At 42.0% G+C, this 125677-nt stretch overlaps 3 protein-coding genes, 3 long non-coding RNA genes and 4 pseudogenes across 10 annotated transcripts; 3 read left to right on the top strand and 7 right to left on the bottom strand.

Moving 5' to 3' along the window:
- Positions 1 to 9047: 9047 nt before the first annotated feature.
- On the top strand, positions 9048 to 20220 carry LOC105482993 (uncharacterized). Of its 4 annotated transcripts, none has more exons than XR_987972.2 (4): positions 9048 to 9184; positions 15007 to 15082; positions 18428 to 18505; positions 20023 to 20220. It is a non-coding gene; the product is annotated as an uncharacterized lncRNA (long non-coding RNA). The 4 variants fall into 4 exon arrangements; XR_987971.2 differs by lacking the exon at positions 9048 to 9184 and adding an exon at positions 9198 to 9408; XR_011616392.1 differs by lacking the exon at positions 9048 to 9184 and adding an exon at positions 13703 to 13896.
- Positions 10695 to 16957, bottom strand: LOC105482992 (uncharacterized). The gene is made up of 3 exons (XR_987970.2): positions 16808 to 16957; positions 13434 to 13584; positions 10695 to 10882 (listed from the first exon to the last, which is right to left on the bottom strand). It is a non-coding gene; the product is annotated as an uncharacterized lncRNA (long non-coding RNA).
- Positions 20221 to 33955: 13735 nt separating the features above from the next.
- Positions 33956 to 34872, bottom strand: LOC105483020 (angiogenic factor with G patch and FHA domains 1 pseudogene; annotated as a pseudogene).
- Positions 34873 to 72393: 37521 nt separating this feature from the next.
- Positions 72394 to 83081, bottom strand: LOC139359748 (uncharacterized). Its single transcript, XR_011616138.1, has 3 exons — positions 82838 to 83081; positions 75450 to 75596; positions 72394 to 72731 (listed from the first exon to the last, which is right to left on the bottom strand). It is a non-coding gene; the product is annotated as an uncharacterized lncRNA (long non-coding RNA).
- A 1714-nt stretch (positions 83082 to 84795) lies between these two features.
- LOC105482989 (endogenous retrovirus group 3 member 1 Env polyprotein-like) lies at positions 84796 to 95536 on the bottom strand. Of its 2 annotated transcripts, none has more exons than XM_071084473.1 (2): positions 95453 to 95536; positions 84796 to 87581 (listed from the first exon to the last, which is right to left on the bottom strand). In XM_071084473.1, exon 2 carries the CDS (start codon positions 87314 to 87316, stop codon positions 85274 to 85276), a length of 2043 nt encoding a protein of 680 aa, XP_070940574.1. In that variant the 5' UTR covers positions 87317 to 87581; positions 95453 to 95536; the 3' UTR covers positions 84796 to 85273. The 2 variants fall into 2 exon arrangements, with proteins under 2 accessions (XP_070940574.1, XP_011741830.2); XM_011743528.2 differs by lacking the exon at positions 95453 to 95536 and adding an exon at positions 88158 to 89547.
- On the bottom strand, positions 89516 to 95455 carry LOC139359759 (retrovirus-related Pol polyprotein from transposon gypsy). Its single transcript, XM_071083692.1, has 2 exons — positions 95136 to 95455; positions 89516 to 94823 (listed from the first exon to the last, which is right to left on the bottom strand). The coding sequence occupies exon 2, from the start codon at positions 91028 to 91030 to the stop codon at positions 89516 to 89518; it is 1515 nt and encodes a 504-aa protein (XP_070939793.1). The 5' UTR covers positions 91031 to 94823; positions 95136 to 95455.
- On the top strand, positions 95015 to 97073 carry LOC105482991 (TP53-target gene 3 protein-like; annotated as a pseudogene).
- A 7122-nt stretch (positions 97074 to 104195) lies between these two features.
- LOC105482987 (protein FRG2-like) lies at positions 104196 to 120671 on the top strand. Its single transcript, XM_071084472.1, has 4 exons — positions 104196 to 104428; positions 116623 to 116691; positions 119461 to 119538; positions 119832 to 120671. Exons 2-4 carry the CDS (start codon positions 116667 to 116669, stop codon positions 119981 to 119983), a joined length of 255 nt encoding a protein of 84 aa, XP_070940573.1. The 5' UTR covers positions 104196 to 104428; positions 116623 to 116666; the 3' UTR covers positions 119984 to 120671.
- On the bottom strand, positions 105710 to 107861 carry LOC105482985 (mitochondrial protein C2orf69 pseudogene; annotated as a pseudogene).
- On the bottom strand, positions 110830 to 112264 carry LOC105482986 (angiogenic factor with G patch and FHA domains 1 pseudogene; annotated as a pseudogene).
- Positions 120672 to 125677: the final 5006 nt, after the last annotated feature.

The raw sequence follows: 125677 nt of genomic DNA, 5'->3' as shown, positions 1-125677 counted from the left end.
CCTGCTTAGGACATGACAAAGTTGGTACATGTGCCTGTACATGTTTAACATAGGTTTGATCCTAGGTCTTCATTTAGAAAATAGTTTCCAGCTATAAAAAATTTAAAACCCTCATTATAAGTGTATTACTGGTAATGGAAACTTGCTTGCTGCTCCCCTGTGTATTACACTTGCTCCTTCAAATGATAAAAGGTTTTGTAGCTACCATGGCTCATCAGAAAACTTCAGCACAAGTGTATTACATAAAACTCTATCGCTCTGTCTCACAGAGACTCAGAAAGTGAAAATAAAAGTGAGAACTCCCACTAATTAGTGAAAATTCTCGAAGTGGGGGATAAGGAAGGAGACCACAACCACTCCTGCTGCCCTCCTCCCCTCACCTTGCCTAGTTCACAAGACAGGAGGAAAGACAGAAAGCAAAAGTTAGAAAGAAACAAAAGTAAGATAAATAGCCAGACAACCTTGGCACCACCACCTGGCCCTAGGAGTTAAAAAAAAAAAAAAAAAAAAAAGTAGTAATAATAACATCAACCCCTGACCTAAACTACTTGTGTTATCTGTAAATTCCAGACACTGTATGAAAAAAGCATTGTAAAACTTTTTGTTCTGTTAGCTGATGTATGTAGCCCCCAAGTCACGTTTCCCATGCTTGCTCAGTTTATCATGACCCTTTCACATGGACCCTTTAAAGTTGTAAGCCTTTAAAAAAGCCAAGAATTTCTTTTTTAGAGAGCTCAGTTCTTAAGATGTGAGTCTGCTGACACTCCCAGCTGAATGAAAAACCTCTTCCTTCTTTAATCCGGTGTCTGAGGAGTTTTGTCTGTGGCTCATCCTGCTACACCCTGACTACATCCTGTGCCCTCCCACCAGGATGACCAACCTGTCGTTTCTTGCCCAGGACTGTCCCACTTTTAAAACTGAAAGTCTTGTATCTGTAAAAGCCTTCAGTCCCAGCCAGTCAACTTGAGGTCGTTGATCACTCTAACTCCCAACTTCTTGGAGACTTGGCTTAATTGATAACCACATCTCTTGATTAATCTTCAGCTGCTCATTCTCACTATATGTATTTATGAGACAGGGTCTTGCTCTGTTGCCCGAGCTGAAGTACGGTGGCACAATTATAGCTTATTGGAGGCTCCAATTTCTGGGCTCAAATGATCTTCCCACCTCACCCTTGCAAATAGCTGGTACTCCACATGCCTGCCACTACACCTCCCTAATTTTTATTTTATTTTTGTGTGTGTGGAGATAAGGTCTCACTATGCTGCCCAGGCTGCTCTCCACCTCCTTGGCCTCCCAAAATGTTGGAATTACAGGCATGAGCCACTACACCCAGCACAGCTGCTCACTGTATATCAGCTTTTTTCCATCATTATTTAAATCTCTTATTCTTAAAAATTCTCCCTTGACCCCTTACCCCTCTCCAGTTAATACCTAATTTCTTTGCTTTCTTTGAAAGTCAAATGCCTTAAAAGTTGTTACTACTTGGCTGGGTGCAGTGGCTCATGCCTGTAATCCCAGCACTTTGGGAGGCCAGGGCAGGCAGAACACTTGAGGTCAGGAGTTTGAGACCAGCCTGGGCAACATGATGAAACCCTGTCTCTACTAAAAGTACAAAAATTAGCTGGGTGTGGTGGCACAAGCTTGCAATCCCAGCCACTTAGGAAGCTGAGGCACCTGAACCTGGAAGGCAGAGGTTGCTGTGAGCCGAGATCATGATACTGCACTCCAGTTTGAGCAACAGAGCGAGACTCCATCTCAAAAAATAAAAAGAAAAAGTATTACTACTTTATCAAGTCCCACCATCATCTGGCTGCTGCCACTCCTCTGAATCTGCTCCTGTCAAGGCCACCCATGACCTCCTTATTAATAAACCAAGTGGAAACTTTTCAGTCCTTTTCATGTTTGGCCTCTGTGCTAGGCTAGATCTCAATGTTTGGCCTGTGTTTAAGATGGCAACAATGATATCTTGGATGTAAATCAAAGACCTTTTAAAATTTGTCTGTATGTGAAGCAGCTAATGCCACACCTCAGTGAAAAGGATGTGCTGTGTAAGGGTGCAGGTTTGAGGATGTGCTGCTTTTCTGCTTCCTTTGAGCATCTAGGTTCAGCTGTCTTGGAAATCACAGTTAGTGTCAGATGTCCACACACCTCATAACATCACGGAGCCTACTGCTTTTCACATCCCCAATCACATCAGCTTAGAATCACCTTCTACCTTCACAGAAGAAAAAAAGTTCTTCACCCAGCCTTCTGGTCAGGGTTCTAGGTCTTGAAATTCTTCTTCAGGCAACTCCAAATAAAATCTCCTCTTATCAGCATCTGTGGTGTAGGCCTCAGGAGTTTTCCATTTCTACCAATCTAGAGCTCTTTCCTCAGGCTCCTCATGTCCAAATTACCAGGACTTGGTGCCACAAGTTTGAGCAGTGTTGGCTCAAGGATGCTCCTAAGGACAGGGGCCAGTGGGCCTCAGACAAGAACAGAGGGGGCCTTAGCACCAAGCATGACAATGGTGACCCTACACCCCCATCTTGCCTTGGAAAGAGACAGAGCCCAGATTCAGCTCTGACTTCCTCCACCAAATTCTGGAACTCTCTGCAGGCAGAAAGCCAGGAAGAAATAGTGCACTGTCAATGGCAGTCCCTGGTTCTAAGGTGTGGGAAGTGTAAGCTTCTTCCTTCTTTCTAATCCATTGCCCAGTCTTGTTATTTTTTTTCTCTGCTTATTTGAATGTCCTTGTTCACCTCTGAGCCAGTTTTTCCCTACACTTGACCTTTTTATTTTCTCCCTAGCAGCATCTCCTCCCTTTAGAGAACAAGATCACCATCTTCTCCCCACCATCTGGTTGGTTTAAGCCAGGATAGGTCCCGATGAATCACTCCCTTTCAGACAACGTATTTGGGAACAGAAGTCACTAATTGGGTTCCCAGCCCAGCTTTAACACAAGACTCCTTGGGGTGTGTGATTGTACATTACAACTGCTCCTTCAGTATAGGCCATGAAGTCCTACAGGCCAAAGTGGCCCCAACTCCTTTCACCAAGCCCCAAACCTGGCTCCTAGTGGGGGCTCAAAACTAACAATGGGAATGACCAATGAGATTAAATGAGTCTCTCAGGCAATTTGGAAGGAGAAGTCATAAAGGATAGGGGGGAGGGGCTATGGGCCTATTTCCCCTGGGTTTTTTGGGGGGTTAGGGACTGGTTTGAAGAACTGTTAAAGTGCTGGGCCTTTGAAATCCCAGGTTAATGCAACCTTCTTTCTTTTCTACTAGCCTGTGGTCCCATCTCCAGTGAATACCCTTCCCCTGGTAAAGAAAAGAGAAGGGGCTTTTGACATAGTTTCACCTCCCAGTGTCAAGCAAGTTCCCCCACCCTAAGCACACACCATCACTGGGGCCTCCTCTTCTCTGGGGCTCTTCTCTGGGGTTTCTCCTCATCTCTGGGGCTCTGCTGGGACCTCCTGAGGTGGAGCAGGGTCTAGAACCAACCAGTGGCCTGTTGACTGCCTCCCTATCCAGCCAAGCCCCCAACCCCCTGAAATCTCAGCTTTGTGCCAGCACAAAATTCTTTGGGAAAGGAAGAAATTCCATTGATGAGGGTGACATTGCTGCAACCCTTATTGGTGATTAATAAGGGGCTGTCTGTGGAATGAGCCCTTGCTGGGTACCCGGGTCTCCAATTTGGCCAGCAACCAAGAAAGAGGAGAGGCACGGGGGAAGCCTGAAAGACACAAATGAGAGAGAGACACACAAGGAATAGAAAAGAGGGGGTTAGACTCCGGGTGGGGGAAGAGGCCAGAAACCCAGAAAGAGATGGGCAGAAAAGGCAGACATATGAGGAGAAGGACAAGAAACAGCAATAGAAAGGAGGCAGAGGAGGGGCAGAAATCAGAGGGGAGGAGCAACCAGGCAGGGGAAAGATAAGAGGGCCCTGACTTACCAGTACCTGGGAGGCTTTCTGCTGACCTCCCCTGCCTGCCTCTGAGCCTTGAAAACCTGAAGGCCAGCAGAGCCTTAGGATAGTGCTGCCCTGGGAAAGGCTCCCACAAGGCCTTGGGGCTCAATCTCAGAAGAATCTTTCGCGACTCCCACCAGCCCTGCTTTAGTTCTGACCAGGGTCCCCTTCTTCCAAGAGAATACTCAACCTCGCCATGCTCCGAGGGCCCCAGGCCACCCTGAGCTGGGAGCACTGGAAAGAGAGGTGATATCAAAAGAGGTGGGTAACGGGAGGTGGAGCTTGCAGTGAGAGATAGGGCCACTGCACTCCGGCGTGGGCGACAAAGCAAGACCCCATCTCAAAAAAAAAAAAAAAAAAAAGAGGTGGGTAAAGTTGAGCCCCAGGACACGGAGGTGGCTCCCCGGGCCAGCCATCCCAAAGAGAGTAGGAGCACACGTGGGTCCTGTTGTCCACGGAGTCTGCACACGCTGGGCACCTTGTAGCTCCAGGGTCTGGAATTGCAACAGGAAATGGAGAGAATCCCACCACACTCCAGGGCTCAGGAGGGATTGGAGCTGAGAGACCATGAGGACCATGAGAAAGGGAAGTTTTCATCTCTTCGCTTGCCTCAGGAGGAAAAACGCCCCCCATACTTGTGCCCCTGCCGCCGCCAGGCCTCCTTTTTGTGTGAGTTACTTCTGCCATAGGGGAAAGGAGCTCCTCAGTCCCAGATTTTGCAAAGGGTGTCAGATCAGCCCCATGGCTCTTCCCAAGGGCAGAGGACTTACTGTAGCTAAGGCCCTGAGCTCTAGGCTCCCCTTGCCTTTGTGCCTTAAACATTCCCTGCAGCCCACCTTCTCCACTTGTGCACACCGCCACGCACCGAGGCCCTCGCAGGACCAAGGCTGCTTCTTTCTACCTCTTGCCTCATTCTTGCCCTCTGCTTATCGCCCACTGGTATGAGCCTGAATCATCTTCCCAGGGGCAAGTCCGCGCTAGGAGCCCTGTGCTCTGACTACCTGGATTTATTTCCTGCATTTCCTTGCCACCGGTGCCTAGTAGCTTCTGTCTTGGAACTGGTGCACACGAATCGAGGAGTCAGGGATACCCGCTAGGTCTAACCATTCCTGTATGTGATGCCTCATTAGGGCCGCTGTGGGGTGGGTTCTCCACCTGCATCCACCTGGCAACCCGGCGAACTCTGATCGCGTGCCCAGTTGCCCCCGGGACCCGTAGATACCTGCCCTGGGTCAGCCTCATGCCACCAACTGGCCTACCTGGTTAATCTTGCAGAGGTCTGTGCACATACTGGTGCCCTCGCAGGGCCCATCAAACTTGAGCACCTCCTAACATTTGTGTGGGGTTTCTTGAAGCTGGGGTAGAAGAAGACTCACAGCACCATGATGCAGGTGGCCGTGCTGATGGCGCCGCTGCCCCCGCTCTCGCAGACCCGGAGGGCCCCGCTCGCCTGGCTCACCCTTCTTTCCGAGCAGCCGCAAAGGGCCTGGAAGACTCGGGTCCCTGGGAGGTCCGGGGTGGGGGATCATTTTGTCGGTGCAGCCCGGCTTCCCCTGGGGGCCCTGCACCAGCGTAAAGGGCGGCAGCGCATTGCTCTGCTAGCTCAACGCATCTGGCCACCCGCCTGCGCCGGGCAGTGTACAAAGTAGGGGTAGTACACCACGTGGTGGTGTGCATCTCATGGTGGCTGTCCGGGCCCCCCGCGCTCCACAGCGCCGGGATGGGCACTACCACTATCAGCAGCATCAGCACGCCGGCGTGGGAAGGGTAGGTGGGGGGCGACAGGCAGCCCGGCCGCGGCAGCAGCACAATGTTGCCAGCGGTTACGGCTTGCAGGCAAGGGGCCGGAGCTCACTGGGGATCCCGCTCACCTCGGGTCCGGAGGAGCTGCGGGCGTGGGGCTGGGCCTCAGGCGCCGCGCTGAGCTGGCCGAAGGGCTGAACACCCGAAGGCGGAACGCCTCCAACTCAGCTCCTCCTGTCTCCTTGCTCTCGAGCCAGCCACACTGGCTCAGCGTCGCTCGTAGGGCGCCAGGGGCAGGACTGCGGATGCCCAGTGGTGGGAGGGACAGAGAGGGCCGGAGCCAGAGGTGGGAGGGGCAGAGGGGGAAGGACCCGAGGTGGGAGGGACAGAGAAGGGGCGGGGCCCGCGGTGGGAGGGGCGGAGGGGCGGGGCCGCGGAGCCCTGCCGGGGGGCCCCAGAAGAACAGGGAGACTTAGGAAACCAGGGACTGAGACTTGGAAATGGGGAGGCGGCTAGAACCAGAGAAACAGGAGAGATTCTTCCAGGGAAGGGCAGAGTACGGACCAAAGTGCGAATGGAAGAGAGGACCACAGGGAGAGCTAGAGAACGCCAAGGGGTTTGAGAAAGGAGAGGCCCCGAGAGTCGGTCACGTGAAAAACTGAAAGGGACAAAGGGAGGCGCGAGGGGCCAGACCCGCAGAGGGTGGAAGCAATGGATGGCGGCTGGGTCTGCGGGGGCAAAGAGAGTGATTCGGGGGACGACAGGGTGGACATCGAAAGGGTGAGGAAGAGGATTGTGAGGGGAAAAGAGGATAGGAATAAGGTTCGTGGGCCCCGAAGACCCCAGTCTGGGACATCCGGGGGTGGAATGAAGGCCTGTCCGGGCCCCCAGCGGAGCCTGCGTAATGAGAGCAGCAGCCTCCGCATTTCTGGCTCTCACTGTTCCAGAGACCCGCCTTCCCCCAGGAGGGGCAGGACCTTCAAGCCCTTCAGGCTTCTGTCACTCCCTCACGGAGCTCCAGCCAGGCTGCTTTCTCCTGCGGCCCTTTTCCTCCATCTTCCTCTGATCCGTCCCCTTATCTCTGCCTCTAGACCACGGAGAAACGTGGATCCTAAGAAGGTGTGCAACCCCACATTAGTTTTCCATGTTGACAGGTACAAATATGTCCCTGGTTCATGGTCCCCTTCTCCAGCCTCCAGGAGGAGGGTGGATCCCATCCAGCCCCTCAGTTTCTTCTTCCTCATCCCCCAGACTCCTCAGCAACCCCCTAACTCTTCTTTCCATCAGGTTGTGGGAGACTCTATTCTTCCTCAGGTTTAGTAGAGTGTTTAGGTTGCATAAACAGAAGCGTGTCTGCTTCCATCAAAGTATTTGTCACGTGATCTGAAGCCCAGCTCCTGCTGCTCCTCTGCTCCTCCTTCTCCCTCCTTTATCCAGCCCACCAGGGAGCACTCTGCCATGGGAGGCTTCTGACTGGCTGCTAAAGGATAACACCCCAGCGGCGCGGGGCAGCACTCGCCTGTAATCCTAGAACGTTGGGAGGCCAAGGCAGGAGGACTGCTTAATCACTGGAGTTTGGGCCCAGCCTGGGTAACACAGCAAGACCCCCATCTCTACAAAATATGAAAAGTTAGTCAGATGTGGTGATGTGTAGGCGCCTACGGTCCCAGCTACTCTGGAGGCTGGGGTGGGAAGTTTGCTTATGATCGGGAGGTTGAGACTGCAGTGAGCCACGGTTGCTCCACTGCACTCCAGTCTGGGTGACAGAGCAAGACTCTGTGTCAAAAAAAGAATGACACCCCAGCCTCTCTTCTCCTGAAAAGCCTACTTCAGGGCCACACTATTCTCCACTACTGACCCACCAGAATGGTCCAAATGAATCTCTGGCCTTCCCCATGCAAGGCTGCGCACTTTGGGAGGCTGAGATGGGAGGATCCCTTAGACCCAGGAGTTCAAATTCAGTCTGGGCAATATCAGGAAACCCTTGCCCTACAAAAAAAAAAAAAAAAAAAAAAAAAGCCCGTCATGTAAAATACAGGTGGCGCAGTCCTGTATTTTCAGCTATTTGGGAGGCTGAAGTGGGAGGATCACTTGAACCCAGTTCTAGGCTGCAGTGAGTTATGATCACACCACTACACTCCAGCCTGGACAAGACAGGGACACCCTGCCTCTGAATAAATAAATAAAAACAAAGACATACTTGCCAATTCTACCTGGTGTTTTTAGGTAAATCGCCTACCCTAGGAGCCTTGAGTGTCCTCCTTTTGGAAAAAGGTAGTTGTGAGGATTAAATGAGATGTAATACATGCAAAGCTCTGGGTTCAGTATCTGTACCATTATTATGCATCTTGTAAATGGTAGCTACTATACCTACCCAGACACAGTCCACAGGAGGGCTTGAGGCTCCCATGCATGAATCCAATCAAAATTGAGATCATGATTTGCACAGTTGGGCCCAATCTACAGCAGGGTTACCCTCATACCTCGTGCTGGGGCATCTGCAGGATTGTGAATCTCTCCCTGTACCTCCTCAAAGGTGTGATTGTTACATACACTTTTGCTGAATAACTGAGTGATTTTATTTTCCTGCATGGGAACAGACCACAAATGAGACTGTGAAATATACTTGGGCCAAACACCTTGGTGATGTCATATCCTTTCTTGGCTCTGCCCTCAGAGTGGATTATGACATAGGTTTGGGCCCATTACCTAATTGGTTTGACTATCCTCTACTGCCTGGACCCTGCTTAAAGGGGGAATATGTGTGATACAGCTATGAGCTCATAACTTAGGTGACATGACTCTCCTCTCCTACCTGCTATCAGTGAAGATTATTACATATTGCTGAGCCCTGCAACCAAATGATGTGACTCCCCTTCTAAAGCCCTGCCCACAGAGGGCATTGTAATGTATCTCTGGGCCCACCATTTAGGTGATGTGACTATTCTCTTTTGTCTGGGCACTGCCCACATGGGACATTGCAACATATCATTAAGCCCAGCACCCAGTTTATGTGACCTTTCTGCCAGGGCCCTGCTGAAAAGATGGATGTTAACATATCCTTGTCCCAAAGCCCAGGTGCTGTGACTCTCCTGCCTGGTCCCTGCCCACAAGTGAGATTGTCCATATACCTAAGCCCAGCTCACAGGCATGATGATTACTCTCATACATGAACCCAGCAAATAGAAGAGATTTGGACTCTCATAGATAGGCTTAGGGCACTGGGTAAGGTCCTAGGTCTTCTACTTGTGGAAAAGTCACAGAAGATTATGACACGCATGCATCATAAAGCCCCTGAGTGACATAGAGAGTGTCATAACAGGGCCCAGAACACAGATGAGATTGTGATTCTCATAAGCACATGCAGCTGACAATTAGAGGAGTCACCCTCACATATGTGCTGAGCCACTGTGGAGGTTCTAAAGCTCATTTCTGGAGGCATTCAGAAGTTCGAATTGTGACTCTCATATGTGAATCTGAACCCAAGGTAGGATAGTGAATCTCAGACCAAAATTCAGCACACCTGTGAGGCTGTGACTACGCTACTGCTACACTGTTCACAAAAGCAGTGGAGCTCTCATGCACGGATCCTCTTCACCACTGGGATTGTAGTTTGAGGATTTGGGGGCAACTCACTGGAGATGTTAACTCTTATACCTGGAGCCAGGAAATGTGCGGGATTGTGAATCTCATTCCTGGATCTTTTTGCAGGTTTGATTGTTATATATAATTCTCCCTAGCACCTGACTGATTTTACTCTCTTGCCTGGACCCAGCTAATTGTTGGTATTGTGACATCTATCTGAGCCAAGAAACTAGGTCATGTGGTATCTCTGCCTGGGCCCTGCCCACAGGGCACATTGTGATATATCTATTGGCTCATCAGCTAGGTGATGTGACACTACTTTCCTGCCTTGGCCCTGCCTTCTGTGGGGATTGCAATATATATCACTGGTCCATTACCTTAGTTATATGACTCTCCTCTCCTGCCTGGGCCTTGCTACTATCAGGTACTGTGATGTATCCCTGAGCCCAGCACCCAGGTAATGCGACTCTCCTTTACTCCCTGGGCCTTGCCTACACTGGGCATTGTGACATATCACTGGGCCTAGCATCCAGATGTTGTGACTCTCCTTTAAAAGCCCTGCTTGGAGAGAAAATTGTGATATATTGTAGACCTGACACCCATGTAATGTGACTCTACTGCCTGGTGCATGCCCACAGGTGGGATTGCAACATGTAACTAGTCACAGCTTACAGGCATGTTGATGACTCTCATATGTGAACCCAGCCAATGAAGGAGATTTTGACCCTCTGAGCCAGGCTTAGAGAAACGGGTAATGTCCTGAGTAATATGACTATTCTCTTCTCTCTCATCCAGTGACAACCAACAGGGGACATTGTGACATTTCTTTGGGCCAGTCCCCTAGGTGATGTGACTCTCCTCTCCTGCCTAGGTTCTTCCCTCCAGTGAATTTAAAATATCACTGATTTCTGAACCCAGGTGATGTGCCTCTCCTGCCTGGGCCCTGCTTACTGAGGGCATTGTGACATATTTCTGAGACCATCAACTAGGTGATGTGACCCTCCTCTTTTGCATTGGCCTTGTCCACAGAGAGAATTGTGACATATTGCTGGGGCCTGCACACAGGTGATTTGATTTTGCTGTCAGAGCCCTGTCCACAGGGGAGTTACAGACATTTTTCTGACCCAACATTAAAGTGATTTGACTCTCTTGCCTGTTTTCTGCCTACAGGTGACATATATCTAGGCAGAGCTCAAAGCATGATAATCACTATTATACATGGACTAAGTTAATAGGAAAGATTTTGATTCTGAGCTAGGCTAGGGCAATGGGTAAAGTTCTATGTCTTCTATTAGTAAAAAGTTCAAAGAGAATTAAGATACTTATGCACATCCTATAAAGCCCTTGGGTCATACAGAGAGTATAATAATAAAGACAAGCTCACAAGTGGAATTGTGACTCATATAGGAACACACAGCTGGCAATTAACATTGTCACCCTTACTTGTAGACAGAGTACACTGTTGAGGTCCTGAAGCTCAAATGCATATGCAGTCCACAGTTGGAAATGTGACTGTCATACGTGCATCCAGGCACAGATGGGACGGTTACTCATTTTCAGACCAAGCTTACAGGCACCCCGATGACTATGATACTTGTACCTAGGCAATAGAGGAGATGTTGACTCTCATACCCAGGTCAAGGGCAACTGATAAGATGTTGGGTCTATATCAGCATGAAAGTCTCAGAGCAGATTGTGACTCTCACACACACTGTATAAAGCTTTCAGGTGGTACAGTGAGTGTCATAACAGGGCCCAAGATTCAAGATTATCAGACTCTTTTACTAGTGTCCTGCCTATAGTGGACATTGTGACGTATCACTTGGCCTGGCACCAGGTGATGTGACTCTCCTGTCATGGTCAATCTGTGAATTTGTGAATTTGTGTCTCTCATATGCACAGTCAGCTGACAGTAACAATTGTCACCCTCCAACATGGCCAGAGACCACTATTGTGGTTCTGTATCTCACACTAGGTGGCAGTAGAAAGTTGAAATGTTAACTCTCATACCTAGATCGAGTGCACAGGTACTTTGGAGAATCTCAGACCAGGTTTCAACACACCTGTAGTATGTGACTCCTGTACATGGACACAGTCACAGGTGGGATTGTGGCTCTCACGTATGAATTCGGACCACTGTTGAGATTGTTACTGCTGTACTTGGGCCCAACTCACAGGCGGTGTTGACTCTCATACCTTCAGCTGGGACATGTGCGGAATTATCTCATCCTTGGACTTTCTGAAGGTGTGACTGTTACATACACCTTTGTCTAGCACCTGATTTGACTATCGTGCTTTGGTGCAGCTCACCAATAGGAGTGTGAAATATAACTGAGCCAAGGACCCAGGTACCGTGATTCTTTTGCCTAGCCCCAGTTCTCAGAAAGAATTTCGACATATCCCTGGGCCCATCACTTAAGTGATGTAAGTATTCCCTTCTCCTCATGCCCTGCCCACAGCTGGAGTTGCGACATATCGCTAGCCCGTCACCTAGGTGAAGAGATTCTCCTATTTTTCCTGGGCCCTGCACCAAGTGGGACTGTGACATATTGCTGGATCCTGCACCCAAATGATGCCTCTTCTGCCTGAGCAATGCCAAGAAGAGGCATTGTGACATACCTGTGAGCCCATCACCTAGGTGATGTGACTCCTCTCCTGACTGGGTCCTGCACAAATTGTGGATTGTGACATATTGCTGGACCTAGCACCCATGTGATGTCCCAAACCTGCTTTCAGCACACATGTAAGCCATAAGTCCTGTACCAGGACAGAGTCACAAGTGGGCTTGTGGTTCTCATGAATGGATTCAGACCACTGTTGAGACTGTTACTGGTGTACTTGGGCCCAACTCACACCTCTATGCACACTCCACCAACAGTGACACTCAAGGGAGTACTCTGCCTAGCCCTGCCCTCAGCAAGCATTGTAACATATTGCTGAGCCCAGCACTCAGGTGATGTGACTTACCTGACAGGGCCCTGCACACAGAAGGCATGTTGACATATTACTGGCCCAGCATTTACTTGTGTGACTCTCCTGCCTAGTTCGTGCCCACAGATTAAATTTTGACATTTGCTTATGTTCAGCTCGCAGGCATGGTGATGATTCTTATACATAGATCTAGCCAACAAGAAAAATTTTTACTCTCGTAGCTAGACTTAGAGCAACCAGTGTGGTCCCAGGTCTTCTAGTTGTAGAAAGGTTACAGTGAGTTATGACACTCATACATATCCTATAAAACCCTTCAGTGCTACAGAGTGTCCTAACAAGGCCCAACACACCAGTGAGATTGTTAATTTCTCAGGCAAAACCAACCAACAGTAAGAAATGTCACACACTCTCATGGACACGGCCCACATTTGAGGTTCTGAATCTCACATCTGGAGATTGTCAAAAGATGGAATTGTGACTCTCACATATGGATCCTGTCTACAGGTAGAATGGTGACTCTCTGACCAAGATTCAGCACAGTTATGAGGCTGTGCATCCCCTATCAGAGCACTGCTCACAGGTAGAGCTGAAGCTCTCATGCATGGATCAAGTCTAGCATTGAGACTGTGAGTCACACAGTTGGACCCAACACACAGAAAGAGTGGATTCTCAAACCCGGAGCTGTGATGTATATGAGATTGTGAATCTCAACCCTGGAGTGCCCCCAGGGTGTGTTTGTTACATATACAACTACCCAGCACCTGATTGATTTTACTCTTCTGCCTGGGCCCAGCCCACAGTTAGAACTGTGACACATACTTGGGCTAAACACTTAGGTGATATGACGGTCTTTCTTGAGCACTGCCCATAAGGGGGATTGTGACATAGCTCTTGGATAATCAGGAATGAAATTTACCTCTACTTCCTGGAACATATCTACAGGCAGCATTGTAGCACATTTTTGGGCTTTTCACATGGGTACTGTGACTCCCCTTGTTTCATTTTGTTGTGTCCCAAGTGGGGATTGTGACATATCACTGGGCCCATTATCTAGGTGATAGAACTCTTTTCTCCTGCCTGGACCCTGATTACAAGGGGGATTGTGACAAATTGCTGGGCCAAGCATGTAGGTGATGTGACTCTCTCTTCTTGCTTGGTTCTTGCTTACAGAAAAGATGGAGACATATAAATGTGCCAAGCACCCACATGATGCTACTCACCTGCCCAGGTTCTGCCTGAAGTAGGCATTATGACGTATCCCTGGTCCAGAACCAAGATGATGTGACTCACCTTCCTGCTTGCTGCCCACTGGGATTGTGACATATACTTAGGCTCAGCTCACAGGCATAATGATGACTCTCATACCTGAACCTAGCCAATAAGAGAAACTTTTACTCTTATAGTTAGGCTTATAACAACAGGTATGCTTCTGTGTATCCTACTTGTAGAGAAGTCACAGAAAATTAGGGAACTCACACATATCCTATAAGCCCTTGGGTGGTACAGAGATGCTGTAACAGGCCAGCACACACATGAGATTGTGACACTCATAGCACACTCACCTAATAACTAGGACTGTCACCCCCACGCATGGACACAGCCCACTCCTGAAGTTCCTAATCTCACACCTGGTGGCAGTCAAAAGTTGGAATGGTGATTCCAATACATGGATTTGATTGACAGGTAAAATAACTCTTGGACAAAACTTCAGCACTCCTGTTAGGCTGTGATTGTCCTGTTAAGATTTTGTGTTAAGGTGGAGTTGAGGCTCTCATGCACAGATCCTGTCCACTGTTGTGATTGTAAATTGCATGCATAGGTGCAGCTCACAGGAGTTGTTGACTCTCATATCTGCAGCTGGGACATGTGCAGGATTAGAAATTTTATTCCAGGATCTTCCTGCAGGTGTGATTTTGAGATATACCTTTGCATAGCATGTTATTAAGTTTACTTTCCTGCCTGGGCCCAGCCTACAGTTGGGATTGTGACACATACTTGAGCTAAGTACATAGTGATGTGATGCTCCCACCTGGGCCCTACTTACAGGAAAGATTGTGACATATGGCCTGGTCCATCAGCTAGGTAACGTGACTCTCCTTTCCTTCCTGTGCCTGGCCCACAGTGAAGATTGTGACAAATGTGTGAGCCAATCAACTGTGTAAAGTGACTCTTCTTTCTTGCCTGGATCTTGATAACAGGGAGCATTGTGACATATCAGTAGGCTCAGCACCTAGGTAATATGACTCTTCTTTCCGTCTGGGCCCTACTTACAGAAGAGTTTAGGACATATTGCTGAACCAAGTAGTCAGATGATGTGATTCTCCTGCCTGTGCCCTGCCTACAGGGGGAACTGTGACATATCACTGGGCCTAGCACCCAAGTGATGTGACTCCCGTCTTGTCCCAGCACAAAGGTGAAATTGTGACACATACCTGGGCCCAGCTCACAGGAAAAATGATGACTCTCATACCTACACACAGCCAGTAGGAGATATTTTGACTCTCCTAGCCAGGTTTAGAGCCACAGCTAATGTTCTGGCTCTCCTACTTTTATAAAATTCACAGAAGATTACAACACTCAGGCCTATTGTATAAAGCCCTAGAGTGATACAGAAAGTTTTATAACAGGGCCCAGCTAACAGGTGAGATTGTGACCCTCATATCCAGCCCCAGCTGACACAATCTCTAGTCTCACACACAAACAGCCTACTCTATCTAATGAGATACTTGATGTCACACATAAAAACAGTTGCAAGTTGGAATTGTTACTCTCATATGTGGATCTTGTCTACAGGTGGCTTGGTGACTCTCCAACCATGATTCAACAGACTTGTGAGGTGGTGACTCCCCTACCGGAACACAATCTGCAGGTGGGATTGGAGCTCTTATGCACAGACCTTGCCCATTATTGAGACTGTGACTCCTGTACTTGAACCCAGCTCACAGTAGGAGTTGCCTCTCATACGCGAATCCAGAACTTGTGTGGGACTATGAAACTCATTTCTGTACATTTCCAAGTGTTTGACTGGGACATATACCTTTATGGTATATGAATGATTTGACTCTCCTTCCTAGGCCCAGCCCACAGATAAAATTGTGACATATACCTGGACCAATAATCTAAGTAATGTGAAACTCCTTCCTGGGGCCCTGCCTACCAAGGGAATTTTTACACATTACTGGCACCAGCATAGACCGAAGTGATATGAGTCTTCTGCCTGAGCCCTGCCTATAAAGGGCATTGTGACTTCTCTCTGGGTCCATCACACAGGTGATGTGACTTCCTTCTACTGCCTTGGCCCTGTACTTAGAGTGCATTATGACATATAGCTGGGTACTGAACCCATAACTCGGTATCAATCTGGCAAGAATCTCCTGCCTGGATTCTTCCTACAAGAAGCCGTTGTAACATATACTTAGCCTAGCACCTAGGTGATGTGATTCTCCTTGCTTGTCTTGTCCCTGTTCCCTGGAGAGATTGTGACCCGTTCCTGGGCCCAGCACCAAGGTGATGCCATTCTCTTGCCATGGCTCTGCCCATGGAGGCCATTGTGACATCTATCTAGACCAATCACCTAGGTGAAGTGAGTCTCCTCTCCTGCCTAAGCTTTGCCTACAGAGGGGATTTTGATGTATCACTGGACCCAGCATCCAGGTGATGTGACTCTTCTGCCAGGGTCCTGTCCACAAGGGGAATTGTGACATGTCACTGGACCAGCACCCAGGTGATGTGCTTTTCCTGCCCTCTCTCTGTACACAGGTGGTATTGTGCTGTATACCCAGAACCAAATCACAAGCACAATGATGACTCTTGTACCTGGAGCCAAGGCATGTGCAGGATGGTTAATCTTATCTCTGGGCCTTTCCACTAGTGTTATTGTGAAATATACCTTTGTCCAACATATGAGTGATTTGACTCTCTAGACTTGGCCCACTTCACAAATAAAATTGTGACATATACCTGAGCCAAGAACCTAGGAGATATGACTCCTATGCCTGGGCCCTGCTCGCAGAAGGACAGTGACATCACACTGACCCCAGCACCTAAATGATGTTATTTTTCTTTTCTACATGGGTCCTGCTTGCAATGGGACTTGTGACATATCCATGGGCTCAGCACCAAGGTGATGTGACCTGGGCCCTGACCACATGGGTAATTGTGACATATCGCTGGCCCAAACACTCAAGTAATGTGACTCTTCTATCTAGAATCTGCCAACAGAGGGCATTGCGACGTATTTCTAAGCCTATCACCCAAGTGCTGTGAGTCTCCTGACTGGGCCCTGCCCACAGGGAGAATCGTGATCTATCCCTGGACTCAATACCTAGGTCAGGTACTCTCCTTTTTACCTAGACCCAGCCTACAAGGGTAATTGTGACATATCACTGAGCCCAGAACTGAGGTGATATTATTCTGTATAGGCCCTGCCAACAGAAAAAAAATTTGATATATCCCTGGTTCGGCACCCCGGTGATGTAACATGTCTTTTGGTCCACACCCACAGGTGTGATTTTGACCTATACCTTTTCCTAGCACCTGAGAGATTTGCTTCTTTAGCCTGGGCTAACCCCACAGATAGGATTGTGACATATACCTGGCACAAGAACCTGGGTGATATAACTCTTCTGCCTTGGTGCTGTCTTCATAGGGGATTGTAATATATCACTGGGCCCAGCATGTAGTGATGTGGCCCATCTCTTTTTAGTGGGCCCTGCCCCCAGTGAGGACTGTATATATCCCTGGGTCCTGCACCCATGAGATGTGACCCTCCTGCCTGGGGCCTGCCCACAGGACTCACTGTGACATATCTTTGGGCCCATCCCTCAGGTGTTGTAACATTCCTCTTGTGCCTAGGTGTTGCCCACAGGAGGGATTGTGACATAGGCCTGGACCAAGCACCTGGGTGATGTGACACTCTTGGCTGAGCCCTGCCACCCTAAGGGAATATTTTCACATATTGCTGATCTCAGCACCAAGATGACGTGACTCTCCTACCTAAATTTTTTCCACGGGGGCATTGGTACATATTCCTGGCCCAGCACCCAGGTGATGTGACTCTCCTACCTGGTCACTGCTCACAGGAATGTTTGGACCCAGTTTACAGGCACAGTGATGACTCTCATACCTGGACCTAGCCAGTTAAAATATATTGACTCTGGCCAGGCACGGTGGCTCACGCCCATAATCCCAGCACTTTGGGAGGCTGAGGTGGGTAGATCACGAGGTCAGGAGTTCAAGAGCAACCTGGCCAAGATGGTGAAACCTCGTCTCTCCTAAAAATACAAATAAAATAAAATAAAATAAAATAAAATAAAATAAAAATTAGCCAGGTGTGGCGGTGGGTGCCCGGAATCCCAGCTACTCGGTAGGCTAAGGTAGGAGAATTGCTTGAACCTGGGAGGCAGAGATTGCAGTGAGCCATGATCATGCCACTGCACTCTAGCCTGGGTGACAGAGCAAGACTCTATCTCAAAAAAAAAAAAAAAAAAAAAGAAAGAAAAGAAAAGAAATATGTTGACTCCTGTGTCTCAAAATAGGGAATCAGGTAAGATCATTGATCTATATCAGAATTAAAGTCTCAGAGCTGACTGCAACTCTCATGCACATTATATAAAACCCTCCAGTAGTACAGAGAGTGTCATAACAGGGCCCAGCACACAGGTGTGATTGTGACCCTCATATGCATATGCAGCTGACAGGATTGTCAACCTCCCACATGATCACAGGCTACTGTTGATGTTCTGAATCTCAAAACTAGAGACTGTCAACATTTAGAATTATGACTTTCATATGTGAATACAGTCCACAGGTTGGATGGTGACCCACAAACCAGGATTAAGCACACCTGTTAGGCTGTGATTTTTCTACCAAGACACACTGTGTAGGTGTGACTAGGGCTTTCATGCACAAATCAAGTCCACTGTTAAGACAGTAACTCATGTATTTGAACCAAACTCACAGGATATGTTGACTTTCATACCTGGAGCTGAGACATGTGCTGGATTGTGAATCTTATTTTTGGATTTTCCCAAAGGTTTGATTGTGACACATACTTTTGCCTAACATCTGAGTGATTTGATTCTCATGTGTGAGCCTAGCATGCATGCAGATGGGATTGTTATATATCCCTTGGCCAAGGACTTAGGTGATGCGACATTCCTGCTAGGGTTGGGCCCTGCTCTCAGAAAGGATATTAACATATTGCTCTCCTCAGCACCTAGGTGATGTGACTCTTCTTCCTGGGTCCTGCCCAGAGCTCAAATTGTGACTCATATCTGGGCCCAAAATACAGGTAAGGCAATGACTCTCATACTTGGGCCAAGACAATAAGATAGATTTTTATTCTTGTAGCTCAGCCTGAAACAGTGGGTAAGTACAGGGTCTCCTACGTGTACGAAGTTTATAGAAGATGATGACACTCACAGATATCACACAAAATGCTCGGGTTGTACAGAGAGTGTCATAACAGAACCCAAAGAGATGAGATTATTACTCTCCTATGCACACTCAGCGGACAGGGTTATCATCCTCACACATGGATAGATCCCACTGATGAGATCCTGATTCTTGTAGGCACAGTCTACAGTTGGAATTTTGCCTTTAATTGTAGATTCAGCCACAAATAACAGGTGACTCATTCCTGAAACCAGCTTACAGGCAAGATGATTAACTTTCATACCTGAACCCAGCCAATAGGAGAAACATTGACTCTTGCACCTGGGCTTAAGGCAATGGGTTATATCATGGGATTATACCACCATGAAAGTCTCAGAGCAGATTGCAACTCTCACAAATAGTCTGTTAAACTTTCTGTGGTACAAAGAGTGTAATAACAGGGCCCAGCACAGAGATGAGATTGTAACACTTGTATGTACACCCAGCCAACAGTAAGGATTGTCACTCTCTCACATAAACACAGTCCACTGCTGAGGTTCTGAATTTCACATTTGAAGGAACTTGAAAGGTGAAATTGTGACTCTCATGTGTGGATCTTGTCCATAGGTAGGATGGTGACTGTCAAACCAAGATTCAGCACAACATTGAGAATATGGCTGCCCTACTAGGACACTGTTCACAAGTGGAGTTGAGGCTGTCATTTATGGATCTTGTCCACCATTGAGATTCTGCCTCACACACTTGGGCACAAATCACAGAAGGTGGTGACTCACCTACCTGAAGCCTGGTAGTGTGTGGGATTATGAATGTCATTCCTCGACTTTCCTGCAGGTGTGATAGTGACATATACTTTTGCTCATCACCTGATTGATTGATTTTACTCTCTTGTGGAAGCCTAACAAACAATTTGGATTTGAGATTCTGAAATATACCTGGTCCTAGCCCCTGGGTGATGTGATTCTCCTGCATGGGTTCTGCCCACAGGGGATGTTGTGACATGTCTCTGGGCCCATCACCAAAGTGATGTGACTCTACTTTCCTATGTCCTGCCTCCACCGGGGATTTTGACATATCACTGAGCCCACTAGTGTGTGATATGGCTCTCCGCTGTTGAGTAGACCCTGCTAACCAAAGGTGACATACAGCTGAGTCCAGCATCTAGGTTATGTGGCTCTCTTTTGCTACCTGTCCCCTCCCTACATAAGGGATTGTGACATACCACTGGGCCAAGTACCCAGGTAATGTGACTCTCCCGCTTGTATCCTGCCTACGCTGGGCATTGTGACATATCACTGAGCCTAGCACCCGGGTGATGTAACTCTTTTTTTGGGACATGTCAACAGAAGGGATTGTGACATATCTCTGACCCATCACCCAGGTGATGTGACTCTCTTGCCTTCTGTTCACCCACAGGTAGGACTGTGACCTTTACTAGGCCCAGGCATCATGATGTCTCTCAGATGTGGAACCACACAATTGAAGAAATATTGACTCTCATAGATAGATTTAAGGCAAAAAGGAAGGTCCTTACTTGTAAAAAAATTATAGTCTCCTACTTGTAAAAAATTATAGAAGATTCTGACACACGCATATATTATGAAGCCTTTGTATTATTTCATAATACAAACCATAATACAAAATACAAATACAAAAGGTGATAGTGTGACTCTCATAAGCATACCCCACTGAAAATTAGGATTGTCATCCTCATACATGAACATAGCCCACTGGTGAACTCCTGAATCTCACATGCAGATGAAGTCCACAGTTGGAATTGTGACTGTTACATGTAAATCTGGCCACAAGTGGGAGGGTGACTCATTTCTGGACCCAGCTCACAAGCCCAGTAATGACTCTAATACCTGAACTCAGACAATAAAATAGTGATGTGGCCCCAATCCCTGTTGGACTGAACAAAGGAGGACAAATGCGGGAATAAAGACAAAGACAAAAGAGTATATTTGGAAGAAGGGGTCAGGGGACTCCTTGCTTCTCGTGAACAAGGGCCCTGAGTTTCTAGCTCCATTCGTATTTATTGAGTAAAGGAGAAAGGGAGAAGGAAGTGGTTGTCAGTCAGCTGCTTGACTCGGTGCAGGCCTACACAACTGCATTGTCTGAACAGTAGTCTCCAGATATTCCAGTAGACAACCTCAAAGTGCACAGTACCAGGGAGTGATTGCCCTCAGCAAACCTGCTGGTGGTGGGTGCAGTCGTGAGTTTGCCCACATTCTGCATTCATAATAAACTGCTGTTTCATCATATAGCCTCCAGTGGAAAGCTGAGTTGGTCACGATCCACAGGCCTTCAGCTCCCTACAAAATAGATGTTTGCTCTAGTAACTAGGCTTAGAGCAACAGGTAATGTCCTGGGTTTCCTACCTGTACAAAAGTCACAGAGTCCTACAAAACTCAAGTGCATTGCACAATGCCCTCAAGTGGTAAAGAGAGCTTCATAACAGGGTCCATCGCACAGATGAAATTGTGACTCTTATCTGCACCCTCACCTAACAGTAAGGATTATCATCTACCTGGGCATAGCCCATTGTTGAGTTTCTAAATCTCACACCTGGAGGCAATTGAAAGGTGAAACTGACTCTCATACATGGATCTGGATGACAGGTAGGATGATGACTTTTGGATCAAGATTAAACACCATGTGAGTCTTTGTCTATTTTATTAGGACACGTTTTTCAGATGAGATGGGGTCTCTCATGCACAGATCCAGTCCACTGTTGACATTGTGACTCATGTAGTTGGACAGAACTCCAAAAGGTGTTGTTGGCTTTCATATTTGGAGCCAGGCAACATGCAGTATTGTGAATCTCATGGCCTGGACCTTTCTGCAGGCGTGCTTTTGACACACACCTTTGCCCAGCACCTGGTTGATTTTACACTTCTGCTGGTCCTGTCTACACACAGGATTATGACTTATACCTAGGCCAAGCACATAGGTGATGCAACTCTCCTGACTGGGCTATTCTCTCAGAGGAGATTTTGAAATATTTATGCACCAGTCAGCTAGGTGATGTGACTCTACTCTCTGGCCTGGGCTCAGCCCACAAGGGGCATTGTGACATATCACTGGTTCCATCTGCTAGGTGATGTGACTCTCCTCTCTTGCCTGGGCCCCACCCCCATTTTGAATTTTGACATATCCCTGGATCCATCACCTAGGTGATATGACTCTCCTCTTTTGCTGTGGATCTGCTTACCTGGGGAATTGTAATGTATTACTGGGGACAGCACCTGGTAGATTTGACTGTTCTTTTTTTTTTGCCTGAACTCTCCCTACTGAAGGGAGTGTGACAAATCAATGGGCCAAGCACCCAGGTAATGTGGCTCTCCTGCCTAAGCAATGCCTGTAATTGGGATTGTGAAATATACCTGGGCCATATTTTCTAGCTGATGTAACCCTCCTGCCTGAGTCCTTCCTCAGAGGGCATTGTGACATATCTCTGTGCCCATCCCCTAGGTCTTTTTTTTTTCCCTGGGCTCTGTCCACAGGGTAATTTGTGACACATTGCTGGACCCAACACCCAGGTAATTTGATTCTCCCATTTAGGCCCTGCCCACAAAGGGCATTGTGACATTTCAGTGGACTCAACAGCCAGCTGATGTGACTTTCCTGCCAGGGCTCTTCTCTCAAAATGGATACTGACGTATCTCTCCCTAAGGATTTAGGTGATGTGGCTCTCCTTCCTGGTCCCTGCACACAGGTGGTATTGTCATATATATCTAGGTCCAGTTCACAGGCATAATGATGACTCTCATACACAAACACAACCAATAGAAAAGATTTTGACTCTTCTCACTGGGTTTGTGACAATGTATCAGGTCTTCGTCTCCTACTTTTGGAAAGATCACAAAGTATTAGGAAACTTATGCGTATTCTATAATGCCCTTTGGTGGTACAGAGACTGTTTGTCATTACAGGACCCAGCACACAGCCAACAGTTAAAATTTTCAGTCTCATACATGGACAAAGCCCACTGTTAATGTCCTGTATCTCACTCATAGACACAGTCTACAGTTGGAATTTTGACTGTTATATGTGGATCTGGCCACAGGTAAAATGGTGACTCATTGCTGGAGCTAGCTCACAGGCATGGTAATGACCCTCATATCTGAACCAGTCAATAGAAGAAATGTTGAATCTCATCTTTAGGCTTGGAGCAACAAGTAAGGTCATGGATTTATATAAGCAAAAAGACTTCAGAGTGGATTACAAGTCTCAAACATATTATTAAAAGCCGTAGATGGTGCAAATAATAATATAACAAAGCCCAGTACACTGTTGAAAATTTGACTCTCATTGCATACACTGTCAACAGTAAAGATTTTCACACTTCCATATGGACACAGCCCACTGTTGAATTTCTTAATTTCATATCCAAAGGTGGTCAAAAGCTGGTATTATTACTCTTATATGTGGATCCAGCCTTTAGGTGAGATAATGAGTCTTTGACCAAGATTCAGCAAATATATTAGGCTCTAACTCTCTTAATGTGTGTTTTCTGAGTTTGAGGCTTTCATGCATGGATCCAATTTACTGTTGAAATCATGACTTTGCATATTGGATACATGAGGTATGCAAAAGCTTATGAGGTGCATGCTCGTATACCTAGACCCAGAACATGTGCAGGAATGTAAATTCTATCGCCAGACCTTCCCACAGGTGTGAATGTGATGTATACTTTTGCTCAGCCAGAACTTGACTAATTTGAATATACTGCCTGAATAAAGCCCACAGTTTGGATTGTGACATATACCTAAGCAATAACCTTGGTATTGTGGCCCTCCTGCCTAGTCCCTTCTCACAGGTGGCATTGTGTTATACCAGGCCCCATTCCCAAAGGGGATTTTGACATATTGATGAGTTCAGCATTTATGTGATGTAATCCTTCAGCCTGTGTTCTGCTCAAAGGGGACTTTGTGACACATTCCTGGTCCCAGCACCACAGTGATGTGAGTTTCCTACCAGAACTCAACTCACAGTGGGGATACAAATATACCCTTGACTCAGTACTCAGGTGATGTGACTCTCCTGCCTGCTTCTGACCACAGATAGGATTGTGACATATTCCTACACTCAAGTTACAGGAATAATGATAACTGTCATATGAGAGCCCGGCCAAAAGAAGAGACTTTGACTCTCATAGCTAAGCTTAGAACAATCAGTAAGGTTCTGGGCCTCCTGATTGTATAAAGACTTCAGATGATTATGACACTCATGAATATTGTATAAATACTTGGGTCTTATCAGAGTTCATTATAGAGGTAAAATTTTGCCTCTTATAGGCACAGTATCCAACAACTGGGATTGCCACTCTCACACATGGGCAAAGCCCACAGGTGAGATTCTGATTCTCACATGTGCAAACAGTCCATGGTAAGAATTAGAACTGTCCTATGTGGATCTGGCAACAGTTTGGAAGGTAACTCATTTCTGGACCCAGCTCATAGACATGTCAATGTCTCTCATGCCTGGTTCCAGACAATAGAAGAGATGTTGACTCTTGTATCAAGGCTTATGGCAACAGATAGGATCCTGGGCTTCCCACTTTTACAGAGGTCTCAGAGAACTACAACTCTCATGCTTACTGTATATTGCCCTAAGGTTGTACAGAGAGTGTTAAAACAGGGCCCAGCTCAAAATTCTGATTGTGACCCTTTTATGCACACAGAGCCCCCAGTTAGGATTAAATGTGAACAGAACCCACTCATGAGGTCCTGGATCTCACTCACAGAAACAGTTCGCAGTTGGAATTGTGACTGTCATATCTGGATCCATCCACAAATGGGATGGTGCCTCGTTTTTGGACCCAGCTCACAGGCACACTGATGACTCTCATACCTGGATCCAGCAAATAGGACTGGTGTGGACTCTCATGCCTGAATTTAGGGCAACATGTAGGATCATGGGTTTATACCATCATGAAGGTCCCAGAACAGGATTCGTTGTCATGCATACCATATGAAGCCCTTAAGTGGCACTGAGGGTGTCTTATAAAAGTCCAGCACACAGGTGACATTGTGACTCTTCTATGTACACACAACATACAGTGAGGAATGTCATCTTCCCATATGAACACAGCCCATTGTTGAGATTCTGAATAACACACCCAGATCAGTTGAAAGTTGATAATGTGACTCTCATACATGGAGCCAGTTCACAGGAGAAATGGTGACTTTTATGTCAAAACTCAGCACACTTGTGAGGCAGTGACTGCCCTAATTAGACAGTGTTTGCAGATGAGGTTGAAGTTTTCATGCATGAACTCTGTTCACCATTGAGACTGTGATTTGTGTACTTTAACATAATTCACAGAAGGTGTTGTCTCTTACACCTTGAACTAGAAAATATGTGAGACTGTGAATATCATCTGTGGACTTTCCTGCAGGTGTGACTTTGACATACAATATTTTCTCATCACCTGATTGACTTTATTCCCTTGCACGAGCCCTGCCAACAGTTGGGATCGTGACATATACCTGACCCAAACACCTAGGAGATTTGACTGTGCTGCCCGCATCCTGCTCCCAAGGGCCATTGTAATATGTCTCTGAGCACGTCACCTAGGTGATGAGACTCTACATTCCTTCCTGTACCCTGCCTCCAATAACAGAAATCTTGGTATATTATCTATGTGACATGACTCTCCTCTCATGACTGGGCCCTGTGAAAAGGGGGGATTGTGACATATCACTGGGCCCAGCACTGAGGTGATATGACTCTTTTGACTGGGTTCTACCTGCATTGGGGATTGTGACATATCACTGAGCCTAACACAAATGTGATATGACTTTCCTGTATGGGTCCTGCCTATGGAGAGATAATGATATTTCCCTGGCTCAGCATTCAGGTGATGTGACTTTCCTCCCTGGCTCTGCTCACAGGTAAAGTTGTGACCTATACCTAGGCCCCGGCAATAGTCATAATAATGGCTTTCTTACATGGACCCAGCCAATAGGAGAAATGTTGACTCTAATAGCTAGGCTTAGGGCAACAACTAAGGTCCTTGGTCTTGTAATTCTAAAAATGTCACAGAAGATTATGACACTCACATGTATTTCATAAAGCCTTGGGGTGTATAGAAAGTTACATAACAGGGCCCAGCAAACAGTGAGCTTGTGATTCTCATAAACACATGTAGCCAACAATTAAGATCATCACCTTCATACATGGACAGAGTCCACTAGTGAGATTCTAAATCTCACACATGGATGCAGTTCAGAATTGAAATTGTGACCGTTATATGAAGATCTGGCCTCAGGCTGGATGATGTTTAAACTTCCCCTTGTAATTTTTCTTAGAGCAACGTAATTTTCCATTTTGGCCAAGGATAATTTTTTTTCAGACAAAGTCATGATTGTGGAGAAACATTGATTTAGATATATGGAAACTGTTTCCTTTTTAATAGAGCATAAACAAATAGAGCATTACATATTTATCTTACCTAACTTGTTCTCTTTCAAAAAGATTAATAAAACATCTGAAATTTTCTCAATTTATCCAAAATATATAAATATGCTTAAAACAATTTTCCAAAACAAATGGTTTTTGCCAAGATTCAAAAAGCCCCAGAATGTCTTACCCAAAACAATCAACTAAAAATTGTCAACTAAAAATTAAGCGATAGTGCTCAAGCGTTATGTTTTGTTTTCTGTGTTTTAGAGATGAGGCCTCACTATGTTGCCCAGGCTGGAGTGCAGCAGCTAGTCAAAAACACAATCATGGTGCATTACAGCCTAGGCTCAAAGGGTCCTCCTGACTTAGCTTCCTGAGTGTTGGGACTAAAGTGACATGTCACCACACCTGGCTATGTTTTTAAAAACTACCTTTATGCTATCGCACATTTTTGGACATTGGGAAACAAATATATTTTGACTCTCAAGAAAAAAGTACTTGGTGGCACATTAAAGAATGAGTGAATGAGTTTACAAAACACAAGAGGCAGGGTACAGTTATTCCAAAACGATAGGCAACAACATCGTGCCTTTGCATTTGTTTGAAGAGAAATAAAATGTTTCCGCTCAAGTTTTAAGTGCCAAAATAGCTAATTACTGTTAAAATGTCACCAAAATTAGTAACATCACTCAGGAAATCAACTATCTCCAACAGAAACAATTTCAGTTACCTTTTACAAGAACTATGTTGTAACTTTTATTTCTAAGGGTCTTATATCTCCTCGGTATTATCACAAACCACCTTGCTAGATTTCAAATTAACTAATTCTAACCCAACCCGAATTAAAAACTGCTCACATTCCAAAGCAAGAAATAGTACTGCAGGCCGGGCACAGTGGCTCACGCCTGTAATCCCAGCACTTTGGGAAGCCGAGGTGGGCGGATCACCTGAGGTCGGGAGTTGGAGACCAGCCTGACCAACACGGAGAAACACCATCTCCACTAAAAAAAAAAAAAAAAAAAAAATACAAAATTAGCTGGCTGTGGGGGCACATGCCTGTAATCCCAGCTACTTGGGAGGCTGAGGCAGAATAGCTTGAACCTGTGAGGTGGAGATTGCGGTGAGCCAAGACAGTGCCATTGCACTTCAGCCTGGGCAACAAGAATGAAATTCCATCTCAAAAAAATAAAAAATAAAAAACTACTGCACATTACACTCAAATTTGAGGAATGTGTGTTTCTCTCCATACCCCAAGCTGACAATGCATCTATGAATGCATCTATGAATTACATTCCATTATCAGAATTTATAACACTCAAAGTGCTTATGCTCTTCCACTGAACAAGTACATTAATATACTTGTAGTCTCAAAATACTTCACGAATTCTGAAGGAATTCTCTATGTAGGGAGCTTCCTTTGTGAAATGAATTCAGCTACTCATCAGCATACCAATATCCCCAAGTATCTAAACAAATTTATTTTGCTCCTTTCCAATCCAAGATCTCATTGGCTCACTTACCCAAGTGTTCCATGGGTGTGAACAATAATTCTTGTTTGTGCAAATTCTTTCAAGACTTGTGGATAAGTAACCCAAGTATTCCTTCCTCCGAAATGACCACCACCCAGCCAATACATTGTTCTTATGCTTTTAATGAAAGCATTTGTTTTTGTCTTTCTCGGCTTCTTTCAATTCAAAGAAACTGATTCAAAACCACATTTATTGAATCTAGTCAAAGGAAAACATACATCATTTAGTGATGGTGGATAAAAACACATGACGGATTGATCAAGGTTTTTCGAAGGTCCTCTCTCTTCCTCCCTGGAAATGATTTGTAGTATGAGAAGAATTGGACATTTACAATGAGATGCTGTGGAGTCCTTACTCCAATCATTCAAATTTTTCTTTGATAAATTACTCTGACTTAAAAGCATTAATAATACATAAATGTGTCTGGTACTGGTAGGTTCTTGGTCTCACTGACTTCAAGAATTAAGCCGCAGACCCTCTCCGGGAGTGTTACAGTTCTTAAAGATGGTGTGTCCGGAGTTTGCTCCTTCAGATGTTCAGATGTGTCTGGAGCTTCTTCCTTCTGGTGGGTTGGTGGTCTGGCTGTCAGGAGTGAAGCTGCAGACCTTCGTGGTAAGTGTTACAGCTCTTAAAGGCAGCACGTCTGGAGTCGCTCATTCTTCCCGGTGGGTTCTTGCTCTGGCTGGCTTCAGAAGTGAAGCTGCAGGCCTTCTCTGCGGTGAGTGTTACAGCTCACAGCTCACAAAGTTAGTGTGGACCCAAAGAGTGAGCAGCAGCAAGATTTATTGCAAAGAGCAAAAAAACAAAGCTTCCACAGTGTGGAAGGGAACCCCAGCGGGTTGCCACTAGCTGGCTCCAGCAGCCTGCTTTTATTGCCTTATCTGGCCCCACCAACATCCTGCTGATTGGTCCATTTTACAGAGAACTGATTGGTCCGTTTTGACAGAGTGCTGATTGGTGCTTTACAATCCTTGAGCTAGACACAGAGTCACAGAGTGCTAGTCCTCCAAGTCTCCACTAGGTTAGCTAGACACAGATTATCAATTGGTGTATTCACAAACCCTGAGCTAGACACAGAGTGCTGATTGGTGTATTTACAAACCCTGAGCTAGACACAGAGTGCTAATTGGTGCACATAGGATCCTCCTGCTAGATATAAAAGTTCTCCAAGTCCCCATCCGGTTCAGGAGCCCAGCTGGCTTCACCCAGTGGATCCTTCACCGGGGCTGCAAGGGGAGCTGCCTGCCAGTCCCGAGCCGCGCCTGCACTCCTCAGCCGTTGGGCTGCGATGGGACCGGGCGCCACAGAGCAGGGTAACGGCGCCGGTAAGGGAGGCTCAGGCAGCGCGGGAGCCCACCGCAGAAGGGGAGCTCAGACATGGCGGGCTGCAGGTCCCCAGCCCTGCCCCGCGGGGAAGCAGCTAAGGCCCCGCGATAATTTCAGTGCCGCGCAGGCGGGCCGGCACTGCTGGAGGACCCGGCGCAACCTCTGCAGCTGCTGGCCCTGGTGCTAAGCCTCTCACTGCCCTGGGCGGGGGGTGCCTGCCGGCCGCTCCGTGTGCGGGGCCGGCCGAGCCCGCGCCGGCACCAGCGCCCGCCGCAACTCGCACTGGCCCGCGAGCACAGCCCCGGTTCCCGCCCACTCCTCTCCCTCCACACCTCCCGGCAAACAAAAGGAGGAGGCTCCGGCCTCAGCCAGCCCAGAGAGGGGCTCCCACGGTGCCTTGGCGGGCTGAAGGGCTCCTCAAGCGTCGCCAGAGTGGACGCGGAGAGCGGAGGTCGAGGAGGCGCTGACAGTGAGGGCTGCTAGCACATTGTCACCTCTCATAAAGGTGCTTAAAAGCTCCAGATTCTGTATTGCCTTCTGGGAAACCAAACATGTTACTTTTCAGAAAACTATCATGGCAGCTGAATTTGTGCAAATGTGCTCGGGAGCACTTTATCACCCAAATACAGCTATTGGGGAACTGGTGGGCTAAAATGGCTGCAATAATTTCTAGACTCCAATTTTCCCATTGGTAATTTGCAGGATGACAAGTCATAATTTCACGGTAATCCTGCACATCCCCGGGGAAAGAAAGGACGTGGCGGCTGCAGTTCCTACTCAGCTCTCTTCCTGGAGATGATCGGCCACTCCAGTCCCTCCCTGGTCACCACCAGCAGGAACAACTCTGCACAGCGCTAGGGTCAGCTCCCGGCAGGGCGGACACGGTGGGCTCTGAGGCGGCGCCCAGTGGCTGAGAGGGAGCTTCGCGCCCTGCTGCCGCCGCTGGGCTCATGGTTCTGTCCTGAGAGAAGGAAGAGGCATCTCCAATTCCAACCTGGCAGCAGGAACAGCAACCGCAGTGAGTGCAAAACCTGAGCTCCTTATTGGAAGGCAGAGAGTGGGGGGTCCTCAGAAAGGGACTGCACTGGACGGAAGCCGGCATGAAACATCAACATCACCGCGCAGCGCCGGATTTTATTTATTTATTTATTTATTTTATTTTTTTGAAACGGAGTGTCTCTCTGTTGCCAGCCTGGAGTGTAGTGGTGCGATCTTGGCTCACTGCAACCTCCACCTCCCGGATTCAAGCGATTCTCCTGCCTGTCTCCTGACTAGCTGGAACTACAGGCTTGTGCCACCACGCCCAGCTAATTGTTGTATTTTTATTAGAAAAGAGGTTTCATCATGTTGACCAAGATGGTCTGATCTCTTGACCTACTGATCAGCCTACCTCAGCCTCCCAAAGTGCGGATATTTTTTTTTCTATTGTTAAATCGTATTCCATTATGTGTATACACCGTATTCGCTTTATCCATTTATTCCTGATGGGCACTAAGATTGATTGCATATCTTGGCTATTGTTAATAGAGGTATAATAAACATGAGAGTGCAGCTATCTCTTCAATATACTAATTTTATTTCCTTTTGATATATAGTCGATAATGGAATTGCTGGATTATATGGTAGTTCCATTTTTAGGTTTTTGTTTTGTTTTTGTTTTGAGAAACCTGCATAATTTTCCATGCACATTTCTTATAAATAAATAAATCTAAAAATGTACTAAATTTACAATCACACGAACAGTGTATAAATGTTCCCTTTTCTCCACATCCTCATACAAACCTTGTTATCTTTTGTCGTCTTGATAATAGCCATTCTAAATGTGGTGAGGTACTATTTCATGTGGTTTTGGATTGCATTTTCCAGATGATTAGTGATGTTGAGCATTTCTTTGTGTCGTCTTTGGAAAAATGTCTATTCAAGTTTTTGCTCACTCTTTAATTGGGTTTTTTATTTTTATTGCTGTTGATTCTGATATATATCTTGGATATTAACTCCCTGCCAGATGCACATATTTTATTTTTTTTTTATAGGTTGTCTTTTCAGTCTGTTAATAGATTTCTATGCTGTCCAGAAGCTTTTATTTTAAATATTTTATTGATATTAATGTTTCTGTTTTCTGACTTGATACAGAGGTGTTTTCCCTCAGCTTCAAAGGTTAGCTGTCTTCTATCTCACTACTTTTAAGAGTTTTTCTTCGTTTTGATTTTATGCAATTCAATCATTATTCTTTTTTAAGATTTATTTTATGTATAATTGACAATAATTGTACATATTTATGGGGTACAGTGTGATGTTTCTATGCATGTTTACACTGTACAATGACCCAATCAGGGTAATTTGCATATCTAGCAGTGTAAAAATTTATAATTTATTTGTGCTATTAAAGTTCAAAAATCTCTCTTCTAGCTGTGTTAGAATGAACAGTACATTATATTAGCTATAGTCACCCTAGTGGGTAGTAGGACACCAAAATTTATTCTCCCTGTCTGTAACTTTGACAAACCTCTCGCCATTCCTTCATCCCATCACTCTCCCTAGCCTCTAGTAACCACCATTCTACTCTCTACTTCTATAAGATCCACTTTTTTAGATTTCACATATGAGTGACATCATGTGGTCTTTTTCTTTCTGTGACTGGCTTATTTCACTTAGCATAATGTCCTCTAGGTTCATCCATATTCAGATAAATGATAGAAGTTCATTCTGTTGTATGAGTGAACATAATTCCTGTGTGTGTGCATGTGCATGTGTGTGTGTATAACATTTTCTTCATTCTTCTGTAAATAGGCACTTATACACTATTGGTGAGAATTTAAATTGGTACAACCATTAGGAAAAACAGCATGGAGTTTTCAAGAAATTATAAATAAAACTACCATTTATATGACTCAGCAGTCTCACCACTGGGTATATATCAAAAGGAAATAAAATCAGTATGTCAAAAAGGTAATTGCACTCCCATGTTTATTGAAGCAGTATTCACAATAACCAAAATCATTATTTCTTTTAAGTATTTCTTAATTTATCTTTTCTGACACATTACACTCTAAACTTTTATAGGATTCATACCTGGTTTCCAATTTCTAAAAATTATGAGTCACTGATTTTTTTTTTTGAATATTGCCTTCCTGTTTATATAGTCTAGTAAAACAATTAAGTGTTTTTCATTTCTTCTCATCTAATTTTCATATATATTTGTATTTTGTATTAATTTGCTTTCTAAAATGTATATTACTACATTAATTGTGCTCAGCATTCCAGTTTACTAGTCCTCTCATCAGCTCAGTCTATTTCAATGTGTAATTTGTATGCTGTACATTAAATTGTTTTACCAAATTTTCAACAGTTTATTTTCCTTTTGCCTCTTTTCCAAATATGACTTGACAAGCTCATAGTTTTTTCCACATTATTTTGGTTTCTTGTTTTTTTATTATATTGGCAAACATGTAATTATAAACCTCATAACTGAGTTTTATGTGCCAGATAATTTATCTAATGCTTCACTCTAGTAGCTCATCACCTTGTGTGCAACATAATTTATAGTTTAGCTCTCAAATATAGAAGACATCACACTCCGGATGCCTGCAGGCAGTTTCTCTTTGTTTATTCTATTTGCCTTGTCAGAAGCTGAACAACCCATATGGATCTGACGTCCTTGTGATCAGATGCATCTGAATGAAGCACTGACCACTTAGGTCTATACTTCTCTGGATTATAACCTTTATTTACTTCTGGTCCTGAGAATTTTCATAATTTTCTTTCAACTACATTAGGTATTGTGTGAATTCTTGTAACTTCTTGGTGATTTTAATTACCTGAATTAAGTTTTTAAAGCATGTTATTTTCCTGGAAAGCAGAAATATCAACAGTTGCACAGATGAGTAAAATATTTTACCTAGATTTTCTATGGCATAGATCACTACCTTGTGAGAAATTCCAAGTTTCTTCACTAGAAATACCGCTCTCTTCAATAGACCATGTTGTAATAATTTGTAGCATATGATTACTTTTTTACCATTAGAAAATTAATTATGCACAAATTTCTGAAATACTTTACTGCAGTGAATAGTACTTGGTCAGAATTGTTGTTTATTATTGTTTACTTTTAACTTACAGGTAATATGGCTAAAAGTATTTACCTGAATTTAGATCTTTTGGCTTCAGTTGCCATTTTACCTCATTAGCACTTCCCTAACTCCATAAAAAGTATCATTTGAATTTTTAAATTTAGAATTTATTGAAAAGAGTATTTTTAATGTTACAATGTTTTTATTGCAGTTGAAGATATTTTCATTGAATATCTTAAATATGAGGCCCTGGCTAAGTATTCCTTATGTACCAGAAATCAGATTTCTCTGGCACAACTCCATTGCCTGCAATAATATTTATGAAAACTACAAATGCCAGCACACTATTTCAACACTGTACTCAATTGTTCATATCTAAATATCTAATTAGCTATGAAACAAACCAAATATAAACGCTGAAGATAGAGTGCAAATAAACAGATTCCTCAAAAAAGGAAACCATATATGACTAATTTTCTACAATATATCACCTGTTCATTAGTTCTTCAATAATATTTAGGCTATTTCAAGTATAAGAGGGTGTTTTATCTAGTTTCTAAAGGGCATAAACAATGATACCTATAGTCAGATTTATTTTTATAAACTTTTGATGTTTCTTTTGCTGTGTAGCTTACTGTGAATATATGGAGACACAGACAAATGTGCATTTAAGTCATCAGTGGTTATGAGTTTTGCTTATGTGGCCTTTTGCTTATGGATGTCATAAATGACAAGATAAAATAAGGAAGCTAGATAAACTCATCTTTGCCCTGTAAACTTTAGTCCACTTACTGCATAACTTGAGTCAATATTTATTAGTTTAAAAAACGTTTTTTTAAAATTTGCAAACCAAACTTTATTACACGTTTCTGAATCAAGAAGGGGTAAACTGTAACACAGTTCCTCTGTGCCACAGACTCTTTTGGGGAGATAAGTAGTGCAAAGAATATAATAAAATAAGAGTTTCCAAATTCTATTTTTTGAAATGCTTGAGTTTTCTTCTATGATTAACCTTCACTCTACACTCCCTTTTACCCAGGGTCCTGGTACCTAGGTCATCTTTTTAAGGTTTAGTTTCTGGGAAATTTTCAGCAAACCCCTCTCATGCTTTGTCTCAGTTTGTTTTTGTTTCAGAGAAACTGAATGTCTTCAACTGAGAATGGATTGCCTGTCCCCAAGCCTCCGTGTGTACACTGAAGCTGAGGCTGAATAGGAGATTTCACTACCCACTATCCTTCCCCAGGCTATCTCCTTTTTTCCAACCCATCTTCTCCAACATCTCCTGATACTGGTGGCTGTCAGTAATTTCAGAATGAACAGATGCAGGAGCCCCATCTCTCTAGAATGTTCCTTCATTTCCAATCTGCTCACTGTTTTCCAGCTCTATCTTTATATTTTAGATTCTTTGATGTCTATTCATGTTCATAATCTATATTCTGTGAACCCTATTTTAGTCATATTTTCTTTAATTATTTACTTATTTCCAACTCATTTTCCTCTTTACTTAGTGGTAGACCAACAAAAGTTTCATCTTTCTTATCAAGGCAAAGGTGAGTGGTTCACAGCCATCGCAGCTATCACTGCCAGGGTGAATGTGAAAGGGTAACACAGTCCTTCCAATTTTAAATTTATGTCTATGCTCAAGTACATAAGGGTCTCATTTAGTTTTCAGCTGAACAATTCATTTTCCATGAACAATTGTTCAATTTTGACTGCTTTGATCTAGAAGGACATAACTTTGTAAATCACGGTCAAAACAAATTTCTGCATGAAACCTACTGACACCAACTTCAGGGATTCAAAGAGTATGCCCTAGACCATTTTCTCTTCCAATTGTAGTGGGTTTCACAGCAGTAATGATAACCAGTGACCCTGTCTGCAGCATAGGCAATCTAATGACAATTATTCTAATAAATGGGGGGCATTTTTTCCTCATTTTCCTCCTGCATATCTTCTGCAGTTACATTGCCTTCACAGGCAATGTGAGGAGGGGCTGCGCTGGGGCCCTGTAGACACCTGTGGAGCCAGAGGCCACAGGAGTGCTGGCAGCGAAAGGCAGCCTCGCCCCTGCTGGCTGCTGTGGCTCCCACCTGGACGCCCTGATACTCATTGCCTGGAGCCAAACAGGGCTGTGGGCAATGAGGAAAGGGACTGCTGATGGCCCTCCCTGACCTGCACGGCCTGGGATGTGGAAAACCCCTGGGAAATATATATACATATGCATATATATACATATACATACATATATACACACACATATATATACATATATACATATACATATATGCACGCACACACACACACATATATATATTATTTTTTTGAGACAGACTCTCATTCTGTTGCCCAGGCTGGAGTGCAGTGACGTGATCTTAGTTCACTGCAACCTCCGCCTCCCGGGTTCAAGCGATTCTCCTGCCTTAGCCTTTTAAGTACCTGAGATTACAGGGGCATGCCACCAGGCCCGGCTAATTTTTGTATTTTTAGTAGAGACAGGGTTTCACCATGTTGGCCTGGCTGGACTTCAACTCCTGACCTCAGGTGATCTACCCACCTTGGCCTCCCAAAGTGGTGGGATTACAGGTGTGAGCCACCGCACCTGCCCGCCCCTGGGAACTATTATATCTTCCCCAGTACAGGAACAGTGGGAGGAGCATCAAAGTCAAGGGGCCAGAAGTGCTCTGGTTGTCCCTGGGCTGAGCCAGAAACAGTGGCCAAGAGAGTTTTAAATAAAGTTTACATGTGACTAGATGTGACCTGCTGATTACTATTAATTTTTTTCCACATTTATTGAGCTATGACTTACACATTGAAAAGTGTATTTATTTAGGGTGTATAATAGAGAGCTTTTGAGATGTGTATACATCTTTAAATTATCTCAATGAAGCTGGTTAACGTATCTAGCACCTCACATAGTTACTTTATGCATTTCAGTGTGTGTGATGAAACTACCTGAGGTCTACTTTAGTATCAAATTTCAACTACACGTTATTATTAACTATAGTTGCCATTTTGCACATTAGGTCCCCAGCAGTTTTTCATTATATAACTGAAGGTATGCACCCTTCAATGGATATCTCTCCTCCTTTTCCCATTTCCTAGCCCATGCTAACTACCCCTCTTCTTCTCATTTCTTTCTTTTATTTTTAAATCTACATATAAATGAGATCATGCAATATTTGTCTTTCTGCATTTTGCTTATCTCACTCAGCACCATGTCTTCAAGGCTCATCAATATTTTTGTAACTAAAACAATTTCATTCCTTGTTGAAGCTGAAGTTATCTCTCTCTTACAGTTTATCCATTTATTTGTATCAGAGGAATGCAGATGCCCTCAGCTACACTTATGTCTGTTGGCCATATACTCTGAATTGGGAATAATGGTTCTTTTAGTTTAAAAATTTTAAGGAAACTCCATACTGTTTTTTTGTTCATTTTTGTTTTTGTTTTATGAAAGCTGCACCAATGGACATGCTTAGCAACTGTGTGCAAATATTCTATTTTCTGTGCACCCTAACACGTTGTTCTTTTGACACTTTGATAATAGCTATCCTAACACCATGATAAGGTAATTTCTCATTTTGATTTTGATTTTAATTACACTGATAATTAGCAATGTTGAGAAACTTTTCATACACCTGCTGGCCATTTGTATGTCTTTGGAAAAATTGACTTTTTGCCCAGTTAATCAGGGAATTGGTTTTTGTTTTGTTCTCCTGTGGGTGTTTTTCTTTATTATATTGATTAGTATTATATATATTTTGAATAGTAACATATTATCCTACATATGGTTTACATATATTTTCTCCCATCCCATATATTGTCTTTATATTTTGTTGATTCTTTCTTTTATCATGCAGAAATTTCTTTCTTTGATATAGCTCCATTTTTAAATTTTTGCTTTTGTTGCCTGTGTTCTTTGTGTAGAATCCAGAACATCATTGCCACAACCAGGGTAAAGGAGCTTTTTCCCCCTTTTTTAAAGAGGATTCATAATTTCAGTTATTATGTTTAAGCCTTAAATTGTAAACTCATTTCTGTGATGATATAAGAAGGTTTCACTTTTTGTGTGTCCATATCTAGTTTTTTCTAAATCATTTCTTGATGTCTCTATCTTTTCCTAATTCTGTAGATCCAGTTGATTGTATATGTGTGAATTTATTTCTGGTCCCCTATTCTGTTTCATCGGTTCTTATGTAGGTTCTATACTATTTTAATGACTATAGCTTTGTAATATAGTTTGAAATCAGGAAGTTTGAGGCATTCAGCCTGTTTGTTTTTCACAGTATTTGCCTATTTGGGGTCTTTCATGGCTCTATACTAATTTTAGAATTGTTTGTTCTACACTTATTTTAAATGCATTAAAAGTTTAATAGAAATTTCTTTAACTTGTTGATGACTTTGTCCAGTATAGATATTTTAATAATACTAATTTTTAGAATCCATCAATGCAGGATGTATTTCCCATTTTGTATTCTTCTATTTCTTTCATCAACATTTTATGGTGTTCAGTATGCAGAATTTTTTTTTTTTTTTTTTTTTTTTTGAGAGACAGTCTTTGTCTGTCACCCAGGCTGGAGTGCAATGGCCCAATCTCGGCTCACTGCAACGTCTGCCTCCTGAGTTCAAGCAATTCTCCTGCCTCAGCCTCCTGAGTAGCTGAGATTACAGGAGACCACCACCACAGACTAATTTTTTTTATTTTTAGTAAAGACGCAGTTCCCCATGTTGGTTAGGCTGGTCTCAAACTCCTGACCTCATGACCCGCCCGCCTCCGCGTACCAAAGTGCTGGGATTACAGAGGCAAGCCACCGCACCCAGCCCAGTGTGCAGACCTTTAATTTTCTTGGTTAAGCTCATTCTATTTAATTATGTATTTCATTATATTTGATAATATTGTAAATGGAATTGTTTTCTTTATTGCTTTTTCAGATATTTTGTTGTTACTGTATAAAAATGCAACTGATTTTCATGTTAATATTGTATCCTGCAACTTTACTGAACTGGTTTGTTGGCTATAATAGGGTTTCATTGTTGTTGCTGTTAAAATGGTGGGTATTCTTAACCCTGGTTACCCTTTAAATTTATAGTTGTTATTATTAATTAATAATTCTTTGAAATATAACCAGATGGTTTTCCGCTTTCATTAATTCAGTGGAATTCAAATATTCCCATTTAAAATAATTTTGTCGGCTTTGCCTGTGCCCCGGGATGGTGAGGGCACCCTATGGGAGCCGGGAGATTCAGGATGGAGAAGGAGAAGCAGTCATGGAAGAGGCTTAGCGCGAGAACCAAAGAGGGGCTCCAAGGACAGTAGGGAGGAGTGGGTGTCGTGTGGGAGACCCAGTGGGGAGACAGAATGGGCCAGAAAAGGGTTGAAGGGTGGGAGTGGGCAACAGGACTGCTTCCCGGCCCAGGCAGGGAACTTTGCTAAAACTACAGGCCCCAGGGAACAGTGTGGGCAGAGTGGGAGGGAGTGGAGAGAACCAGGCGGACACCAAAGTCAGTTTGGAGAAAGAGACGTTTCCCGTTCTTTGATCTCTGCCCAGAGTTCTGTGGGCACAGCCATCCAGGGGAAGAGCAGGGGAAGAGGCAGCTCCCAGAGGGCTCAGAGAGCTGAGGGGTGCACACGCCCTTCGCAGGGCCGGGGTGACAGACCGCGGAAACAAGCCACTGCTGCGGATCCTGCTGGCCCCAAGGGTGGGCGCGGGGGGCGCCGGCGGGTCCGAGCTCCCGGGGCCCAGCTCCGGGGCCTACAGGTCGCCTTGGAGGAATGCACCCGCCCCGGCAGTGGGTCTTCCGGGAGAGTGGTGGGGACGGCGCCGTGGATACGTCCTTCCCTGCTGGAACGTTTGTGAAATTGGAATTTAAGCTCAGACAGACAAGCGGCCGGAGGAAGGACTGGAAGAAACACCAGTGCGAAGTTCATCCCAAGGGAAGGAAGCGGTAATGCCTGGCCTGCGTCAAACTGGGCTCTGAGGAGAAGGTTCCGGGCCGGATGGGCCACTGCCCTATAGAGACACAGGCTCGGCGGGACCCTGAGGAGCACCAGAAAACCAAGTGCAGCAGGGCGGAGTGGGCGGTGAGGACCCCGGAGCTACTGCTTCCCTGCACAGTTCTCCTTCTCCAAGGCCCGGTCCCCAACTAACGCCAGCACTGAATTGCATGGCGCCTGCTGGACCACTGCCAGGGGTGACCAGTGAAAGACCCCACCTCCCCAGGAGAGGATCCCACTGTATCCCCAGCTAATAAAGCTGCTCCCCACCTATAATAAATAAATAAATAAATAAATAAATAAATAAATAAATATAAAATAATTTTTTTGGTCTTTGAAAATAATATGTATTTTCTATTTACTGGTCAACATGCTGCCCATTTATCTATATGCCTAATTTGCCAAACATTTAATGAAGTTATTTAACATTATGATCGTTTATTATGTACAAAGCAGTACATTTTATAATGGTTTTATTATCATCTAATATGATTGAAACAATGTCAATTTGTCATTGCCAATGAACCTTCCTGTTATTTATTTTACACTGTTAGATATTCTGTCTACGAATGTCTAATGGCTTAGAATCTTGCCTTGCATATTGTTTGTGCTAAGAACTAACTACCCTAATTCATCAAATTCTCTTTTTATACCATTCTTATATTACAATATTATTGGCCGGGTGTGATGGCTCATGCCTGTAATCCTAGCATTTTGGGAGGCTGAGGCAGGCAGATCACCTGAGGTCAGGAGTTTGAGACCAGCCTGGCCAACATAGTGAAACCCTGTCTCTACTATAAATACAAAAATTAGCTGGGCATGGTAGTGGGCGCTTGTAATCCCAGCTATTCAGGAGGCTGAGGCAGGAGAATCACTTGAACCCGGGAGGCAGAGGTTACAGTAAGCCAAAATCATGCCACTGCACTCCAGCCTGGGTGACAGAGTGAGATTCTGGCCCAGAGAGAGAGAGAGAGAGAGAGAGAGAGAGAAAATTTTTATAATATATATTGTAAAAATTATTATATATAATATATTATAAAAATATTATATATAATATATATTATAAAAATTATTATATATTATTATAATATATATTATAAAAATATATAATAAAATTATTATATATAATATAAAAATTATATATAATATATATTTATAATATATAACATATATAATATGTAATATTTTAATAAAAATAAAAATTATATGTTATATAATATAATACATAATATACATTATATAATATAATACATAATATACATTATATAATATATTATATTATATACAATATTATATACATTATATAATATATATTATATACATTATATAATATATAATATAATTATAATTAAATTATATGTGTCTATTATATATGTATATAATATATAGTATATTATATATGTATATAGTATATATTATATAACATAATTTTTTTATGTAATTATTTGTTTTTTTAATTTTTTTTATTATTATACTTTAAATTCTATGGTACATGTGCATAACGTGCAGGTTTGTTACATATGTATACTTGTGCCATGTTGGTGTGCTGCAGCCATCAACTCGTCAGCACCCATCAACTCGTCATTTACATCAGGTATAACTCCCAATGCAATCCCTCCCCCCTCCCCCCTCCCCATGATAGGCCCCAGTGTGTGATGTTCCCCTTCCCGAGTCCAAGTGATCTCATTGTTCAGTTCCCACCTATGAGTGAGAACATGCGGTGTTTGGTTTTCTGTTCTTGCAATAGTTTGCTGAGAATGATGGTTTCCAGCTGCATCCATGTCCCTACAAAGGACACAAACTCATCCTTTTTGATGGCTGCATAGTATTCCATGGTGTATATGTGCCACATTTTCTTAATCCAGTCTGTCACTGATGGACATTTGGGTTGATTCCAAGTCTTTGCTATTGTGAATAGTGCCGCAATGAACATACGTGTGCATGTGTCTTTATAGCAGCATGATTTATAATCCTTTGGGTATATACCCAGTAATGGGATGGCTGAGTCATATGGTACTTCTAGTTCTAGATCCTTGAGGAATCGCCATACTGTTTTCTAGAATGGTTGAACTAGTTTACAATCCCACCAACAGTGTAAAAGTGTTCCTATTTCTCCACATCCTCTCCAGCACCTGTTGTTTCCTGACTTTTTAATGATTGCCATTCTAACTGGTGTGAGATGGTATCTCATTGTGGTTTTGATTTGCATTTCTCTGATGGCCAGTGATGATGAGCATTTTTTCATGTGTCTGTTGGCTGTATGAATGTCTTCTTTTGAGAAATGTCTGTTCATATCCTTTGCCCACTTTTTGATGGAGTTGTTTGTTTTTTTCTTGTAAATCTTTGTAGGTTCTGGATATTAACCCTTTGTCAGATGAGTAGATTGCAAAAATTTACTCCCATTCTGTAGGTTGCCTGTTGACTCTGATGGTAGTTTTTTTTTGCTGTGCAGAAGCTCTTTAGTTTAATTAGATCTCATTTGTCGATTTTGGCTTTTGTTGCCGTTGCTTTTGGTGTTTTAGACATGAAGTCCTTGCCCGTGCCTATGTCCTGAATGGTATTACCTGGGTTTTCTTCTAGGGTTTTTATGGTATTAGGTCTAACATTTAAGTCTCTAATCCATATTATATAACATATAAATTTTATTTATTTTTATTAAAATTATTTTTGTGCCTAAGTATTTATGAAAATTATAAGATATGTTCATTCTTCCCTCTTGATAAAATTTAGGTTTTTTTCTCTTTATAAATATGACAGTACAAATGAAGTTTCATGACAGGGACATATTGCATAGTGATGAAGTATGGGCTTTCAGGGTAACAATCATCCGAACGGTGCTCATTGTCCCAGTTAGGTGTTTTCTCATTTCTAACTTCTCTACCAACCTCCCCTCTTTCTGAGTGTCCAGTGTCTATTTTTCCACTCTCTATATTCAAGTGTATGCATTGTTGGGCTTCCATGTATAGGTGAGAAAATGTAGTATTTGATTTTCTGTTTCTGAGTTATTTCAATTACAATAATGACCTCCAGTTCCATTCACAGTGCTGCAAAAGACATAATCTAATCTTTATGTCTGAGTAGTTTTCCATGGTATAAATGTATAGCAAATTTTGTTTATTCAGTCATTGATTGATAAATTTAAATTGACTCCGTATCTTTGCTATTGTGAATAATCCTGCAATAAACGTATGAGTGTGGGTATCTTCTTTACGTAGTGAATTATTTTCCTTTGGGTAAATATACAGTAGTGAGAATGCTGGATCAAATGGAAGTTCTATTTTTAGTTTTTTTGAGAAATCTCCATACTGTTTTCCATAGAGGTTGTAGAAAATTACATTCCCACAAACAATGTATAAATATTCTCTTTTCTCTGTATCCTTACCAATATCTATCATTTTTCTGCTTTTTAATAATTAGCCATTATGAATGGTGTAAAATGGTATTTCATTGTGGTTTTTAATTGGCATTTCTCTGATCATTGGCAATGTTGACCATTTTTTACACACTTATTGGCCATCATTGTCTTCTTTTTGAAAAATATCTGCTCCTGTTATGTGCTTTTTAATGAAGTCTCTTGTTTTATTTTTGTTGACATGTTTGATTTCCTTATGTATTCTAGACATGCATAGTTCACAAACATTTTTTGTATTACATAGGTTGTCTGCTCACCTGTTAAATAAAAGCTTCTTTTCAGGAGCTTTTCAGTTTAATTAAGTTCCATTTGTCTATTTTTGTTATTGTTGCATCTACTTTTGAGATCTTAGTCATGAATTATTTGTCCAGGCCAATGTCCAGAATAGTTTATCATAGGGTTTCTTGTAGAATTTTTATCTTTTCAGGTCTTACATTCGAGTACTTTAATCCATATTGAGTTGATTTTTATATATGGTGAGAGTTGGGGTTCCATTTCATACTTCTGCATATGGTAAGATAATTTTTCCAGCACAATATGTTGAATAAAATGTCATTTTTCTATGTATATTTTTGTTGACTTTGTAAAAGATCAGTTGTGTGTAGGTTTGTGGCTTTATTTCTAGGTTCTCTATTCTGTTCCGTTGACCTACGCATTTATTCACATCATTACCATGCTGTTTTGGTTATTAAAGCCTTCTAGAATAATTTTAAGTTAGGTAACGTAATATGTCCGACTTTGTTGCCTTTGTTTCAACTTGCTTTGGCTATTCAGGCTTTTCTATGGTTCCATATAAATATAATTTTGTTCTAATTCTATAAAAGCTAACATTGGAATTTTGGTGGGAATTCCATTTAATATGTAGACTGTTTGGGGGCAGTATGGTCATTATTAATGATAATAATTCTTCTAATCCATGGGCATGCGATGTTTTTCTCGTTTGTGTTATTCACAATCTATTTCATCACAGTTTTGTAGTTTTCCTTGTAGAGATCTTTCACCTACTTGAGTAATTATATTTCTAGGTGTTTTACTTTTTTTGTAGCTATTGTAAAAAAAAAAACTGACCTTTTAATTTGGTTCTCAGCTTGATCAATATTAGTGTATGAAAATGCTACTATTTTTTCTACATTGATTTTTGTATCCTGAAACATTATTAAATTTATTTATCAAATCTAAAAGTTTTTGGTGGTCTTTAGATTTTTCTAGATATAATATTATGTAATCAACAAAGAGGGACAATTTGACTTCCTAATTAAAACCATATGTATGTTCCTACCAAGATCAACAGACAGAACCTGTGGGGAGAGCACAGGTGATGGTGTTTCTTTAAAGTGGTCGCGTGATTATGGTTGGAAGCCTAGGCTGAGAGCCACTTAGCAAAGCATTGCCTCTCAAGTTTCAGTGTATATATAAATCATTTCTGATTCCAGGCCTCTCTCTTAGTGTGATTTGCAAGTTAGTAAGGGGTCCATGAATCGGCTTCTGAAAGTCTCCTCTTAATGCGGATGATTCTCCCACTACATCCACTGTAGTAGCACTCAGCTAGAGAAAGTAGGAAAAGCACACAGAGTTCCTGACACCCAACACTCTTACCACAACACAAATATGTTTGGCCCAAAGTGGAAACCACCAATCACTGTATACAAACATGTTATTCTCTGCTGGCTCTTTAAAGTTTACACAGCCTAGAGAAGGCATCAATGTTTGAGTAAACCTGCATTTGAAAAACATGTACACATGAGTTAATACAATGTCTATTGAGTGTGTACTATGTATTCTGAAGTCTGTTACACAGCACTGTGCTGGAAACATCACATGATGTGAGTTAATCGTCATAGCACCCTGGTAGTTGGGTGCTAAGTGTTCTGTAATTCCTAGGCTTTAAACGAAGGCCCCAGCATTTCTATTTTTTCTTTCATTTTAAAAATTATTTACCTTAAAAAGAAAATGTGTAGAATAAAATCTATATAGACAGATGAAAGGGATACAGAAAGGGTGAACTGTTCAGAGGGAGTTTTAGTATTTATATTGACTTTCTTGGGCCTTGTAGAGCAACTACTGGATCTGCAGAAAAACAGTTTGCTGAGGGGATGTCTCTACGAGCACTGGCTTCAATGAAAAAGAAATTGTGACCCACAAATAGATAATTATTTGCTGACATTTATCTGTTTTTTATTTTCAGGAAATTGTGGGCACCAGCTAAGGAGAGGCAGCAGGAGCCACCACTCAAATTTCTGATCTCCTTTAATTAGTTCTGTGAGAGGAGATTCTAGGGTGTGGCCAGACCTGGATGAGGCCTTCGAAGAGGATGGATCTAGGCAGGGCTGGGACAGAAAGTGGGCCCCATGCGTCTGATGTCTATGATGGTGGAGTGTTTCCAGTTCTGTCTTTCCTAAGCCTGCCTAATAGAAATTGACTCCTAGAGTTTGTGTAATTGTAATCTATTTTAGCCATTTCCCTGTCAATTTTTATAACACACAATAACAAGGAATTTAACCAAAACTCTTAGTATTTTTTAAGGAAATTGTATGAGAAGCTAAAAGATTTATTTTTACTAATACAAAAGAAAGAGGAATAATCACAACAATAGCAATAATTCTTCTGTCCATGAATAACCCTTCAGATGGTGACATCAAAACTCATAACAACAGCATAAGGGAAGTAGAACAAATGCAACCAAAGTTCCCTGTACACCTCTCTTCTCTCTTCTGACCACAGAATGTTGAATTCAATCATTTATCCATTTGCTCTGGAATGAAAGTATCTGTAGAAACCATAAATATTTCACCTGTTTTTTTTTTTTCTTTTTTTGAGACAGTGTCTCACTCTGTTGCCCAGGCTGGAGTGCAGTGGTATGATCTCAGCTAACTGCAACATCCGCCTCCAGGGTTTAAGTGATTCTCCTGCCTCAGCCTCCCGAGCAGCTGGGACTACTGGCGAGTGCCACCACACCCGGTTAATTTTTTTGTGTTTTCAGTAGAGACAGTGTTTCATCAAGTTAGACAGGATGACCTCGATCTCCTGACCTTGTGATCTGCCCGCCTTGGCTTCCTAAGGTGCTGGGATTACAGGCATGAGCCATGGCACCCAGCCTCATCTGTTTTTCTAATGGTCACATGATACAGTTTAGATGTCCTCTCCGATTAATCCCTAATGTTACAGGTGAGGCCTGATGGGAGGTGGTTGAATCATAGAGATGGATTTCTCACGGCTCTGTGGTCTCCTTGTCATGGTGAGTACTCACGAGATCTGGTGGTTTAAAAGTGAGGCGTATCCCTCTCCCATCTTTCCTGTTCCCACTCCTACCATATGAGATGCCTGCTCCTCTTTCATCTTTCACCATGATTGTAAGCTTCTTTATATGTTAGTGTTGTTACAAAATTTCACTCAATTTTCTTATAAAAATAGCTGACAAAATTTTATTATATGATAAATGATCAATATGATATGACATCACAACATATTATGATATCATAATTGGTATGTATTATGGCATCAATATATTATGATGTCATAATTCATATAATATCACAATACATCATGACATAATTCATATGTATTATATCATAATTCATATTATAACATCACAATATATCATGACATCATACTTAGTATGTGTTATAACATCACAATGTATTATGACATCATAATTCATATGTATTTATTACATCACAATATATTATGACATCATAATTTGTATGTATTATGATGAATTCATATGACATTGGTATTTGTAATATGACGTAGTACAAATTATTATGTAATTTGTATGACATGTGTATTAGATGGCTCTGGATGTCTTGGGCTCTGGGGGCAGGCTGGGGGTAGGAGAAGACACCCATGCTGCAGATAGGAAGATTGGGGCACAGGGCCCTGGGGTTCCAGGAGCAGTGAGGAGGCCAGGATTGGCCTGTTGGGACTTTAATGTTGGTTCTAGGTGAGGTGACTACTGCAGATGTGAGCATAGCAGTGCTCAGGAGCTCAGGTGGCTGCCAAGGGGCAGATGGACAAAGGGGTTAAGGCACCCAGAGACAAAAGCTACAGCCCAGCAGGAGGGCAGGGTGGCTGTGAGGGTTGTATAAAGGGTGCCAACAGCATTTTGGGGGGATGAGCTGTAGGTGTGAGAGAGCAGGCAGTGGGACAATGCCCAGTCATTCTGGCCTGGAACAGTGTCAGGTCGACTCTGCCCAGCCATGGAGCGGTCTGTCAGGGAGGTGAGGCTTCTGGTTTCAAAGGGGTCCAGAGATGTGCTCAGGAAGATGAGGGTCCTCATGGGATGGACATGGAAGGGGTAGTTACAACTTGAGGACCACTGGTGGTGGGCTGAGTCCCTGGGACCTCTGGGGTGAGCAGGCAAGAAAGTGAGGAGGAGACAACCAGGGAGCCAGAGACAGAGCGAAAAGAGGAAAGTAGACCCCAGGAGAGGGGCAGACCAGGAAGAGGATGAACATTTCTCCTCACCTGCCTCAACAGCCTCTGCCCCTGCCCACACACCTTAGTGCACTCCCCCTGAATCCCTGCTTGCCTCTGCCTATCTGGCCATCCCAGGCTGGTATGGCCTCAAGCTGTGGGGGTAACTGAAGGGCCACTTTCAGAAGTGAGCAGCACTGAGTCACTGTCGTCTCCCAGCCCTGGGAAATTCCTCTCCCACAGCCCACTGAGCTGTCTTCATCACCAATGGGTCTGCCTTCCCCCACCTCTGGAGCCCTGGAGGGCAGCTCAGAGCTGTGAGAGGTGCCTCTTCCCAGTGTCTCTCTACACAGCTCCCGCCTGTGCCTCAGCATCCTCCTCTGAGAGGTGGGCCTGTTGCTGCATGTGAATGGCAAGGAGGTCACTGTGGGGAAGGGGCTGCCTCCTTCCTCTTTTCTGGGTCCCTGGTGCCTCTGTCCTGGGGATAAGGCAATCCAGCCTGCCCATGAGTCCAGGCAGGAAGGCAGCCCCACCCCAGCCCCAGAAAGAAGAAAAACTAGTTGAACTGTGAGGTGGGGGAATGGTGACAGCCCTGGACACTAGGACAAAAAAGAGCAGAGGCCTCCAGGAGGCTGTCCTCACTGGTGCCCTGGAGCTCTGCAGGGGGTGGCTTAGGGACTCAGAGTCTTGCCGTTTAAGGCTTCTCTGCTGCTTCTGAGGCTCCCAGCTCTGCAAAGGGCTGGGTTTCTTCTCCTAGTAAACTGTTCCCAATGCCTGCCCTGGCTCATTCACTTAGCTGGGCTACCTGCTGGGCTCCCTTCCTGGTGGGCCCTCCCAGTGTGCCTCCCAGTGTGCTCCCTTGGAGACTCCATTATTCTTTGAGGTTTTCAGGCCAGGATGAAGCACCCCAACCTCTCAGCAGGAGCAGCCACTTGTGGGAAGCGAAGGGAATTGGAGGGGACACATGGCCCAGCTCTGAGCATGACTGGGTGGGGACATTATGTTGAAGCTCCTGGGAACCTCATTCAGTCCAGGCAAATGTGCTTGAAAGGCCAACACTCTCCCTACACAGGAGGGAAAAGTGAGGCTGTGGGTGGGCAGGGGCGACCTTGAATTGGGGGTCTGGTCAGATGGGTCTCTGCTCCTCACCTCAGGTATGGCCTTCATGTGCGCTTCCACCAGCAGAGGCCCCTTACTGGACTTGGCCCCAGTAGATGGACAGGAAACCACCAACCATGGTGGTCACCCAAACCAACTTTCACTGCCTTACTCCTGGAAACCCCACTCTTCCCATCTCCTGCTGAGGAACCACAAGAGCTCTAAAGAGAACATCACATCAGGATATGGAAGTGGGCCTGGAAGTTGGTAGGAATGTGGGCTGGATGTGAAAGCCACATAGGACCTGTCTTTGGCTCACCTGCCCTTCCACCTGGAGCTGTGGCACCAACAGTAGAGCCTGATCATGGAGTGTGGTGCCTTCAGACTGCTGTCATCCCACCTCTGTGATGGAGAACAAATGCAGCAGCCTTCAGCAGACATACACGCTGTATAGCTGGGTGAGGGCTGTGGCCCATGGGCAGAGGGCAGGAAAGGTGGGCAGTCTCTGAGCTCCCATCTATTCTTTCAATGTGCTCTCCTGACCATCCCTTTCTACCTGCAGGGCTTCTGGCCAGCCAGATGCAGCAAAATGGAATTCCACTGCAAAGTGACGACTTAGTATGTGGAGGTGAACACCAGCAAAGTGAGTGTCAATGGCATGCCTTATGTCACCATGCTCAGGGGAGATGCTGCTGCTGGCCAGGAGCATGGGAATAGCAGGCGTGGGGCTCCACTTTACTGAACTCTACCATCATTATAAAAGCTCTGGGCTTCTCTTTCTGGAAGATTTTTAATTAATTGAATTGAATTCCTTTACTTGTTGTATGTGTGTTCATATATTCTGTTCCTTCTTGGATTTACTTTTATAATTGGTGCCTATTAAGGTATTTATTTCTAGTTTGTAGTACTTCATGTGTTTAGCTTTTCTAGACAGTGGACATAGAAGATTCAAGAAATTAAATGTAGGAGAATGTTTACTGTAGGAGAATGAGGCTTTGGCATCATCAATGAATGACTTGAAGTTTCCTCTGTGGTCAAGAATGATATTACCATAACTGCCATAGTTAATATTGATTGTGTAAGTGAAATAAGAAGGCAGGAGGAAAGGGACATCCATCACTCAATCACAAATCAGTCTACTCATTGAAGCCTTTGAGAATAATCCACAAAAATTTACAGGATAATTCCTTTCCTGGGATCACAATTAGAGAGAAACTGGCTAAACAGACAGGTATTCCAGAGTCCAAAATTTACATTTGGTTTCAGAACCAAAGACCTCAGCTCCCAGGCCACAGTAGAAGGGGGCTTGTGAATTCCCTGGCACCAGGTCCAAGACCAAGACCTCATCTGACTGTTTGGCTGGAACAAAACATGTGCACTGGCCCAGGCAAGTCCCATCCTCTTCATGCCTCCTATTCTTTCACCAGCCACTTTTCATTTTTACCAGCTCTTCCTTCACCTCCCACATCCTGTGATTTTTTGGATCTATCTGCAGTCTGCATGAGCCAGGCACCAAGGATTATGATGCTCAGTCCCCCCTGGCTGTGCAGATGGGAGAGTTCTTCTCAACTTCTTCTGGCACTCAGTAGTCATGTGTCAGTGGTACCAACTCTAGGGGGGAGGCTCTCCAATACACAGAATTGTTTCTGGCCTCTGTTGAAAGAAAAATTTCAGGATGACAAGAAAAATGAAACACTGGCCTGAAAGTTCTGCCTTAAAGGGACAGCCTCAGCCTGGTCATCCTTAGCCACAATTTTAGAGTCTGGGTGTAGAGGACTACGTGCTCGCAAACGAGACGTTCCTGATAAGTCCTGCTCTTGCAAATGAAGCAGGACTTTCCTTCCCTGCAAACAGGGAGGACAAAGGAGCCAGCTGCTAACAGCAGACCCAGGGGGTTTGTTTATCTGTAAACATTTTGAAATTCCAGAAAGTCAGGGAAAGGTCAGAAAAACAACAATGTGTCTCGTGACTTGGCAACATTCCACAAATGACTGTATAAAATAAAGCAGAGTGCACCATTCGAGGCGGCCACCATGTTTGTCTTGTCTTGTGTTGTCTTGTGTGTTCATTCCTTTGTTTAGGAAACACGTGGACCCCAACATCTGGCACAGCGAGCAGGGTCCATGGCTCCATGAGAGCAAGGAACCATAGGGGGAACACCCCGGGCAGATAAAATAAATGAAGGGGGACCCACGGGAAAATTATGGGGAATTCCACCTCTCTGGCCTCTGAATATTTGTGGTTACTCCAGGGACTGTTGATGTCTATAGGAGTAGAAGTTAGTTAAGGAACATAAGACTTTGAAGTGATTGTTTGCCCATGTTGAACAACATTGTTACTGGTTTCAAACCAAAGTGCAGTTAAATCGAAAGGAATGGTTACAAGTGGTTAAAGTCCTGTGTCGAGCTCATCAGTGAGGGCAATGATGCCTCTGACTTTGTGGACTTTGTGTAGCTCCATTACTCAGGCATTAGAGTTACTTGAAACTGACTCAGAGCGTGGCGATACTGCTACAGGAGGTGAGGCATCTGAAGCTTTAGAGAGGAATGATCCTAGAGAGAAACATATTTACACCCCGGTTGCTGAGGACAAGGAATTTGAAGAAGAGCTAATGCCTCCTTCATCTGAAGGAAATTCTGATTTGCAGCGTATTTTAGAGATGTTACAACAGTTGTTAAAATTGCAAGGTGCTGCTGCTCCTGTTTCTCCTATCTCTCTGCCACGAGCCTTCCCTGTTATCTTGAAAAAGATTTCCCTTTGCCTCCACCTCCAACCTCTCTGCCTATGTCAGGTCAGGTTTTCTCTGTGCCTTTTCCTTCTGTAGGAGAAAAGAAGGAATCATAGGGAAAGGATGATTTTGAGGAACTAAATCTATTCCCAATAACACGGGCTGCTTTCGGCCCCAATGCTCAGTTCCCAAACGGTGGCCAGAATGTGACTTTTACAGACCTACAATTTAAATTTTTGAAAGAAATGAAAGCTGCAACAAAAATTATTAAGACCTTCAAAGGCCAGTGGAGCTAATTTAGATGAGTATATTTGGGCTTGTGCAGCCGTTGGAGGAGCTATTTACAATGCTCAATTGTTCGCTGGAGCACTTTCTAAGGCCTTAAAGAGTAATTCTAAACAAGGTGTATGTTTTCAATGCGGGAAACCTGGTCATTTTAAAAAAAGAATGCCGAAAAAAAACTGGGCTTCCCGACTACTAAAGAGAAAAAGTTACCTTCTGGTGAGTGAAAACGATGTGGAAAAGGTCGACATTGGACAAATGAATGTCGTTCAAAAACTGATAAGAGTAGAAATTTATTGTCACCTCACCCAGGAAACGGGAACCAGGGCCCGCAGGCTTGGGGCCCCAACAATTACAATGCAGGCCTACCACAATACCTTATTATGGTACAAGTCTCACAATTTATGCACCTAGAGGCAGGGGGAACGTATTGCACAATTGCTTTTATTGTCTTTTTTTCCTTTCCTATCTAGAGATGTGTCTCATCAAGGAGGTTTTGGTAGTACTGGGAAAACTGTTTTCTGGGAAACTTTGGTTTCTGATCAAAAACCTTTATTAGTCTACCAAAGTGTCGAGTCCCTGAGCTGTGTAGGACCTGAAGGACAACAAGGAAAAGTGTTCTTTTATATTGTTCCCATTAATATTAACCTTTGGGGCTGTGATCTTTTACAACAATTTGGTGCCCTTTTAAGCATTCCTCATATTTCTTCAGCTGCCAAAAATATGATGTTCAAAATGGGCTACAATCCTTTAAACTCTTAGCCACTGTCCTCAAACTTTACAATTGAAGTGGAAAACTACAACTCCTGGTTGGGTGGAACAGTGGCCATTATCTAAAGAAAAACTTAAGGCTTTAAAGAATTTAGTTAAGGAACAATTGGCCAAGGGTCATATTGAATGAAGTACTTCTGCATGGAATTCCCCTGTGTTTGTCTCGTAAAAAAAAAAAAAAAAAAAAAAAAAAAAAAAAAAAAAAAAAAGGAAAATGGCACTTATTAACTGATCTTAGAGCTGCAAATGCTTGTATTCAACCTATGAGGACTTTACAACCTAGGCTTCCTAATCCAGCTCTTATCCCACAATATTAGAAATTAATGGTTATAAATTTTGAAGATTTTTTTTTACTATCCTGTTACAACCCCAAGATTGTGAAAAATTTGCCTTTACTGTTCCCAAATATAATAATAGACAGCCTACTCAAAGATATCAATGGAAAGTTCTTCCTCAAGGTATGCTTAATAGTCCTACCTTATGTCAAGAGTTTGTTCATAGAGCCTTAAATCCTGTTACTACTGTGTTAATATACCATTATATGGATGATATTCTATTAGCAACTCCTGACAAAGTCCTACAAAGTCAAACTTTTCAGGTCTTATAACAACAATTAACTCAATATAATGTACATATTTCTTCTGAGAAAATACAGACTCAATTTCCTATTCAATATTTGGGATACCTTTTAGCAAAAAAGCATATTTGGCCACAAAAAGTTCAAATTCAAAGAGATCAACTTTTAACCTTTAATGATTTTCAAAAACTGTTAGGAGACATAAATTGGCCTCACCCCATCTTAGGCATCCCTGCTTACAAACTGCGACATCTATTTGCTACCTTAGAAAGAGATTCAGATTTAAACAGTTCTTGTCAATTATCTCCTGTAGCAGAAAAAAAAACCTGTCATTTGTAGAAAATAGAATTAGTGAAGATCACCTTGATTATATTACACCCAATCTTCCACTTTCGTTGTGTCTTTTTCATACTCCCCATTCGCCAACGGCCGTTTTACACCAAGATAATAATATTCTAGAGTGGCTGTTTTTGGCTAATAAAGCCATTAAGAAAATTCACCCATATATTGATAAATTGGCTAAATTAATTATTAAAGGATGACATCGAGCTTGTCAGTTGCTTGGTGCTGACCCTATAAAAATTGTTACCTGATTATCTAATCAATACATTGAATCTCTATTGAAAACTCATGAAGGTTGGCAAGTGGCTTACGCTGAGTATACTGGTTCTTTTTCTCAGCATTATCCTAGTAATAAATTATTTGCTTTTCTGCAACAATATTCTTTATTGCCATATAATCCTATCTCTTACTTTCCGGTTAATGGTCCTACCTTTTTTACTGATGCTTCCAGTATGTTAAAGCTGGAAAAGCTGGATACTGAACATCAGATAATTCAAAAATTTCTCACTACCCATTTCAATCAGTACAACAAGGAGAACTTTTTGCCATTCTTATGGTTCTACAAGATTGGCCTCAAACCCCTTGTAATATAGTTAGTGATTCCCAATATGCTGTATATGTAACTAAATATATTTCTCAGACTTCTTTACCATTATTTCCTCAAACTCCTTTACAAAAATTATTTTCTTTACTCTTACTTCCCGCACTGCCCCCCTTTTTATCACTCATATTCGTTCTCATTCAGCTTTGCCAGGACCTTTATCTTTTGGCAATAGTCAGATTGATTCTTTACTTATTGGCAGTGTCCAACGGGCTCAGGATGAGCACCAACTACATCATACTAATAGTTTAGGATTACAACGGCGATTTTCTATAACACACCATCAAGCCCGAGCTATTGTCAGAGCCTGCCCATTTTGTGCTCCTATCATTGCACTTTTTTTAAGTCCAGGTATTAATCCTCAAGGCATTCAACAAAATCACATTTGGCAAATGGATGTAACTTACGTTCCTTCCTTTGATCGTTTAAAATATGTTCATCATACTACTGATACGTGGTCACATTTCCAGTGGGCTATGCCGTTACCCTCTGAAAAGGCTGACTCTGTTATTACTCATTTACTTACTTGCTTTGCAGTTATGGGAGTCCCTGCTGAATTAAAAACTGATAATGCCCCTGCTTATTGCTCTTGCAAATTGGCTGCCTTCCTCTCTTTATACTATATTCATCATTCCACTGGTATTCCATTTAACAGTCAAGGTCAAGCAATTATTGAAAGAGCCAATACTACCTTAAAATTACAACTTTTAAAACAAAATGGGGAGATGGGCGAGATTCCCCAAAACATCAAATTCTGAAAGCCCTTTTTACTTTAAATTTTCTCAACCATTGGCGCCAATTACAGCAGTCTGCAGTGGTGAAACATTTTCAACAGCCTTTAGAAAAGCCGTAAAACAGTAATCTGTGGGTGTATTATCCTTCATTACAAGGGCAATATTTAAAAGGAAAAGTTTTACAATGGGGCCAAGGCTATGCTCTTGTCAGTACAGGTGCCGGAGACAAGTGGTTTCCATCTCGACGGTTGAAACAGTGCCATGGCAAAGAGGAGCCGATCCGAAGAGTTCCTCAAGGAATTTCAGGCGCTGAACTTGAGCACTCAGAGAACATTCACCTTCAGAACTCGACATGCGGAGCTCCCGACATGGGGTCAACTGGAAAAGCTTACTCAGGAAGCTGAAGGGGTTGTTCAACAAGCTGGGCAGCCCAAAACCCCACTGACTTTATTCCTGGCTATGCTGGCCATAGTAAATTGTCAGGTAATGGCTGGAGAATTTACATACTGGGCTTATATTCCTTTTCCACCCTTATATCAAGGTGTGGCCTGGGGAGACAAAAACGTCCCAGTACTTACTAATGATACTGCTTGGATGCCATCGCCTTTTTAAAACCAGGATCCTGAATTAGACACTGGCACAGTAAATAGTTTATATCAATGTGGGGTTGAAGGGTTACCTATGTGTCTTGGGGGTAGTCCACATTGTCTGCCTCTTTCTCATGAGGCTTGGGCTGTTCGCTATAACCATACTCATATCTCTGCCTTTACTATGATTATTGTGGCTCAAAGTTTTAAGTATAATCATACTGCAGTACTTAATGAAACTCTGCCAAGTACATTATCTTTATGCCCCATCCCCGATGTGTCCGGAGGTGTTTCCCAACTAGAGTGGACTAGATGTAGAGGTAGTGGGCCCCAATTGTTGTTAGACGTAAAAGGGAAGAGTCATAAATACCTTGTTACAGATTGGAGTGTACATGGAGATTTTCAGACTAAATTCAGCCATGTCAACCTGCGTTGGCATAAAGGTAATCACAGCATTTCTGCAGATGGCAATGAAACTATTATTTGGCATGATGGTGGTTTATCACCCCCTATGCCACATTTGGCTAATACCTCACAAATACAAAGTCATATTTGGAAGTTGCTAGCTGCTGGTAAACCAATGTTCACTTTCACGGGAAACATGTCCTTAAATCTTACTAATATTGCTAACCCTTTCCATATATCTTTGCATTGAAATAGTTCTAGATATGTTATTGCATGTGTAAGAAAACCTTATTTGTTGTTAACAGAAATTTTTAAATGGAATAATTATACAGGGGTAGTTAACTGTACAGAAAATTGTACATTCTTAAGTTGTATAAATACTACTTGGTGGAATAATAATTGGAATGAATCTCATTCCGATTTATATATACTAAGAGTCAGAAAAAAAACCTGGCTATCTGTGAACTTAACACATGCCTGGAGTGAATCTGCTGGGGTTACTCAAATTTACAAAGTAATGCAAGATCTTGTCAACTGCAGCTGGAGAGTGGTTGGGGTCGTCATAGCAGTGGTGGTGGGACTTGTAGCAATTGCTTCCACTGCCGCTGTTGCTGGACTAGCTCTACCCCAGAGCACACAAAATGCAGAATTCGTACAACAATGGCATGAGCAATCACATTTGTTGTGGCAGCAGCAACGAGACATAGATGCTCATTTGACTGAATGAGTGGATAATCTGGAGCAAGTGGTTTCTTGGTTGGGAGATCAGCTAACAGTATTGAATACCCGAGCTTTGTTGAAATGTGATTGGAATACTACCCAATTTTGTATTACTCCTGTTCCTTTTAACAGCACTGTACATAATTGGACCGAGATAAAGAGACTTTTAATTGGTCATAATAATCTTTCCCTAGAAATACAAGAATTAACACAGAACATTTCTGAAACATTTCGCAATCAGTTACCGTTGCTGACTGGTGCAGATTTGATGACTGGTATTGCACAAAGTTTGACGTCTTTTAACCCTATGAGCCCTGTAAAAACTTTGCTGACCTCTGTTTCTAGTAGTGTATTGATTGTTTTTCTTGCCTTTGTCATTTTCACAGTCTGCTGGAGACGGTGCCAAAGGGCAAACACCGAATCCCAGCGACCCCAACATGTGATGATGGTTTTAAAAGAAATTCAAACCTGTAAATAAAGAAGGGGGAGATGTAGAGGACTACATGCTCGCAAATGAGATGTTCCCGATAAGTCCTGCTCTTGCAAACAAAGCAGGGCGTTCCTTCCCTACAAACAGGGAGGACAAAGGAGCCAGCTGCAAACAGCAGGCCCTGGGGACTGGTTTATGTGTAAACATCTCGAAAAACCAGAAAGTCAGGGAAAGGTCAGAAAAACAACACGTGTCTTGTGACTTGGCAACATTCCACAAACGACTGTATAAAATAAAGCAGAGCATGCCATTCGAGGCGGCCGCCATATTTGTCTTGTCTTGTGTTGTCTTGTGTGTTCATTCCTTTGTTTAGGAAACATGCAGACCCCAACACTGGGTCAACAGGACAAATCCCACCTTCAGCAGTGGTGGAGCCTGGGCAAGGGGTCCCAGGTTGTCATGATTCAACCTGGAGCAGGAGTACCTTAGCAGCCCATGCACACTGAGTATTCCCTGTGACAGAAACAGACACAAGCCATGAAGGAGCCATTCATCTGCTGGAGCAACCAGCCATCTGCATGATCTCCTATAAACCCCAGAGTTTCAGGAAAAGGCACAATCTTTTCTGAATGTTGATCCACAAGAGGAAGACCTTCCATGGTCTGAATCACCACTCAGTGAGAAAGAATTTCAGGCTCTGCTTAACAGGCTGCAGAGCTTACCAGCAAATCAGCTTAAGTAGGCAGCCATCCTTCTCACCATTGCCATTCTGAACTCTTTTCCTTGGACACAAACAGCAAAATGCCAAGAAGAAGGGACCAGGAACACATTGCGGTCAGAAGCAAGGCTAATGCAAGAAACAGCAGCAACAACTTGGAAATCCAAAGGGAGCATTTTGGCTCACTCTTGTAGGCTTCCCTCAACTTTGATGCTCTCTTTCTAACCTCAGTAATGGTTTCTGAGCTCCATCCTGCCTCTTGAGGCCACATGTTCCAGGCAGTGAACAGCTTTGCTGAATCCTGATACAGCAAAGCCTTCTCATGACAAACATAACTTCTTCCCTTTGATAATCAGCTCCTGGGCCATCCGGACAATGCACAAACTGGAAACCCACCAAGGGGAGGAGAGTAGCTCTAAGGGGGACACATTCGCACTTCTTTCCCTTCTAGCAAGTTCGAAAGCCTACCATAAATGCAGGTGGATATGTAGAAAATGAGGGCATGCTGTAACTTCTCATCACATGAGTTTATGACCAGGAGCTGTAAATGGGAATTGGAAGTTTTTCCACTAAGTGTCTATCAATGATTGATTGTGCAAGTTTATCTCCATCGTACTGAGGAGTCTTCACTGAGAATTTTCCTATTGAACAAATAAACATAGAGATAGTGACAGGCCAGATATGATGGCTCATGCCAGTAATTCCAGCATTTTGCAAGACCAAGGAGGGTAGATCAGTTGAGGCCAGGAGTTCGAGGCCAGCAACATGGCAAAATCCCGTCTCAACTAAAAACACAAAAAACAGCTGGGCATGGTGACTCATGCCAGTAATTCCAGCTATTTGGGTGGCTGAAGCATGAGAATTTCCTGAATCCAGGAGGTGAAGGCTGCAGTGTGATGAGATTTTGCCATTTACTCCAGCCTGGGCAACAGTGCAAGACTCTGTCTCAAAAAAAAAAAAAAAATAGCAATTGAGTGAGAGAGAGAAAACTATAAAATAACTGAGCAAAGTGTAAGGATGTTATTTTCCCACAACGTTAGAATTTTTGTATATATTTACATGCATCGTTCTATGCATAAAGCTGACTGCCTTATATGTTAAATTAGTTATATGTTCAGTGAAAAAAATAAATTATTTTGTCTTAACACAGAAGAGAGGTGCCTATGGTCCACACATGTTCTGTTGGAGTTGAAGGGGCCTGTTCTGGGAAAAGGGGAAAGGCAGAGTGAGACCCTGGTGCATTTAGGTGGCATAAGATGGGACCCTAATAGAGAGGCAGCCAGGGCCTGGGCCTGGCAACACTGTGGCTCACAGGGGCTTCTGGAGGTGAGGGAAATGGCACAGGATGCTGAAGACTATAATATTCTGTAACAGGCAAATATCTGACCAGGTTGTACTGCGTCTCAGCATCACTGCCAGCCAGGCCTAACTAGATCCTATATTGAAGACACCTGGTGTGGACAGGTGTGAGCCTCCGGGTAGCAAATAGCTCCAAAATTAGGGTCTGCCCTGGGTCAAGGGTCTAGACCATTACGGCTAGGCCAATTTAAAAGAGCCTCATCTCCTCTATTCTCAGAGGCTCAAGTGGGTGAAGAAAAGATAAGAAGTGAACTGAAGTCTCCCTGAAAAAACAGGGTCCCATGGGGTTTACCGCCCCCCTACCTACAACTGGAACCAGTCAGCCACCTCTCTCTCTCCTCTTTATGCCAAGATCCTCTGTTCAGGGCTCCTGGAAAACCCCTCCTCCCTGCTGCCTCCCCACCACAGTGCACTTGCCAGGAATGCCCAAGATCAGGCACCTGAGCATTTTGCACAGCAGGCAGAGGAGCAAAAGCGTCAAGGGCAGCGGTTTGTCCTGCACAAGGGCGGCCATTTGCGGGCCCAGGCTGCAGACCAGCTTGCCTTGCAGCAGGTGGCAGCCATGTGGCCTCTGCCAGGCCATTCCACCTCCTGGAGCAGCAGCTCCAGCTGCCGCTTCCGTTTGTTGAGCACAGAATGCATGAATGCCGGCTAGGGGGCCAAAGGTGGGGACGGTGGCCACCTCTCGGACCTCTGAGCATTCAGCCGCCAGCCATACCCCGGCCGCCGCCAGCAGTCCCATAAGCCTGGCGTTCCTGTCTCCCCTTCTCCCCGCAGTTCATCTCCCCGTTCTCACAGCCGGGAGCCTAGCTCCTCAGAGACGCAGGACCAGCTCAGATCTCCGGTCCAGCACCTGCAGGGCTAGTAAGCGAGGAGGCCGTGAGAAAGGCTGTCTGTCGCTCCGGAAGGAACAGGACCTCCCCACTCCAGGAGGCAGTCTGGCGCCCAGTGGGGGCTGCAGGTGCAGCGGAAGGTGAGGGCAGCAGCAGCAGCGGTGGCTGGAGGAGAAGCGATGGCTTCTCTGGAGATGGCACTGTCTGTCCCCTTGGGCATCTCGCTAACGTAGTCACGATTCAAAATCCGTGCTCACCACCAGTGCACTGTCACAGCGGAAAATTGTAGTTATCTAGGAAGATTCTTTCTTAATTGTACATCTATGTTTTATCTAGAAGTTTTTTTTGTTAATGTTTCTCTCATTCTTGTTTTGAAATTTCATATTACTGTGTTTCATTTTTAGGGTAGGTTCTTTGACATTTGTGTTTTGTGAATTTGGTTTCACCTATGTATTATGATTGTGGATGTAAATCTGCAACTCTACATACACGTCAAATCAATGTGGGGTTTAATTAAAATATGAATCAGCCATATCTACCACCAATAAAATCATGTGTTTGTTTGCCTCTATAAATATACTCCATTTATTCTTATTTTGCATATTTGTCTTCTTGGCAGTTGTCAAAAGTTGTTTGAACTTGTTCAGGAGAGTAGTCATGTAAATAGTCTTAATTTACCCGTGTATTTTTTGATGAATCTATATTATCTTTGTGTGAGAAAACCACATTTATAATTTGAAGGTAATTTTCTGAAAAGTTTATAACTCTGTATCTCTTTTATGTATCACTTTACAATATTTTAATTGTAATAAAACACAACAAAATTTAGCCATCTATACCTTTGTAATTGCATAATTTAGTAGTGTTACATATATCCACATTGTTATGCAACAGGCTTCTAGAGCTTTTCCATTGCAAAACTAAAACTCAATAGCCATAAATGTCAACTGCCCATTTTACCCTCTCCTGAGCCCTTGACATTCTACTTTCTGTTTCTGTGAGTTGGAATGCTTAAGACATCTCATAAGAGGAATCATACACTCACTGTCACTTTGTTTCCTGGCACATTTCACTTAACATCATGTCCTAAAGGTTTACTGTCATTGCAGCATGAGATTTTTTTTTTTTTTTTTGAGATGGAGTCTCATTCTGTTGCCCAGGCTGGAATGCAGTGGTGCAATCTCAGCTCACTGCAAGCTCCACCTCCCAGGTTCACACCATTCTCCTGCCTCAGCCTCCCTAGTAGCTGGAACCACAGGCCTCCACCACCACGCCTGGCTAATTTTTGGTGTTTTTGGCAGAGATGGGGTTTCACCATGTTAACCAGGATGATCTTGATCTCCTGACCTCGTGATCCACCCACTTCGGCCTTCCAAAGTGCTTGGATTACAGGCATGAGCCACTGTACCCAGCCCAAGATTTTCTTTTTAAATCATATTTTATTATATGTATATATCATATTTTATTTATTTATCTATCAAGGGACATTCAGGTAGCTTCTACCTTTTGAAGTTTTAGAACAAATCTCTTATAAACATGGGTTTGCAAATGTTTCTTTCAGGTCCTGCTTTGCACATTTATATAGATATCCAGAAATGGGATTGCCAGATCATGTGGCTGTCAGTTCAGGACTGAACGATGGAGGATGAACGCAGAAATGAAGACAAAGACAAAAAGATTTCTTGTAAAGAAGTGGTCAGGGGGCTCCTTGCTTCTAGGGAACAAGGGCTCTGAGCTTATACAGCCCTTCATGTTTATTAGGTAGAATCAACAGGGAGGAAGAGGTAACGGTTAGTCAGCTGTTTGATTTATCACAGGCTCCAATAATTGCTTTCTTTATATAACAGGGTTCATATGTTCCAATAGATAACTACAAGGAACACTGCACCTGGTGCGTGACTGTCCTCCACATTCCTTCTGGTGGCAGACACAGGTGTCATCTTGCCAATATCCTACATTCATGAGAACAGTTTGCTGTTTGCTCATATAGACTCCAGTGGTATACTGAGTTGGTCATGACCCTCATTCTTTCAGTCTCAAACATCTCCCCCCTTTCTGCTTTTGCATTAATTGAATAAAGGTAATTGCAGGCTCTGCAGCTCTCAATTGCCAGTGGTGTTCCAGCTGATTTTACAGCCTATGAACAAAAAACAGAAACATAATAACATTATTCTGATAATTACAACAAAGACATTGAGGTGCTGTTAGAATTTTACTTTGTAATTCATTAATATCAAAAGTAACATTGGATGTAAAAGATCCCTATAAATGGGCCTTTACAAAGTTCCATGGATATTTATTTTGATTGTATTCCAAATTGGTTACGCAAATATGAGTATGGTTAAAATGACAATGCAATTGCTGTTGCCACTGCAAGCTTTGTACTTGTTCTCCTAGCCACAGAACAGAGTCTTTAACATTGCCACTTCTGTTTGTATCTCGGTGTTAGTTTTATTTTGAAACATCCATTTCTGGTCAGCTGTATGTATTCAATTTTCTACATATTGAGCTGTTTGAATAGAGCTGTGCAGCACTACTGAGGACACCACGACAGAGGTTATTAATGTAACTAAGGAGACTACAGTAAAAGTTATCATGCCTAAGGCTCTACAAGTGCCATAACTAAGCTGAGTAAGAAGTTTTACAAAATGTAAAGCAGGGGTGGCTGCCCAAGGCTCGGACAGATTTACAGGAATCCACAATCCAGGAATGCGACCTAGAATTATTAGGGTGGATATGTTGTGTGTTTGTATTGTGCTATGATTAAAGCAATGATAGCGTTGACAGGAATCACAAGTCAGTTGGGCATTGTTTACCTGGAGTTGGCCCTTTTTTGCTGCTAGAAAGACATAGGGATTAAAAACACAAATTGTAAATTGAGTGGTAATATTTTCTACAAAGGTAACATTAAAACTGCATTGAGCACTATTACTATTATTGGATAGTGTGCCAACCCAAATGCTGCCATTCATAAATGGGAGTGTTGCCTTCCATATCAACTCCTGAATTGGACTTCTGTTTCCTTGACAATGCCATTGAGGCAAAGGTGGGCTAAAGTCAGTTCTGTGCCAAGCAAATTGTGTGGCAGATTAGGACTGAATCCCAGTGTGTTGTAGTGAAGAGATGTTAAAGTTTCACCACCAGTGCAAGCAAAGTTTATGCCATGAGGTCTGATTCTCATCTCTCCTATCTAAATGACCACAGGGACCCCAGTCAATAATGTCTTCCATTAACATGGACTGTTGTCTAGCTATGGGGCCAAGACAGTGGGCCCAAGGAGGGGGTGAGAATTATCAAAGGGAGCCCATTCTGTATAATCAGTACAATTTGGGTGATGGGGCCAGGAGTGATTAGTAACTACACCAATAATATTAATAAAGCTAAGGTCTAATAGGTACATAATTTTTTTTTTTTTTTTTTTTGGTAACTCAACCATGCTTGGGATTGAACTGCAAGGCAACTGCAGTTGAGCGATGCATCCTGTGTGATGCATAAAGGAAGTCCCTCAATGGAGTGGTATAATTGATACCATTGTTCTGAGAGTCTAATTTCTCTGTGTCAGGGGGAGTTAGGGGTCCTGGTACCTATACTCCTTGATCATGATATACCTCAGAAGGAGTGTCACTTCAGAGTATGGTCACACTACCGGTGGGTTGGGAACATACACTCAATATGTTTTGGCTTCTGCACAGAAAAGTCATACTGCACAGGATATTACAGCTAGCATGGCCATAAACATGGAGTCAGGGGTTTTTGCCTGACCCTGGCACTCCACCAGTTTCTCAGCTTCTGATGTGGTTTTCTTGAACCGTCCCCACGTTATGGGGGTTGATGTCAATGTGCCTCTGGTCAGTCTTCATTCCATCTTCACATTCAGATTCAACTGGCTCATGGCTCGTACTGGAGGAGCCGAGCCTGTAGTTGGGATCCATGTATCCCTCCAGTCTCCCATTCCATGGTCATACACACCTTGAGGGCACTCACATGGTTTATCTATCTCCTGTAAAAACACAAGCATGCCTTCGTCCCCATGTCAGTAAATCCACCAGGCCTTTCCATTGTCCTTCTTCTGGGGATTTCCGTAATACCTTTGGGTAAATGTTCCTTTTTCCCTCTAACATTTGCCAGTGTTCTTTGGCCAGAGTCTTGCTATCCATACCAGGAGTAAAAATTTACAAGTAAATAAGGCTAAATGTCATTTTGTTTGAGGTAGTAGCTTGTCTCCTATTCCCTCTTTTTGTTTTTCCAACATACACTGTAGTGTTTGATGTGCCCACTCTATAATGCCTTGTCCTCAAGGATTGTAAGGAATTCCTGTTGTAAGAGTGATTGCCTATAATTGTAAAACATTTTGAAAAGCATGACTAACATAAGCAGGTCCATTGTCAGTTTTTAATTGTTTAGGGACCCCAATATGGGTGAATGATGACAATGTTGTCCGATGTGGCTGGCTGTTTCCAGTTTGGCATATGGTATGTAGCATATGGGAGTAAGTGTCTATAGTCATACGAACATAGCTGAGTTTGCCAAAGGCTGCTATATGTGTAACATCAATCTGCCAGATTTCATTTGGTGCCAAGCCTTGTGGGTTACATCCTTCCACAGGTGCAATACCAGGAACATGCTGGCAAGTGGAGCAGGTATGCACAATAGCTGCAGCCTGGCCACGAGGCAGATGAAACATATAAGTAAGGGCAGAGGTGTTTTGATGCAGTAATGCATGAGAAGCTTGGGCTTGTTGAAATACAGAACCGATTAGTTTATCTGCTTTATCATTACCTAGAGATAATGGTCCAGGAAGTTGTGTGTAAGAGTGAATATGAGAAATATGAAAAGGAGTAGCACATGAATGAACAGCTTGTTGAAGTCTTAGAAACAAGTTAAGCAGTCCTGGTTCTCTTAATAGTGGCAGTTTCAATGTGACTGGCTACATTTACAGCATAGGCAAACAATGTTAATAGGAGATGAAGCGGTGAGCTGTAAAACCTGAATAACTATCATTAATTCTGAGCATTGAGCTGAAGCTCCAGAGGTCTTTATTGTCTATGTATGTTATGTCCATAAATAGCTCCGTGGCCTTTGGAAGAGCCGTCAGTAATATAGGTCTGTCCACCTGAAATAGGCTTGTGATGAGTGATTACAGGGAGAATAAAAGTGTGAACTTTATAAAATTGCAAAATTTTATCTGATGGATAATGGTTATCTATTATTCCTATGAAATCTGCAAGAGCGACTTGCCATGCAGTCAGTATTTCCCATGCTGCAGCCCGTTTTAGTAAACCAAGGAAACAATAATTTTGTCTGGATCACATCCCATAAGCATTTTTGATCTATGCCTACCTATTGTTACAAGCTGAGTAATTAAAGAAAGATAAACTTGTAGGGATTTCACTGTCTGAATGGCTTTAAAAAAGCCATTCTAATCCTACTACAGATTTGACTATGAATTGGCCTAAAAGTCTTGTTGCTGAATGGGGGGTAGGAAGAATAAACAGAAGCAAAGTCTTTTGTGGCTGTAGCCAGGAGGCATGTCGTTGCTGAAGCATCTGCTCTGCAAGCTGTAACTCAGCTTCTGCCTCCTTAGTGAGTTGCTGAGGAGAGTCTAATGAAGAATCTCCTTGAAGGGTCTGATAAAGGTGTTTGAGTTGATAAGTAGGAATACCGAGCATTGGGCACAGACAGTTAATGTCCCCTAACAATTTTTGGAAATCATTCAAAGCTTGTAATCTGTCCCTATGGAGGACTACTTTCTCAGGTTGAACACTTCTTTCAGTAACAATAGTGCTGAAGTATTGGTATCGGGAGGTTGTTTGTACCTTTTCTGGAGCTATTTTGAGATTCCATTTAGTCAAAGCTCATTTTATTTATCTGAATAACTGATGTAAAATTTGATCTGTAGGAGGGGCCAAAAGAATATCATCCATATAATGAATGATGTAGGCAGTGGGAAACATATTCTGAGGCTCCTTTAATGCCTGTCCTACAACATGCTGACATAATGCTGTTGGGCGTGCCTTGGGGTAAAACTTTCCATTGATAATGAGAGACAGGCTCTTTTTGATTAACAGAAGGTGCAGAGAAGGCTTATCCTGCTCATGTAATAGTAAAAAAGAAAAAAAAAACAGCCTTTAAGATCTATTACTATGAGAGGCTGGTATCCTGGAATGGCTGCCAGGGGTTGCAGACCTTGCTGTAATGCACCCATTGGTTTAATCTGTGCATTAATAGCTCTCAAATCATATAGCAGTCATCATTTTCCTGACTTTTTAGGAATTACAAATACTGGTGAATTCCAGGGCTAACTGATTCTTCAATATGTCCTGCATCCATTTGCTCTTTTACTAGCTGATGGATTTGAGTTAGTTTCTCCTGTGATAGGGGCCACTGATCCAACCATACGGGCTTTTTACTCAGCCACTCCAGCGATAAAGCAGTGGGTGGAGGAGAAATATCAATGACCCCCATGAAAAATCCTGACGACTTAGCCCTTTTCTATCTCTTTGCCAAGGTATTGATACAGGATCAGTGTTTCCCTGTAGGGACTTTTCTAAGCCTTTTGTAGAGGACTATGTGCTCGCAAACGAGATGTTCCCGATAAGTCCTGCTCTTGGAAACAAAGCAGGGCTTTCCTTCCCTGCAAACAGGGAGGACAAAGGAGCCAACTGCAAACAGCAGACCCTAGGGACTGGTTTATGTGTAAACATCTTGAAAAACCAGAAAGTCAGGGAAAGGTCAGAAAAACAACACGTGTCTTGTGACTTGGCAACATTCCACAACAGACTGTATAAAATAAAGCAGAGCATGCCATTCGGGGCAGCCTCCATGTTTGTCTCATCCTGTGTTGTCTTGTGTGTTCATTCCTTTGTTTAGGAAACATGTGGATCCCAACATCTGGAACAGCAAGCAGGGTCTGTGGCTCCACGAGAGCAAGGAACTGGAGGGGGAACACCCCGGGCAGGTAAATAAAGAAGGGGGACCTGCAGGAAAATTATGGAGAATTCCACCTCTCTGGCTTCTGAATATTTGCAGTTACTTCAGGGACTGTTGATATCTATAGGAGTAGAAGTAAAAGAAAAGACTTTGAAGTGATTGCTTGCCCACGTTGAACAACATTGTTATTGGTTTCAATATCAAACCAAAGTGCAGTTAAATCGAAAGGAATGGTTACAAGTGGTTAAAGTCCTGCGTCAAGCTCAGCGAAGGCAAACGATGCCTTTGACTTTGTGGACTTTGTGTAATTCCATTACTCAGGCATTAGAGTTACTTGAAACTGACTCAGAGCATGGCGATACTGCTACAGGAGGTGAGGCATCTGAAGCTTTAGAGAGGAACAATCCTAGAGAGGAACATATTTATGCCCCGGTTGCTGAGGACAAGGAATTGGAAGAAGAGCTAATGCCTCCTTCATCTAAAGGAAATTCTGATTTGCAGCGTATTTTAGAGATGTTACAATAGTTGTTAAAATTGCAAGGTGCCACTGCTCCTGTTTCTCCTATCTCTCCACCATGAGCCTTCCCTGTTACCTTCCCTTCTGCTGCTTTGGAAAAAGATTTCCCTTTGCCTCCACCTCCAATCTCTTTGCCTATGTCAGGTCAGGTTTTCTCTGTGCCTTTTCCTCCTGTAGGAGAAAAGAAGGAATCGAAGGAAAAGGATGATTTTGAGGAATTAGATCTATTCCCAATAACACAGGCTGCTTTTGGCCCCAATGCTCAGTTCCCAAACAGTGGCCAGAATGTGACTTTTACAGCCCTACAATTTAAATTTTGAAAGAAATGAAAGCTGCAACAAAAATTATTAAGACCTTTAAAGGCCAGTGGAGCTAATTTAGATGAATAAATTTGGGTTTGTGTAGGTGTTGGAGGAGCTATTTATAATGCTCAGCTGTTTGCCAGAGCACTTTCTAAGGCCTTGAAAAGCAATTCTAAACAAGGTGTATGTTTTCAATGCGGGAAACCCAGTCATTTTAATAAAGAATGCCAGAAAAAACTGGGCTTCCCAACTACTAAAGAGAAAAAGTTACCTTCTGGGGAGCGCAAACGATGTGGAAAAGGTCAACATTGGACAAATGAATGTCGTTCAAAAACTGGTAAGAGTGGAAATTTATTGTCACCCCTCCTGGGAAATGGGAACCGGGGCCCACAGGCTTGGGGCCCCAACAATTACAATGCAGGCCTACCACAATACCCAGTGAGTGATGGCTTACAACATCAAGGAATGACTTCGAGTCATCCTTAAGGGTATCACCCCCTACCCCTGTTTCCCAGCTTTATGCTGCAACTGAGCAGAGTGCTGCTGCTGACTTAGCTATTACTCAACCTTATACTCTGTCTCCTAATGGAGGAATATATAAGCTAACTACTGGAGTGTGTGGCCCTTTGCCAAAGGGACATGTAGGACTTTTGTTAGGTCAAAGCAGCAGCGATATGAGGGGGTTAATGGTGGTCCCAGGAATTATTGATCCTGATTTTACTGATGAAATCCTTATTATGGTACAAGTCTCACAATTTATGTGCCTAGAGGCAGGGGAACATATTGCACAATTGCTTTTATTGTCTTTTTTTCCTTTCCTATCTAGAGATGTGTCTCATCAAGGAGGTTTCAGTAGTACTGGGAAAACTGTTTTCTGGGAAACTTTAGTTTCTGATCAAAAACCTTTATGTTCATTGCAAATTAATGGGATACTTTTTGAGGGATTAGTTGACACAGAAGCAGATGTATCTATTATATGCTTGGCTCAATGGCCTGATCATTGGAAAAAGAAACAAGTATCGGTTACTCTATCTGGCCTAGGTACTGCTTCTATAGTCTACCAAAGTGTCGAGCCCCTGAGCTGTGTAGGACCTGAAGGACAACAAGGAAAAGTGTTCTTTTATATTGTTCCCATTAATATTAACCTTTGGGGCCGTGATCTTTTAAAACAATGTGGTGCCTTTTTTGTTGTTGTTGTTGTTATTGTTGTTGTTTTTCTTTTTTTGAGACGGAGTCTCGCTCTCGCCCAGGCTGGAGTGCAGTGGCCGGATCTCAGCTCACTGCAAGCTCCGCCTCCCAGGTTCATGCCATTCTCTTGCCTCAGCCTCCCGAGTAGCTGGGACTACAGGCGCCCGCCACCTCGCCCAGCTAGTTTTTTGTATTTTTTAGTAGAGACAGGGTTTCACCGTGTTAGACAGGATGGTCTCGATCTCCTGACCTCGTGATCCACCCGTCTCAGCCTCTCAAAGTGCTGGGATTACAGGCGTGAGCCACCGCGCCTGGCCAATTTGGTGCCTTTTTAAGCATTCCTCATATTTCTTCAGCTGCCAAAAATATGATGTTCAAAATGGGCTACAATCCTTTAAACTCATAGCCACTGTTCACAAGCCTCAAGCTTTACAATTGAAGTGGAAAACTACAACTCCTGTTTGGGTGGAACAGTGGCCGTTGTCTAAAGAAAAACTTAGGGCTTTAAAAATTTTAGTAAAGGAACAATTGGCCGAGGGGCATATTGAGCCAAGTACTTCTGCATGGAATTCCCCTGTTTTTGTCATTAAAAAGAAAAGTGGAAAATGGCACTTATTAACTGATTTTAGAACTGTAAATGCTTGTATTCAACCTATGGGGACTTTACAACCTGGTCTTCCTAATCCAGCCCTCATCCCACAGGACTGGAAATTTATAGTTATAGATCTTAAAGATTGTTGTTTTTTTTTTTTTTTTTTACTATCCCATTACAACCCCAAGATTGTGAAAATTTGCCTTTACTGTTCCCAAATATAATAATGGACAGCCTACTCAAAGATATCAATGGAAATTTCTCCCTCAAATGTGCTTAATAGTCCTACTCTTTGTCAACAATTTGTTCATAAAACTTTAAATCCTGTTAGATGTCAATTTCCTACTGTATTGATATATCATTATATGGATGATATTCTATTAGCAACTCCAGATGAAGTCCTGCAAAGTCAAGTTTTTCACGCTTTACAACAGCAATTAACTCAATATAATTTACAAAGTTCTCCTAAGAAAATACAAACTCAATTTCCTATTCAATATTTGGGATACCTTTTAGCAGAAAAGCATATTCGGCCACAAAAAGTTCAAATTCGAAGAGATCAACTTTTAACCCTTAATGATTTTCAAAAACTGTTAGGAGACATAAATTGGCTTCGCCCCATCTTAGGCATCCCTACTTACAAATTGCGACATCTATTTGCTACCTTCGAAGAAGATTCAGATTTAAATAGTTCTCGTCAATTATCCCCTGTAGCAGAAAAATAATTGTCATTTGTAGAAAATAGAATTAGTGAAGATCACCTTGATTATATTGCACCCAATCTTCCACTTTCGTTGTGTCTTTTTCATACTCCCCATTCGCCAATGGCCGTTTTACACTAAGATAATAATATTCTGGAGTGGCTGTTTTTGGCTAATAAAGCCATTAAGAAAATTCACCCATATATTGATAAATTGGCTGAATTAATTATTAAAGGACAACATCGAGCTCGTCAGTTGCTTGGTGCTGACCCTATAAAAATTATTACCTGATTATCTAATCAATACATTGAATCTCTATTGGAAACTCATGAGGGTTGGCAAGTAGCTTCTGCTGAGTATACTGGTTCTTTTTCTCAGCATTATCCTAGTAATAAATTATTTGCTTTTCTGCAACAATATTCTTTATTGCCATATAATCCTATCTCTTACACTCTAGTTAAATGTCCTACCTTTTTTACTGATGCTTCCAGCAGTGGAAAAGCTGGATACCAGACATCAGATAATTCAAAATTTCTCACTACCCATTTCAATCAGTACAACAAGGAGAACTTTTTGCCATTCTTATGGTTCTACAAGATTGGCCTCAAACCCCTTATAATATAGTTAGTGATTCCCAATACGCTATATATGTAACTAAATATATATCTCAAACTTCTTTACCATTATTTCCTCAAACTCCTTTACAAAAATTATCTTCTTTATTATTTATGGCTCTTACTTCTCCCACTGCCCCCCTTTTCATCACTCATATTCATTCCCACTAGGCGTTGCCAGGACCTTTAACTTTTGGAATAACCAGATTGATTCCTTACTTATTGGAAGTGTCCAACGGGCTCAGGATGAGCACCAACTACATCATAGTAATAGTTTAGGATTACAACGGCGATTTTCTATAACACGCTGTCAAGTCTGAGCTATTGTCAGAGTCTGCCCATCTTGTGCTCCTATTATTGCACTTTTTTTAAGTCCAGGTATTAATCCTCAAGGCACCCAACAAAATCACATCTGGCAAATCGATGTAACTTATGTTCCTTCTTTTGGTCGTTTAAAATATGTTCGTCATACAATTGATACCTGGTCACATTTCCAATGGGCTACACCATTGCCTTATGAAAAGGCTGACTCTGTTATTACTCATTTACTTACTTGCTTTGCGGTTACAGGAGTTCCTGCTGAACTAAAAACTGATAATGCCCCTGCTTATTGCTCTCGCAAATTGGCTGCCTTCCTTTCTTTATACCATATTCATCATTCCACTGGTATTCCATTTAATAGTCAAGGCCAAACAATTATTGAAAGAGCCAATGCTACCTTAAAATTACAACTTTTAAAACAAAAAGTGGGAGATGGGAGAGATTCCCCAAAACATCAAATTCTGAAAGCCCTTTTTACTTTAAATTTTCTCAACCATTGGTGCCAATTACAGCAGTCTGCAGCGGTGAAACAATTTTAACAGCCTTTAGAAAAGCCACAAAACAGTAATCTGTGGGTGTATTATCCTTCATTACAAGGGCAATATTTAAAAGGAAAAGTTTTACAATGGGGCCAAGGCTATGCTCTTGTCCGTACAGGTGCCGGAGACGAGTGGTTTCCATCTCGACGGTTGAAACAGTGCCATGGCAAAGAGGAGCCGATCCGAAGAGTTCCTCAAGGAATTTCAGGAGCTGAACTTGAGCACTCAGAGAGCATTCACCTTCAGGACTCGATGTGCGGAGTCCCTGACATGGGGTCAACTGAAAAAGCTTACTCAGAAAGCTGAAGGGGTTGTTCAACAAGCTGGGCAGCCCAAAACCCCACTGATTTTATTCCTGGCTATGCTGGCCATAGTAAATTGCCAGGAAACAGATGGAGAGTTTGCATACTGGGCTTATATTCCTTTTCCACCCTTATATCAAGGTGTGGCCTGGGGAGACAGAAAAGTCCTAGTACTTACTAATGATACTGCTTGGATGCCATCACCTCTTTTAAACCAGGATCCTGATTTAGACACTGGCACAGTAAATAGTTTATATCAATTTGGGGTTGAAGGGTTACCTATATGTCTTGGGAGTAGTCCACATTGTCTGCATCTTTCTCATGAGGCTTGGGCTGTTCGCTATAACCATACTCATATCTCTGCCTTTACTATGATTATTGTGGCTCAAAGTTTTAAGTATAATCATACTGCAGTACTTAATGAAACTCTGCCAAGTACATTATCTTTATGCCCTATCCCTGATGTGTCCGGAAGTGTTTCCCAACTAGAGTGGACTAGATGTAGAGGTAGTCGGCCACGATTGTTGTTAGAAGTAAAAGGGAAGAGTCGTAAATACCTTGTTACAGATTGGAGTGTACATGGAGATTTTCCAACTAAATTCAGCCATGTCAACCTGCGTTGGCAGAAAGGTAATCATAGCATTTCTGCAGATGGCAATGAAACTATTATTTGGCATGATGGTGGTTTATCACCCCCTATGCCACATTTGGCTAATACCTCACAAATACAAAGTCATATTTGGAAGTTGCTAGCTGCTGGTAAACCAATGTTCACTTTCACGGGAAACATGTCCTTAAATCTTACTAATATTGCTAACCCTTTCCATATATCTTTGCATTGAAATAGTTCTAGATATGTTATTGCATGTGTAAGAAAACCTCATTTGTTGTTAACAGGAATATTTAAATGGGATAATTATACAGGGGTAGTTAACTGTACAGACAATTGTACATTCTTAAGTTGTATAAATACTACTTGGTGGAATAATAATTGGAATGAGTCTCATTCCGATTTATATATACTAAGAGCCAGAAAAGAAACCTGGCTACCCGTGAACTTAACACGTGCCTGGAGTGAATCTGCTGGGGTTACTCAAATTTACAAAGTAATGCAAGATCTTGTCCACTGCAGCCAGAGAATAGTTGGGGTTGTCATAGCAGCAGTGGTGGGATTTGTAGCAATTGCTTCCACTGCCGCTGTTGCTGGATTAGCTCTACACCAGTGTATACAAAATGCAGAATTTGTACAACAATGGCATGAACAATCACATTTGTTGTGGCAGCAGCAACGAGACATAGATGCTCATTTGACTGAATGAGTGGATAACTTGGAACAAGTGGTTTCTTGGATAGGAGATCAGCTAACAGTGTTGAATACTCGAACTTCGTTAAAATGTGATTGGAATACTACCCAATTTTGTATTACTCCTGTTCCTTTTAACAGCACTGTACATAATTGGATTGAGACAAAGAGACTTTTAGTTGGCCATAATAATCTTTCCCTAGAAATGCAAGAATTAACACAAAACATTTCTGAAACATTCGCAATCAGTTACCGTTGCTGACCGGAGCGGATTTAATGACTGGTATTGCACAAAGTTTGACGTCTTTGAACCCTATGAGACCTGTGAAAACTTTACTGACTTCTGTTTCTAGTAATGTATTGATTGTTGTTCTTGCCTTTGTCATTTTCACAGTCTGCTGGAGACGGTGCCAAAGGGCTAACACTGAATCCCAGCGACCCCAACATGTGATGATGGTTTTAAAAGAAATTCAAACCTGTAAATAAAGAAGGGGGAGATGTAGAGGACTACATGCTCGCAAATGAGATGTTCCCGATAAGTCCTGCTCTTGCAAACAAAGCAGGGCGTTCCTTCCCTACAAACAGGGAGGACAAAGGAGCCAGCTGCAAACAGCAGGCCCTGGGGACTGGTTTATGTGTAAACATCTCGAAAAACCAGAAAGTCAGGGAAAGGTCAGAAAAACAACACGTGTCTTGTGACTTGGCAACATTCCACAACACACTGTATAAAATAAAGCAGAGTGTGCCGTTCGGGGCGGCCGCCATGTTTGTCTCATCCTGTGTTGTCTTGTGTGTTCATTCCTTTGTTTAGGACACACGCGGGACCCCAACACCTTTTCTGCTCTGACATCCATTTTCTTTAACATTATGAATCCTGGAATGTCAATAGTTTCATTTGTATTTCATTTGTAAGTCTTATATCCCATACCATAAGTACATCTTGGATCCATAGGTTAACAGTTTTATTTGCAAAATAGAGTTAAAAAGTACATGACTGTCCATGTGGTCTGAGATATGGTAAAATTTCAGCACTCTGTTGAACACTTTGAGCTGTAGAAGTTAATTTCAGGGGCCAGCATGGGGGCCAATTGTTTTTAGATATTACTGACACGTCAGCTCCCATATCCATAAGCCCATAGAACTTTTTTCCTTTAATTTGCACTGTACAGGTGGGTCTATTGGATGCTATGGGTTGTGATAAATAAATTTTCCTCCTAGTTGTAACTCCCAAATCCTTAATTCCCTCATTTCGCCTTATGTGCAGAAGAATACAACTTGCAGGGAATAAGCAGTAGTTGAGTAATATATTATCCCAGTTCAAAAACCAACAGATCTTGTGACATTACCACTACTTGAATTTCTCCTTCATGATCAGAATCAGCAATTCCTGGGACTACAGTAATGCCCTGTAAGTTGAAACAGCTTTTACCCAAAATTAATCCCATATATCCTGTTGGCAAAAGTCCCCAAAGGCCAGTGAGAATTTTAGTGGGCTTGCCTCCTCCAACTAATGTAACCCATTCTCTGACGGGGAGATCAATTCCTGTGCTTCCGGGTGTTCCTGGGGAAAGGGAATCAATGTTCCTCCAGAGACCCATCCCTGAAATGGGGTTGTGGCTTGGACAGGGAATGTCCTTATTGTTTGATGGGACCAGGTCCAGGCCCCCTTCTGGTTTCCCGATGGGGGTGCCATTCTGATGAAATTTTGAACTGCATTGATTAGCCCAATGATTTCCTTTATTGCAACAAGGGCAAAGTTTTGGCATTTTTTCTGCTGAGGAATGGGTGTTGCATTATAAGATCCCTTCTGCCCAGAGATCTGATGGCATTCCTTTTTGAAATGTCTGATTTTCCCACAATTATAACATTTTCCTATTTTAGGGTTTGACCCTTAGCCCCTTTTAGATTTGTCAACTACTAAATTAGCCATTGCTTGAGCTAACTTTGTAGAGGAATGAAGCTCAGTTCCCATATCTTGACAGGCTTTGAGAAAATTTCCTAAGTTTTGCATACATCTCACAGGAGCCAGTGCACATTTACAATCTGTGTTTGCATTCTCAAAAGCTAAAGTTAAGGTTAGTGTTTCTGCAGCAGTGGTAGGAGGAATCTGATGCCTCACTGCCTCTTGTAATCATGCAAGAAAATGTGCATAGTGTTCCTGTGACCCTTGCATGACATGTAAAAAGGATTGTATTGGGACCCCTTCCTCTGGAATTGTGGCCCAAGTGCATTTAGTGGCCAGTGCACACTGCTTATAAGCAGTGTCTAGGAGTGCCATTTGATGTTCCAGGTCTGAATAAGAGCCATTACCCAACAGCATATCCTCTGTAAAGTCCCTGTGTCCAACAGCATGATTCTGTCTAGCCTGGTCTGCACACAGTTCTTGCCAATTTAAATTCCATTTCAGGTATGCACTAGCAGACAAACAAGTGTGAGCCAAATGCTTTACATCAAAGGATGGAAGGCGCACAGCGCCAAATCCAGATTCTAGCTATCCTAAAGTAAATGGGTTCTGTACTCTATTATTCACTATACTAGCTTTTAATTCCTTCAACAACTTAAACTCTAGTGAGGCGTGTTCATGAATAAACTGCTGTGGATTATTTGGATCGGGTCTTACAGAAATAGAGAAAGTGAAGTGTCCTAAGGGCTCTCCAGCTATGGCAGCAAAGCATATAATTCTTCTCACTGGGGTCTCTATTTCTGTTACTGAAGGAGATGGTACAGGTGTTTCTGCTACTGGAGGGGGTGGTACAGGCCAATTTTCATCCTCCCTCTCCTGTTTATTATTTTCATCGGGTGCTGTGGGTGGGACAAAAGACTCTTTCAAAATTCGAGATTCAGAACATGGCTCCTGCTGTTTGGCAGCATAAGAATGAGATAATGGCAGGAGGACAGTACGGACTAAATTTCAAACAGAAAAAAAAGAAGGATCAACTTTGAGACCTTTTTGATGAGCCCATTTTAATTCTTCCCCTACTCGGTTCCAATTTTCGACATCAAGAGTGCCTGTCTGTGGAAACCAGGGGTTATGCGTGATAACCTCCTGCAGCAGCTTAGTCAGTGTGTTTGAGAACTAACCTGCGCACCAGATTGTTTAAGTAAAACTTTAAGCAACTGCACATAATGCTGCTCCTCAATAGATAAATTCTTCCTCACATTACCCTGATTCAGAAACTTCCCACTCCCGTTACCTCTTTAGGACCTTGACTTTATATTCTCTGCAGGCAGACTCATCTCGGGGTTTCTCGTTCATCTGGTCAGTTTCATTTTCTCTGCTCCAGCACACCTTCTTTGTTCAAGCCCCTGTTCAGGCACCACTTGTGGCTCTCAGTTTGGGACTGAAGAAGGAGGACAGACGCAGAAATGAAGACAAAGACAAAAAGATCTGTTTTAAAGAAGGGGTCAGAGAGATTCTTGCTTCTAGGGAACAAGGGCCCTGAGCTTACACAGCTCTTCATATTTATTAGGTAGAATCAACAGGGTGAGAGATGTAATGGTTAGTCAGCTGCCTGATTTATCACAGGCTCACATCATTGGTTTCTTTATATAACAGGCTCCAAATGTTGCTATAGATAACCACAAGAAACACTGCTTGGGGCATGACTGCCCTCAGCATTCCTTCTGGTGGCAGATGCAGTTGTCAGTTTGCCAACATCCTGCATTCATGAGAACAGTTTGCTGTTTGCTCATATAGACTCCAGTGGTATAATGAATTGTTCACAACACTCGCTCTTTTGGTCTCCAACAAGATCGTACAATAATTCCATTTTTAATATTCAGGGGAACCTCTGTAGTATTTTTCTTAATGGCTGCATTATTATTTTTTCCACCACTCAGTGCATAGTGTATCAATTTATCTACATCCTTGAAAACATTTGTTATTTTCTCTCATTTGATAGTGGCCATCCTAATGAGTGTGAGGTAATATCTCATTGGGATTTTGCTTTTTCATTTCTCTAAAGATTCATGATTTTGACCATCCTTTCAAATTCCTCTTGGCCATTTGTGTATCTCTTTTGTAGAAACATCTGTTGAGAGTTTTGCCCATTTTTAAATAAGGTCGTTCAGTTTTTTGTTGAGTTTTAAAGTTGTTTATACATTCTGATTACTAACTTCTATCAAATATATCATTTGCAATTTTTTCTCATTTCTTAGGTGGCATTCTTACTCCATTAAATGTTTCCTTTGATGTCCAGAAAGCTTATTACATTGGAGGTAGTGCCATTTTTCTGCTTTTGTCTTGTTACTTCTGCTTTTAATGTCATATTTTTAAAAATTACCAAGACAAATATCATGATTTTTACCTCATATTTTAAGAGTTTCATAGCTGTCTTACTTACATTTAAGTGTTTAATTCATTTAAGATATTTTTGTATAGGGTGCAAGTGAAAAGTTCAATTTCATTTTCTTCCATTTTGATATTCAGTTTAGAACACTATTTGTTAAAGGGTCTGTTATTTCCCTGTTGTTCGGTAATGGCAACTTATTTGAAGATTATTTGATGATATTCATGACAGTTTATTTCTGGGTTCTCTATTCTGTTCTATCGTCTATTTGTCTTTCTGGTTGTATTTCTATAGCTTTGTAATCTGTTTGGAAATCAGGAAGTGTGATACCTCTAACTTCGTTCTCCAAAGCTACTTTGGCTACTCATTGTCCGTCGAGATTCCATAAGAATTTTAGGACTTAAAATAATATTTCTTAAAAAAAGGAACATTGGGATTTTGATATAAAATACTTTGAATTTGTGTTTCACTGTGAGTAGTATTGACATCTTAATAATATTAAATTTTTGGACCCTTGAACAAGAGGTCAAGAGTGTGCTGTTTTAAGTCTCACATATTTTTCCATTTCCCAGTTTCCTTCTGCTTGTAATTTGTAGATGAGGTCTTATTATGTTGCCCAGGATGGTCTCCAACTTTTGGCCTCAAGCTATTATCCGTCGTCAGCCTCCTGTTGTATTTCAGTTACATGGATGAGCCACTGCACCTGGCCTCTTTATTGTTTTTCTGACATTTTTATGATTTGAAGGCAATTTTTGAAAAAGTTTATAAATATGTATCTCTTTAGAAAGTTTTTCATTTTTAATGTACTCAAAAACACATAAATTTACCATCTTAAATATTTTAAGTACATAGTTAAATAACATTAAATATATTCACATTGTTATGCAGCATATTGCTAAAATGATTTTGTGACTTTGTGTTGTAAAACTAAAATTAAATACCTATGAAACAACAACTACCCTTTTATCTTCACCCCTAAGGCTCTGACAGATACTATTCTACTTTCTATTTCTAAGAGTTTAACTACTCTTTAGTTTAGATATTTTATTTAACTGTAGTCAAACAGTGTCTGTCCTTTTGTGACTGGTTTATTTACATAATGTCCTCAAGATTTATTCTTTGTGTAAAAATAATCAGATCTCCCACAATTAAAAAACTGAATAATATTCCATTATTTGTACATTCCAAATTGCCTTTATCCACTCATTCATTGAGGGACATTTGGGTTGCTCCCACCTATCAGCTTTTGTGAATAATGCTGCAATAAATATGGATATAAAAAATAACTTCTAATTTGGCCATATATATGAGAGTTTATTCCTGTGCTGTATTCTGTTTCATTGGTCTGTCTGACTGCCTTTATGTCAGTACCAAATAGTTTGGTTACTGTAGTTTTGTAATACAATAGGAAGTCAAGGAGTGTGATATCTCCCATATCATGTTTTTTGAAAGTTGTTCGGCTCTTGATACTCACTTTAGATGCCATATAAGTTTTTAAAAAAATTTTTTTGTATTTCTGCAAAATGAAATGACAGTTAAAATTTGATAGGGATCACATTGAATCTGTAGATCATTTTGGGTAGTGTAAACATCTTCACAATATTGTCTTCCAAACCTTGAACAAGAGCATGCTGAAGAGTGTGTTGTTTCATTTCCACGTATTTGTAGATTTTCCAGTATTTAATCTTCAATTGATTTCTACTTTTATTCCCTTTTAATCAAAAGTGATAGTTTGTAATATTTTAATCTTTTTTGAGACAGAATTTTGCTCTTTTACTCAGGCTGGAGCACAGCGGCTCAATTATGGCTAACCACAGCCTTGATCTCCCAGCCTCAAGCAATCTTCCCACCTCAGCCTCCTGAGTAGCTTGACACACAGGCATGTGCAATTATGCCCAGCTAATTTGTTAATTTTATATTTTGTAAAGACAGGGTCTCCTTATGTTGCCCAGGCTGGCCATGAACTCCTAAACTCACTCAATCCTCCCACCTCAGCCTCCCAAAATGCTGGAATTATAGACATGAGCCACCATCCCTGGCCAATATTTTACCATTTTGACATTTAGTAAAACTTCTTTTGTGTTCTAGTAGGTCATCAACCCAGGAGAATGTTTCATGACCTATTGAAAACATTGTGTATTCTGATATTGCTGTGTGGAGTGTTGTGTTGTTTTCGTTTTTGTTTTTTTTTTCACTTCTATTCACTGTGACTAGTGTTTTCTATATGTCTGTTAGGTTTACAGTTTGCAGTGTTATTCAAATTCTCTGTTCTCATGTTAACTTTCTGTCTGGCTTTATTATTCATTACTGATAGTGGGGTAATTATGTCTCTTACTATTTTTGCATAGTCATTTCTTTCTTCATTTGTGTCAATGTTAACTTTATACGTTTGGGAACCCTGATGTGAAGTGTGCATGTATTTATTATTAACACAGCTTCCCCAGTGAATTGACAGTTTTATCATTATATAATATCTTTCTTTGTCTGTTGTTTCAGTTTTGACTTAATGTGTATTTTGCATAATTGTGACCCCTCTTGCTGTCATTTGATTACAATTTTCCTAGAAGGTATTTTTCATACTGGCACTTTTAGCCTGTGTGTTTAGATGTAAAGTGAGTTTCTTACAGACAGCAGAAAATAAATCTTGTTTTTTAAATCTCTTTAGCCAATTTATGTATTTCTATTGCATATTTTAATCCATGTGTATATTCATTGTAATTCTGAAAAGAATGGAATATTTCCATTTTTTTAATAGTTCTATTTGTTTCTTGTAGCTATTTTCTCCTCTTTTCTGCTCTTATTGCCTTCCTTTGTATATAATTGATTTTTGTGGTGACATGCTTCTCTTTCTATTTTAATTTGCCAAGGTCAAATTGCAAGATAAAAGGTTTGCCTTTAATCTAGTCTCTTGACATCTAAACTCCTGAGGTTAAGGCTATGGACAGATCTAAAAACATGAGGTTTCCCCATTCTGGGTCCCCATTTTTTGGACTTCTGTCTGATTTCTGGAGGAGTGATGAGTCCACACCAAGCAGCAGTGGACAGCAGTGGTCCACCTGTGGACACTTGTTTCCTGTAGGCCCCTTCTGTCTCTCAGTGCACCACCTCTCTTACCCTTGAAACAGGAGTGATATTGGCAGAGAAGAGGCATTCACTCCTATCTGGCAGAAAAGGAGAATTAAGACCCTTTACCTCCCAAAGGTCAGAAAACTCAGAGCCCTCAGAGATGCACTTGCAATGTGGCAGCCACTGGCCACAGCAGGCTACTGAGAACCTGAATTGTACGCAGTACGAACTGAGATATGCTAGGGAAAAATACCAGAAAGTATTTTAAAGATTTAGTTACATGTATATATATATATATATATATATATCTTTAATGATTTCATTCTGATTTTATGTTGAAATATGTTGGATATATTGGGTTACATTATTAAAATCAATTTCACTTATTTTTCTTTTTCTTTATGCTATTACTAGAAAACTTTAATTGACATACATGGCTCACATTTTACTTCTATTGTACATTGCTGCAATAAAGGATTGTCTGTTTTCAAAGCTGAGGCTGCCTCAAAAGCCAAGAGGAAAAAAAGATTGTAAAATCTAAAATTTAAAAATAATTGTCATCAGTAGGGCATGGTGGCTCACGCTTGGTATCCCAGCACTTTCGGAGACCAAGGTGGGCGATCACTTGAGCTCAGGAGTTTGAAACCAGCCTGGCCAATATGGCAAAACCGTGTCTGTACTAAAAATACAAAAATTAGCTTGGCGAAGTGGTAGGTGCCTCTATCCCAGCTACTTGGGAGGCTGAGGCAGAAGAATCACTTGAACCTAGGGGGCAAAGGTTGCTGTGAGCTAACAGCACTGTACTTGAGCCTGGGTGACAGTGATACTCTTTCTCCAAAAAATACAAATATACATAAAACAATTGTCATTATATTGTTCTCATTTTGAATAATACACACACATCCACACCTCTCCCTGCCGCCACACATACACAAAGTGAGGGAAAGAGAGAGAGGATCTTGCTCTGTTACCCAGGCTGCAATGCAGTGGCCTGATCTCAGCTCACAGCAGCCTCCACCTCCCAGGCTCAAGTGACCCTCCCACTTCTGCCTCCCAAATAGCTGGACCACAGACACGCGTGACCACACCTTGCTATGTTTTTCATTATTTTTTTAGAAAAGGTGGGATGGGGGCACTCACATCACATAAATGATACTTTTAAAGTGCTTTTGAATTTCATTTGCAACTACATTGTGGATGATTTTGCATCTATGTTCATCAGGGATATTGGTCTGTAATTTTTTTTTCTTGTAATGTCCATCTCTGGTATTTGCATCAGGGTAATGCTGGCTTCAGAAAATGAATTTGGAAGTCTTCTTCTTTCTTCAATTTTTTTCAAAGATTTCGTTCTTTTTAAATGTTTGGTAAAATTCAGCAGCAAAGCCATCAGATCTAAACTCCTTACCCATTCCTGATCTATTCATGCTTTCTATTTCTTTACGGCTAACTCTTGGCAGTGCTACATGTCTAGAAATGTATTCATGTCTTCTCCCTTATCCAAATTGTTAGGATATCATTGTAAACAGGAGTCTATGTACATAGCAATCTTATGACCTTTTGTGTTTCTGTTTTACCGGTTGTAATATCTTCCCTTTAATTCTATTTATTTGAGTATTTACTTCCTAGTCTAGCTAAAGATATGACAATTTTATGCTTTCAGGAAAAAAACAAGCTCTTACATTTTTTTTCTACATTTTGTTTTTTTTCTAGTGTTCATTGTATTTATTTCTGCTCTGATTTTTTTTTTTATTAATTTCATCATCTGCTAACTTTGGGATAAGTTCTCCCTCTTCTAGTTTCTTGAGTTGTATCATTGTTTGTTTATTTGTAATCTGTCTTCTCTTTGGAAGAAGGTGTTTACTGCCACTCCATCTCACTGGGATGAGCACCCGTATTCATTATGGTCCTTTTTGCTTGTTTGTTTTTGATTCCATCAAACTTCTGATCCTAAGATGCACCTTTGGCATACTGGTAAGCAGCAGCGCTAAAAGCCCGCATGATGAGTAGGGGTTCTAAGGTGAGAGACTTACCCCAGATATTTTGGTAGGGACTAATATTAAATTTTCTTTCTCCTTTTTATGACTCATCAGTGCCTGAGTCATAAGGCACATGGAATGTGCACCTCATCATGAGAGTACACATGACAGCAGCAAAGGAAGCAGCAGCTCAGAAAAGACAAGGCCACTGTTTTTTTGTTTCTTTGAGATGGAGTCTCGCTCTGTCGCCCAGGCTGAAGTGCAGTGGCAACATCTGGGCTCACTGCAAGCTCTGCCTCCCAGGTTCATGCCATTCTTCTGCCTCAGCCTCCTGAGTAGCTGGAACTACAGGCACCTGCCACCAATCCTGGCTGATTTTTTGTATTTTTTAGTAGAGATGGGGTTTCACTGTGTCAGCCAGAATGGTCTCGATCTCCTGACCTCGTGATCCACCCACCTCGGCCTCCCAAAGTGCTGGGATTACAGGCGTGAGCCACTGTGCCCAGCCAAGGCCACTGTTCTTGCTTGCATGACAGTAGCACTTCTTAGAGCAACTGAGTGACATGCATAATTCTCTCCAGAGTAAAAGTCCCTTTTGTTTTTGCAGTTTTACAAGAGACCATACCTGGGTCTGTCCTGAGAGTGCGCAATAATAAACAATGTTCAGATGACTACCCAGGCATTTAGTAATAGTAAGCAGACCAGATGAAGCAACCACAGGGATTCAGCCTGGCTCTTGGTAATCAGGACTGAAGTGCTGACTGATTAAGGTACTGTGTTTTCACTGCCTTGACAGGCAAGTATCTTGCAAACTGCCTGCCAAATACAGGCTAAAGATGATGACACATGATGCAGAAGCAGAGTCAATTGACCATTTATGTCTAAGTGATGTGTGCTTTAGTGTGGGCAGGGAAGGCAACTCATGATAAAGGCCACAAATTGCTATTTAGACCAAAGCAAAAGCCCACCACCAACTGATGGCTCTGACACAGGTGACTTTTAATGTATCATGAAACCAGTAGGCCAAAAGCAGTTAAAGTTGAGCAGGTGTCCTCAGTCATGGGTGGTTAATCCAGTTAGTGTTGTGAATTGTTTGATTAGCCTCCCCTTAACCCCACTGGTGAGAAATCACCACCCTAGGGCCACTGCAACAGTTAAAACCATGGCACCAATCACCGGACAGATGAGATTGACAGCAGTTATTCATTACACATAATCATGGAAGGAGAAAATTATGTAAGGTATACAGACCCACACAGCCATTGCACCTGGGAGCAGAGAGAACAAACAGGAGGTGTCGGGGAAGCATTTGTAGCATCAAGAGGGTAAGATGCTCCTGGTTCCCACAGGAGGTTTTATTGATTGGTCTGGATAATTCTGTGACCTTTGGGGAAACTGAAACACATTATACTACCAACTGCTAAGACTACAATAACATAGACCAGCTGTCATGTATAGTGTATACACTATAATACTAATGACAGTATATTCTCACTTTTTGGATAGATTCTGGGAAACTGTGACTTTAAGTAAAACAATATACTATATAACAAAACCAATTTTACCATTGGTTAATTGATATAAACAAAAGTTAATTTTCCATGGCATATAGTATTTTGTTTTACTTAAAGTCAGTTTCCAAGGACCTATCAATGATGTTAAGTGAGCACTTACTGAACATGTATTTTAGTGATGTGTAATAGAAAGTAGCTATATAAAATATACTAGTCATGTACAAAATTACATGTGCTACACATTACAGTCATGAACGACATAAAAATGTTCTAAAAACTGACAGACCATATACATGAGGGTGTTTTGTTTTGAGTAGGTATATGTAAACCTGCCTTTAAAGGCCAAGGGAGTTGAAAGGTTGAAGAATGAGGTTGACAAATCAAGTTTCTCAGAAAGAAACATTTAAGGGGGACTTATGAATAGAAGCTATGTCTCAGATGGCTGAAGATGGTGGATCCTCCCACTGTTACCCCCTAAACCCAGACACTTATCACAGGAAAGGAATGTGAAGGACAATTGAAATCACTATATAAATTTGCCTAAGGGTAGGATTTACACTAAGTACCTGTTCACAATAACATGGAGGTTGTTTTGATTTAAGAGTAGGGCTTAAGCTTGCAGTGAGCTGAGATCCGGCCACTGCACTCCAGCCTGGGCGGCAGAGCGAGACTCCGTCTCAAAAAAAAAAAAAAAAAAAAAAAAAAAAAGAGTAGGGCTTAAAGCACAGTAGGTTTCAGTATATGACATAGGTACTTGAAACCCCCCCAAAAAAATTAGAGGAAGTACCTTTGTCATAATTTTAGGGGTTTTTTTAGTAACTTAAAATCTTAAAATCCGGTTATGTTAAATTAAGTAATCTTGTTTCTCACTAAAAATTAGCATTGCTAAGCATTACAATGACAGTTTTAAGACAGTTTTTACCCCAGCACCAGTGATTGGATAATAGGACCCCAGGACCCACCCCTTCAGGTCCTGAATGACAGATGTGAACCAACTCATAGTCTCTTGACGATAGGGTAAAAAGTTCCAAGCTGCTGCCCTTTTCAGGCAAGACTTCCTCCATATGCTGAAGCCCAGACCTCACTGTGGACATTTGAATTTAACCTTGTATATAAGGTTATTTTTAGTTATAAATTATACATATATGTTTTTATACATGTATAATTGTATATGTATTTATATATGTTAAAAATATTTATATATTATATATAAATATACATATATCATATAAATATTTGTAATATTTACTATATATTTATATATAAAAATATGTAATATTTACTATATATTTATATATAAAAATATATGTAATATTTACTATATATTTATATATAAATATATATTTATAGAACTATAAATATATAATATATATTATATATGTATTTATGTAATACATATGTAACATATGTATTTGTGTAATATGTAAAATATTATATAAATACGTATATTATATATGTATTAAATATTAAATATATATTTAATATTTATATATTAAATATATATTTTTATATGTGTTTATTTATATATATGTACACACATGGCCCAGCATAGTGGATCTCACCTTTAAACCCAGCACTTCCGTAGGCTGAGAGGAGAGGAGCTCTTGAATCCAGGAGTTTGATATCAGCCTGGGCAACATAATTGGATGTTATTGTAGCAGGACAAGCTGCAGACAAAACTCCTCAGACACCGGATTAAAGAAGGAAGAGGCTTTTTATTCGGCCGGGAGTATCAGCAGACTCGCGTCTTAAGAGTCTGAAGAAGAAATACGTGGCCTTTTTAAAGGCTTACAACTTTAAGGGATCCATGTAAAAGGGTCATGATAAATCAAGCAAGCGTGGAAAATGTGACGGAGGGGCTACATGCATCAGCTAACAGAACAAAAAGTTTTACAGTGCTTCCTCATACAATGTCTGGAATTTACAGATAACACTAGTAGTTTTGGTCAGGGGTTAATATTATCATTATTATTTTAACCACCAGGGCCAGGTGGTGGTGCCAAGGTCGTCTAGCTATTTATCTTACTTCTGTTTCTTTCCAACTTTTTGCTTTCTCCCCCTTCTCCTGTCTTATAAACTAGGGAAAAGGGGAGACGGGGAAAAGCCGGGAAAGACAGCAGGAGAAGTGGTGGTCTCACTCTATATTTCCCGCCTTTGAGAATTTTCACATTTTTTAGTGGGAGTTCTCATTCTCATCCTCACTTTCTCTCTGCGAGATAGAGCGATAGTGATTCATATAATACACGTGTGCTGAAGTTTTCTGATGAACCAAAGTAGCAACAAAACTTTTTATCATTTGAGAAAGCAAGGGTAATACACAGGGGAGCAGCAAGCAAGTTCCTATTACTAGCAATACACCTACAATGAGGGTTTTTAATCCTCCTATAGCTGGAAACCATTTTCCAAATAAAGACTCAGGATCAAACTCATGCCAAACCTGTACAGGCACATGTGCCAACTTTGTCATGTCCCTGACTATGTTTTCAACCACCTGTCCTTGATCATCTATTTGTAGGCAGCAATTGGTTAAGTTAAATTTTCCACAGACTCCTCCTTCAGCTGCCAGCAAGTAGTCCAAGGCCAGTCTGTTCTGATAGATAGCATTTCTCATTTGGGTTTCCTGCTGAGCTAAAACAGTCAAAGCTCTGCCAGTTTCATTAGTAATTATTTCTAAGATGGCCTGCAACCGTATGATCCGATTGAGCACGTAAATGGGGGTTCGGTATCCCCATGAGCCATCTTGTGCCCATGTGGCAGGCCCATAATACTGTATGATCCTTTCAGGAGGCCACTCATTATCTTTCCAGTTTCCTATAACTGTGCCTCTCTTTTCTCGGGAGGCATAGACAGGGAAACCTAGGAGCTCACCCATTTTTACAGGTAATAAGAAAAAGGACAGTTTAATAGTGCCAATAACACAATTACCTGTCCATTTATTAGGTAACCAAATGTAGACTCTGTGCCCACATATCCAGTATAGTCCAGCAGGAGCCATCCAGTCCTGATAAGATTCTGGATGAGCCCAGGCAGTTTCTAATTTAGAAAATTTACTAAATGGGTTCTTTTCAGTGTGATTTAGGCCCCACCAAGTAATTTTTTTTGTTGTGCTGTTGTACAACTTCTGTCCTATACAATTAAGCTTTCCTACAGGGATGATGAAGTCTTTTCCTTCTCTAGCTATACAGTATTGTCCAATAATTGAGGTTTTTAGGACCCAGAAGCTGCTAGCTTGGGCCTTCTGAACTGGAATTATATCAGGAGCTGGATCAGTGGGCACCAACTCTCGGGCTTCCCAAGGCCATCGGTCTCCAATAGTCGTTCCCCTGCATACATAACAAGAAGTAACATTAAGGGAATGAGCTACATTTTCTGCTAATTGGAGAAACAAATTTTTTGTCTTTTTCAGAAGTTCTGGTGCTGGCAGATTCAGCTCCTCATAAAAGGTTTGAAACACTGGTTTGGGAGAGTGCCTGTAGACCTCCCCTCGGACTAAAATGGCAACATGGGGGTTTAACCCTGTCCCATCGATCCCCAGGGTTACATGTTCTCCCTTTTTCCAACGAGGGTCTAGGGGATTGGTGATTATTAGTTCCAGTGGGTTACAGTGACCAGCAGCACAGGAGGGGCTGACTTCCCCCTTCTGAAGATGAACCGGGTCCTTTTGGTTCTTTTTCCAGGTAGCCCAAATAACACATGGCCAAAAGGCACAATTTTCACAAACCCCTGACTCATGACAAACATATTTATTTTCTACTCTGTAGCTCCTTTCCCAGTTAAGAGAACCACATACTGTTCCTAGCTTGTTACTATTAATGGCTGCAAAAGCATCAAATCTTAAAGTTACTTGTTTGGGGATTCCTTTTTCTTCTGTTCTAGTTATTATTTTACTTGTATCACCTAGGAAAAGGCCAGTTCTTAATCTTATTTCAAAAACGGTAGTTGCAGGGGACTCAGATGGGTTATAACACACATCAGGTTGGTCATTTCCTGGGCTATATACCTTGTACTGAGTGGCATTATACAAACAAGTTTCTTTCAATGTTCCCATACATTCATAATAACTATAGAACAGAAAGATTGTTTTAATTTGCTGTCCTACCTCAGTGACCTGATGAATATACTGGGAACAGTCACCAGTTTGAGTAAGGTCAATTGAAGTCCTTACTGTATAAGTCCAAAATGTAAGAAAAATGAATCCCACAATGAGATTCCTCATGCTTCGGCCGTACGTGGACCAGTCAGCTTCCGGGTGTGACTGGAGCAGGGCTTGTTGTCTTCTTCAGAGTCACTCTGCAAGGATTGTCCGGGCTTGGTCTTGCCTCCCAGGTTTCAGGCACTGCAGGTTTTACACGGCTGTGGTGGATCCAGGCTGGGATTCCCTCTACCTTCACAGCGGTGGGAGTGGTCAAGATAACAATCTGGGGTCCTTTCCACCGTGGGCATGGTGGCTACGTTCCAGTCCTTGATCCACACTTGATCACCTGGGGAGAAAGGGTGAACTGGGGAGAATAAGCTAACAGGGCATCTCTCATTTACCCAGGCTGAGATTGTTTGTGTAATTTTACCTAAAGCCTGTAACTGTCACTGTAACTCAATTTCACCTAACTCTCGGGGAGTGCCTGGAAGTCCCTGCAATATGGGAGGGGGCCTATGATATAATATTTCATAAGGGGAATATCCTGTTCTTTTAGAAGGGGTACATCTAATTTTAAATAATACCATAGGGAGAGCCTGTATCCATTTAAATCCTGTTTCCTGACATACTTTCCCTAAACTATTTTTGATAGTCCGATTCATCCACTCCACCTTTCCAGAACTCTGAGGCCAGTAGGCAGCATGTAGTTTCCATGTGATCCCCAATACCTTTGCTGTCTTCTGTACTAAGTCAGCCACAAATGCCGGCCCGTTATCTGAGCCGATCCATAAGGGCAGTCCAAATCTAGGAATAAGATCTCGAAGAAGCACACGGGTTACTTCACGAGCTTTCTCAGTTCATGTTGGATAAGCCTCAACCCACCCAGAGTAGGTACACACAAGAACTAGTAAATACTTGTTACCTCCACACTTTGCCATCTCTGTGAAGTTCACCTGGAGATCTTCAAAGGGGGCTGCTCCATAAGCTTGTATGCCAGGCGGAATGGCTGGACCTCGTCTCACATTATGCTGTCAGCAGGTAACACACTGCTGCATCACCGTTTTGGCAAGGGCTGACCAATGCGAGATTTAGAAATACTGACCTAACAACTTTTCAAGTGACTCCTGACCTAGATGGGTGGTTTCATGCACAGCCAGTACAACTGCAGCTCCTAGCAGCTGTGGCACAGCTACTCTCCCATCTGGTAACCAAATCCATCCTTCCTCCATCACTTGTCCTCCCTCTGCCTGGAGAAAGTCCTTTTCTTCTTTAGAAAAAGTAGGTACAAGGTCAGGTGCTTGAGGGAGCAGGGGGGCTGTGACTAATGCCCGGAAGGGGGCAGATGCTGCTTTTAGAGCCTCTGAGTCAGCGTGGGAATTCCCCAAACCCACCAAGGTAGAAGCTCACTGGTGTCCTCTGCAATGCATAACTACCACTTTGTAGGATTTCCATACTGCTTCTAATAATTGCAAGGTTTCTTGTTGATATTTTATGTCCTTTCCCCCACAGTTCAATAGGCCCTTTTCTTTATATAATGCTCCATGCACTTGAAGGGTTAAAAAAGCATACCGAGAATCAGTGTAAATGTGTACAGTCTTACCTTCACTGAGTTCTAAGGCCCGAATTAAAGCAATGAGTTCAACTTTCTGGGCTGAAGTGCCCTGGGGCAACGATCTGGCTTCAACAACAGTGTCCAGGGTTACCACTGCATACCCTGCACATCTCTCTCCTTGTGGGTTGATGAAGCTGCTCCCATCCACGTATAGTTCCCAGTCTACTGATGCCCAAGGCTGGTCCCAGGGGTCAGGTCTGCTAGAGTAAACTGAGTCCAACACTTCTACACAGTCATGCTTGACAGGGCTCTCTGACACTGGGAGCAAGGTGGTGGGATTCAGGGTATTACACACATCAATGGTTATGCGGGGATTCTCACAGAGCAAACGTTGGTACTTGATGAGTCTAGCATTCGTTAACCAATGATGTCCTTTAGTATTCATTAAAGTCACCACAGCATGGGGGGCCTTTATGTTCAGGTTTTGCCCAAGAGTCAGCTTATCTGCTTCTTGTACTAGCAAAGCAGCAACAAGGCCCTCAGACACGCGGACCATCCTTTAGAAACCCCATCTAGTTGTTTAGAGAGGTAGGCCATCGGTCTCGGCCAGGGCCCCACAGTTTGGGTTAAAACTCCAACCGCCATCTTTTCTCTCTCTGACACATACAATGTAAAAGGCTTTGTCAGATCGGGTAGCCCCAAGGCTGGGGCTGACATAAGTTTTTCCTTTAACTCATGAAAGGCTTGCTGTTGTTGGGATCCCCATTCAAAAGGTTCCCGGTCCCCCCCCCCCCACCCTTTGTGACCTCATACAAAGGCTTGGCTAATATTGCAAAGTTTGAGATCCACAGTCTGCAAAACCCCATAGCTCCTAAGAATTCTCTCACCTGCCTTCTGCTCTTAGGCTCCAGTAGATTGCAAATGACCTGCTTTCTTTCTGATCCCAGGCTGCGCTCCCCCTGTCGGATAGTAAATCCCAGGTAACGTACCTGCTGTCGGCAGATCTGAGCTTTTTTCTTGGACACTTTACACCCACAGTCCTCCAGGTGATGGAGTAGGGCATCCGTTCCCTTGGCGCACCCGACTGCTGTGGGGTGTCCCAGCAGAAGGTCATCGATGTACCCAAGCAACACACAGCCTAGGTCTCTGGTGGGAAACTTCTGGAGGTCTTGAGCCAATGTCTCCCCAAAGATGGTGGGGGAGTTCTTGAACCCTTGGGGAAGCCGGGTCCAAGTGTACTGAGTAGTGACACCTGACTCCAGATCTTCCCACTGAAAGGCAAACAGCTTCTGGCTCTCAGGGGCTAATCTGATGCTAAAGAAAGCATCTTTCAGTTCCAAGCAGGTGAACCAGGTGTCCTCAGCTGGCAGCAACCCCAACAATGTGTACGGGTTAGGTACTGTTGGATGTAAAGTCACTGTAGCTTGATTAACCAAGCGCAAATCCTGTACCAGCCTGTAGTCCTTGGTCCCTGGCTTGGGAACCAGCAGGAGGGGAGTATTCCATGGAGACTGACAAGAAACTATAATTCCAAAGGTTCTTAGGCGCTTGAGATGGACCTGGATACCTTCAAGAGCTTCTCTGGGGACCAGGTACTGTTTTTGCCTAACCGGCTGGGCCCCAGGCTTAACTTCTATAAGTATGGGGGCTTGGTTGACTGCCAACCCTGGAGGGTTGTCTTCTGCCCACACTTTTGGACACCGCTTAGCCAGAGCTGGTCTTATCTCTTGGCCCGGCTCAGTTAAGAAAAGTCTCCATTCCTCCTCTCGGGGTACCATAAGGGTCATAATGACTCCCGTTCCAGGTAAGTTTAGCAGCAAAGAGTCGTGCTCTGTAAAAGAGATAGTGGCTCTCAGCTTGCTAAGCAGCTCCCTTCCCAACAAGGGCAAGGGACAGTCAGGCATGTACAAAAACTGATGAATCACTTTATGTCCTCCTACAGTATAAGTCCCAGGCAAGCAGAAAGCTTGCTTTGCTGAAACCCCTGTGGCTCCGATTATGTCAATAGTCTTTTTGGATAAGGGGGCGACTGGGGTGGTTACTACAGAATGTTCAGCACCAGTATCTACAAGAAAATCAATGTCTTTACCCCGACTGTCATCCTGACCATAGGCTCTTTGGGGGCACTTGAGCCCGGTCCCCCTCAGTCCAACAACCCTTCTGCCAGGTTGAGCAGGGCCCCTTCCTCCTTGTCTGGGGCCTCCTGCTCTGAGTCTCCTTGTTTTCCTTTTAGCTGAGGGCATTTGTTCTTCCAATGTCCCATTTCTTTACAATAAGCACACTGGTTATGCTGCAGACTCTGACAGCCAGGCTGAGTTTCTTTCCCAGGGCCCTCCTTTCCTTGCCTCTTTGGGGGGACTCCTCTGATTGCTGCAGCTACCAGGTCGGCGTTTCACCGGGCCTGGCGTTCATTCTCTTTGCGATTTTCCTTACAGCTTATTGCATCCCTGTTTACAAACACCTGGTTTGCTATTTCTAATAACTATGATATATTCATCCCTGCAAACCCAGCCTGTTTCTGCAGATTTCTTCTAATGTCTTCTGCACTTTGACTAACTAAATCCATGTTAATCATGCGCTGATTTTCAGGGCTATCGGGATCAAAGTGAGTATACATACAATAGGCCTCACACAGTCTCTCGTAGAATTGTGCTGGACTTTCTTCTTTTCCCTGAATGATCTCAGAGACCTTGTTAACATTTGTGGCCTTCTGGGCTCCCCTCTTTAATCCTTCCAGGAGAGCTTCCCTGTATCGGTTCAGTCTTTGCATATCCTCTCTTTCATTTGGGTCCCACCGGGGGTCGGTTCCTGGTAACTGGGTCCTTACATATTCTTGGGGGTTTTGGTAATGAGCTGGTACATGTTCCTCTAGCCACTTGGTTGCTGCTTGGAGCACTCTCTGCCTTTCATCTGTGTTAAAGAGGAACATGAGCAACTGGTGGCAATCAGCCCAAGTGGGGTTATGGGTCTGGATAATAGTCTGGAGCAAATCAATTAAAGCTTGTGGCTTTTCAGTATAGGACAGGGTATTGTTTTTCCAGTTGAGAAGGTCGGCAGAGGTGAAGGGCTGGTACACAAAAACACGCCTCTCCACCATGTGACCATCCTCATCTATCCCAGTATACAGCTGCTCTCTCAGGGGCATTTGTACCCCAGTTTTGGGTCGCAAACAAGCTGCCAAGGGAGGGGTTTCTCCTGAGGCTTCACCTCCTCTCTTATCTACTCTGAGTGGCCTAGGGATATGTTTGTCTTGAGGAGGTGCAAGCACTGTGGGCTCAAGAGTGGGGAGCCTCTCTCCCTGGTAAGGGGAGGGCACCACTGGGATCACTGGTGCCATCTCCTGCAATGGATCTTCTGATGTTGGGTTGAACAGAACTTCAGGAGTTGATTTCCCTCAGTGAGTGGAGTGGGATCCTTCCTTGGCTATCTGTCCCTTTGCTACTAGCACTGCTGCTGCTTGCCCTCTTAGCCATTGTGGGGGGTCTAGCACCAGCTGTAACCAAGTGTCTATGTATGGGAACTGGTCTGAGTGTCCTGACTTACCAGTTACCTTGTGCCATACCTTAGAAACAAGGGACCTGTCCAGGCTTCCTTCTGATGGCCAACCCACTTCTAATGTTGGCCAATCTATTTCACACAAAGTTCTGTTTTCCTGGTGTCATAGTAACCCCATAGTCTCCATTAAATCCCTTCTTAAAATTTTTCAACATAGTTCCTAGTGGAGTGGGCTCACTTTGTGTCTGACCCATGTTTCCTACGAGGCAAAACACCACGCTCACACCACACGCACACCACAAAATAAAGAATGGGTAAAAAGGGTGCACACACACCTTTTCAGTTTATACCAAACCAGAGTCAAAACCAAAATCAGAGTATCCAGAAATCAGAGCCAGGTCAAAACCAAAACCAAAGTATCAAACAATTCAAGTCAAAAGCAAAAACCAAAGTGCCGGTACAGGTACACCATGGGTGATCAGGCCACACTTCCACTCAAATGGAGTGGGCAAGTTCCAAAGACTAGCCTTACCAAGTTTCAGATGTCTGGACTTAAAGTGCCAGTTCCTTCCCGGTGTTCAACCACTGTGTTGATCCTCCGCGGGGGCCTGCTGTGCACTGCTCTGACGAGGCATTCCACCGGGGCAATTGCCTACCCCAGAGCACTCTCAGGATCTGCATCGCTCAAGCTGGCCGAAGTCCCTGCAGGGATGCTCTACAGGGTAGGCATAAGCTGCCTAAGGGGCTGCCTCGACTGTCCGCTAATCACCTCGCTTCCCGGTCAGGGAACCAAGTAATGTAGCAGGACGACCCGCAGACAAAACTCCTCAGACACCGGATTAAAGAAGGAAGAGGTTTTTTATTCGGCCAGGGGCTTTGGCAGACTCACGTCTTAAGAGCCGAGCTCTCTGAAGAAGAAATACATGGCCTTTTTAAAGGCTTGCAACTTTAAGGGATCCATGTAAAAGGGTCATGATAAATAAAGCAAGCATGGAAAATGTGAAGGGGGGGCTACATGCATCAGTTAGTTCTACAGTGCTTTCTCATACAATGTCTGGAATTTACAGATAACACTAGTAGTTTTGGTCAGAGGTTAATATTATCATTATTATTTTAACCACCAGGGCCAGGTGGTGGTGCCAAGGTCATCTAGCTATTTATCTTCTGTTTCTTTCCAACTTTTTGGTTTCTCCCCCTTCTCCTGTCTTATAAACTAGGGAAAAGGGGAGATGGGGAAACGCTGGAAAAGACAGCAGGAGAAGTGGTGGTCTCATTCTATTATGTTCAAGTTGGATTTATTCCTGGGATGCAATAATATTTTAATATGTGGAAATCAATAAATGCCCTACACCTTATTTACACAACAGAAAGATTAAAAATCATGACTTTTTTATGCATGCCTAAAATTATTCTGACAAAATTTAAAATCTATTCCTAATAAAATTTATAACAAATTAGGTACAGAAAGACTATACCTCAAAATAAAGAGATACGTTCTTTATTAGCTACAGGAATAGCCCATAGCTAACATTGTCAATGGTGAAATGTTGAAATCTTTTTTTTTCTAAGATTTATTTTAAGATAAAGATGCCCACTCTCATTACTTCTTTCAACACAGTTTTGGAAATCCTGCTCAGAATATAAGACAAGAGAATACAAAAAGTGGGGATTTTAATAAGAAAGAACAAGGTCTTATATTCATGGAGATTAACGCTCAGGTTTTCACAGATTAGACTGAACAGCATGAAAGCTGGTACCATCCAGGAATCAAAGGAACTGTCCCTGAGGACATAGGACTTTAGGGTGTCAATTATTAAGAGGCTACATGAAAGCGGAAATGCTCCTGGATGTTTCCATTATCTAGAGAAAAAGTTTCAACAGATCAGCCCCAGTAAGTAAAGTCACATCCCTGACTACTGTAGGTGACAGCTTTTCACCCAAAGCAGACATGTGAAACCTGGCAGATTTCAAAGACCCCCCCCAAGTGCTCCATAACTTGAAATTCACATCCACAAAGCTGGAGCACCATCTGTTCCTGAGGGATCAGGTCATCATCTATGTCTTTGAGACATGGCCAGTCAGGCTTCAGTGGACATGAGGCCAACAATTTTAAGTGGAAAATGCCAAAACTATCATAATCTTTAGGTAGATATTTGGGGGCCTGCACACTATTAAATGGGTTGGCGAAATGTCAAACCAGACACATGGCTGGGAATTGGGATTTTTTTCTTCTGCTCTTAGCAGCACCTTGGTAACCCAATGATTATCCTCCCTCGTTCCTCCACGTCCACACCCGCGAAAAAGGCACTGGTGAAGGTGACATTTTCACGAAGTCACAGCCCGTGGTCACTTCTTGCAAAGCTCTGAACTTGTGCATTCCCAGGCCAGGCAGTGGATATCTTTCAAAGGCGGCTGAGCTTGTGCTTTGCTTGGAGACAGCGGAGGGCAGCAGCACAGTGGACACCGTTTGGGACCTCAGCCCAGTTGCCAAAGCCGCTTAGGAAAGCAGGTGGCTCCAGGGGCTGGAGCAGGCGTGATGCTCTGCAAAGAGCCCAGGTGAGGGTGGGAGAGAAAACCGACCTGAGCAGCCGCGTGAGGACCAGACATTCCTGATTTGGGCAAAGGCGGGGTGCACTTCGCAACAACACACTCTCCTCACTGGCCAGCCCAGGCCTGCCGTTCAAGTTCCTCTCCTGACTCAATCCCCTTGGCGAGGGTTTGGCACGGAAACAATGACCAGCAAAGCTTGGTAAATGAAGCCGCCTACACCGTCCTGCCCCTCCCTGCACGGCCGCGCCCCGCCTCCACTCCAGTTTCAATCTGGGATTGTCCTCCTGCAGCCCCACCACCCACCGTGGGGAACCGGTGAAGAGACTACAACTCCCAGCATGCACCGTGAGGCGGGCATGGCTCCGCATCCCAGCGCCCTGGGCTAGGTGCATAGCGCAGCACGGAGCAGGCTGGCATCCTACACATTCTGCCCTGCCACCAACAGAACAACAGCCGGAGAGCGGATCAGACCCCGGAACTCCCGGAATGTTTGATGACGGTTCTACTCCCTGCCTTGCCTTTCCTCAGCAGCCCAGCAAACTCGCCCTGCGGAGGGAAGCCTTTCTGATCTCAAATCTCTCCTGCTGGGGAGACAGTGAAGCTAGGGCCGCTAGTTTCACCTTGTAATTGTGACACCTTGTCTCCTGGGGCTGCAGGCTAATGCTTGTCGTGTTCGTAGTTTGCTTTCTCGCAGATCAACAAAGGGCCGGTGGCCTCTCTCGGCCTCCGCGGGAGGGTTGCCAGGGTAACGCTCTCGGGCCAAGCCTTGGACGCGCCCCGCCCCTTTTCTCATAGGCCTCTTCCTCAGCCCCACCCTCTCTCGCTCCTCCCCTTGTCGCTCCCTTTCAGATATGCGCAGTGTGGCCGTCCCCAGGGGTTGGGTTAACGGCCGCGGACCTGGAAGTTCTCAGGCTTCTTGTGATCCTCTCGAGAAGCCCCCTTGCCGGGGTCTCGATTTCCCACCAACCAACAAAGGGCCGTTTGCCTCTCCTGACCTGCGCGGGAGGGTTGCCATGGTAACACTCCTAGGCCTGACGTTGGGCGCACCCCGTTTTCTTGTCCCCCACTTCCCCTCCACCCCGCCCCTTCTCACTCTTATCTTGCCTTTTCAGACATGCGTGGTGCAGCCCGTCCCTAGGGGGGTGGGGTAAAGGACACAGGCAGAGGGCACCAGTTCCTAGGGGTGGGGCTAACGGTCCTGCCCTTTCAGACATGCGCAGTGCAGCCCGTCCCTAGGTGTAGGGTAACGGTGGCCGACCTGGCAGTTCTCAGGCTCCTTGGGATCCCCTCGAGAAGGCCCCTGGTTACTGTCTGAAACCGTCAGTTCACTGCCAGAAATGGAAACATCGTGTACTTAGTCACCTGCCATTTGCCTTTTCAAAACAATTTTCTCTGTTCTCTAGGCTGTCACAAATCCTCCTCTGCATCCAAGGAGCGCCGCTTGGACCTCTGGCCTCGCAGCGTGGCCCACACCTGGGTCGGGCCTCTCACGGGGAGGCTCCCGCCACTGGAATAAAGAGGAGAAAACGTCCCAGGGGAAGGGCCTGACACTGCTGGATCCACTAAGGAAACGGCCACAGGGAAGGGACCCCATAAGCCGCTTTGGGAGCCACATTCACCATGTCTCTGACCCCACCCAGACTGCTTCCCAGGCCTCATGGTCCTAGTGTGGACCTCCTGGCCGTGATTAACGCAGGTCGGCAGGACCAGAGCGCCCCTTGGTCCCTACCAACACATGAGGGTAGTTTCTGTGGTGGGGTCAGCGACAGTGTCTGCGTTTCTGCCCTGAATAAGGCTCCCTTGGAAAATCTTTTAATATCTCTTTATAAATACCCCCTTTGGATCACTTTTTCTAGTTTGCTGATAGAACTAAACATTGATCATTCTCTTAATTCATGTTTCCATTACGTTTTTTAAGTTAAGTACTGCACGACTACTCGCTTCTGAAACTGTCATAGACACTGCCTCAGCTCCCTGCAGGGTGGACACACAAGAGCAGAATCTCCGTGGGACATTTCCCTGGAGCATCAATATTACCACAGTATTTGGAAGAAACAAATTTAAATAATTTCCAAGGTAAAGAACGGAACATTTAAGACAAGGCTGGAAAGTCATCTGCCTTTAATGACTGTCATCTGTGCCTCACATGTCAGACTTTCTCCAAGAAAAAAAAATCTAAGGAGAACTTACTTGCATTCTTATGAATAGTAAAAATAATAAATCATATCAAGTCAATTGAAAGTCCCATCTGCTAGTTTCCTAAATCACAATATGCCTTAGTATGGTTTTATTTGTATGTTTGGTGGGGGGCGTTATGGGTCTTTAGATTTAAAAAAATGAGGTTTTTGAACAATTTTTGCAAGTTTTCAGATATTAGTTGTTGATTTATTTTTGTAACCTTTCTAATTCTTCTGTCTCTCTCCTCTCCTTCTCAGACTCAATCATTCCACGGGTCTCTAAGACTTGGTTTATTTTCTTTAAATTTTGTTGATTTACTTTTCTACCCCATTTAATTTTTTCTGTCTCTCTCTTCTTCTCAGCCTCAATCATCCCACAGATCTCTAAGATTCTGTTCATTTTCTTTTAAACATTTTTTTTTTACTTCTATCCTCAGATTGGTTAAATTCTGTTGCTATGTCTTCTGTTTCTGATCTATAGAAAAGCTCGCAATTATTTTTATTTCTTGTTTTTCTGTGTGGCTATTTTTCATTTCTCTGCTGATGTTCCACATCTGTTCATTTATGAGAACATTTTCCTTTGCCCCCATGAGCATGCTTATAATAGCTGCCTTCAAATTCTTGTCTGCTGATTATGTCTTGGACATCTTGGAGATGTCTACTGTATGCTTTTTATCTTGTTTATGTGTTATATTTTCATGTGTCTTCACACATCCTGAATTTGAAAACTGTGCACTAGAGACTGTATACAAGAGTTAGAGTCTGGATTCTGTTTTGTCCCTTTGAAGAGTGTTGTTTTTTAAGAGGCTGTTAATTGGGCTGGATTCTGACTTCAATACTTATCTCTCCTATGGAGGGCCACAGCTGAAACATGCATTCAGTTTTTATACACACATATTTCATATATCTATTATATACAGAAGTGTTTCTATAATGACATATAATATTTTATCCTGGATTCATCATTTTTCTCTGTGAGATTGTTAAACTAGCTACTTCATCATTAGTGGAAACCAGAACCTCAGTTTTGATTTTTGGATTTAATATACAAGAAATTACAGAGTATGGATACTTTTACATCAATTTTTAAATGTAAGTTTATATTAGTGATACTTATTTATGCTGTTGCAGATATCTATAGTCTGTTCATTTTAAAACGTCCTTTTTTACATTATGGTAAAATATACATAAAATTAACCATTTTAACAATTTTTAAAAGTGCAGGTCAGAGGAATTAATCACACATTGTTCTGCAGCCATCATTCACATTCAGACTGAATTTTATTCATTTTGCAAAACTCAAACTCTGTTCCTGTTAAACCACAGCCCTGCTTTACTTTCCTTTTGTCCTCTAGGAACTAACCACTTTTCTACTTTAAGTCTGTATGAATGAAACTACATAAGTACCTCATATGGGTGGAATCATACAATATAGTAAAGAAATCATGAGGAAGAATAATACGCACTGTAAAACATGTTTATTAATTTAAATAAACAGATCAGTAGTACATGGGGATTTTAGAGAAAGATAGATAACAAAGAAAAAGCAGTTAGATGGGTGTGTTATATTTATGACTACGGTGTCTCAAGTTCCAGAGCAGTGAGGCCCCTACCCCAGACACAGGGCTGGTCATGGTGGAGCTGGGAGCCTAGTGCAGCTGTCTGACTCCCAAAGCCCATGCGCAGCCCAAATGACACTGAGCCTGAGGCACACTGCCCCGGCCAGCCCAGGCACTCAGTGGCCCTGAGATTCACCATGGCCTGTTCTTGGTCTTGAGGGTGTTGCAGGCCTTCTGGGATGGGGGCTTAGCTGACAGAACAAATAGGAGCTTCAGGAAATAGTGGCAGTTGTGAGGCTACCAGGAGCCACAGCTCAGCCTTCCCACTGCCTTCCCAGGGGTCCCTATGCAGGAGGGCCTAACGTTGACCAGGAAGCCATGGCCCCAGGCTCTCTGAAGCTGGTCAGAAGATAGAGTCTTCTTCTACCCTCTGTTAACCTCCTAGGCCCTCACCTTTTATTCTGACTGTGCCACTTCATGGACTGGGACCAAACCCCAAATTCCTCCTCTGTCAGAAGATGATAATTATCTCTTGTCACTGAAGCAGCTGCATTTCCTGGAGGACTTTGATCTGGAGACAAAGGCAGATCAAAGGAAGGGCAGGATTCTGACAACTCCTGGGTGGAAGATAATAAAGAGAACTTGTCGGGGAGGGAGAGGGCAGAGGCAGTCTCTGGAGCTTTTCTTTTAAGGGGCTCCACCCTCCCCTCCAATCCCATGTAGCCCCAACCTGTTCTCAGAGTTGATTATAAACAGTCTCTCCTCTAGGAATTTATCATTGTTTTTATTCCTCTAATCAAACCCTCCACTGATCTTTGGCTCAGACTTTGGACCAAATCCTCTAATCAAACACTCCTCTAATCAAACCGTCCCAGTAAATCTAAGATGCAGAGGATGGAGTCAGGGACTGTCCTCCCCAGGGTGGTCTCTGACTTTCACATCCCCATCCTCCCTCAAAGCGACAGTGCCAGCTGCTCACCTTCCTCCTTTATCAGTGTTGATTATATTTTCCTAGAAGGTAGACAGCCAAGATTCATGAGAAAGGCTCCCTGGCCCATGACTAGACCTCATCCCTTATACTTCCTATGCTGCACCACCACCAGGGCCAAAAGGGTCAAGACATGTTCATACAATAGGACTTGGACCTGCATCAGGTTCTGGGCTCCACAGAAGGGACACTGAGGCTCCGTGACCTTTTGTCCCGATTCTCTGTGATGATAGACAGGGAAACAGGCCTTGGAAACAAGCTACTCAACAATTTAGTAGCTGCCCCTCTTAGGAGGGTCCCAGTTTCTGTCTTCTCCAATGGGTACCACCTAAGAGGTGAGACTTAGCTCTGCAGCTTCACTACTCAAGGAGCAGGGGTTGGCATCTTTGCTGGAGCCTCCGTCACTCATAGATAAGATGGACCTGACACCCTCATTCACAGGGGCATCTGGTAGGCTCTCAGGAAAAAAGATTTGCTGAGTTCTGCAATCTCAGGATTCAGTCCAGGACTCTGTCCTCACAAGCTTCAGGATCCTGGTCCCCACCCTGCCTGCCGGCCCGTCTCATTCACATCCATACAATCCTCTCTGGCAATTTCCAGCATATGCCGGTCAGTAAGAAGTATGCTGGGAGGGGGCACAGCACCCTGTGTTATCAAGGTGGTAGTGGTGATGAGCATCAGTTCTCAGCTTCCCGCACAAGGCGTGTCCTTTGAACTCTCACCAACCCATGTCTCCTTGACCCCTGTACCCAAGTCTCTCACTCGGAGCAGCCAAGGACCCTTAATCTCTTTGCCCCAAATCTTTCCCTCTTTTCATAGCTGACCTCCAAAGACACCAAGCACCTCCTTGTTACCTCTATGGTGGGATTTTAATAAGTCACAAAGTCAGGTTTTCCCCACCCTCACACTTCCTAGTCTAATGCACTCTGAGCCCAGCTCTCCCAGGCTCTTTCTCTGGTCTCTCTAATGAAGGCATTTCAAGCATTGTGGCCACAAGAGGGCAGGGCTGGAGGAGGAAGACAGCCTGCTCTCCTGATGTGGAGAACTCCAGCTGGGAGGGAGAAGCCCTGTCCTTGACTCCCTGGATACCCTCCCTGCCACGGGCCAACTCACCCACTGCTGCAGCCCCATCTGCACTCTCTGAAATGGTCCCTACCTAGCAGAGTCAGAAACAGGGTCAGTGAGACTGTGCTTTCCTCACCGAGTAATACCGCAGCCCCACCGACCTCAGATCTTGGATAACCGCCTGAGGCAGCTGGTGCAATGCTCCCACCACCTCCAGTGAGCCCTGATTCTAGATTTACTCCTAGCTCCAACACTCATTTTGTGTGTAACCTTGGGCATGCAACCAGGTCTCCCTGAGAACATTTCATCATCTGGGAAGTGCGATGGTAGCAACACCTTCCTCACAGGGCCTCCCAAGGACTCAGTTGCATGTGGCTATCACCATTGTTCTCACCATCATCCCTCTCAGGAAGAGGCAGGCACAATAATTCTAAAATTTCCTTTCTCCTTTGCGCCTTATCATGACCCTGTGAGGCCTGCACAATAGGCTTTTTGCATTTTCCAGATGAGGAAACAAGAGGCCCAAAGAGGGTGTTAACTTGTCCAGGACCCCACAGGAGAGGCTGGCTCCTCCCCCCACCTGAAGGGCTTGCCCTACCTGGCTTCATACCTCACGTATACCTGGGTCCAGCTCACAGGCATAATGATAACTATCATACATGGACACAACCAATAGAAGATATTTTGTCTCTTCTAGCTGGTTTATGGCAATGTATCATGTCTTCGTTCTCTTACTTTTGGAAAGATCACAAAGTATTAGGAAACTTACGCATATTCTATACAGAGTGTCATTAAAGGGCCCAGCACACAGCCTACATTAAAACAGTCAATCTCACACATGGACAGAGCCCACTGTCAAGGCCCTGAATGTCACTCATCGACACAGTCCACAGTTGGAATTTGGACTGTCACACGTGGATCTGGCCATAGGTAAAATGGGTGACTCATTGCTGGACCTAGCTCACAGCAAGTAATGACTGTCATCTGAACCAGTCAATAGAAGAAATGTCAAATGTCATCCTCAGGCTTGGAGCAACAAGTCAGATTATGTGTTCATATACACACAAACATTTCAGAGTGGAACGCAATCTCACACATACTATAAACGGCTGCAGTTGGTTCAAAGAATAATATAACAACACCCAACACAGTGGTGAGATTTTGACTCTCATTGCATACACTGCCAACAGTAAAGATTGCCACACGCCCATGTGGACACAGCCCACTGTTGCAGTTCTGAATTTCACATTCAAAGGCAGTCAAAATTGGTGTTACTACTCTCACATGTGGATCCAGCCTTCAGGTGAGACAATGAGCCTCTGACCAAGATTCAGCAAATATGTTAGACTCTAACCCTCCTAATGGTTGTTCTCTGAGATTGAGGCTTTCACGTATGGATCCAATTTACTGCTGAAATCATGACTTGCATACTTGGACACATGAGGTGTGTAAAAGTTTATGAGGTGCATATTTTTACACCTGAACCCAGAAGATGTGCAGGAATATAAATCCCATTCCTAGACCTTCCCACAGGTATAACTGTGACATAAACCTTTGCCTAGCCAGAACCTGACTGATTTGAATATACTGCCTGAAGAAAGCCCACAGTTTGGATTTTGACATATGCCTAAGCCAATAACCTTGGTAATGTGGTCCTCTTGCCTAATCCCTTCTTGAAGGTGGCATTGTGATATACCTCTGGCCTCATTTCCAGGTGATGTGATTGTCCTCTCCTGTTTAGGCCCCATTCCCAAAGGGGATTGTGACATATTGCCGAGTCCAGCACTCATGTGATGTAATCCTGCAGCCTGAGCTCTGACCACAGGGGACATTGTGACACATCATTAGTCCCCGCACAATAGTGATGTGAAAATCCTAGCAGTGCTCAGCTCACAGAGGGGATACTAATATATCTGTGGCTCAATATTCAGGTGATGTGACTCTCCTGCCTGGTTCTGACCACAGGTAGGATTGTGACATATACCTAGATTCAGGTCACAAAAATAATGATGACTGTCATGTGACATCCCAGCCAATAGAAGAGATTTTGACTCTCATAGCTAAGCTTAGAACAATCAGTAAGGTTCTGTGTTTCCTGACTGTATAAAGATTACAGATGACAATGATGCTTATGAATATTCCATAAAATACTTAGGTCTTATCAGAGTCCATCACAGAGGTAAAATTCCACCTCTCATAGAAACACTATGCAACAATTCGGATTGTCTTTCTCACACGTGGACAAAGCCCACTGTTGAGGCTCCGAATCTCACATGTGCAAACAGTCCACAGTTAGAATTCAGACTGTCATATGTGGATCTGGCAACAGGTTGGAAAGTGACTCGTTTCTGGACCCAGCTCATAGGCATGACAATGTCTCTCATGCCCGGTCCCAGGAAATAGAAGACATGTTGACTCTTCTATCTAGGTTTACGGCAACAGATAAGGTCCTGTGCTTTCTACTTTAACAGAGGTCTCAGAGAATTACAACACTCATGTATATTAAATAATGCCCTAAGGTGGTACAGAGAGTGTGAAAACAGGGCCCAGCTCAAAATTTCGATTGTGACTCTTGTATGCACACACAGCCCACAGTTAGGATTAAATGTGAAGAAAACCCACCCATGAGGTCCTGGATCTCACACACAGAAACAGTTCACAGTTGGAACTGTGAGTGTCATATCTGGATCCATCCACAAATGGCATGGTGGACCATTTCTGGACCCAGCTCACAAGCACACTGAGGTCTGTCATACCTGGACCCAGCAAATAGGACAGGTATTAACTCTCATGCCTGAACTGAGGACATCACATAGGATCATGGGTTTATACCATTATGAAGGTCTTAGAGCAGCTTTTCGTTCTCATGCAGAACTTATGACGCTCTTAAATGGCAAAGAGAGTGCCTTACAAAGACCCAGAACACAGATGACATTGTGACTCTCCTATACACACACAGCATACAATGAGGAATGTCATCTTCCATGTGGACATAGCACATTGTTGAGATTCTGAATATCACATTCAGATTAGTTGAAAGTTGGCATTGTGAGTATCATACATGGATCTAGTTCACAGGTAGAATGATGACTTTTATACCCAAACTCAGCACACCTGTGAGGCAGTGGCTGCCCTAATTAGACAGTGTTTGCAGGTGAGGTTAGAGATTTCATGCATGAATTCTCTCCACCATTGAGATTGTGATTCATATATTTTAACCTTCATAGAAGGTGTTGTCTCTTATACCTTGAGCCAGAACATGTATGGGACAGTGAATCTCATCCCTGGACCTTTCTGTAGGTGTGACTTTGACATACAATTTTTTTTTTCTCAGCATCTGATTGACTTTATTCCCTTGCATGAGCCCTGTCAACAGTTGGGATCATGACATATACCTGGCCCAAACACCTAGGTGATGTGACTGTCCTGACTGGGCCCTGCCCACAAGGGGCATTGTAATGTGTCTCTGAGCCCATCATCTAGGTGATGAGACTCTACTTTCCCGCCTGTGCTCTGCCTTCAGGTAGATTTGTAACATAAATCTGGGCAGATTACCTAGGTGATATGACTCTCCACTCATGACTTGGCCCTGTTAACAACGGGTATTGTGACATATTGCTGGGCCCAGCACCTAGGTGATGTGACTCTTTTGACTGTGTTCTGCCTACCGTGGGCATTGTGACATATCACTGAGCCTAGCACAAAGGTGATGACTTTCTTGTGTGGATTCTGCCCATGTTGAGATATTGACATTTTCCTGGCCCAGCATTCAGGTGATGTGACTTTCCTCCCTGGTTCTGCTCACAGGTGGGTTTGTAACCTATACCTAGGCCCAGGCAACTGTCATGATGCTGGCTTTCTTACATGGACCCAGACAATAGGAGAAATTTTGACTCTAATAGCTAGGCTTGGGGCAACAACTAAGATTTTTGGTCTATTATTTGTAAAAAGTCACAGAAGGTTATGAAACTCACATGTATTTTATAAAGCCCTTGGAATATATAGACAGCTGCATAACAGCTTGCACTTGTGACTCTCATAGACACACATAACCAACAATTAGGATTGTCACCTTCATACATGGACAGAGCCCACTAGTGAGATTCTAAATCTCACACATGGATGCAATTCAGAGTTGAAATTGTGACTCATATGTGGATCTCTCCTCAGACTAGATAATGTTTAAACTTTCACTTGTAACTTTTCTTACAGCAATGTAATTTTGCATTTTGGCCAAAAATAACTATTTTTTTTTTTTTCAGACAAAGTCATGATTATAGAGAAACGTTGATTTAGATATTTGGAATCTGTTTTCTTTTTAAATAGAGAATGAAGAAATAGAGTATTATATATTTAGCTTACCTAAGTTGTTCCCTTTCAAAAAGACTAATGTAATGAAAAATTTGAAATTTTCTCCGCAGTACATTTGTATCCAAAATAGAAACATATGCTTAATTTAAAACAATTTTCCAAGCAATTGGTTTTTGGCCAGAATGTCGTATCCAAAAGAATCAGAGGCTGTCAATGAAAAATTAAGTGATAGTGCTTAAGTGTAATTTGTTTTGTTTTCTTTATTTTAGAGATGAGGTCTCACTATATTGCTCAGGCTAGAGTGCAGTAGCTAGTCATAAACGCATTTATGGTACATTACAGCCTGGGCTCAAGGGATCCTCCTGCCTTAGCCGCCTGAGTAGCTGGGAATAAAGGAACATGTCACCACACCCAGCTATGTTTTTAAAAACCACCTTTACACTATTGTACATATTTGGACACTGGGAAACAAATATATTTTGACTCTCAAGAAAAAGGTGCTTGGTGGCACACTAAAGAATGAGTCAATAAGTTTACAAAACACAAGAGGCAGGGTACAGTTACTCCAAAATGACAGGAAACAACATTATGCCTTTACTTTTGTTTGAAGAGAAATAAAATGTTTCCACTAAAGTTTTAAGTGCCAAAATAGCTAATTACTGTCAAAATGTTACAAAAATTAGTAACATTACTCAGAAAATCAACTATTTCCAAGATAAACCATTTTGGTTACTTTTTACAATAACTATGTTGTAACTTTCACTTTTAAGGGTCTTATATTGCCTCAGTATTATCGCAAACCACCTTGCTAGATTTCAAATTAACTAATTCTAACCCAATCCTAATTAAAAACTGCTCACATTACCAAGTAAGAAATATTGTCGCACACTACACTGATGTTTCAGGAATGTGTGTTTCCCCCCATGCCCCCAACTGACAATGCATCTGTGAATTACATTTCATTATCTGAATTTTAGCACTCAAAGTGCTTGTGCTCTTCCACTGAACGAGTACATTAACATACTTGTAGTCTCAAAATACTTCATGAACTCTGAAGGGATTCTCTATGTAGGGAGCTTCCTTTGTGAAATGAATTCGGCTAGTCACCAGCATACCAATATCCCCAAGTATCTAAACAAATTTATTTTGTTCCTTTCAAATCGAAGATCTCATTGGGTCACTTACTTGGTGAAGTGTTATATGGATGTGAACAATAATCCTTCTTAGTGCAAATTCTTTCAAGGCTTGTGGTTAAGTAACCCAAGTATTGCTTCCTGCAGAATGATCACCACCCAGCCAATACATTGTTCTTATGCCTTTAACGGAAGCATCTATGTTCTTGTCTTTCTTCAATTCAAAAAGAAACTGATTCAAAACAACCCAAACTTTACTGAATCCAATCAAAATAAAAGATGCATCGTTTAGGGATGGTGGATAAGAACTTATGGCCACCTCATCAGATTTTTCACACGTCCTCTGTTTTTCTCCCTGGAAACGATTTGTAGTATGAGAAGAACTGGACTACAATTAGATGCTGTGGAGTCTTTATTTCAATGATTCAAATTTTTCTTTCATAAACTACTCTGACTTACAAGCATTAACTAATAACATATAAAAGTGCTTAAAAGCTCCAGAGTCAGTATCGTGTTCTGGGGAACAAAACATGTTACTTTTCAGAAAACTATCACGGCACCTGAATTTGTGCAAATGCATTCGGGAGCACTTTATCACCTAAATATGTCTACTGGGGAACCGGTGGGGTAAAATGGTGGCAACATTTTCTAGACTCCAGTTTTCCCATTGGTAATGCGCAGGATGAGGAGTCATAATTTCATTGTAATTCTGCACATCCCTGGGGAAAGAGAGGACGTGGCGGCTGTGGTTCCTCCTTCTTAAGCTCCCCTGAAACGTCCCGCCGCTTCAGTCCCTCCCCGGCCGCTGCTAGTAGGAGTAACTCGGCAATGAGCTGCGGACTGGCTCCGGGTATAGGAGACATGGCAAGCTCTGAGGTGGCACCTGCGGAGAACAGGAGCCTCTAGTACCGCGGCTGCCACGGGGCTCCTGTTTCTGTCCAGAGAGCAGGACTAGGCTTCTCCAATTCCAAGCTGCTGCAGCAGCCGCGCGACCTCAAAAGCCTGAGCTGTTGGGAGGCGGAGGGTGGGGGATCCTGAAGGATGGACGGCGGTAGGACGCCCAGTTGTCTGGGCCGCGACCAGGCCGGAAACAGGAGCAGGGCGGCCTTGTCAGAGGCCGACGTTAGCGCACAGCGCCGGATTTTATTCTTTCTACGGTTAAAACGTATTTCATTGTGTGTATACAACACATTTGTTTCATCCGTTTATCCCTTGATGGACACTAAGATTGATTCCATATCTGAGCTACTGTCAGTAGTGGCATGATAAACATGGAAATGCAGTTATCTCTTCAACACGCTGATTTTATTTCCTTTTGATCTATACTGAATAGTGGAATTGCGGATTATATGGCAGTTGCATTTTTAGGTTTTTGGTTTCTGTTTTGAGAAACCTGTATAGTTTTCCATACAGGTTTCTAAAAACTAAATGACTAAATAAATCTAAAAATGTACTAAATTTACATTAACACCTGCAGTGTATAAGTGTTTCCTTTCCTCCACATCTTCATCACACCTTGTTATCTTTTGTCTTCTTAATAATGGCCATTCAAAATGGGGTGAGGAACTACCTCATATGGTTTGGATTGCATTTTCTGGAGGATTAGTGATGTTGAGCATTTCGTTGGGTCTTCTTTGGAAAAAATGTCTATTCAGGTCTTTTGCTTATTCTGTAGTTTTGTTTTTTTGATTTTTATTGCTATTGAGTTGAGTCCCTTGTATATTTTGGATATTAACTCCTTGTCAGATGCACATAATTTCTATTATTTTAGAGGTTGTGTTTTCACCCTGTTAATAGATTTCTATGGTGTCCAGAAGCTTTTATGTTAATATTTTATTGATATTAATTTTTCAGTTTTCTGACTTGATACAGAGGTAAGAGTTTGCCCTCAGCTTTATAGGTTATCTGTCTTCTATCTCACTGCTTTTAAAAGGTTTTCTTCTTTTTTGTGTCATGCAGGTTGATCATTATTCTTTTTTTAAGACACTTTATTTATAATTGATACAATAATTGTACATATTTATGGGGTACAGTGTGATGTTTCAATGCATGTATATACTGTACAATCACCCAGTTGGGGTAATTTGCATATCTAGCAATTTAAATATTTATTATTTCTTTGTGCGGATAAAATTCAAAATCCTCTCTTCTAGCTGTGTTAGAATAAATAGGACATTCTTGTTAGCTATAGACACCCTACTGTGTAATAGAACACCGGAATTTATTCTCCTTTTCTAACTGTAACTTTGTAACTTTGACAAACCTCTCCCCATTTTTTCATCCCTTCACTCTCCCTAGCCTCTGGTAACCACCAGTCTACTCTCTATTTCTATGAGATCAACTTTTTTTTTTATTTCACATATGAGTGACATCATGTGGTCTTTTCTTTCTGTGACTGGCTTATTTCTTCTAACATAATGTCCTCTGGATTCATCAATGTTGATATAAATGACAGCAGTTCATTCTCTTTTCTCACTGAACATTATTACCTTGTGTGTTTGCATGTGTGTGTGTGTCTATGTATGTATATAACATATTCTTCATTCATCCATAGACGGGCACTTATACACTGTTGGTGAGAATGTGAATTTGTGCAACCCTTAGGGAAAACAGCATGGAGGTTTTTCAAGAGATTATAAATAAAACTACCATGTATATCACCCAGCAATCTCACTGGGTATATATCAAAAGGAAATAAAATCAGTATGTTAAAAAGATAATTGCACTTTCATGTGTATTGAAGCAGTATTCACAATAACCTAAACCATTATTTCTTTTAAGTATTCCTTAATTTATCTTTTTTGACTTATTACATTCTAAACTTTGATAGGATTCATGTCTTGTTTCTGATTTCTGAAACATGAGTCACAGATTCTTTGAATATTGCCTTCCTGTTTATATAGTCTAGAAAATAATTAAATGTTTTTCATTTCTTCTCATCTGATCTTCATATGTAAGTATATTTGTATTTTATATTAATTTGCCTTCTATAAAGTATATGACTACATTAATTGTGCTCAGCATTTCATAGATTTTTCATAGATTTTTTTCCCACATTATTTTAGTTTCTTGTTTTTCATTATATTGGCAAACATTTAAATATAAACCTCATATCTGAGTTTTGTGTGCCACATAATTTAATCTAAAATCTAATGCTTCATGCTAGTAGCTTATGTCCCTTTGTACAACATAATTTATAATTTAGTTCTGACATATGGAAGACTGCACACTCTGGATGCCAGCAGGCAGTTTATCTATATTTATTCCATGTGCCTTGTCAGAAGCTGAACAACCCACATCATCTGGCATCCTTGTGATCAGATGCATCTGAGTGGAGCACTGGCCTCTTAGGTTGATTACTTCTCTGAATCATTACCTTTATTTACTTCTGGTCTTGAGAAGTTTCCATACTTTTCTTTCAACTACATTAGGCATTTTTTGAAGTCTTGTAACTTCCTGGTGATTTTAGTTATCTCTGTTAAGTTTTTAAAGGATGTCACTTTCCTGAAAAACAGAAATATCAACAGTTGCATACATGAATAACATATTTTACATAGATTTTCTATGGCATAGATCACCACCTCATGAGAAATTCCAAGTTTCTTTATTTGAAATGCCACTCTCTTTTATAGACCATATTGTAATAATTTGTAGAATGTGATTTTTTTTACCATTAGAGAATTAGTTATGTATTACGTGCACATTTCTGAAATACTTAACTGCAGTTAATAGTATATAGTCAGAATCATTGTTTCCTTTAATATAAAATCAATATGGGTAAAATTATTTACCTGAATTTGGATCTTTCAGCTTCAATTGCCATTTTACCTCATTAGCACTTTCCTAACTCCATATAAGGTATAATTTAAATTTTCTGTTTAATTCAGAATTTATTGAAAAGAGCTTTTTTAAAAATGTTGTAATGTTTTTATTGCAATTGAGGACATTTCCAACAAATATCTTGAGCTTGAGGCCTGGCTAAGTATTCCTTTTGTACTAGAAATCAGATTTATCTGGTGCAACTCCGCATTGCCTGCAATAATACCTATGAAAACTACAAATGCCAGCACACTATTTCAATACTGTACTTAGCTGTTTATATGTAAATATCTATGAATATTTACATAGATATGCTATGAAACAAACCAAATATAAATGCTAAATATGTAGTACAAATCAACAGATTCTTCACAGAAGAAAACAATAAAAGACTAATTTTCTACAATATGTCATCTATTCATTCGTTTCTCAATAATATTATTTATGCTGTTTCAAGTATAAGAGGTTCTTTTAACTAGGTTCTAAAGGACATAAACAAGGATGCATATAGTCATGTATTTTTATAAACTTTTGATTTTTTTTGCTGTACATCTTACTGTGAATATATGGTACAAAGACAAATGTACATTAAGTCGTTAGTGGTTACATGAGTCTTGCTTATATGGTTTTGTCCTTATATGGATGTCATAAACGACAAAATAAAATAATGAAGTTTGATAAACTCATCTGTCCCCTGTAAACTTTAGTCCACTTGCTGCATAACTTGATTCAGTTACTATTTGTTATTTTTAAATATGGTTTTAAAAACCTTCAAGCCAAACTTTATTACACATTTCTGAATCAGGAAAGGGTAAACTGTGACACAGTTCCTCTGTGCCACAGACTCTTTTGGGGAGAAAAGTTCTGCAAAAAATAAAATAAAATAAATAATAGTTTCCAAACTCTGTTTGTTTTTAAAGCTTCAGTTTTCTTCTATGATTAACCTCACTCTACAGTCCCTTTTACCCAAGGCGTGGTCCCTAGGTCATCTCTTTAAGGTTTCATTTCTGGGAAGTTTTCAACATGCCTATCTCATGCTTTGTCACCGTTTGTTTGCTTTTGTTTTGGAAAATGTGAACATCTTCAATTGAGTTATGGATTGTGTGTCCCCAAGCCTACATGTGTTCACTGAAGCTGAAGTTGAAGCTGAATCGGAGTTTTCATTCCCCACCATCCTTTCCCAGACCCTCTCTTTTTTTCCAATCCATCTTCTCCAACATCCTCTGACCTTTGTTGCTGTCAGTAGTTTCAGAAGAAACAGATGCAGGAGCATCATCTTTTTGAAAGCTCTTTAACTTCCAATCTGCTCCATATGTCTTCCAGCTCTATCTTTATATTTTAGATTCTTCAATGTCTATTCATCTTCATAGTCTGTACTCTGAAACCATATTTTACTCGTATTTTCTTTAATTATTTTCTTATTCCCAACTCTTTTTTCTCCTTACTTAGTGTTGGACCAGTAAACAATTCATCTTTCTTATCAAGGCGAAGGTGAGCTCTAACCTGCCAGCCATCACAAGTATGGCTGCCAGGGTGAATGTGAAAGGGTAACACATTCTCTCCAATTTTCACTTCATGTCTATGCTCAAGGACATAAGGCTCACATTTAGTTTGCAGCTGAACCATCCGTTTTCCAGGAACAATTGTTCCATTTTGACTGCCTTTATCTACAAGGACATAACTTTGTAAGTCATGGTCAAAATAAATTTCTGCATGAAATTTACTGACACCAACTTCAGGGATTCAAACAGTATGTTCCAGATCATTTTCTCTTCCAATTGCAGCAGGTTTTACAGCAGTAATGATAAAGAGTGACCCTTCCTGCAACACAGTTTATCTAATGACAATTACTCTGATACACGGGGGGCGGTTTTTTCCCCTCATTTTCCACCTCAATATCTTCTGCAGTGACATAGCCTTCACTGTTAATGTGAGGAGGCGCTCCGCTGAGGCCTGCAAAGGCAGAGGCCACGGGAGTGCAGGCACCGAAAGGCGCTGTGGACACGCCCTTCCCAGCTGGAACATTTGTGAGGCTGGAATTTAAGCAGACAAGCGGCTTGAGGAAGGACCAGAAGATACCCGAGTGCAATGTCCAGCCCAAGTGGAGGAAGCAAAAATGCCTGGCCTGCATCGAACTGGGCTCTAACGATAAGGTTCTGAGCCAGGTGGGTCGCTGCCCTACAGAGACGCAGGCTCGGCGGGAGCCTGAACAGTACCAGGGACCCAGTGCACCAGGCCGGAGCAGGCGGTAAGGATGCCACAGCTACTGCTTCCCTGCACAGTTCGCCTTCTCGAAGACCCGGCACGGAGCTGAGCCCAGCACTGAATTGCATGGCTTGTCCTGGACCACTGCCGGGTGTGACCAGTGGAAGACCACACCTCCCAGTGAGAGGACCCCACTATATCCCCGGCTAATAAAGCTGCTCCCCAATCAAAATAAATAAATAAATAAATAATCTTTTTTTTTGTCTTTGAAAATAATGTGTATCCTCTGTTTACCGGTAAACATACTGCCCATTTGTCTATATGCCTCAGTCAAACTTTTTAATGAAGTTATTTAACATTATGATCCTTTATTATGACACAAAACAGTAAATTTTATAATGGTTTTAGTATCATCTAATATGATTAAAAATATTTCAATTTGTCATTGCCAATGAATCTTTGTGTTATTTATTTTATACCATCAAATATTCTGTCTACAAATGTCTAATGGCTTAGAATCTTGCCTAACATATTGTATGTGCTAAGTACTACTGTTATTCATCACATTATCTTTTTATACTATTATTAAAAATACAATATGATTTTTGGCTGGGTGCAGTGGCTCACACCTGTAATCCCAGCACTTTGGGAGGCCGAGGTGGGTGGATCGATCACCTGAGGTCAGGAGTTCGAGACCAACGTGGTGAAACCCTGTCTCTACTAAAAAAAAATATATATATATACACATACATACATACATATATAACTAGCCAGGGGTGGTGATAAGTACCTGTAATCCCAGCTACTCAGGAGGCCGAGGCAGGAGAATTACTTGAACCCAGGAGACGGAGGTTGCAGTGAGCCAACACAGTGCCATTGCACTCCAGCCTTAGCGACAGAGTGAGAGTCTGTCTCAAAAAAAAAAAAAAACCAGTATGATTTTTAATTTATTTTTACTAATATTATTTTACTGCCTAATCTAAATATTTATGAAAATTATGAGGTCTATTCAGTCTGCCCGCTTGATAAAACTCAGTTATTTTTCTCTTTATTAATATGTTAGACAGTACAAATGCAGTTTCATCTCAGGAACGTGTGGCATAGTGATGAAGGCTTTCAGTGTAACAATCATCTGAAAGGTCCTCATTGTTTCAATGAGGTATTTTCTAATTTCTTAACCCTCTAACAACCTCCCATCTTTCTAAGCCTCCAGTATATCCAAGCGTATGCATTATCGAGCTCTTACTTATAAGTGAGGAAAATATAGTATTTGATATTCTGTTTCTGAGTTATTTCACTTAAAATTATGGCCTCCAGTTCCATTCATGTTGCTGCCAAAGACATAATTTTATCCTTCTTTATGGCTGAGTAGTATTCCATGGTGTAAATGTATAGTGAATTTTCTTTATTCAACCATTGATTGATAAATTTAAATTGACTCCATATCTTTTTTGTTGTGAATAGTGCGCAATAAACATGAGTGTGGGTATATTCTTTATGTAATGAATTATTTTCCTTTGGGTAGATAGATGGTAGTGGGAATGCTGGATCAAATGGAAGTTCTATTTTTAATTTTTTGAGAAATCTCTAAACTGTTTTCTATAGAGGTTGTAGAAATTTACATTCCCACAAAAAATGTATGAGTATTCTCTTTTCTCTGTATCCATGCCAATATCTGTCATTTTTCTGCTTTTTAATAATTAGTCGTTATGAATGGTGTAAAATGGTATTTCATTGTGGATTTTAATTGCCATTTATCTGACCATTGGCAACACTGAACATTTTTCACATGCTTGTTGGCCATCATTGTCTTTTTGAAAAATATCTGTTCCCTTTATTTGCCTGCTTTTTAATGAGGTTATTTATTTTATTCTTGTTGAGCTGTTTGATTTCCTTGTATATTCTGAACATAAGTTCTTTGTCACATGCATAGTTTGCAAACATTTTTTTTATTCCATAGGTTGTCTGCTCACCTGTTAATTAAAACACCCTTTAAGGAGCTTTTTAGTTTAAGTTCCATTTCTCTATTTTTGTTATTGTTGCATCTGGTTTTGAGATTTTAGTCATGAATTATTTTTCAGGCCAATATCTAGAAGTGTTTATCATAGGGTTTCTTCTAGAATTGTTATCATTTCAGGTCTTACATTTTAATCTTTTAATCCATATTGAGTTGATTTTTCTATATGGTGAGAGTTAGGGATTTCATTTCATACTTCTGCACACAGCAATATAAGTTTTCTTGCACAGTAAGTTGAATTGAATGTCATTTCCCCAGTGTATGTTTTTGTTGACATTGTAAAAGATCAGTTGTGTGTAGGTATGTGGGTTTATTTCTAGGTTCTCTGTTTTTTTCCATTCATCAATGCCTCTATTTTTAACAGTACCATGCTGTGTTGGTTATTAAAGCCTTCTAGTATAATTTCAAGTCAGGTAACATAATATCTCCAACTTTCTTTTCTTTGCTTAAATTTGCTTTGCCCATTCAATTCAGGCTTTTCTATGGTTCCACATGAATTTAAAATGTTTTTCTAATTCTATAAAAAATAACATTGGCATTATGGTAGGAATTGCATTTAATATGTAGATTGTTTGGGGTAGTATGGTCATTTTAATGATAATAATTCTTCCAATCCATGAGCATGGGAGTTTTTTTCATTTATTTGTGTCATATACAATTTATTTCTTCAGTGTCTTGTAGTTTTCCTTCTAGAGATCTTTGGCCTATTTGAGTCATTGTATTTGTAGGTATTTTACCTTTTGCATAGTTATTTTAAAAGAAATTGACTTTTTAATTTGGTTCTCAGCTTGATCAACATCAGTGTATAAAAATGCTATTAATTCTTGTACATTGATTTTCATATCCTGAAACATTAGTAAATTCATGTATCAAATATAAAATTGTTATGGTGGTCTTTAGATTTTTCTAGATATAATATTATGTAATCATCAAAGAAGGACAATTTGACTTCCTAATAAAAGCCATATGGATGCTCCAATCAAGATTAACTGACAGAATCTGTGAGGAGAGTACAGGTGATGGTATTTTTTTAAAGTGGTCGTGTGATTATGGTTGGAAGCCTAGGCTGAGAGACACTTAGCTAAGTCTTGCCTCTTAAGTTTCAATGTACATATAAATCATTTCTGATTCCTCTCTGATTACATTCTCTCTTAGTAATGTAATTAATGTAATGTAATGTAATTCTGCAGGTTTGGAAGGGGTCCATGAATTGGCTTCTTTAAAAAAGTTTTCTCTTAATGCTGATGTTTCTCACAGTATATCCACTCAGCTAGAGAAAGTCATCAGAGGACACACAGTTCCTGACACCCAACACTGTTATCACAACATAAATACTTTTGGCCCAAAGTGGAAATCAGCAATCACCATTAACAAGCAGGTTATTCTCTGCTGGCTCTTTAAAGTTTTCAGATGCTAGAGAATGCATCAATGTTAGAGTAGGCCTGCATTTGAAAAACATGTATACATTAGTTAATACAGTGTTTATTGAGCATGTACTATGTGTTCAGAAGTATGTTACACAGCTGTGCTGGAAACATCATATGGTGAGTTCATCCTTATAGCTTCCTAGGAGTTGGGTGCTAAACTTTCTGTAATTCCCAGGATTGAATGGCCCAGTATTTCTATTTTTTCTTTCATTTTTAAAATAATTTACCTGTAAAGAAAATGTGTAGAATAAAAGCGGTGTAGACAGATGAGAGGAATACAGAAAGAAAGGGTGAACTGTTCAGAGAGATTTTTTGGTATTTATATTGACTTTCTTGTGCCTTGTAGAGGAACTACTGGATCTGCAGAAATGAATTCCAGGTTGCTAGGTGGGATGTCTGTAGAAGCACTGGCTTCAATGAAAAAGAAATTGTCATCCACAAATGTATAATTTCTGATCTCCTTTAATTCGTTCTGTGAGAGGAGATTCTAGGGTGAAGCCCAACTTAGATGAGGCCTTAGAAGAGGGTGGATCTTGGCAGGGCTGGGACAGAAAGTGGGCCCCATGTGGCTGATGTCTATGCTGGTGGAGTATTTCTAGTTCTGTCTTTCTTAAGCCTTCCTTGTAAAAACTTGACTCCTAGAGTTTGTATAGTTTTAATCTATTTTAGCCATTTCCCTGTCAATTTTTATAACACACAATAACAAGGAATTAAAAAAACACTTAGTGTATTTTAGGACAATTAAATGAGAAGCTAAAAAAATTATTTTTACTAAGGTAAAAGAAATAGGAATAATCACAACAATAACAATTATTCTTCTGTCCATGAATCGCCCTTCAGGTGGTGACATCGGAACTCACAACAGCAGCATAAGGGAAGGGGAACAAATGTAGCCAAAGTCCCCTGTACACCTGCCTTCTCTCTTCTGACCACAGAATATTGAATTCAATCATTTAGCCATTTGCTCTGGAATGAAAGTATCTGAACAATAGAAACCATGAGTGTTTCATCTGTTTTTCTAACAGTCATATGATATAGTTATATGTCCCCTCCAAATCTTATATTAAATTTTAATCCCTAATGTTACAGGTGGGCCTGATGGGAGGTGGTTGAAGAATAAGGATGGATTCCTCATGGCTCTGTGCTGTTTTTGTCATGGTGAGTACTCACGAGATCTGTTGGTTTAAAAGTGAGGCCTATCCCTCCCCCATCTTTCCTGTTCCCACCCCTACCATGTGAGATGCCTGCTCCTCTTTCGTCTTTCAACATGACTCTAAGCTTCTTTATATGTTAATGTTGTTACACAATTTAACTCAATTTTCTTATAAAATTAACTGACAAAATTTTACAGTTATTATACCATAAATATAAATAAATATGATATCACATATGTGTTATGACATCACAATATATTATAATACCATAATTTATATATATCATGACATCACAATATACATGACACCATAATTCGTATGTATCATGACATCACAATATTTTATGATATCATAATTCATATGTATTATGACAGCACAATATATTTTGACATCAATTCATATGTATTATGACATCACAATATATTAAGGTATCACAATTCATATGTATTACTATGATATTATAATAACATTAAATTTTTGTTAGGTAATTAATAAGAAAATTGTGTTAAATTTTGTAATAACAACTTATAAACTTAATAGAATCTGAGAATATTATCTGCTCTGTGTAAATGACTGCTTAAGATATTATAACATAATATTCACAACTTGTTTATTATCAAATAAATTATATATAATATAGTATCAATATATAATGATATTATAAGTTCCATTTAAATCCTATTTAAATTCAGACAATTTTATTAGGCAGTGTCTGTCTGTCTACCACCCGATTTTTTTTGGGTTCCACTATTTGCACACAAACAGCACAGCTGGGAAAACACCGAGTCACCAGCACAGACTCTTCCCTGGATCTTTCCCCTCCTCAGGGCATCAGTTCATCAGTCAAGCAAGCTATCTGAGAGTTGAAGACTGAGTCCTCTCTAACATAGAAGTTCTTATTTCTGCATGCTTTTCTCAGAAGAGGGAAAAATAAGAAGGTCCTTTTAGGGGACACTTGCTGGGACATGAACTAAGTCTTCTACAGTTTGATAGCTCTAACCAGCAGATAGAGATTTCTCAGGAACAAGGAATGAGGCAGCTGTCCTGAGCCTGGAAGCTCCACCATACCTTGTTCCATCTTGTTTAGGTGATTTTAAGAGGCTGCTCTGGAATATGTCTCAATGGTGGATGTTGGGAAACAACACAGGCTTTTATGGGACTCAGGTGGTGTCTGTTGTGTGAAGACACAAGCTGAATGCTCAGGATCTAGGTTGTTTTTCTTGTGCTCAGTTGTGTTACCTGTTTGGGACCAAGTCCAGTTTTACCAGAGAGACTGAATAAATTCTAAAAAACAAAGTAGAGCCTTGAGGAAGGGTGACAAAGGGGGAAAGTTTCTCTTTCCACCTAGACTTTTTGCTGCCTCAGGAATCACAGGCTGATTAAGTTACTACCAGCTCTAATCTAATCAATTCAATTCGATTCAGTTTGATCTAATTCTCTTCCCCCTTGTTAAGATAGAAATAGCAATTTTTTTTTGTATTTACTTTTTCTCCACTTTTTATTTTATCATATATGTATGTATCTAATACAATCAACCATAATTTTACTTTGACATTTCCAAGCATTTGAAAAATTATAACATCTATGTACATGATTTTAACACTATGTATAATGCTCTTTCTTTGCAAAATGTATATTGAAACAGTTCAATATAGATATGTTTATTCTGCATCTTGAAAAACAAGCAGGATCAAAATACTTCCAGGTAGGAATCGGGACAGAAATTAGAAAAAATGATTCCCCTATCTTCTGATTTCTGCGCCCCTGACTTTTTTAGTTTTTGTTTTTGACACTATGGCAAGACCCAGAAAATGTCTCCCATTAACTGTGTTTAGGTCCATAGTAAAACTACAGCATGAAACTTTTCTTATTGAGGCCCTAATGAGGAAGGAAGAAGAAAACTGTTCAGCCAATAAGAACAAGCCACGCCCAGCTGAGGGACATATAAGAGGCGGGTCTAAGAGAATAACTCACACTGTGAATTGGGACATGTGAGAGAGAGCAGCTTTCATTTGAGTTTGAACATGAGAAAAAAAAAATAAAGACTATGATCCCCCACTGCTCCTCCATCCAATGTCCCACTGACCATCCTTCTTTCAAACAGATCTCCTTTATAGAAAAGGGCTCAGATGAGAAGAAACTGTTCAAAGCAAAAGGCAAGACCCCCTCCTCCCACTCCAGTGAGAAGCACATGGAAAGGCAAAGTAAGGCATTGGGCTGTTCCTGTGAAGTCTCCAACGAGGGTTGGAATCAGGAATACTGAGCTATGTGTCTTTATTGGGGTTTTATTTTGAAATTAGGAATGGGAAATGGCTCAGGTCCCTGAGGAGGCTTTGAGAAATGTGTTCACTCATGACACTGGCAGAAGACTTTCACTTGAAAGACTGATCCAGAAATATTTATCAGAGATAGACTATGCGACTCTGTGCATAAGAGAGGTGAGTCACCTAAACTTCATGTTGCACTGGCATCAGAGCCCAATCTAAATGAAGAGAAGAATTCTGAGAAAATTAAGCTTAAAGCCAGAAACAGCACTGCTAGGTGAGGGAAAATTTGACTCTTTCAAGGTGAAAAGAGTCAGGGAAGCAACAGAATCTCCCCTGGCAAGGAAACTGGGAGCTCTTTGACTTCCAGGACCTTATAGGTTCCGGACTCTGGAGAACAGAGGGGACCGGGTTTAGTGACAACTTCAGCTCCTGGGTGTCCAGGATGAACTAAAGCTTCGAGGGTGTTTGGTAGGAGGCACTTACTCCAACTCTTATTTTATCAGCAGAATCAGAGTCGAGCTCACATGAGGAAAATTTCAAGAAAATGAAAATCAATTCCAAGGACAGCTGCCAAGACAGTGCAGGTAGAATCTTGCCTTTTTTTTAACCCCCCAAAGGGCAAACAAGCAGTAGACTTTCAGAGAGGGCTTGAGCAGCAAGGGGGTTTCTTAATGACTAAAAAATTTTTGAGACCCCAGAACTCGGGGGATATTTGAGGACTCAGAAGGGGTTAAGCTTCACTTCATTAAAGTGCTGAGATGGTCAGGATGGAGAAAGAGACAAACGAGGTTTACCTGAAGGTGCATGGGAGGTTCTGGCAATGAGGGTCTGTGAGCACTGTTTTGGCGAGTCTCTCACTCACATGCTTCCTCTTCAGGGAACCGTTCAGGAGAGGAGCGCAGCTTGATGTTGAAAAAGAAACCAAAGTCCTCCACTGCTTTGCACAGCAGTGAAATCCAGGAGACCTGTGATGCCCACCACAGAGGGCCTTTCATGGTTTACACTAGGTGTAGCAAGTGGCACAGTTAATGGGCCCCAGGAGTTCAATGGTGGTCACTTCAGAAAGCTTGATGACCTTGCAATGTGTGTCAAAGGCCATTTATCAAAACCTATCCCCAGGTGTTGGTTCAGCAGGTCCATTTTCCACTGACCTGGGAGAAGCTTACTCAATTTGCCTGGCTCTGGGGCCTCTGTGTGCCCAGGAGCAGACCTTCTATGCCATGACCACCCAGGTAGGTTGTGTCTTGCCTGCTAAGAAGTGGCTTGTTTCAGCCACACTGCCTGGTCCTGAGGATTCAGCTCTGGATAGAGAAGCCCATCCCTTGCCTGGGCAGGAGATAGCTGAGCCTGTCAGTGGATCAGATGAGGCTTGAGCTGGGTGCACCCTCACCCTACTCAGCAGAGAATACACTCTTGGAATGAGAGCAAGAACCTGCTACTTCTGAGATTCTTCCAAATGACCAGCAGTGACAATTTTAGATGCACAGTGTTAATAAATGAACGACTCTGAAGCAGTCACAGGAAAGGAGCGTGAACAATATACTCAAAATGGTGAACCCTGAAATTTGTAGAGGGCCAAGATTATAAACAAATTATATATTTCTTGTTAGATATTTGATGTCTATTGGATGTCTCATGACAGTCATGCATTTCTATATAATCAGACAAATATTAGGATGTAATCATTCATATGCCTTTCATATTTTCAATTATAACAAAATAAATATAAAACTATACGCTTCTTTTATAATTCAGAAAAGTTTGTAATCTCTCACTCTCCCACACTGAACCCATGGAACACTAATATCCACAAACATTTAATAGTACTCTTCCTGGGAAAATGTCAATATATTTTTACAGTTTAATAAAATTATGGTGAAATCGCCACACAAGGTGTTTACTAAACTATTTTTTTTTTTTTTTTTTTTTGAGACGGAGTCTCCCTGTGTCTCCCAGGCTGGAGTGCAGTGGCGTGATCTCGGCTCACTGCAAGCTCCGCCTCCCGGGTTCACGCCATTCTCCCGCCTCAGCCTCCCAAGTAGCTGGAACTACAGGCGCCCGCCACCACGCCCGGCTAGTTTTTTTTTTTTGTATTTTTAGTAGAGACGGGGTGTCACCATGTTAGCCAGGATAGTCTCGATCTCCTGACCTCGTGATCCACCCGCCTCGGCCTCCCAAAGTGCTGGGACTACAGGCTTGAGCCACCGCGCCCGGCCTACTAAACTATTTTTACATAAAATTGAAGTCAAGATATGTTAAATGTAATTGATCATAATTATTTACTCTTCTCCTGACTCATATTTGCCTCATTTTAAATTTTTGAAATTTAAACTTTATTCAATTTTATACATTTCAGTTGATCATAGTGTATTATAGGATATTAAATGTAATATAAGTATTGTCCTTTATTTTACATATGGTTGTATTTTATATTTTTATTCTTGCATTTTACAGTGAGATTATGAAATCTTTCATCATAAAATGTATTTTTTGTTTTGTTCTCTGACTCATTTTCATATACAAAATGATATAAAGATTAATGTTTTTGAGAATATTCTTTTTTTTTTTTTTTGAGACAGAGTCTCACTCTGTCACCCAGGTTGGAGTGCAGTGGCATGAATCTCAGCTCACTGCAAGCTCCACTTCCCGGGTTCACGCCACTCTCCTGTCTTAGCTTCCCTAGTAGCTGGGACTACAAGCACCTGCCACCACGCCCGGCTAATTTTTTGTACTTTTTTTTAGTAAAGATGGGGTTTCACCGTTTTCGCCAGGATGGTCTCGATCTCCTGACTTCGTGATCCACCCACCTTGGCCTCCCAAAGTGCTGGGATTACAGGCGTGAGCCACCGTGCTTGGCCGAGAATATTCAATTTTAGATAATTTTGTATTTCATCCACACTGAATTTTTATTTACTCCATGTGTGAGTTGGAGGAAGTTTTATCTTCACTTCTGGTTTATTTTCACCCCGACCCCTCACACTCCACAACTCTTGTTTTAGTCAAAGAATAGTGATTTATAATTCCAGTAAATGGAGCCATTCAATGAAAATATACAGATATAGCTTGGAGATATATGGCTTTCGCTGTAAGCAAGTACAATAAAACAAATATCACAATAATGAGTCGCACAATTTTTCTTCTTTCCCAGTGCATATGAAAGTGATGTTTACACTATACTGTAGAATAAGATTGAAATAGCCTATGTTTGCAATAACAGTGTACATACCTTAATAAAAAAAAAAATGTACTTTATTGCAAAAAAAATGCTGACACACATGTAAACACACAAAAAGGTCATATGATGTTGGAAAAATAGTGTAATAGAGTCACTCAATAGAGGGTTGCAAAAAGCCTTGAATTTGTAAGAAATCCAATATCTATAAAGAACAATAAAATGCCATAAGACTAGGTATGCATGTATAACAATCAATGTTCACTGTGATATACTTAGAAATCATACATAAAGGATATTTACATGTTTATAAAAGTAATTGACCTGTTACAGAATGGGTAGGAGATAAAAATTACAAAATGATTTTTAAAAGTAAATTAAAAGGGAGACAAAATCCAAAACATTCCCGAGTGGACATAATCAGTTAGACATCCTCAGTGACCTCACCTTGTTGACTTGCAAATAAGCAAAACATAACAAGAGCTACTTTTGTGAATACCTGCATTAAAAAAAAAAAACTTAAGCTTAACTTATCATAAGTGCCAAGAATCTTATAGTAATATATGTCTATAAGGTAAATCAAAAAATACAATTTTATAACTGCAAAGAATCTGAGTTTGTGTCTCCATGTAAAAACTCATTTGTAAAAATTTAATCATTAATATGCTAGTTTTAAAACATGGAGCCTTTTGGGAAGTGACTCACTCAGGAGGGCTTCATCCTCATAAATGTAATTAATTTAATATAATATTAAATAACATAATTTTATAACATAATTAATAACATAATTTTAATATTTTGTTCCTGCATTTGTTCAATACAGTCATACCTCTGACACTTTGCCATTGAAGTGATAATCCTCTCTTGCTCTGGTGTTCCACAATTCATAAGTTGCTTCTTACTCAAGAAAATATTTTTAAAATAGGTTCTTGCTTTATTGTCCATGCTGGAGTGTGTACACAGAAAGCTCTCTGCAGCCTTGCATCTGAAGCTCAAGCCATCCTCCTCCTTAGCCCCACGAGTAGCTGCAACTACAGGCATGCACCACCACACCTGGCTAATTTCTTCTTATGTTTTGTAGAGACAGGGTCTTACTATGTTTCCCAGGCTGGCCTCAAACTTCTGGGCTCAAGTAATCCCCTCAACTTGGCCTCTCAAAGTGCTGGAATCACAGATATGAGCCACCATTCCCATCGAAGAAAACTTTTAAAATTTGTACTGTGCTACAGTTTACTTTTTAACATGACAAAATAAAATAAACTAGCTATACATAAATCTAACAAACATTTGTTAAGCATATGAGAAAGACCATAAAAGTCCTTGAAATATAAGAAAATCAGCATAAACAAATGGAAAACCAAATCATGTTCTATGGTAGAAACACTCAATATCACTCAATCATCATTTTTTTAGAAGCAATTCAGAAATTTAATTTTGTCCCAATAGAGATACCATCTGGTATTGGAAGCAGCCACTTTATCACAAAATTCCTATAGATGAAAACACAAATAAGAACAGCTGAGAAAACTGAAAAAGTAGAGTGGCTATCCCACCCTATGAGACATGCTGATTTATGAATATGTGGATAGGTCAGTGAAAGTACAAATTTAAAATAAACTACAGTATATGAGAAAGTGTCTCTGTTCAGGCTGCTAAATAAAATACATTAGACTGAGTAATGTATAAAAGAAATATATTGGTCACAGTTCTGGAGGCTGCAAAGTTCAAGATCAAAGCACCAGCAAATTCAGGGTCTGGTGAGGATCCTGTTTCTCTTAAATGGTGCCTTCCTCCTGTGTTCTCACATGGCAGCAGGGACAAAAGTGCTCCCTTCAACCTCTATTACAGGGTATTAATTACATTTATGAGGATGAAGCCCACCTGAGTGAGTCACTTCCCAAAAGGCTCCATGTTTTAAAACTAGCATATTAATGATTAAATTTTTACAAATGAGTTTTTACATGGAGACACAAACTCAGAGCATAGCAAAAAGTTAATTGGCAATACAAACTACAGTTGGGTAGGCATCATTAATGCTTTGGTTTTAGGAATCTGATGTTTCTATCATAAAGGTAAAAAATAACATGTTAATTATAACCTGCAATAAAATAAAGGTCAAATGAAAGACAAAGCTATACAATGAAAAAATCAAGTTTTTACAAGGTAAATTACTGAAGGTTGTATCAGGATTTTTGTGGTTTCTGGGGATGAATAAGAAACCAAAGATTCCTCCTGTGCCTTTTTTACTGAAGTTTCTGATGCTCTTACTCAATTTGAAAGTGTGTAAAAATTTTTCCTGTTTCTGTCTTTGAGAAATTCAAAATAAAATTGGCCTCCATGTGCTTGATCCTAAAACAATTATTCACTCAGTGTTGCTCTGCTGAGGAAGGGCACCGAATCTCACATGCCCAAACGCATCATGTTCTGTCAGATACAGGACTTCCCCTTGAGGCAGAACCTCACCATTCACACATGATCAGAGGCTTTCCCAGGCATACACTGCTCTGTGCTCTCCCACACAGGCTCAGCCCTGAGCATCTGACTCTGAAGGTGACTGATGAACATGTTCCCTAGTACTCTAATTTACAGAAATTTTGTTTTCTCTTATTAATATCTAACAGAGCTCTAGGGTCTTTCCTGACTCCGCCTACCACATACAGATAGACTGGGAGATTTGGACAGAAGCCTGAATCCTCACTCGAAGCCCTGCCCTGCCCCATCAGCTTTTCCAGAAGAACAATGTGCTAATTACTCCTGAGAGACCACATGTCACAGCATCTCTCTGTGCCAATTGGATAAAAATAAGAAGAGAAACAGACTAAAATTTCTGCTGAGGGTTTTATCTAAGGGTCTACTTCCTAGACTTTTATCTCGATTTTACATAATTATTGACAAATATAATTTCATCTTTAGATGAAAAACTAAGGAAGTAACCCCAGCTCACATAGGAAGGAGAAAAGAGAATCAATGTTCTATAGAATCCAGCTTACGTCAGCCATGGGGTGGTAAGTCTCCTCAGAAAAAAGCAGTTGTTTTCGATCATCATAAACAACTGTGGCCTCAGACAGCTGGACACTGAGAATGCAGGATATTCCCTGGGATTCCATGCCTACATCACAGAGAGAAGCTAATACCACAGGTCCTCTTCTACCATTTGGTCTAACTAATACTACTCCACTTCCTGGCCCAACAGGATTCCCCAACTCTTCTCTGGGCCTCACTAGGGATAGTTCAGAAAGAAAAAAAGTTATTAATGTCTCTCCATTTCTGTAGTTTCTGGGGTATAATTTGTTCATTTTTAGGTTTTGAGTTTTTGCCCTCCCTCTACATCCACAGAATTTTTGTGTCTTATTCTTGTACCTATAACTTTATATAGTCAGTTTCTCTAGTCTAGTCACCCGTACTGCCTTCTAGTCACTTTTTTCTAGTATAGTGAGATGATATGGACACAAGAACTTCTATATAAAAGTTCACTTTTATATAGAACACAACCCCTTTGGAGCTGGACTGTAATTCAGAGAATGTACAAACCAGATTTGCCTGGGATTGCA

The sequence above is a fragment of the Macaca nemestrina genome, chromosome 18 (assembly GCF_043159975.1).
Source record: "Macaca nemestrina isolate mMacNem1 chromosome 18, mMacNem.hap1, whole genome shotgun sequence".
NCBI classification, from domain to species: Eukaryota; Metazoa; Chordata; class Mammalia; order Primates; family Cercopithecidae; genus Macaca; species Macaca nemestrina.
The sequence above is the reverse complement of the archived record's forward strand: the minus strand, read 5'-3'. Positions and strand labels throughout refer to the sequence as shown.

Coding starts and splice junctions, on each gene's coding strand:
- LOC105482989 (XM_071084473.1), bottom strand. CDS start 87,316: ATGAGGAATCTCATTGTGGGATTCATTTTTCTTACATTTTGGACTTAT.
- LOC105482987 (XM_071084472.1), top strand. CDS start 116,667: ATGGCTCTGTGCTGTTTTTGTCATG. Junction 116,692..119,460: donor TCTGTGCTGTTTTTGTCATG/GTGAGTACTCAC, acceptor TTTTATCAGCAG/AATCAGAGTCGAGCTCACAT. Junction 119,539..119,831: donor CAGCTGCCAAGACAGTGCAG/GTAGAATCTTGC, acceptor CTTCCTCTTCAG/GGAACCGTTCAGGAGAGGAG.
- LOC139359759 (XM_071083692.1), bottom strand. CDS start 91,030: ATGCCCTCAGCTAAAAGGAAAACAAGGAGACTCAGAGCAGGAGGCCCC.